The 121,896-nt window shown below is 39.0% G+C and overlaps 1 protein-coding gene and 1 pseudogene across 2 annotated transcripts; both read right to left on the reverse strand.

The window, feature by feature from the left end:
* Positions 1-12,840: 12,840 nt before the first annotated feature.
* Positions 12,841-108,447, reverse strand: CUL3 (cullin 3). Of its 2 annotated transcripts, XM_030328200.1 has the most exons (16): positions 108,274-108,447; positions 87,232-87,429; positions 67,231-67,344; positions 45,687-45,847; positions 44,557-44,671; positions 42,358-42,586; positions 37,600-37,745; positions 36,440-36,616; positions 35,075-35,245; positions 34,334-34,441; positions 30,647-30,771; positions 30,096-30,192; positions 28,487-28,621; positions 21,866-22,052; positions 17,036-17,181; positions 12,841-14,410 (listed from the first exon to the last, which is right to left on the reverse strand). In XM_030328200.1, exons 1-16 carry the CDS (start codon positions 108,337-108,339, stop codon positions 14,279-14,281), a joined length of 2,307 nt encoding a protein of 768 aa, XP_030184060.1. In that variant the 5' UTR covers positions 108,340-108,447; the 3' UTR covers positions 12,841-14,278. The 2 variants fall into 2 exon arrangements, with proteins under 2 accessions (XP_030184060.1, XP_030184061.1); XM_030328201.1 differs by lacking the exon at positions 87,232-87,429 and having other exon boundaries at positions 108,274-108,446.
* LOC115522388 lies at positions 46,657-48,140 on the reverse strand (annotated as a pseudogene).
* Positions 108,448-121,896: the final 13,449 nt, after the last annotated feature.

Genomic DNA, 121,896 nt, shown 5'->3' on the forward strand with positions numbered 1-121,896 from the left:
GCCAAAGTCGGATGTTTAACCCACTGAGCCACCCAGGCACACCCCGCCCCCCCATCCCCTGCTGATTACGTTTAAAATGCAAGCAAGCCAAACTCTTTATCAAAGGCTGAAAGACGTTGAACTAGCCCTTTACCTAATGTATTTGGAAAAATTAGCTTCATTGAAGCCCAATTTACATACAATAAAACTTACCAATTTTAACAGTACACTTCAATGAGCTTTGACAAATATACATAATTATGTAATGTCTACCACACTCATGATATAGAACAATACCATCAACCCAAAAAGTTCTCTCCTGGTCCTTTTACAGTTAATCTTCTCTTCCAATCCCCTGGCAATTTTTCTCTGGAAAGGGCTAGACAGTTAAAGAATTTAGGCTTTGCACCCCATATAGCTTCTATTACAACTACTCAAAAGCAACCATGATATGCAAATAGTGCATAAATGAGCATAGCTGTGTTCCAATAAAATTTTATTTATAAAAGTAGTCATCAGGACAGATTTGGCCCACAAGGTGATAGTTTTCCAACCACCGATTTATAGTCACGAGATTTTGAAAAATGTAGTTGATTATTTCTTCGGTATATTTTCAGTTCCTCTCCCTGGCTCTCCTACTGGGACGTCAATTACACATATTTTAGATCATTTAATATTGTGCTGAAAGTCATTGATGCTTTGTTCTTGTTTTGTTTTGTTTTGTTTTTAATGTCTCCATGCTTCCTGGATAGCTCCTACCCCTGTGTATTCAAAGTTGAGCTTTTCTGCTTTAATCTCACCCAATGTGTTTTTCATTTCAGATGCTGTATTTTTCATCTCTAAAAGTTCCATTAGGGTCTTTTTCACATCATCTGTTTCTCTCTCCTTTAGGATCTTCTTTTTCTCTCCTTTCTGAATACGTGGACTGGATTTATAAGAGCTGTTCAAAAGTACTTGCCTGCTACTTGCATCATCCCCACATTACGGGTCTGTTTCTTTTATTTTTCTACTGATTATGGGTCAATATTCTATTTCTTGGCCTGTCTGGTAATTTTTTTAAGATTTTATTTTTGAGGCAGCTGGGTGGCTCAATCAGTTAAGTGTCTGACTTCAGCTCAGGTCATGATCTCATGGTTTGGGAGTTCGAGCCCCGCGTCAGGCTCTCTGCTGACAGCTCGGAGCCTGGAACCTGCTTCGGATTCTGTGTCTCCCTCTCTCTCTCCCCCTCTCCTCCTCACACTCTATCTCTCTCAAAAATAAACATTGAAAAAAAATAGAAAAAGATTTTATTTTTAAGTGGGCACCTGGGTTAAATGTTCAACTTCTGGTTTAGGCTGAGGTCATGATCTCACAGTTCATGAGTTCAAGACTCGCATCAGGCTCTGTGCTGACAGTGTGGAGGCTGCTTAGAATTCTCTTTCTCTATCTCTCTGCCCTTCCCATTCTCTCTCTCTCTCTCTCTCTCTCTCTCTCAAAATAAATAAATAAACTTTAAAGATTTTATTTTTAAGTAATCTCTACACCCAATGTGGGGCTTGAATTTACAACTCTGAGATCAAGAGTTGCATGCTCTGCTGATTGAGCTAACCAGGCGCTGCTCTAGTTATGTTTTTTATTGGATGCCAGATATTGTGAATTCCATGTATTGATTGCAGAATTTTGTTGTATTCCTTTACACACTGGTTCATAGTTAAGGTACTTGGACTTAGTTGGTAAACTTTGAGGTTTACTTTTGATCCTTGTTGGTGTTGGTCCAGAGCTGTTAGTCTATAGCTAATTTTGCTTTTCTTCTAAGTTGACGTCCTTCTGAGGATTCTATCCAATGCCTTTGTTTTGTGAGACTCTTCCATTTGGCTGATAGGGGCACAGATGATTCCCAATCTGTATGGGCTCTGAGAATCTTCTACATTCTCCTTTCTGGTGGATCTTTCCTTGGCTTTGGGTAATCTCCTCTCATGAATGCTCAGGTAAATACTCAGCCAAAGACTTGAGAGGACACCTCTGCAGGTGTCCAGGGCTTTCTGCTCTGGACCAGGACCCACAAATTCCATCCAATCTTTGACCACCCTAAACTTTGATCTTGGACTCTTCAACTTAGCAAAACTCCCAGGGTCTGTTGGGGTTCCCCCGTCCCTGTACTTAAGCCTGGAAACTGCCACCCCATCGTGACCTAGCGCAATCGTAGGGATCACCTTCTTTTTCCCCTTTTCTCAAGGATCACAGTTATAAATACATGTTTTCCAAAATCTGAAAACCAATGTCTTACATATAATTTGCCTAGTTCTCTAATTGCTTAGGGCTGGAGTGTAAATCTCACCCCTGTTGCTCCATCGTGATGGAAACTAGAATTCCCCCTGCCTGTCTTTTGACCTTATCTTCTACTTATTTCCCAGATTCCACACTGCTTGAGGTCTTGCTCTCCTTTGGCCCCTTGAATCCACATCCTTCTCTCTTTCTATTTGTCACACACTCTATCCAGCATGCTCTTGGTGTAGATTTTTGTTCACCACTCTCTTCGTATTTAGATCTTAGCTCAAATGCTACTTCCTTGGAGAGGATTTGTCTAACCACTGATACAATTCCTACTCCTCTGGCACTCTGCTCTATTTCCTTCATTGCACGTATCGCTCTGAAAACACCCTAGTTTATGTACTTGTTCACTAGCTTACTACCCGTGTCGCCCATCAAAATGGAAACTTCATGATGGCAGGCTCTTTGCTGTGCTATTTCACTATCCTATCCCAGTTCCTAGACCAACACCTGAAATGCAGTAGACACTCAATAAATATTAGTTAAAATAATACACATAAGGAAGCATTGGAGTACATCTCAATATCCTACGCTTTCTACATAATAGCTGATGCCTCCGATTATTTGAAAACAACAGAAAGCCCTAAGGTTCACAAGTAGAATAATGTAAGTAAATAGTGATACTGTAAGCAAATTAGGATGTTTATCAGGTGGAAGATCTGTCAAGGGCACCTCAAAAGCAGTCTCGCCTTGGGTAGCAGGTTGATAGACTCTCTAGATTCTGTCCAATGTTTCCGCTTTTGCGAAGGCAGCTGGTGATGTTCATGTGGCTACATCCTGATTGTCACGCTCATTGCTCGTCATACGTGACTTACAGTTTTTTTACATAGTCAGTAATTTCCTTCTTTGTAAATACGTTCCTTGCGTGACTCCAGTGATAGAATGCCACATTCTTTTGATGGTCCTCCCTTGGAAGCAGGCCACTTGCTTACCCTGACTCATCTGAGTCCCTTTCTCAACCTCTGAATGGCGAGGTGCCCCCAGAGCTCAAACCTCTTGACCTTTTCTTCTCTCTCTTTACTATCAGCTCTTCTCTCTCAGTCTGGGTCCACTCAGGTGATGGATACCATACAGTAATATAAGTGAAAGAAGTTTAAAATAAGGAATGAGAAAGCCATCTTGGAAGACTATGGAGATTTCAAGGGAACTCTAATGGGCACCTTAGCCCAAGGGAGAGTGCTTGAAGAAGGACAGGCTTGGCAGGGGTTCGGCCCTCACCGAGGAAGGCGAGGCTGAGGCCCACTGGAAGGAGGAGAAATTTGCTGGCCCACTGTCACCGGACAAGCAGGAACAGCCCTCTGGGATGCAGGTGAGCTGAGGCTGACGGGTAGGTGTGCTTTGGGGGCTGGGTGTCTATGTTGGGAAGGTCAAGGGAAACAAGACCCCCAGGTGCAGGAGAGCTGTGGTTGATGATGGGATAACAGGGAATCAGTAGGACAAAGGGGGTGACAGGTGCAGAGAGGGTTGGGCCACCAGGCATTGCGGGGGCCGGGAGCTGGAGAGGCCTGGCTCTGCTGGGACCCGGTGCACTTCTGTGCCAGGCGCAACCCCGACGGCTGGACTATGGCACAGGAAGGCTGTCATGTCTCCCAGCACGTGTGCATGGGGCCGGGTAGGCTGAGGAGGGTGTGAGGTAGCAGTGATCCGTGCTGCAGTATCGGCCCAGTGTCTGGGGGTCTCAGCCAAGCTGCCACACCTAGGTCAAGGGCTTAAGAAAGCACTGGAGTGGGGGTGGGGCAAATGCTGGGGAGAAAGAAGTAGGCCCTGGGGCACCAAGCACCGGAAAAACCACGCAAGCAGCATGAAATGGTGGATGAAAAACACAAAAAGTGCCCTCCCCAAACCCGGTGGTGAACTCCAGACCCGGGACAGGAAACCACTCCGCCCGCGCTGTCTCATCAGTACCTCTAGGGACAAAGCTCCACACCGTGTCAGCCGGCAAAGGAAGACCATCCAAGGACCCAGATCCGATGGCAGAGATGGAACGGGGTGTTGGTAACTGGCCGCGACCTTGGTGAGTTCTTCCAGTCTCACCGCTAAAAATACCATCTACAGACTCACAACTCCGAAATTCAATTCGTCTTTCCAGCCACAACCCTGCCCTAAACCCCTGCCAGGCGGATCAAGGTCCTGCTTGATGTCCACACTTGCTTGTCTACTAGACACTGATACTTAAGTCTCTAAACAGAACTCAACTTACCCCTTCCTCAAGATGAAATGACCAATTCTGCTGTGAACCTAAACTTGCTCTAAAAATGACTATTAATAACTAATAAACTAAGTCAAAAACCTAAAAAAAAAAAAAAAAAAAAAGAAAGAAACAAAACCGCCTTACTCACCCCGACTAGGTAATGGTACATCTGTCTTGTCAGTTCCTCAGACTAAGAGCCTCGGTGACGTCTCTCTCTCAGATCCCATACACTATTCATCAGATGCTACGGGTGAAATACAGAAATACATGCAGAATCTGGTCACTCAACAGCCCGGCCACGTTCACCATCCTGGTCCACGCGCTCATCGTCCTCACCTTGGGACTGTTGCAATAGCCATAAAACACACTGGCTAGAGCAATCTTGGGAGGGAGGGAGGTCTGTGTCATTGCCATGCTGACGTCCCTGCGACGGTTCTCCAATCCCCTCAAGTAGAAGTCAAGCTGACAAGTCCTGCAGAGCCCTCCAGGTTCCCATCCCCTTGGGCTCCCACATCTCCTACTTCTCCCCCCTTCCTCCTCTCCCCGCCACCCCCCATACCAGTGATGTCAGCCTCCTCTCTGTTGAACATTCTGGGCAGGTCTTTGAACTGTCCTACTTCTTGGCCTGGAACTTCCTTTCCTGACCATGGCATGGCTTGCTTGTTCCTTTGCTTCCTTCAGGCCCTATCTAGCTCAGCTGTAACCTTTGGAAGAAGGCCTGGCTGATCATCCTAGTTAGGACTGCAACGTTACCTCTCCTCCACCATACCATTCCTCATGCCCTTGAGCTGCTTTATTTTTTCTCAAAGTACGCATAGTCTGCACATTATGTAATTTATCGTATTTGGCAATTCTCCCCAACGTATTCTTCTTTAGGGCAAATCTGTGTGTCTATTTTTGTTCACTGCTGAGTCTCCAGTGCCTAAAACTCTGTCTGGCATATAGAAGGTATATAGATAAATACATATGAAGATACATATTAAATATGGTTAAATATTTAAAGATATATAATAAATGGTTACCCAAACGAATTCCATGAAAAAATATTATTCAATATAGTTTAAACATTTCATTACCTTCACATTCTTTGAACATAGTAGGTTATACGTAATATACAGACTATGGAACAGATGGGGAATGTTCATTTAGCAACGACATTCCAACTCCACCTGCGGATGAACGGGAATTCCCACCACAAATATCATTCACTGCTGAAAAGATGTGTATCTTATAAATTGCACACACTGTGTCTTGAGTAAATCAAGGAATAAACTAGAATTCTTTGTGGGATTTAGTATTGTCACCCTATCCTCCATGGTCCCTTTTCAATGCCTTCACTTCTTTGTAAAGAAGTCTTTTGTTTGTTTTCTTAGTAAAGCTGGAATGACTGAAATTTGAGGATTCGGAGCGCAGGGTACAGAGGCAATTTCACACTACACGCTTACGCGTTGTTATTCTGGAGGTTAGATTTCCCCTACACTTCAGAACCCAAACCCACATTGCCTCCCAACATCTAGGCAAACTGTCACAAAGTCAGGTCCTTTACTCCTCCCCAACTTGTGTCTTAGCCTCATTCACTCCTCGACAGCAAATGGGCTCTGCAATTGTTTTGTTTCCTCTCCAGTACAGGGGAAGCAAGGGGGCTATTAGAGGTGGGCACCCTGAATAAGGAGGCAACTCACAGCCAGACCGGGAGAGAGGCCAGACGATCCAAAAGGCACAGAACTTGAACTACTGTAGTTGATGCCCATGGATCCAGTCATTAGATAGATCAGTTGGGCATGCACCCAACTCTTTTCAAAAAGTTGTAGACATGTGTAACACTTGCAGAAAGCTGACATCTGAAATTATAAAAAGCATATAAATCACGTATTTGGTTGCGCTAGATAAATACAGCATTTTTGTATATACTGTAGACATCTCTATACGTGTATCTGCTTCTAGTACATTTTTTACCAAAGAAGGAAGTTATTCACATCATTATATCTGACAATGACACACTTAACCATGGGGAATTAACTTATAAATACAACTTTATTTCTTAGTCAACAAACTTTCTAAAGAGTTCCATCTATGTAGGCTTGCATGTACGTGTACATTTTTTTTGGCCTAACATAGTTTTAGTGATATTTAATAATACACTGTTTCTCAGCAAAGGTAATGAAATAAAACAAGCTTAACTCATTTTATTACTATGTCGTTTCCCATTTGATAAACTATGTATCTAGTAATTTCTAACAGAAGTTATCAATCTACACATCCACCATCTCCTACTTCTAAGATCTAATGTCACTCACCATGCATACACAAATGTGCACACACACGTGCACATGTACACCCGTATCCATATGCACACATACATGTGCAGATCATTTGCACAAAACTGGATTTCGACAATGTGATCGGATTGTAACTGTTTTAGTAACTCGCTTTTTGGTCATATTGATTGCAAAAAATAAATAGGAAAAATGGGCCTTTTAAAGGGCTGCAGGAAGTTCATAATAAGTAAGCATTATATTTTTAGTTATACGGGATCAAAGGAGAGGGAGAATAGTATGAACTAATTTAGTTTATAAACGAAAGTTTCTAGGCAATAAACTCAGTTGATCAGAGTATGATGCATTTAATAAGGTTAATGTAACAGCTTGGGTTAATATGCAGGGCTATTAACTACAGAAGGGGGAATGCTGTTACTGCCGGGTTGGAATGAAGTTAGCATTTATTGAGAACGAAGTTAACAGGCATGCTACCAGCTGCTCCTTCGCTCGATTCAAGCTCCAAATCTTCCAAGAGACCCTACTGAGGCAAATCCCCCTCAGGAACAGCAATGCTGTTTGTCACCCAGATCTACCCCTGGATTCATAGTTGAGGCCTACGGAGAAGTAAGAGTAACAAAGACAAGTGAACACTGATAGAGTGCATCTGCACTCGGGTCGAAGCAGCAGTAATCGTGGCCAGGGTCGTGAGCACAACAGCGATAGTGAGTAATCTCCAGAGGGCACCTTCAGAGACCCAAGCACCGGCTGGAAGGGGGCCCTCCCTGTTTTACTAACCTTGAAAATTGGATTTGCCTGTGGAGGAGCTTGTGGGTTTCCTTACATACTTAAATCTTGCTGAGTCTACACACCAATCTGACGGAGCTATTTTTACGGGTCTTAATTTGGTTTTCAATAATGAGCAAAACAAGCAAACACACGTATCTTGCTTAATTACTAATACGGGAAGAAGAGAAGGCGGATGATTCTATGAAAGCTCATTACTGAGAAATAACCCCAAAGTCAGATTTGGGCAACAGGGAATCGGGAGCATTGTGTTTTTACGGGAGTCACCTCAGGTCAGATCGAGCGGATGATCATCAGACCAAAGACTGAACTTCGCCAGGAGCACCTCACACCGTCGGGATCACACCGATGACAACCAAGACTACGGCTTATACTTTGTGACCTCACGAAGTTGCCAGCACAGACACACCGATTTTTGTTACCCGGATCTCACTACCTGCTTCACAATCAACGGTTCTTAGGCTAGAGGCATAAAGGCCCCTGAACTTTGAATACTTGGTTTCTGGATTCAATTTCTCCCGGGGGGGGGGGCCTGATTATAAAACCTTTAAGACCGCAGGCTGCTCTTCAACTACGAGGACACTATTACTGACTCATCCTCCCCCCACCCCCAACCCCCACTCCTAGGAGGATCCACTGATGACCATTGGCAGGCTGTGATTAGTACTGTGATCTGTGACCATGACTGCCTTGAAATTAACCAGCTCGACTTTGTGATCAAACCTCTTGGCTCGACCAACATGTTACCTTAACCAGCTGAGGTGTTAATTACGTGTAAGACGTTAAAGAAAACCTCACGACTTGCGTATCAAGTGAACTCAAACTGGGAATTTATAAGCTTTAATACCTATCTATAATCAAAAGTAACGGTTCCCAAATTTAGCTGAAGAAATCACCTCGGACCTACGAAGTAAAAATCTACAAGAGGCATTAGTTTTGTTGTGAAGCTTCCCTAGAAAGTCCTGCTGTGCGATTAGGTTTTAAAACACCAGGGAACTGGCGGCTCCTCTTTTGGTGACAGTTTTTGAAATTCTGTGGCACTCTTGTGTAACCTTAATGATTACAACCCTTCATTTCTTTGAGAATGGACTGCATTATTTTTTAATTGGCTCAAGTCAGCTGTGGTGAATATGGATGCCTTATTACAAATTTGGGTAACACCAATTCTGGTTAAAAAAAATCATTAAGAATGCTTTTCTGAGGAGTATTGGAAAATGGGTTTGCAGGCAAACTTAAGAAAATTTTTATTATTTTTTTATTTTTTTTTTAATTTTTTTTTCAACGTTTATTTATTTTTGGGACAGAGAGAGACAGAGCATGAACGGGGGAGGGGCAGAGAGAGAGGGAGACACAGCATCGGAAACAGGCTCCAGGCTCCGAGCCATCAGCCCAAAGCCCGACGCGGGGCTCGAACTCACGGACCGCGAGATCGTGACCTGGCTGAAGTCGGACGCTTAACCGACTGCGCCACCCAGGCGCCCCTTAAGAAAATTTTTAAATGGGATGAAGACAGTGTGCCTAGATTTCTTACTTTGAAGGCCATTCATTCCCCTTCCTTCCACTTCTTGGCTTAGATGTTTAAGTTACAGGTTTTCAACAGACTTACTTGACAGTTACACACGCTACGCTGGGTGCCTATGGCGAGAGCTACACGGGAACAGGATGCAGATTCTGTCCTACTCCCCACTGGATCCCATGTCCTTCAGATGAACCTTCTGTCTCTTTTGGCCCACAATCCCGTCCCATTTAAAAATTAGTCCAGTGGCTATTTTTTTAATACAGAGGATAGCATCATCTAGGAAGTAAGATTAATTCTACAGATACTGGTATCTGACATCAGTCGTATCAACTTAGTATAAACGCAGTAATTTGCATATACCATATATACCAATACACACAGCTAGTAATACCGGTTTTTCTCTTACGCACAGTCTGTTTCACGAGATCAAATTCTCCAAGGAACACTTTCTAAGAAATCAACACAAACTTTCACCAAAATACACACACAAAAAATCTACTTTCAGATTCCAATTCAGTTTATAAAGTTCTGTCCATAGTTTACCAAATCAACCAGTTACTGGGAACACATGAACACTCATGAAAGCGTAGGTTTTGGAATCAGACAGATTTGGGGCCAAATCCCCACACCCTATTAACTATTAGTAGGATCTTAAATGGGTTTTTATATCACTAAGTGTGAGTTTTTTCATAGCGTGCTGTGGGAGTCGAGAGGGCTTTAAAATCAGTGTTAAATACCATCCGAACCAACAATTAGTCTACATTTTCCACTTTTTCCCTAGTTGAAAACCAAGGATGAAATCCTTTCCATTTATAGAAGTAAAAAATACAATGCTTATACCACGGATATTGTCATGCCTCCAATAATGCGGTACAAATTTCAATTTATTAAGTTCTTTTAAAACTTTCTTCTAAGACACTTAGTGATCATTAAGCACATTCATCTGCGACTCACCGAGTGCCTACACCCACCGAGTGCCTACACCGACCGCATGCCAGACGTGCTGAGGCGAAGAATTGTAACTGCAGGAAGTTTTGAGACTTAGATTTTTAATTTTCTCACACTGCAAGAATTCTTGGTTTCATGTGTTATTTGAACTATACTTTGTTACCCAACTATTCAAATTTGAGAATTTAAGTTACTAAAAAAGATACAAGCCTACCTGGAGCTCCTCAGATCATTACAAGGCCACTTTTGCATGGTTCACTGGAGGTTCAACGTAAGACCCTAATATTGGACGATCAAACATTTAAATGACACAATCACAAATTTGCTACTTGTCAACTTTTTCAATGACTTTCCAGGACTTTCTAGCTATTCAATGTTCTCCTGAGAGCTAGCTTCGTGATGGACCTCTGCACTCCCACTTGCTAAATTCACGGTCTCTCTTAGGTCTCGCCTTACTTCTGGCTGATTTGGTTCAGGGAAGGCACACAATAAAGAAAATGTTCTTTAGAACGCAGGATTTGATTTTGAGTTAAGCATCTATCGTCGACCACTGAAGTATGTAAAAGTTTCACTAAGATTCCAGAATAGGAGGCATTACCTCCTGTTTCCCTTCCTACCCAAACTGATTATCAGTAAAATATGAAGATGAACTACCTCAAGTTCCACTTTGAGGCGTTTCATGTATTATCTTTTAAGTTTAGTTTGTCACACAACATTCTCTAACCTTCCTTCATGTGAATAAGATACGAAGTAAAATAGTGAGTTTATAAACAGAAAGCCATGTCAATCTACAACACGGAATTCAGGCTCAGCAGTCAGAACACAGGATCAAACCCAGGTCCAACTTCATGGCTCTGCCATCTCCCGGCAGTAACCTTGGGCAATGCTGATACAACGAACAGTTCTCATCTCACAGAGCTGATGTGACAACGAAGTTAAATAATGCACAGAAAGCGCTCAGAACAGTGTCTGGCACATGGTAATAAGGACTTAAATGTTTTTAACTGTTTGCTTAACACTAACTATCCCTGCTTCAGAGAATGGAAATAATTCATAATAATTTTGCTAACCTGGCACGTTTTAACGTTCCTATCCATGGAGTACAAAATACCAGACTATATGCACCGTATAAATAAAGTGTGTGCTCTTCAATTTTGACACCTAACAGTTTTCTTCCCAGTAAGTACCAGACAGCTTATATAAAATTAGGCTCTAAAAATTCTTAAGTGACAGTAGACAGGCAAAAATAATACCCTGTATATTCGAAGTGAGTCTCTAAAACTGTGAACAAAAGTAGCATTATCTGGATCTAACTTATCAGAATTATTTTCCAGACTGAGGAACTAAGTAACATTTCGAAGGCTGACACGATGCCAACCCAACAGCTTCCTAGGGATGTAGGTGTAATCTTAAGATCACTGGTTGTCTCCTAAGCCTTTCCTGCTACTTACACACACACTGTGGGGAGTGGACCATCAACAGGGCTTTACTATGACAAGGATTCTTACCAAGAAGGTGTATCAGCATCTTGGGGGTTTGGGAGTGGTACATGTCTGTGTGTACAAGTCTACACAGGTGATTCTCATATCCTTTACAGACAGACATCTCTTCTGCCATCCCCTTTTAAAATTCACTGACATAAAAGAAATCCTTGCATTCACAACCACATTTTATTTTGTGAGGCTGTGTTCCCTAGTTGCAATGAATTTTCAATCTTATTAAATAATATAGCTATATAATAACAGTTCAAAAGAAACACCATCCTGGGTTTCAAAATGATAGCAGAGAATTACAACTCAGCAAGTGAACACAGATTACATCATTTTTGTAGTTAGAAAACTATGTATCCACCCTCAAAATTCTTCAAGTAAGTCATCAAAATTTATTCACATCAACAGGATTAAATGGTTAGGATGTATTCCTCTTTAAAATTAAGACATTAAAAACCAGAAATTAACAGCATGAATAACCTCTTGCTGAAAAGAAGGTAATGTCAGTATGTACCGTTATGAGCTAAAATAATACGAGTTAAAACATAAAACTGTTAGGGGACCCAATTTTGTTCTTCAATGCAGTACCATTCTGCAGCCATTCAATTCAACTGTAGCTCAGAAATGTGTTTCAATGTATTTGTAAGCATTTAGAGTATCAAGCCGGTGCTCCCAAACTGACAAGTGTCTCTAAGCTCTAGATTTGATCTGTACATCCATTCTTGAGAAAAAAACATAAATTTAACTCCACTGATTTTTAGTACTTTAAGATGGCACTTAAACTTTTGCTTACTGAGATTTCAAATGAAGTTTTTACCCTTTTCGTATTTATTAACTTGACCATCTGAGCTGTTCTATTTCCCGAGGTGTTATAATTATTTAATTAGGAATTGAGAGCAATAAGAAAAGCGGTGACATCTCAAGTACCAGTATCTTTCCGTAGACAAACACCTTCCCATTACAGAAATCCAGTTATGTAAACATCAGAAGGCTGAGCCCGCCAGCTTTCCATTTTACACCTGCCCTACTGTCACTCAAGTGTGGTAACAGTACCCTGAGAATAATGCTCATGGTAGTTTTCATCTGCATCTTAACTGCAACATGTAAAAGTGGAAAATGTAGAGATTAAGAGCATGAGGCTTGCGATTCTACAGTCCAAAAGGAGACAGAATTCAATGCATTGCCAACTCTAAAAGGAAAATTATAACCCAAGACGCATGGGGAAAAATATTTACGTGGAGTTTTTAATCCATATTAGAATTCAGTTGTTGTAACTTGACCATAAATTTAAACAGAAACCATCTTCCGAGACATACATTCTAATAAATGTATCAACAGTACTGATAGTCAACCAAGAGTCTGTTATTTGAACTCATTAGTAACATTTCGCTTTTCTATCAGACAGAAACCTATAGTGGTTTGCCCCGATTACACAGCTGAAACATTGTCTTATGAAAACAAAATGAGACAAAATTAAATAAAATTGAAGATAAAAATACTCTGAAGTTAAAGCAAACTATAATCCTTGGCGGATCAATCAGGTAAAAAACATTGGTGAAAGTTGGAAGCACAGGATAACTGACATGAATCTTCAGCACAAAGTACATCTTTGAGAACATGAAACGATGACTCTTTGGAGGACAATAGCTGAATACCCAAGAATCATCAGGTTTGAAAAATATTGCTTATCACTTCCCAAAACACAGCTGCAAGAACTGAAGATCTCATTAAAAAATATTAAGGTAATCATATTTATTGCATCTTGAGAATGCGTTTCAAAACAGAAAATTAACAGTGCACCCCAGCTTCACCAAAATATATATTTAAGAGAGGGGCAACCTAAGATATTTATAAACAAAGTATAGGCTGCATGTGCTTTTCAAAGGGTCTGAATTAAATACAACCAGCTGCCAACTTTGTGCTCTGACATACTTGAGTTAGTGGGTGTTGTGTATACGAAATCATTTATTTTTGTCTACAATAAATGAAATAAAAACACTGCCCTATACAATCCACTATTAGCAGTGAGTACAACAGCAAAAAATTATTGTACAATTTATACATACTAAAATATTTTCTCTCTCTAGAGATAACGCAGAACAAAACCTAATCATTATGACTTAATGTGGGAAATCTCAAATTACAATAGGGAAAAACGAAATCAGGGAGTGTATGGAGCCCAAAATAAAGGTTCCTGGTCATAAGGCTATAAGATTAGTAAGTGCAAGTGGTAGAATAAAGCATGCTCAAATGTATGCCTGGGTCTTTGTATATCTATCAAACCTTTAAATTAAACAAGACTAGCTGAAGAAATGTCTTAAGCAGAGCAAGATAACTGGGGACTGTGTCATTTCTTTTACCATTTTTGTTACCCAACTTATACAATGCGCAAAGTGCTAAGCAACACTACAAAACACATTTACGTCAACACTGAAGACCTGGGGAAATGAAATCCAACAATTTTATTTTAATGAGCTGTATTTTCTAAATTTTTGTTTTATTTTTTCCTGTTTTCATACAGTATTGAAAACAAAACGCAGCACATTCACATTTTCCCGAGGAACTGTAAAGATGATCTCTACAGGGATAAACGTAAAGCCTGAAGCTCAATCAATTGATGTTGAAAACTCTCAAAGGGAGTAAAGGCTTGATCTGAATGGTCTAGAACATGTACTGTAATTTAATAGCAGAGATGGCCGTCTTAATATTTAATGATTTAAAAGAACTTCTCAGTCCATGCGAAAAGTACAGTCCAATAAATCAAATTTCTGAACGCATTTTATGCTACATATGTGTATACTTTGCGATCCTCAGGTGTTCGTGCCAAATATTCTCTCTCAATAAGTCCTTCAATACGTTTCTTAATAACAACTGGACTTGGTAAGAATCGAGCCTTCAACTGCTGAGTTACCTAGAAGAGAAAGTAGAACAACGAATTCCTACCAGAAAATTTAAAAAATATTTAACATTTCCATGTAAACACACAAAAATTCTTACCTTTGAACAGAACTGATGTGTCATTTTAAGATTCAAATCAAACTCCAGTAATGTGATTACTAAAGTCAAAAACTGACTTTGAAAATCAAAATAGGTTTTATTTGAAAATGTGATGTATGGGTTAGAATATACCTCATCAGAACGTGAATGCTAAGGTGGGTCAGTAGTTGAATTAGGTGGAATATATTAGCATGAATGTATACCACACCGTGGCTTAACCATTTTGATGCTATCATCTAAACTTCTGGGTTATTCTCCCATTCACAGAATTTCGGAATCATAACGTCTTTAAGAGCACAGACTCTGAACCCAGAGTATCTAGATTCAAATCCCAGCTCTTCCATTTACTAGCACTGGGACCCTGGAAAAGTTAACTTAACCTCATGAAACTGATGGCAATGTCTGGTCCGTTGTAAGGGCTACTGCTGTTGTTCTTTTCTCCAACTGCTGTCAGGATTCTAGGTATTGTGTGTGACATCGCTAAAAATAAAACAGTAACGACAGCAGCAGCTGAGGTCTGACTGTGCACTATGTATCAGTCACTCTGTATATGTTAACTTATTTAATGCTCTTAACCCTGCAAAGTGAGGAAAATAGCCAGGCAGCAAGACTGACATAAACTGAAAGTAAACCGAACCAATAGTTAGAGATGAGAATCTAAACCTTTCCGACCCAAAGTTCATGCTTTCCCCACTGATCTACCCTGCCTCCCTGCCTCTCTTGCAGAACACCTATCCACCCACAAGCCAGTTTCCTTTTTTTACTCCTGTTGGGTCATGTCCTCAAGACCACAATGGATTGACAATTCTTTGAAATCTGAAACTTCAGTACTTTCCCCCTCCAACTAAAATCTATCTCCTTTCTAGTATGATCACTCCACTATCAACACACTTGTTCCCAACCCACCTGAGATCTCTCACCCTCTGACCCTTCCTTATGAGCTACTAGTAACTTCTTCTGACCTTACCTCCTTCTTGACAGGGTCTGGATCACTTCAGCTATACTGTCAACAGTACCCTCAATTCCCAGATTCCTTTGGTTCTCTTCCACAAACACCTGTTCCACGTTTACGACATCATTCAAAATCTACTACTCAGTTCCCTGCAGGGTAAAGTTGTTTTTACACCTTTTGGGCAGACCAGGAATCAACAAGATGTAGCCCACAGGCCAAATACAGCCCCACTGCCTGTTTTTCTAAATTCTTCCTGGAACACAGCCACACTTAACTGTTACTGGTGGCTGCTTTCGCACTACAACTGGCCATTGAAAAAAAAGTCTGCCAATCTCTGGTATAGACTGATAACACACATTTAATGTGTTCTAGTTCAGCAAGTTCCTGAGCACCATCCCCTCACATCCTGTTTCACGCAGGGAAGAGAGACCACTTCAGCATACAATTCCTTCGACTCCCACCTCCTTACACATACACATTTATTCACACTCGTATCCACCCTTGATTAGCACACACCTTGCATCCTGCCCTGGGTCCCAAGAGGGGCACATTCAGTAGCATCTTTGTTAACACATCTACCATCCACCTGTACTCTTTACACAGCTCGCTCTCCTTTCCTCTCCTAGACTCTGTACGTCAACTGTCCCTCAATCCCGTCTTCTTTCCCTTCCTTCCTTAACCTTAGCGTTTAGACACGGGGAGTATCTTCCCGCCAGAAAAACAAAATCCAGGACGCCTCCACTTAACACCCAGTCCTCCAGGTTTGCTCTGCGCCCTTTCCCATGAGCCAACATCTTGAAGGACAAGGCACTCTCCTGGTTTCCCCTTCACTTCCTTCCTCTGGCCCGGCCAGCAGATGTCCACTCTCCAGAGCAATGCAAATGCCAGGGAAAACCCATGAGTTACCTAATTGCCAACAGGTCTTAAGTGTTTGACTTTTTTCACTTTTTGAAAATTCCTGACCGATCACTCTTGTAATTTTCTTCCTTTGCCATGTGATATAAACTCAGCTTGTGCAAAATTCTGCTCACGGACATGAAGAACACAGCGGCACACGGTCCCTCCTCCTCCTTAGCCAGAAACCAACGTGTACTCGACTCCTCTCATTTCCCACGGACGGCCAGTCGGTAAATGGTGACTTCCCATTTGTCTTCACACAGCTCTCCCCCCTCTACCAATATTTATTCAGCCCTAATCATTTCAACGGCCTTTCAAGGAGGCTTCCCCTTCTTTGTTTCCAAATTTACAATATGTAAGCACTCAATAAATGGTAAGTTTATTTATTTTTGGAAATAAAAGTAGACTGTTTAACATCAAAGCATTAAGTAGCAGCAAAATTTTTTTATTCTTCAAGTGACAATATTCTATTACTTGTATTACAAGGACATTAGTTCTCAAAGTGCACACATATCTGGATACACCCCTGTGCTCAGTTATCAAGTAAGTGCCATACTTTGTGTTACCTGACTATGGTTTCCTTATTCTAAAATTAGATTTTAAATAACTTGAATATAGTTCTTCCCTAAATTTGAACCGTTAGTATTATTTTGCCTTTTCGACCCTGATCTGGCCCCACAGCGCCCTTACCTCTGCTACTAATACATTGTGCTGCATCTTCTTTCTGGACTTCATTATCCGCACTATAGCAGCTTCTATCTCATGTTTTCTGTCGTCGTCTACTTTCTGCCTCGTTTCTTTCCTTTCTGGGTCAGATTCACCTTGTTTGGCAGCAACTAAAAGACAAAGACATTTACCATGTAATTACCACGTAATGCAAAAAATGTAGTTTAGAGACAAAGATAATTTAGTATTATCCACATAGACCCATTTCAACCTGAGTATACACATACACTTATTAATTCTAGAGAACATTGAAGAGAACATTCAAGAAGAACATTCAAAGGGGCCTACTTCAACGTTTATTTTCACAAATATTTAAATAACGATCACTGATATAAAAATTCTGCTTATTCTTTTTAAGTATTAGGAATTTAATTTTACAGAGATAATAAAACCAATTTTGTTTTTATTAAATACAATGATTCCTCTCCTGGAAGAAAAATGGTAGCTGGATATATTTAATAGAAAAATTATCAGTAAATAATTTTCATTGCTGTGACTTCCAGAGGTCAACTCATACTTTACCAACATAATGCCAAGATATCTTAAGAGGAGGAAAGAGTTCTATATTGCCAAGATGTAGTTAGCTCAATTTAAATAATGAGAAAGCACCACTGGGATGTCAGCTGAAAGAACTCCAGAACAAGTACTTTATTTGTTCCTCTCACAGATTATCTAAACAATTTATCGTATGTCTTAATTTTTCTTTCTGTCACAATCTCGCTATCACTAATGCATAGTACATTCCAACCTTTCGGAGAAGAGAAGTCTTACCCTGTTATTGCCTACTGTCTTCAAGGCAACTACTCAGGAATAAATACAGAAGTCCCTTTCTCTTAAAACTTTGCTCTCACTGAAGTAGCAGAAAAAGAAAAGTAACAGATTTTTTGTTTATCTGGTCATCAATAAGAGATAGATAATGAAGTTTTGGGAGGCAGAAACTGGAAAATTACAAAGAACCGCCTAAGACACTGCTGGCTTAGGCACGGGCACATCCACAAGAGAGCGGACTGTACAGTTCAGAAGATCATTCTGGTGTGTATGTCCACTCAGCAGTTTCTAATTAGAATCCCTTGGTTAAGAATTCTTTCAGTACCTTTTTCCAAGTTAAAGATAATCAGTATCTTAAGAAGAGAAGAATTAGATTAAAATGACCTCCTAAGAAAGAATAATGCTTTTACTCAAAAAAAGCCAACGTCATTAAAAAAGAGAGAGAGGGGGAAGGAGAGAGGGAGGGGGAGAGGGAGAGGGGGAGGGGGGGGGAGAGAGAGAGAGAGAGAGAGAGAGAGAGAGACTGAGACTTAGAGTAAATAAAAATCAATGTAATGGGGAAACCTTAACTGAATCCTGGACCTAAAGAGTAAGATATGAAAGGCATTTTATTTTATTTTTTAATGTTTATTTTGGAGAGAAGAGAGTGTGAGCAGGGGAGGAGGAGGAGGTGGGGGGGGGAGAGAGAGAGAGAGAGAGAGAGAGAGAGAGAGATGGATGCAGAATCTGAAGCAGGCTGCAGGCTCTGAGCTGGCAGTACAGAGCTTGGCACAGGGCTCGAACTCATGGACATGAGCTGCAAGATCATGACATGAGCCGAAGTCAGACGCTTAACCGACGAAGCCACCCAGGTGCCCCTAGAAAGGCATTTTTGAGGCAACTGTGGAGGTGGTATAAAATATTTATTTATACAAATAAGTATTATGGAATTATTAATTTTCTTGGGTGTGATACAGTATTACAATTATTTTGGAAAATACCTTATTCTAAGGAGATAAAATGTATGCTTAAGTATTAGGGTGGGGGAGTGTAATGTTTGCTGATTAATTTAAAATGCTGTAGCATGGGGCGCCTGGGTGGCGCAGTCGGTTAAGCGTCCGACTTCAGCCAGGTCACGATCTCGCGGTCCGGGAGTTCGAGCCCCGCGTCAGGCTCTGGGCTGATGGCTCAGAGCCTGGAGCCTGTTTCCGATTCTGTGTCTCCCTCTCTCTCTGCCCCTCCCCCGTTCATGCTCTGTCTCTCTCTGTCCCAAAAATAAATAAACGTTGAAAAAAAAAATTTAAAAAAAAAAAAAAAAAAAAAAAAAAAAAAAAAAAAAAAATGCTGTAGCAAATATATACACATATGAAGGGGGAGGGTGGGGTCAAGGGCACCGGAGCAAATGGGACAAAAAATTTAATGACTCATAAATACAGGTGATGGCCATACATACCTTTGTCCATTATCGTGTTTCTCACTTTTTTTATGGATTTGAAAATATTTAAAATAAAAAGGTGGAGAAAAGAATTTTTTAATTTTTTTTTTTTTAACATTTATTTATTTTTGAGACAGAGAGAGATAAGAGCATGAACGGGGGAGGGTCAGAGAGACAGGGAGACACAGAATCTGAAACAGGCTCTAGGCTCTGAGCGGTCAGCACAGAGCCCGACACGGGGCTCGAACCCACAGACCGCGAGACCATGACCTGAGCTGAAGTCGGATGCTTAACCAAATGAGCCACCCAGGCGCCCCAAGAATTTTTTAAAAAACAATCTATTGTGTTCGGCTAGATGTGACCACCTAAATAGGTATATTCCAAGATAAATGGGAAGGCTGTGGTGATACACACTGGATTAGGAGGTTTTTTAAAACGTGAGGGCAGAAGCTCACTCTCAGTCTCACACAGTACCCTTCCCTTAAGAAGAACATAACAGAGGCACATGCTTGTGTAAGGGGGTACAGATGTATCTAGCTATATCTGGGAAAGGGTTGGGGAAAAGTGGGATGCAGTGGTGGGGAAAACTGTTAACTATGGAAATTGCTGTAGATTACAGTGAAATCTAATTTTTTTTTTTTTAACGGTTATTTATTTTTGAGAGAGAGACAGAACACCAGCGGGGGAGAGGCAGAGAGAGCAGGAGACACAGAATTCAAAGCACGTTCCAGGCCCTGAGCTGTCAGCACAGAGCCTGACATGGGGCTTGAACTCACAAACCATGAGATCACGACCTGAGCTGAAGTCGGACGCTTAACTGACTGAGCCAACCAGGGGCCCAGTGAAATCTAATTCTTCTCAAAGGTTGTGTTATTTGAGTAATATTTTTAACTTCTTTGTCTAAACTTCGATTCCTGACTATAGTAAGAGCAGAATAATTAGGTTAGGACAGAGTCTTTGCATCTTCGATTATGAGCCAAAAGGCAAGGATGTATTTTGACAACTTAGGAAAAACCCATGTGGTCACATACTTATCACCAGGAAGAAAATTTTAACTTCTACAAAATATATTTAAGAGCCATGATAATTTAAGTGCCATTCCTAAATGAAAACATTATTTCTTCCTAGAATTTTATAGCTGAAAAGAACTTTGAGAGATCTAGCTGAATTCCTTACCATACAGAACTGTATTCCTATTTTAATTAAAGTGTTATATACGCACATTTAACATCAAAAATAAAAAATTCTATTTTCATCAGATCTAAAATTCTACACACACACACACACACACACACACACACACACACACCACTGCCACCCCAAATTAAAAATCCAGAGAGAAGACTATTTTTTTTTTGAGAACAAAAATAGTATCTGGAATTATTATTGCTGGGCATAATGGAATCTAGGATTATAAAGAATTACTTATTTAGGGTAAAGCAGGGTGAGGTTTGGTAATTCACATTATGTATCACCATACATCTTCCTCTAAATCTAGAATACAAACAAGTCCTGAAATCCAAAACCTGTATCTACCTAAACCTGTAAAGTCTTATGCCCTGCACTGGGGAAAAAAAGATATTTTATTCCATGACTTTTTAAGCATAGTTCTGTTTTTATTTTCAATTTACATCTGTGTCCAAACATGAGGCTATTTTTGGTGATGAAGGTACAATGATACGGTCTGCAAATATGGGACAAATTAGGCAATGCTTTAAAAGAGACACCACCCTGCTTCAGAAGGCACACAAATCCAATCAGGGTCAAAAAGGTCAGTAGAAGTGTGTATACAATGTTTTTTTAATGTATTCTGGTAATCAGTTACAGATTTAACATTAAAATAATTTTTAAAAGACTCATAAACACAATTTTTTAAAGTTAAAGAAACTACAGTCATTTTAAACTTATTTTAAAATACTATTTTTCTACAAAGACTACAGAGCTGTAATGGATGAGTCAGTCCTGTGAAGCTTATCTAATAGTAATTTTGAAATCAGGGCACAAACTATGTTAGAGGTTTACACATGAGCAAAGGTAAAGTGCTTTTTTCCCCTTAAATACATAGAAAACACGTTGTACACTATGTTAAGTATATAATAAACAGGATGCTCATTATTAATTAAAAATAAACACATTAAAAATTGTTCACAATAGGGTCATTTCTAAGCTTTTAAATGAGAGATAATATGGGTTTTTAAGGTTTTGCAACTTAAAAAACACCCATCAAAACATAAATAGCTGCATCTAAAAATCAAACTTTAGATAAATAACCCCCAACTCTGACAAATCTGTAAATCAGTTTAAAAAAGATGTCCATCATTAGTTAACTCAACCAATTAAAAACAATTATTTTATAAATACTAATCTATAACAAAATTGTATTTACCTGTTGAAAACCAAATGGAAATAAATACCTTGTTCACACTACAAATTACTTTTTAAAACGCTCACCGTACTTGGATTCAACTGTATTTTGACAGGAACACATATGAATAGAGCTGCTTTAGTCCTTAACCTACGTGTCACACAGCATCAGAAACGCAATACTGCTTTTGGAGAAAGAAATCCAACAGATAATAATTTTTTCAGAGGAAAAATGTAATTCCAGATACCTGTTTGAATCTTGACTCTGTGTAGTTTGGATGTGAACTGATCATTAACTGTAAATATGTGACCATTTTCTATTTCCTTTGACTTGGGTTCTTTCGTGAGAACCCGCTGGGTTGGTTTACCACAGGCAAGGGACTGCAGGGCTCGAACAAGCTCTCTTTCAGGGATATCGGTCTCTTGTTGAATTTCCTGAAATTTCACCAGATTGACAGAATTAGACTTTGAAAGATTAAAGCAGATCAGTTAATTACTAAGTAAAATCAACCAAACAGGAGAGAGATAATTACATGAAAGAAATAATTTACAACAAAGAATTCCCTGATTATTAGGACACTTCACTAAAATCTCACTTATTTGAACAAACTAGAGGAAAAGGTGATTCAAATCACAAAATATTGAAAAGACATGTACTTTTTAATTTCAGGAGATATAAGGCCTAGTCTAAAAATGTCATCCAGCAGAGATTATTTGGGACCTGCTCTACTATTTAAGTAAAAAAAAAAAACGAAACAAAGTCTTAACAAACACGATTGCTTTTGGAAAAGCTCTACGATCCTACAAGTGGACCCACACTACTTCTGCTCAGCAACTTCTTTTATAGAAAGAAGCAAGGTCAGCCCAAAGCTAAGGCATTCTACCATACAATCAAAATTCACAATCTGTGCTGACCATTTACTGCCTGTATGACCAAATGAAAAAAACATAAATTCCTGGTAATTAACATTAAACATGAAAAAAAGTAAGAAATATTTTCAAGTCCAGGTGATAATTTTTGCTTCTTACCATGGTATGAATAAAATGCAATAGTAAAAACAAAAGCAGTTTAGAGAAGAATGAATGTGTAATGTCTTGATTCATCATGCTCCTCTTTGGTCCACGGGACAGTAAGGGAATTGCACATGTATACGATGTAGTTCCTACATGTCTACAGATGTATGATGCCACCCAGTCTTCACAGCAGGGCAGATCGCTTTGATTTGCTGTGTAAAAGCTATTCTTTCTCAAGAGCAGCTCAGGAAGAATAGGCATATTGATCGTGTAACTGATCTGGAGAGAGTCATTCTCTCTTTCACAGGAGTCTGAGCACCAGCGTGGGTTTCTCTAAAGGACTATCAGTGAGGAGTGAAAGAAATGCGAATTTTAGTGATGATGAAGCACATTCCTTTGTCTCAAATGATCTCTGTATGTCTCCATACTTTAGTCATTTCAAATACTATAAATGTTAAATCCTGGCAAATTAAATAGGTGCTATTACAATGTTGATTATGATTATTATTATGTGTGACAAGTGACTTAATCACATATTCTATTGTTTAGTCATACTGAGAGAAAACTAGAAACTCCTTCTTAGGTGATATTTTACAATTACAGATCATTCCCAGAGGTGACTATTGCAATTCAGTGTGCATCCTTTAGGACTCTTCCTATACATCTACATATCCACACAGGAATACAAATCCATACACACGTGAGTTATGTATGGGAACATGCCCATTAATACACCAGTATTAATGTTAAATATAAATGGGATACCTCCTCTGTAACATGTACTTTTCCCATTCCGGCACATGTACCCTTTCATTTTCTTTTGCTTTATTACCTTTTTGGTAGAAGTCTTCTACCTTTCTCGCTAGAATGAGTCCTAGGAAATGATTATGATTCTTATTAAAATATTGCTTTCCTCAAGTTATTTTCTGATTAACTGATTTTTATATAAAAGTTGATTTTTCATCTGAACTCTTCTATAAGAATGTTCTCAGGTGATTATCATAGTTGACAATCACCCTGCCTACAAATTTTGTCAACTCCTGATTTCACTTTTTCTTAGTGTTAGGACCTGCAGAACAATGCTGAATAATAGTAATAATTAGGCAGATATCCTAAAATCTGTTCCTACCTTTCATGGGCAGAGGTCTAATATTTTACTACCAACTACTGCTTGCTTATTAGGTCTCTCGTTAGATATAACCTTATGACATTAAGGAGATTTCATTCTATTCTTAGGTGGCTAAGAGTCCCCCATATCCTGGAAATATGAAATGGAGACTGACTACTACAAATGCTTTTTGTGTATCTATAGAAATCATTAATTGATTTTCTCCTTGAAAAGTCTGGCAATACAGCAAATGCTTAGTTAACTTGATGATGATGATGATGATGATGATGATGATGATGAAGGAGGAGAAGAAACCTTAATTATGTTAACAAATTCCTTCTTTGTATTCCAGGGATAAATCCTATTTGGACACACAGAATCATTCTTTCAATATGCTGCTGAGTATGACCTGCCAATATTTTATTTAAGATTTGTGCATTTCTTTTTTTTTTTTTAAGTTTACTTATTTATTTTCAGAGAGAGCACAAGTGAATTGGGGAGGGGCAGAGAGAGAGAATGCCAAGGAGGCTATTCGCACAGAGCCTGATGTGGGGCTTGATCCCACGAACCATGAGATCATGACCTGAGCCAAAATCAAGAGTCAGACACTTAACTGACTGAGCGTCCCAAGCGTCTACTTCAAGCATCCCAAGATTTGTGCATTTAAAGTTGAATAACCTATAGCTTTTTCTTTTTTGTATTCTCCTTGTTCACTTTTAGTAATAAGGTTATGTCAACCTCACATATTTCCAAGAGCAACAGGTGTATTTTGCTTTCTGAGTTGAAAGTTCTCTGTATAGCTTTCAATTTTAATTTGCTAATTATATTATTCATATCTTCTAGACGATCTTTTTTATTGTCTTGTCAGGACATTTGTGAAGGATTTCTGTGATTGCAAATTGTCTATTTCACCTTGTATTCCCAAACACTTTCCTTTATATGATGTGAAATTATGTTATTAATGATGTTAGCACTTCTTCATGAGATACCAATTATCACTGGTTTTTAACCGATTTCTATTTAAGTGCTACTGCCTAACATTAATTTTGCTATTATCCATAACTAGTTTTTATATTTCAGACTCACTCTCAAGAAAATTTAAGAAGTATAATATCAGAAAAATATGTATTAATTAATATCTACATGCCTTTCAAAAACCAAATGCTAGTTACTATAATCTAGGGTAGAAACTACCACCTTATGTATTTCCTGATTTTAGCTGTTTTAAACCGTAACAAACTTCTATTCATTAAAAAAATACATAAAAAGAGAAAAAGCTTCAGCAGCTTGACCACCATGGATGAAATGTGACACAACATATAAATGCCACCTTTTGCAGGCAGCTTCTGAGATGGCCCATAATGATCCTGGTATGTTTTAGCCTTGTGTGATCCTCTCACAGTATTGGGGCTAACTTGGGTGATCAAGAAAATAAGAAGTGACCGTATGCGACTTCAAAGGCTAGCGTCATAAAGGCATGCCAGGTTCTGCCCGGGGCTCTTGGATGGCTCGGGTTAGGGAGAGTTTCCCACTGGCATGCAAGGACAACTGAACAGCTATGTGGTAAGGGCCACGTGAAGAGACACGGAGACCTCTTTTATCAAGAGCTGAAATGAACTTGCCAGCTACGTGGAAGGAAGAATATTCCAACTGCTTAGAAGTGTATTTTCCAGGCACAAACATTAGGTGACTGAAGCCCCAGGTGACATCTTCACAACCTCATGAGAACCTGTGAGCCAAAACTCACCAAATGAGCCCCTCCTAAACCTCTAACCCACAGAAACCAGGAAAGATGATAAATTGTTAGAGGTTGTTTTAAACTTAAGTTTTGAGATGTGTTATGTAGCATTAAATAACACATACACCATTTTACTGAACGAATAAAGAGTACTCAGAGTTAAAAAATCAGCCTCCTTTTAAAGTATTACTTTCAACTATCCTCTCTAATTTGTGGAGGTGAGTTGTGTAAAAGAGCCGGCTAATAACGCTTACACAGCAGCCTAGAATGCAACATACGGTATGAGGACAAACTTCAAGTGCCTTCTCACAATGCCCCCTGTTCAAGTTGCAAGCAGCCAGAAGGCTTTGGAGCCACAGGAATGGCATTCTACATATGCCATTTATGCTCAGGCATCTGGTTTGTTACTTAGCTAACATTTGAAATATTAGAGGAATTTGCTGCCTAATTTTACCCTCTACTTAATGATGCTCATTAGTATCAGTGATCCCAAGTCGGTTGGGAAAGAGAAGAGTAAGCCTGAACCACTAAAATTACTAGCAATTCTAATAATGGCTTTAGAAAATGAGTTTATGGTTTTGTCTCATTATTTTCATCAGCTCTTTATAAAGTAGGACTGAAAACCAACATTAATTAGCATTTATCAGCAGTTTATTTTGCTTAAAATATATTACCCATGGTAGCTGCAGATTAAAACAGTCAAGCTGTTAGAGATCATTTAATTCCACCTCTGTTTGAAAAGGCTTACAACTTGAGCAAGGTACTCAATACTTGCTTAATTAATATCCTTGGGACTAAATCATATGTAACTTGCGCTGGACAGTTGAGGTTACTCCCCTAGGTAAGACACACCTGGAAATAGATAAGACCAAGACCTCTTGACTTAGCCACCAGACCTACAACACTTGGGTTTCAAAGCATTTCCTTTAGGTGTATCCCATAAAAACAATAATCTCTTAAATGCAAGCATGAAGGTAGGTATAAAATAGGCCTACAGGGGTGCTTGGGTGGCTCACCTGACTCTTGATTTTGGCTCGGGTCATGGTCCCACGCTCACGTGACTGACCCCTGTGTCAGGCACAGTGCTGGGACACTGGGCGTGGAGCCTTCTTAAGCTTTCTCTCTCTCAAAAATGTCTACAATTCAATTCTGCCCTAAATTTCAAGTGAACTTATTTCTATGTTCACAGTGTCTGAAAATTAGCTTTCAATTAAGAATAAATACGGCAATAATTTTACAGCTTTTATCTTAAATTTACACTTAAGAATCACATGATCTTGGGGCCCCTGGTTGGCTCAATCGGTTAAGTGTCCGACTTCAGCTCAGGTCATGATCTCACGGCTACTGAACTCAAGCCCCGCATCAGGCTCTGTGCTGACAGTTCAGAGCCTGGAGGCTGCTTCAGATTCTGTGTCTGCCTCTCACTGTCTACCCCGCCCCTCTCATACTCTGTCTCTCTCTCAAAAATAAACAAACATTTAAAAAAAAATTTAGGAAGAATCACATGATCTTTATTTCCACTCAACGTACCTATTAAAGGCATGGGAAAAGACTAATTGCATTTAATGTAATCAAAGGTCTTGGTGGAGGAAAGAAAAAAAAGATGGGTATAAAAAAGAAATTTGACACTACCAAGATAGTGTAAAACTAGCACTAGACATAGAAAGCGATCAGATTTGATTGCTCAGAGTGCAGAAACAGACCCACACATCAAAATCAATTGATTTTTTTCATAAAGGTGCCAGGTAATTCAAAGGGAAAAGAACAATGCTTTGGACAAAGAACAACGGAATGGACAACAGAGTATCTGTGTGTGGGGGGAAATAATTCTTAATTTTTACTTTATTTTTTGTAAGTAAATTCTAACATTTCTTAGACAGGATATCAAAAGCCATGAACTATAAAAGGAAAGTGGCAACTGGACTTTTTCAATATTAAAAGCTACTGCTCTTCAAAAAATATCATTTAAGGAAAATGAAAAGGCAAGTGACAGTGTGAGAAAATATTCATACCACGCAGATCTGACAAAGGATTTGTATCCAAAATTTGTAAAAAGCTTTCCAAACAACCCAATAAAGACAGGAAGAGGCGCTTCACCAAACAAGACATGTAAGTGGCCCAGGAACACACCCAGGATTCTCTGCGTCTTGATCGCCATCAAGGAAAGGCAAGTTAAATCCACAGTCACATACAATTACACGCCAAATAAAACAGCTACAATTTAAAAGTATTAAATTCTGTAGGCGATATGGAGCAACTGGAACTCTCCTACACTGCTGGCAGGAATGTGAAAGAGCACAACACTTTGGGACATTGCTTGGCCGTCTCTTAAAAAGTTCAACCCATCTTTCTCTTCCTAACAGCCTAAATCTGAGAATGACTCAAATGCCCATCGCTAGGTAAGTGGGTAAAGAAAACGTAGTAAATCCGTATAATAGAGTATCATTCAGCAATAAAAAGGAACGAACTACTGAAACCATACACACACCAACATGGATGACTCAAAAATACGTGATGGACAAGCACAACACATATTCTATGATCCCATTTACAGGAAATTTTAGCAAGGCGAAACTCATCTATAGTGATACAGAGCAGATCACTGGCAACGTTGGGACAGTGAGCTGGAACACACTGCAAAGGAGTATACACATTTAGGGGGTAATATTCTAGATCGTGATTGTGATGGCACTTATACAAGTTCACAGATCTGTTAAAACTCCTAAAATTATGCATTTAGATGGGGTATGTTTTATCATGTAACACTCATGCTACAATAAAGCTGGTTTTTAAAAAAACGAAATGAAATGTGAGCCAATAAGTATGTGATGGTCAGATAGTTCCATCGCCCAATTTTACGTTGTTTTCTCTAATGGTACTCAAAGGTTACTTAATAAAAATAATACTCAAATGATAATAACTTTAAAGGTTATTCAAATAAAGACCCCTGGTGACCGGGGAGAATCAGAAACAATACAATTGCTTAAAATTTACATAAGCAACACATACCTCAAACGTGTATTTTTCTCTATTGTTAAAGAGCATTAAAATGGTCATCTGGAAAGTGGAGACCTGCAGTATGTGCTTCCGTGTATTAGAGCCAGTTACTTGGGCCCCTCCAACACCAACTTCGGATCCATCTTCCTGTTTCATTTTTTAAAAAATACAAACAAGACAGAATTATCTCGTGGTAACTTTAACAGTATGTTTGAAAGATAAGCACTGTAATATCCAACTGTTCCCATAATAAAACTACCTAACTTATTCCTACATAAAAAGGAAACAGAACTTAAAAAAAAACAGGTACGTGTATATGTACGTATGCGCACACACGCACACACACACGCACACTCATTCATTATTTAGGACTGTCCTTTTTTTTTCCCCATTATGAACATTTTAATATATCTGAGCAAGTAATGAATCAACAATTCCTTATAGTGATAGCTAAAATTATTTTAACAGTTCAGGATGGAATAAAAGACTTAAAAGACAACACTGTCATCATACTCCTACCAAAAGTAATAGGGGTTTCTTTCTGTGTGGTCTAAGATCAAATAACAGCACAGGATGAGGGAAAAAAATCTCTGCCATCCTTAAGCCTGTTTCTGCTCTATGATTTAAGTACAAAGTAGAAAGTTAAGCCTTCAGCAATTAACATGCGAATTGTTTTTTAAAACCCACTATCTATTTAACCCAACTTCAAAAGAAAACATGATCATTTAGGAAAAAACCCTCTCCTTTAAAACAAAAGCAAGCAATAATTAAAAGCTGAGTTCGTTAGTATCCATAACCTTACTACTTACGCGCAAACATTTAATAGTGTCAAACATGAACTGTAAAGAATATTTTCCATTTCATTTAAGCATAAAAATTAGAACAGGTGTAGACATTAACAATATTTAAAAAAAGTGGGGGGGAGTTAGAGTAACTTATATAAAACCATTAGGACTATTCTTAAAATACGGAATAAAACTGTTATTTGCTGCCTAGATGACAGTTCAGGTGTTTTTCTTTTAATGTTTTTCTAAAAGATTTATTATTTATTACTTTCTTATTTGAAGGCAAATGACTTTGATTTGAATGATATCCAAGCAATGCAAGCAAGTTATTAGTCTAAACTTCACAACGTTGGATGTAAAAAAGCTATTACGTTTTTTAAACAAAAGCAATTCACTAGTGCCTTGCTAATTTTTAAAGTAAATACTTTGGTAGTATTTTGTACATCTCACAAATGCCATGTTAATTTTCCTGGTTTTGATTTACTGGAAACAAAGATTATAGGAGATGTGAGAATTCTGAAAAGGGACTAACAGCTTTGTATGCTCTTAAATAAGCTTTTATTAGCTTATGCGATACTGTCTCAAATCTAATCTTATACATAAAATGCATCATTATATTATTATACATTCCTGAAGGAAGGCTACTGAGTCTTCATAGTGTCCAATAAAGAACAGAAGGAAGGAAGTTAAAGCCAGTTTCCCCTTGTGAATATTTCAAACAGGTAGGAAAATAAGAGGAATACATAAATTACCCAGGTCAACAAAAATCAGAAATCAATTCCATAAACTAATTTCCAGTTACTTAATGTAAGTATGTTCCAACTGTCAATAGTTACCTTTTTAACTGGTCCGTAAAAGGTGGCATTGAGATCTGCAGAACCCATATGATGCTGGAGCGTGAGCTGTCGACCACTGTGTTTGGCTAAGTAAAACCTTTAGCAAATCAAACCAGGTTTTAGAGAGTCATGTAACTTACATATTTGAAATTATAAACTACAGGATAATAACCCTTAACAAGTGTCTATGTGTAAGGGCAGTATTAATTGGTATTAGTACACTTTGCCCCTGGCCTGCAGATCAGCTGTTACTGTCCCTAAGACCACTTTTCTCCACAGTAACCCAACAATCGTTTGTTCTAAGCCATGGGCAGACGTCCACAATACAAAATACACTAAGGATGAAGACATTAGTAAACTGGCCCTTTGAAAAGAGTTTACACAACTCATTCTCACACATTAAAAAGCATGAAGAATACATTCGCCTTTTGAACATTAGGTAAAACATGAAGTACAGTCATCCTCAGTCAGGAACACCACTAATGCTCAAGTTTATTTCAACTTTGGACAATTACGTGTACTTACAAATACAAAGTTTGACCTATGTTTACCTTCTGAATATCTCAAAAGCATGTCTTGGTGCTGGTGGGATGTTGCACTTTGGTGTGGCTGACTGAGTGGGCCAATATCCTGTTGTGAGCACCCGGACTGTGAGATCAACACCGCCTAAAGATACCTGTGTAAAAGATAAAAAGATGTCCCCCACAAATTAACTAGGATTTGTTTTCCGTTCCATGTAGACACTGTGTTAGAGTTATCCAAGTAGTTCGCTCCTTGTCCAATATCTAGCAAATAAAACTTAACTTCTTAAAGGCTAGATCCATCAGTGTTTTCCAAATTTTAATTATCCTGGCAAATATTTGCAATGAGTGCTTAAGATGTTGGCTTTAAAATAATGACCAAGAGAGAATTCTTACTATATAAACAAAAGTGTTAACGGTATCACTGAGAAGCATAAAGTTTTGGCCGTTATGTCTTTTCAGATACAACGTCAAGGTGTCACGAAGTATCATTTTAGAGAAAATTCTAAATCTTTCATCTTAAGGGTATCCACTTTTCATCTCAGCTTTTAAGTATTTTTACCATCTTAACACACAACCTAATATCTCACTCTAACATCTCATTCACATTTCCACTACATTAATCAAAACTTTCATGTTTTCGCACGTGTTCTTATTTTAACAGCCTCTGCAGAAGACGCTGCAGATCCAGTTCTACAAAGTGTGCTCCACAAATACTGCAAAACGGGTCACTGTCTCTACAAAATAGATGCTAGCATTACTGTCACAGTGAGGTATTTTCTTCTTTACCAACAAATTTCTAAGAAAACAAGAAAGCACATTAACAGTAACTTTTTCAAGTTTTTATTTTGAGAGAGAGAGAGAGCACGTGCGAGAGCGAGAGTGGGTATGGGGGAGGGGCAGAGACAGAGGGAGAGAGGGAATCCCCAGCAGGCTCTATACTGTCAACACAGAGCCTGATGCAGGGCCCGAACTCACAAACTGCGAGATCATGACCTGAGCAGAAACCAAGAGTCGGACGCTTGACTGACTGAGCCACTCAGGGGCCCCAACAGGAACTCTTAAGCGCAAATGAAATATTGTTATTGATATTCACAACTTGTTTTAAACCATTATTCCACATTTAACCTGGACGATTAGTGATTCAGATTTTTTTTTGGTCTTTATTTTTTTGAGAGAGAGACAGAGCGTGAGCAGGGGAGGGGCAGAGAGAGAGGGAGAAACAGAATCTGAAGGAGGCTCCAGGCTCTGAGCTGTCAGCACAGAGCCCGACGCGGGGCTCGAACCCACGGACTGTGAGATCGTGACCTGAGCAGAAGTCAGACGCCTAACCGACTGAGCCACCCAGGCGCCCCAATGATACAGATTTTTTTTTTTTAAGGAGATAAATTTCATAAATATCAAGAAGTATGCCCCACTCAGATCTCCTGCAGAACTACTCAAGCAGCTGAAGCTAATAATCTTAGACAAGGCACAGGAGAGATGACCACAGGAGACTCTTAGATGACGAACAGAGGTGGGCAGTGGCAGCGGTACATTTCCAAGTGGCAGTAATGGCACCACAACTTGGTTCAATCCCTTCTCCCACATACCCATACATCTTGCTAATTTTCAAATCTTTCCTCAGAATGTAATTTTTTAAAGGAGGCCTTCCCTGACCACTCTGCCACTACAGATTTCCTCTCTATTACCTGTCACCTGCTAAGGTGCTATGTGCTTGTTTATCTCGTTCTCATCTGTGACCCAGATTAGAATGTAAGTTCCATTGTGGGAGGGAATTTTGTCTGTTCATTCTCTGCTGTATACCCAGTGCCCAGAACAGTGCTTGGCATAGAAGGCACTTAATGAATTATTCATTAAGTGAGGGGAAAAAAAGGAAGAACCTCAAAGAAATATTCCTTTAGTGGTCTGCATGTCCTCTTCCTAGCTGTCTTAGTAAGTAATATTTTGAAGACATTCACCGTATATTCAAAGGCAGTACATGACAAGGGCAAGTGTACTGAGACTGAAGTAACAGAAACGGCTATCGAGTTAGGATACAACCTGCTGATACAAACAAATAGAAATATAATAGCAAGTCTGTTTTTCCTGCCCCTCTCTCAGTTTTTAAAATAAAAACACAAGAGAAGTGCCTGAGTGGCTCAGGCTGTTGAGCATCTGACTCCCGATTTTGGATCAGGTATTGATCCCAGAATTGTGGGATCGAGCCCTACGCTGGGCTCTGTGCTAGGCATGAAGCCTGCTTAAGATTCTCTCTCTTCCCCTCTGCCCGCCCCCTACTCAAAAATAAACAAACTCTCTCAAAAATAAGCAAACGTTTAAAAAAATATATGTGTAAGATTAGTGGAAGAAAAAAAATAAACAGGAAAAATAATTATATCTCATGAAAATATATTAGTGTATCAGAATTAAGTATAAATCTCTAAATAATCTAAAAAAGAAAAAACTACCTAGGATAATCATATTATTCAGTTCCTGCCCAACCAAATTTCTATTTGTCACAGACTTGTATCTTTCCTACTCTCAACCCTTCTCCACAATCAACTTTGAGGCAAATCATGCAACTATATATAATGGGGAGAGACCAGAAGTCCAAGTCAGAATGCCTTAATATATATAAATGTCCATTTCTATAGAATTAGGTATTTTCACATAATTTGGCTTGTGATGACCAACAAAAGTGAGAGTCTCATATCTAAATGTCAGAGGAAATGACCTCCAAATTTTTTAAATGGCTGTTATGTCTTTTTTTTTTTTTTTTTAATGTTTATTTAATTTTGAGAGAGTGAGACACAGAATCTGAAACGGGCTCCAGGCTCTGAGCTGTCAGCACAGAGCCCAATGCGGGGCTGGAACTCACGAACCATGAGAACATGACCTGATCTGAAGCCGGACAATTAACCTACTGAGCCACCCAGGTGCCCCGGCTGTCATAGGTCTGAATTACGAAGTTGTATAAGGTCACTCGAGAACAAAGGGAAAACCTGTGGAGTTCTCTAAACGGAAAGTTTAAGGTGAAGCTGAAAAACAGAGGGGAGGGGAGGGAATGGGAAGGGAGGGGAGGGGAGGGGAGGGGAGAGGAGAGGAGAGAATAAAAAGAAAATTCTGAACTTCATTAAACCCTCACAAAAACCCCATCAGACTCCAAAGCTGTTTAAAGCTGCAGCTTTACTGTCTTCCAGGAGGCACAATACAAAACCACATTTACAACACATTAATGTCAGCATTTTTATACTCTTGACCGTTCCCTAGGGGCTCTGAGAATGTCAGACTCCCTTTATGCTGATCTTATGGATGAGAATACTGAGGTATAGGAAGGTCAGGCAACGATTCTAAGATAGCACAATCCTGGGGGTAAGGTGAGAGGAAGAGTGTAAAACTCAGCAAGTGTGCCCAGGCCCCATATTCTTTCCACAATCTGTAATGGTTACGACAGTGAAATCATTCTATCAAAGTTTCAGAACACTCCTTCAAGGAGAGAGGACAAACTAAATTTTAGAAGAGAAAGAAAAACCTACTTTAAGAGTAATAGTTAAAAAAAAATGCCTATATGGCAGAAAATGATCTTTAAAGTATGCACAGACAATACAAATGTTGCCACTAACAACATTTGAAGAAATGACACCAGCAGTTATCTGATACATGGATGAAAATGCCCATTACAAAAGACTTCACACAGATACACACATACAAGTAGAAATTAATGGAGAATCTTACCCCAGTTGCCTGTAGATGCTGCCTGAATTCATCCATAGTTGTGTTTGAGATGCTCATATCCCGAAACATTCCTTCCAGTTTTGATGTGAACTGACATCCGCATTCAGTCTGTGGAAGAAAAACACAAATATGCACAAATAAACCATGGATTTTTCTATCAGCAAATGTGCAAAGAAATACATTAACCATGGAGTTTTCTATGAGCGAACGTACAAAAATTCTTCCATGTTACTGACATCCTTTCTAAACCTTTCCAATAGTTGCTCTATGCCTGTGGGCACCCAACTTTAGCGGATTTAAGAACAGTGTATTTAAGAATAACCCACGAATAAAATGCAGGTTCCCAGACTCTTTCGGAGATTCCAATGCACCTCATCAAAGGTAGGGACCAGTACTCTACATTTTAACAGGCACCCCAGGCGATATGAGTACAGGTGGTCTATGAACCGCACTTTGTGAAAATGAAACTACACAGTGATACTCTTTTTAGTATTTCCCTTGCACTAATCCTCCCCCAAATCTCCATGAATGTATCCTGCCACACCAAGAGAAATTTCAGCAAACTCTGAATGTCTCAGAACCTAAGCAAATCTAAGTGCAATCTGCTGTAAAACATCTAGCTTTATTAATTTATAGAAATATTTTACATCAACTAAACATTTTCTAACTGCATGTTGGCGTTCAATCACATAACAAACATTAGTTAGGTGCACATCATTCCAGTTTATATATACACCTTACCTTTAACTTAGATATCATATTTTTTTCAGAGTCATCAGAAACACTTTTATTTGTGAGAAGTCTCCTTGCCAAGTGTTGTTTATAATAACGTTCAAATACATCTTTTTCTTGCATAAACCTAAAAAGGACCATTGCCTTATCCAATATTGTTTCTACTTCCTGTTCTGTTAGCTGCAAAATCAATTAAAAGACAATTTAGTAATTATAAATTTTAGTTCTACAAAAATCACACCACAGTTCATCTGCAGTTATAAGACTGATAACAAATGTAGGCTGGTTGAGAGATGTCAGAAGGAGGGACCCAGCTGGAGAATGTGCCTCCTCCTTCAGAGCAGCCCCATTCTTAAGTCCTCATCTAGTGTAGCACAGTTCAGGGGCCAGGGCAGAGTTCTTTCCCCTCCCTAGAGGGCTACCACTGAATGCAGCAATGAGGTGATAATGGCTGCAGTAAAGGATGACTGAGAACAAATGAAATGAAATTCTAATCACAAAAAAGAATATTACAATGCTTTTCCATAGTATTTAGGCAGAGATTTATATGGGCAAAAGACAGGTATTTTGATGCAAGCTCATTCAAAATCTCAATTGTGCAAGCAGAAGGGTAATAATAATTGGCTGTAGCTCAAAAACTAAAACGGCCCCTGCCCTCATCTTTTAAGTGAGGGTAAGATGCTATTATAGCCAATTAAGCATATATTTAAAAAATATGGAAGACAAAATGCTCTTTCCTATGGTGATCTTCCTCTTGTCTGTTCTTCTGTTATAGCTGCTTGGAAAACCTGCATTTATTGCTTTTCCCTTTTGCTTCACAAATTCTAAGAAGAAGTTAAAAAGACCAATGTATGGGTGACAACAATATGCTTAATATAATAAGCATATATAATTATATATAATATAATAAGCCTGATATATAATAAAGGCTCTCAAACTACTTTCTGATAGCTATTCTAATCTACTCCTCAAATTCTAGGCATCCAAGAGTTGTTGGATACACAATACCCAGGACAAGGTGACAACAGCAACATCCCAAGCTGTGAATAGTGCAGTCTTCTAGTCGCCTCTCATCTCTACAGCATATCTAACCCTCATAGTCTATAAAGACTGTTTAACAACTGTGACTGTGTAGTTGCTTGGTTTTGGTATAAATTATACATTAAGTGAAATGCCAAAGGACTTTGGACCATTTCAAATACCTTAAGCAATCCTTTTCAAAGATCACAGCACACATTTAAGCACAGCAAAGGGCTAGGCTTAATTTTATGTCTACAGAATTCCCTAATTTTCTATTTTGTAGTTCCTAATTTTGTATACAATTTTAAATCTAGAAATAAAATTTCATGTGTTTTCAAATGCATTAATACTTACCCCTTTGACTCCCTTTTTCAGCTTATCATCAATAAATAATGAGAGGTATTCAGGGGACCTGGAGTTGAGGTTGAGAAAATACTCAAAGTCACCCGCAATAGTTTGTTTAAAGAGCCGGTCATTATTGAACGATTCCTGGAGGAAGCGATCAAACCTACTCTTCAGATCCAATAAGCCCTTCCAAATAAAAACAAAGAAATCAGGATACATCATAATAATTGTTTTCTATAAACAAGACACATACGATCAGGTATGTGTGCCTTAAGTTTGCGGGCTACAAATGTGTGCGCTCAGTGTTAAACTTACAGGTTCCATATTATTATTTTCAAGCCTAGATCTAAGCCTGTATTCAAAATGTCAGCCATGAGGGAGCAGCCTGTTTGCTATTCACGTGTCACTCTACCAAAGACGTCTAAGAGCTTCTGCACCGCTTCTCCTCATCCTTCCCTCTCCTGACTGAATGGATACAGCCCAAGAAAATCAGCTTTAAAAACGCACAAAAAAAAGCTGGTTACTTATACTGAAACATGAAAAACCTGAGGCATAATTTATTCACAGTATTGCTTAAAAGAAAACATTTTAGAACAAAAAGGATTTAATTGAGAAGTTATTTTTTCTAATACCCGGAGTGTGAACACTGAAGCATAGGAAAAAGTAGTAACTTTCATTCTTGAGACCATGTAAATAAGATCTTCAACAAGCAGGTTAATTAATAAATGAAAAGCAGCCGCTGAGTTCGGTTCCCAGATATAAATATACACACTTTGCAAAATTCTAAACTATTTAGGAGAAGCAGACATACTTTTCCACTGGGACAATGAAGGTAAAAAAACACGTAATACATACAGCTTAGTAAAAGTGACCTTTCTTTTTTAATTTTTTTTTTAATGTTTATTTATTTTTTTGACAGAAAGAGAGAGCATGAGCAGGGGATGGGCAGAGAGAGAGGGAGACACAGAATCCGAAGCAGGCTCCAGGCTCTGAGCTGTCAGCACAGAGCCCGACACGGGGCTTGAACTCCTGGATTGTGAGATCATGACCTGAGCCGAAGTCAGACACTCAACCGACTGAGCCACCCAGGCGCACCAGTAAAAGTGACCTTTCTATTAGCAGGTGTCAAGTTACTACAAACATACAGAGATTCTGCTGTATTCACTCACCTGGATATAGTCAACAGGATTCTTTCCTTCTCCTTCCTCAGAAACAAGGGCTTTACCCTGCTCCCTCAAATAGGAACTCATACACTCACACATTGTTTTCAAGCCATTTGGCACGCGACTAAATAACTTGTACATGCAAGCGAGGTCTGCAATCAGAAAGAACATAAAAATCGGCTACATTAAAGATTAAGGGAAAAAATGTGAATCTCTGTTCATTCTGATTTGTGAAACTTAAAGAAGCTTATCACTACTACTTGCTGACCATGCGAAAAATTACTAGAAAGCATCCAGCAAAATAGACAAAAGGAAAAAAAAATAGGCTGGCTAATGGTTATTATTGCAATTTATGAAATACAGCTTTCAGATAAGATGCTTTGAGAGCATTAATAAGATGTCTCAGCAAATTTCAGTTTACGTGGAATATGCCTATACAGTGTAATAAGAAAGCCACAAAAAAAAGAAAACTGTAATTTTGAGTTCCTATACAATTCTAATCTAGAACCCAATCATATACTATGAAATGTCTATTAAAAGGATAACTTTAGGGATAACTTTATGGATTAATTAGTAGTCAACATAATAAGAACCAATGAAAAGTCTTACAGATATTTTTAGGTATGTCTATCTCAAAGTTCAAACAGTAACATGATAAAATAAAACAAAATAAAATAAAATAAACTATACTAGGATTTATTTCATTACACACCATGGTGAAGTGTATATGATATTTATGATATTTATAGTTTTATACGTTCCTATTCCTTAGTATTTTCCTCAAAACAATCCCTAACATTTTCCAGGGGATGTCCTAGGCCAATACTTGTATTTTAAAACTTGGTATCCCACTATATTGTTTTTATTTAGAATGAAAGTTCTGGACTCTGTCCATTTTGTATATCATTTTTCACAAGATCAAAATGTGGAGGTAGGGGCGCCTGGGTGGCTCAGTCTTGGTTAAGTGCCCAACTTTGGCTCAGGTCACGATCTCACGGCTATTGAGTTCAAGCCCCACATCAGGCTCAGTGCTGACAGCTCAGAACCTGGAGCCTGCTTCGGATTCTGTGTCTCCCTCTCTCTCTGCCCCTCCCCTGCTCGTGCTCTCTCAAAAATAAATAAACATTAAAAAAATTTTTTTTTAATGTGGAGGTAAAAATGCTTTGTTTCCCGTATGTCTGGGGTTTCTCTGAAACTTACTGGGAGACTCTAAGTGTAAGGACTGTACAATAATATAAAAAAAGTTTTATCATCAAGAACTTTTGAAATGGAAGTTAGAATAGCAGCTTCTAGATCGGGGGCTGGGAAATTTTTTTCTGGAAAGTGCCAGACAGTAAATATTTTATAGACTTGTGGGCCATATGGTCTCTCTTGCAACTACTTCAGTTCTGCCACTGTAACAAGAAAGAAGCCACATAGAACACATAACTAAATGGGCATGACTGTGTTGCCATAAAACTTTATTTATGGACACTGATATCTAAAAAATTATGTAGTTTTCATAAGCAATAAAACGTTATTTTTCTTTTGATGGGGGGGGGCTCTAATCAAACTGCTGGTGGGCCAAGCTTGACAGACAGGCTATAATTCAGATCCTAATACTGAAGTTTTTCGTATTTGGGAAATACTTAGAAGCAAATGTTAGAAAAAAAGGGCTTCTAAAATTTGTTTCAGAGACTTTCAAAATCAAGTTTTATTAAACACTAAGTTTTCAGCAATAATACACGTCCAAAGTCATCTCCACACAGCAAATCTTACAGTTTCTCACATTTGGCATAAATTACATCCAAATTTCCCATGTTAAAAACAGGTATTAAAAATGCAACAGTTGGGGCGCCTGGGTGGCTCAGTCAGTTGAGCGTCTGACTTTGGCTCAGGTCATGATCTCACGGTTTGTGAGTTCAAGCCCCACGTTGGGCTCTGTGCTGACAACTCAGAGCCTGGAGCCTGCTTTGGATTCTGTCTCTCTCTCTCTCTCTCTCTGCCCCTCCCCCAACTAGTGCTCTGTCTCTCAAAAATAAATAAATGTAAAAAAAAATTTTTTTTAATTAAAAAATAAAAATGCACAGTAATTTATGGAGATTTACTATAGTAAATTTGGCATATCAAACCCATCTCTAACAAAATGGTTCCCAACTTGTCTATTTTGTTCCTCTGTTGTTACAGTTTTGCTCAATTATATGTTGCATATTTAACTATATGGAAATTAATACAATTTCATTGTACTGAATTCACCATATATAAATGTATGGTGTAGTGGGTAACGTGAAAGAGAAAATTAAAAATACTTGGGCATTCAAAAATCAAACGTTTTTGTACAAACTTAGTAAAATGAAGTGCTATTTGAATTTAAATTTCATAGAGCTATCTGCATCTAATAGCCAATCCAATTCAGCCTCCATTCATTGTCAGAAAGCTGTTTCACTTTCTGATTTATGAGACGCTTGGCTTCATAACGGTTAAGTTGTGCCTCTGACATATTCTTGACTTACTGCTCCAGAGCAGGGCCTAACACAATGAAGACATTTTGCGATTAGGTTCCTAGTGGGAAGCTGAAAAAATTGAAGCCAGCGTTTTAAAATTTAATTTACAATCACAGATAGCTGTTTACTTGCTAAAAACATTAAGTACTAGAGAACTATGGTTAGTATTCTGCTATTTCTTCATTTATGTACTTATTAAGCACTTGCCATGTTGTCAGGCATACTTAATGCCTTTAACGCAAGTCTCCATGCAGATTTCAGAGATACTGTAATTTAGGTATGCCCAACAACCTCTCCATCAAACACTTCCTAAGCTCTACTCTCCAGCCAATTTAATTCACCCTCTCCCACCTTCCCCCAGGGTAGACCAGAAAACACTAACTCTGGATGAGCATTTAGATCAGGGTTTGTCGAACTATAGCCCTGAACCAAATACAGCCCACTGTCCATTTTTGTGCATCTCATGAACTAAAAATGGTTTCTACATTTTTAAGTGGTTGGGAAAAAAAAAAAAAATCAGTGTTTCATAGGAACACAGTCAAGTTAATCCATTTGTGTTACTGTCTATGCCTACTTTCTCACTATTACAACAGAGAGGAGGAGTTTACTGTATGGGCCTTTTACAAAAAAGTTTGCCAGCCCTTGACTTAGACTTTAGACATCCAGGGATAGCTTAGTTTAGAAAACATGACAAACATAATTTAAAAATGATTTTTTTTTTTTTTGGCTTTTACAAAAGAAAAGGTTTACCAGAAGCATCTTTTCTCTGGTTTAATAAAAACAACAAATTTACATACAACTTTCAGAAAGAAATATATAGAAATATAAGCATCTCAAAACAGAAAGCAAGAATTACACTTGAGGGCAGCACAGAAAACAACTACCTTTCCTACCATCTTACTTTTCTCTCCTCTTATATCTACCTCTTTTTTAAGTGATTCACTTAAATATTGTTTTCATTCCCTGCAAGCTTACAACCTTGAGGCAGTATGTGTTTCTTTTGTAATAAGTAAGCTGGCTAAAATACTGCTAAGAGATCATCTAAGAAACAAGAAAATACCAAGAGTACCATGTTTATTTTTTTTAATGTTTATTTTTGAGAGAGAGGGCAAGTGAGTGCAAGTGGGGGAGGGGCAGAGAATTGGAGACACAGATTCTGAAGCAGGCTCCAGGCTCTGAGCTGTCAGTACAGTACAAAGCCCAACTCGGGGCTTGAACTCACGGACCACAAGATCAAGACCTGAGCTGAAGTCGGATGTTTAACCGACTGAGCCACCCAGGCACCCCTATTTTTTAACAGCATATTAGTGATTCCTAAAGTCATAGTTTTAAGTAAAATTTCAGAAATTAAGAATAAGGACAACATGACTGGTATTCTTTTATTTATGATTTCTCCTAAGGTACTTATCACAAAATATTGTTTTCAGGAAAAAAAGGGTAGAGGCACCTGGGTGGCTCAGTTGGTTGAACGTCTGACTTCAGCTCAGGTCATGATCTCGTGGTCCATGAGTTCGAGCCCCGCGATGGGCTCTGTGCTGACAGCTCAGAGCCTGCTTCAGAGTCTTTACTTCCGTCTCTCTCTGCCCGCCCCCCCCCCACTCCTGCTCTGTCTCTGTCTCTCAAAAATGAATAAACATTTAAAAAATTTGAAGAAAAAAAGGGGGTAAATAGCCAACAAGAATAAATGCTACAGTTATCTCAAAACTGTGCTTTCACTTCTTTGCAATTTCCCTTTCTCTGAAGTCTGTAACTCTGGAGTTCTCAAAACCGGTCTACTAATTTATCTAAAATGTCACATGAAAGACACATAATTTTTGCATTTTCAATACCCTTATCACAACTAACTCCCAAAGGAAAGCCTATACAAATTTTATGATTGGAATGTCAGATTTTAAAAGAATCACAAAAACGAGAGAGTACATGGCAATGAAGACAGTCCAACTCCCTTGTATATAAAAAGGACAGTAACAGAGGACCTCATTGGTCTCACCAATAACACAGACTTCTGGGTTAAGAAAAACACAAAAAATGAGGGAGACTAAGATGAAAGAGAGGGAAAAAAAGCCATTTAATTAAAAGAGACACCGAAAATCCACATTAGTAAGTGTGGAGCTTTCCTGTTAAATCCTATCAAAGTAACAGCAGTTGATACATTAATGACACACACAACTTGAAAACTGACATTCATAATCTATTTTCATTACAGTAAAATAAAAAAAAAATTACTAAGATCCTGGTAGAACTATAAACATTTAATTATTTTTCAATTGCTGATACTTACCTTCTGTCTTTCCATTTTTCAGCATATGTACTAGCCCAGAATTCTCCATTTCTACTATAGTTTTCATGTGCTTGGAAATGAGTTCCCTCTCAACCACCTTTACTATTGGCTCTTCGGTTGATTTGTCAAGGCAGTGCATCACCCGTTCTATTTCTTCATTAATTCTAGCTTCTACTTTCTTTATATATACTGAAGCACTGTTTTCTGCTAAAAATTTCTGGCTTTCCATCTGCAAATAAGAAATATGACTTTTTTGTTTTTAAATGTAGAAGCAAAATGCGTTTCTGCTTTTAAGTGGGTTTCTACAATCTAAATATCATTAGCACTATTAACATTTTATGTAGTTTCTTATCACACATACCCACATGGCTGAATTACATCCTTTAAAGCACTGATTACAGAAGAAAAATCAATACATTATCCTTAATCAGTGTTTTCAAACTTCGCCAATATACCTCCAATAACAGAAAAAGTGAGCAAATGCTAGTAAGGGTCAAAAGTACAGAACGGAGCATCTGACCCCAAGTCAGAGTAGGAAATTCTTCTTTGATTTGTTTTAATGTGTATAAATTATGCCTATAAGGATTTTTCATGTTTATCATACAGTTTTGCTCACACACTGCTAGTTACTAAAGTCCAACTGCCACCCACTCCCAGTCTCAAAGGAGTGTGTGCGTTATGTACGTGTGTGTGCGCGCGCGTCTATAAACTTATGATTGAGAAACAGAGCTTTTATGTAACTCTTAATCTTGTCTGCTAACACCAGCCTTACCGAAGTTCCACTAAATTATAAATGTTAACCCAGGTGATTTTAACCTACTTGATAGGAGGATTAACAAACACATCTAAGAATCACAAATCAGAAGACATGCTGATATAAACCATGTATAAAATTCAGTAACACGTTCCACTTTTTGACAACAAGTAGTTTTAATCCTTGAAAACAATCAAGTTTCTAAGAATAGACATTAACACACCAAATGAAACTCCAGGTAAGACCATCTTTCCACTCACTGTTAACAACAGTATGTACTATGTATATACATACATGCATACACATTACTGCAGCACATCTGGGAATCTTGATGACTAATCTTCTCTTGGTATGTCGACAACGTAACGAAGGGAATTAAAACGAATGCACAGGTCAAAAATACCTAGAATGAGTTGCTGCATTCTTAGAAAATAGAAACTGTTTCCTACATTATGAAATTAATAGTTCATAAAGCACGGTCCAGGCTCACCACTGCAGGCCACAAAGGTCTTCTTGATGGGCTACACACTAACTTAAACAAACAAACAAAAAAGGCAGCAAGTCTATTCTTTATGTGTAAAGGACGCCAAAATTCACCATGTTCCATCTTTGTATACATCTCATGGTTCTTATGAATGACCTACTGAACTATTTAAGAATCATTGTAACTTTGTATTCATTTATTTTTTAAAAAGCCTCCTACTGAAGTAAAAACTTTTAGTTAGTATTCAGCTAAGTCTGTTTTAACAACAGACTTAAAGCTCCTACTAGCAATGAGGTTTTCAGGAGGATGCATGGTTATCACGATCTTATAAATACGCCTTCCATTTTGTAACTTCATTACAAATTAGTACTAGTTTAACTTCACTTTTAGCAATTCAGTTGGTTTTGGGTGGTATATACTGCTGCAAGTTTCTATCAATTATACTTATGACCTCTAATTTCCTCATCAATAGTTTTTAAGATATATACACAGATATATATATGTGTGTGTGTGTGTGTGTGTGTGTGTGTGTGTGTGTGTGCGCGCGTGCCATGAGATCATGCGTATTTCTATACTTATTTTACCAGTAACTTATATTCACAAAAGACTGAATAATGGGACTTCATTAGTGATGCACTGCCTGTGAATTTATGGTAAATAATTTGTAATATATAAACATAATAAAATATTAAGGTTATGTCTAAGTTTGTATGTTTCATTACACATAATTTAAAAATCATGTGTCTGAGTCCATACTCTTCAATTTTTCTTTAATAGGTTCCTTCCCTGGAACGTGAGAATGGGGAGTAGGTGGGGAGTTAAGTGCGCTAAAGGGTATTTTTTGTACCCTCTTTCCCAAAAGGGCCTCAGTAGAAAAAGGTCAAATATTCAAATCAGTAACTGTACTCAGTAACTTTGAGAACATCTTCAAAGAGCATTTATTTAGATCTTCACTGATTACCTGAAAAAATTCTGCAGACATTTCCAAAAAAGGAGCTTCAAAATCTTCTTCATAGACGGATCGTCCTTCGAGACCTAAAATCATTAACATCTGGCAAGCATTTCTTATTGCGCCCCTGTCAAAAGAAGTTAAACCACTTGATCACCAAATTCCATTAAATATTCATGTAAAAAAACTTAACAGAACTTGTTAGAAAGACTTTGAGAACATGTTTTAAATCAAAGTGACCCGTCTCCCATAAGCAACTTATTATACGTAAGGATATGGAGTCATTTTAATTGGAAAGCATATCTTGACTGTACAGCTACTGATCTCAGGTTGTTCTCACATTGTTATAACCTTAAAATCTGCAAGAAAACATGTCTAAAATGTCTAAATATTCCTGTTTATGTAAAAATACAGAATATAAAAGGACTATGAGAAAGCAGGCAGGAGAAGTTACTTGACTCGGGCACAACACACAGCTACTCACAGGCATTGTAATTTTTTTGTACCAAATGGCTTCCAGGCAATTCTGATCAAGCACCCGAGCCGAAATAAAAAAGAACTTTACAAGTCTTCCTCTAATAGCTTCTCTGAATACAGAGAAATAGAGAACGCAATCTTGTATGTTTCAAGCCACTCTTAACTGCAGTGTCACAAAAACTGGGCTGCAATCATGTAAGAAAGGGGGAGGGAATGTGACTTAACAGAAGGAGTACAGTATTTCTTAGTCATTGTAGACTATGTTCAACATTTTTCTTCAAATATGTTAAGAATGAAAGCTAGAGAGCCTTTTAAAGATAAAGACAAAGAGAAGAAACAAAAAAGTTATCACACAGCAAAAAAGAACCAAATGCCAGCATGAAAAAAAATAAATGAAAAATAAAAAGAGAAGACTAATGGCTGATTTGCTTTTTTAAAAGTAAATTAAATAGAAGCTTAGGGTGGACTCTTCTAAAAATAGATATGTGCTTTAAGTTAAAATCTAGGTAACTTCGTTAATTGTGAAAAGGTTTTTGAGGATTTTCACAATGTGCTGGACAATAAAACTTTTATTTCAATAGGATTACGAGAGCACATTGGTTCCCAAGACACAACCACTAAAAAACTAAACACTGAAGTACTGAAGTAGAAAGAGATGATTATACCGATCTACAACTTCTCCTTTCCGCTCTCTTGCGATCATGTCCAATAGTGTTTGTCGTAGATGATCCCTAATACACCCATAACGTACAACTTGATCTCGAAAAATAATTAATCCCAAATTGTAGACATTCTCCACATTATTTTGTTGTACATATACACGGTCCTGCAGTTGAAACAAAATAACAGAAACACTGAGCACAACTCTTGCAAACATAAAAATAATCACCGTGAGCTACAATAATACAGGACCTAAAATTATAAATGAGGTCCATTTTTTAGGTGAGAAACATTTCACACTATCTTAAGCAACACAGAATTTTCTAGCACCTCCCAACTTACATAAAAGTTGGTCTTTACAATTTACAAACAATTGGTTATATATAGTTGGTCACCCATTTCACCTTAAGCAAAAAGGGGGTGGGGGAAGAAGGCACCAGCCGCAGGGAGAATCAGGTAAGCAGAAAGCAGGGGAGAAAGGGAGGCAGCAAGGTAGGCACATGCACATCTCCCTTTCTCTCCAAAGCCATACCATGCCCAAACATGGTTCTTGCTTTCTTAAATACCATACTTGAAGATCATATTCTCTGAAGAGCCAAAAGAAATACCGATCCATGTAACTGAAGTTGACTGCTTACTGGTAAATATTAAAAGGCTCTAATGCTTATAATACAGCAGCATTAAGTATTACATAATTAAAAAGCTTCTAGTTACCGTCCTTTCAAACAGATTACTTGCAGTCCTCTTATTTTCAAGTTCTTGCCAACTTGATTACAGGTGTCTCACTCTATAGAGCACATACAATCCAGAATTATTGGCTATAGAAGTCCTATTTTGTGCATTATTTGAAAATCCACATTTACACCAAAACACACCGGAATACTGTTTTAATTCACAAAGGATTAACAAGAGAATTCCTTTCTGTTCTTAACCAGGATCTCTCTGGGCTTTGGTGAGTCTCTGAAGAACTAAAAATTGTAAAATTACTGTGTGTTTGCTGGTACATAAGTATTTTAGAAACGGAGCCCATAGCTTTCACCAGGTTCTCAAAGGCATTTGCAATCCAAAACCAGTTAAGAACCACTGCAAACTGTGATCCTGGAACTTTTAAAAGGCACACTATCATTGCAAGCAACTCCAAACAAAGCTATCAGGTGAACATTAACAGAAGCTGGACCACTATCAGCGATGCAACTAAAATGGCACTGACCACATCCTATCCTCCCGACAATTTTAACTCAATTCTCCAGGAGTAGCACTCTCTTCATGTGACCGCACTCCTCCGACCTTATTTCATTCAGCTCCCCCAAGGGTACACACCTAATGGCTACAAGGAAAGCCACTCTTTGATTAGTATCTTCGCCGCTCACATTTCTACATTCCATACCATCTCGGCACAAGCTCACGTTTTCAAAACTGTGCATCCAAGTTAGTACGTCCAAAATTTTCACTGATGACTCTCCAGTAAATTCTTTCTTTCCTTTTTTTTTTTTTTTAACAGGCTTGGACCTTTTTTCCCTTGTATAAAACTATGTGGTGCCCACAGCTGGAGCCTGGGTCCTCTGCATGGAGACTCTGGTGTGAGTCTTTCCAAGATGTCAGTGAATTCCTGACAGGGAATTGGTGAATACAGTCTTTCCAGACATCAGGGGTGAGGCAGCTGTAGGTCTTGGAAATGGATCAAATGTGGCCTTGGCAAAGCTGCCCAGGGTGGCAGTGCAGCCCCTAGCTGAGGGGCAGCAGTCGTCAATACGAGCCACCATCAGTAGCTTCTTGGGCACAGGGGCTGAGACAATGGCAGCGCCTCTGGAGGCAGGGATGAAGAGCCACGGTGGCCGGTCATCTTGCACGCAACAGTGTGGGGCTTGTTGATCGTGTTCCCCCCAGGAACCCTGCCACACAGGGACACTAGAAAAGCTTGGCCAGGATGGTGACCCCAAGGATGGCAGTGGCTACCTCCCTGGAGGACTTAACACCCGGACCAACATGTCCAATGATAATCTCGGATGGCAACGAACGCCTTGAACCTGGCCTGCGGGCCAGCGCAGGTCTGCTGCTGTACAGGTATTATCTTCAAAACCTTTCTTAAGGGATGCTCCCAGGAAAAAGTCAATGGCCTCGGATTCTTTGATGGGCAGGGAAGAGCGCGAGATCTCCTCCAGGGACTTCACCTTCACGTCCTTGATCAGGTGGCTCAGCTTGGTGATGGGGATCCGTTCCCTGTTTTCCGCCTTGCCTCTGCAAGCTCCGTGGCCCCGGCCTCACCCCAACCACCAACCACCGTCGTGACCCCAAGCCCCGATGGCACTGCCAAAGCCAACGAGGGAGACTCTGTGGCCTCCTAATCCAGGGCCATGGGCCCTCTGGCAGCACCAGTGTCTTCTCTCATTTGGTGTTTTCTTTCTCTGGTAGATACTTTTTAATGTTACTTAAAAACATCTTTTTAACGTTTTATTCTGGGAGAGAGAGAGAGAGAGAGAGCGCACACACACACTCGTTGAGCGGGGGAGGGGAAGAGAGGGAGGGAGACATAGAATCCGAATCAGACTCCAGGCTCTGAGATGTCAGCACAGAGCCTGACGCGGGGCCTGAACCCGGGAACCTTGAAATCAATGTCCTGAGCCGAAGTCGGACTCTCAACTGACTGAGCCCTGCAGGTGTCCCATCTCTCTGGGAGATTCTTAAACTTCACACTTCCATCTCAAGATCTTAAATTCTGAGTGTCTCCTGACTGCACCCTTCCTCCTTTCTGACGGCCTTGTTTTGTAGGTACTGAAGCCACTCTCTACTCCCCTGCAGGCTTAGTCCTCTCCTACTATCATCCTGACTTTGGCTTACTTTTCTGCATAAAATGAGACACATTCGGGGTGCCTGGTGGCTCAGTTGGCTGAGCATCCGAACGTGGCTCAGGTCATGATCCCACAATTCATGAGTTCGAGTCCCTGTGTCGTGCTCTCTGCTGTCAGCACGACTGCTGCTTCGGATCCTCTGTCCCCTTCCCTTGCCTCCCCCCACTCTCTCTCTCAAAAATAAACATTAATAAAATAAAACAAGATATATTCAATAAAAAGTCATAAATCTAAAAATTTTTAAAACAAGAATCCTTTTTATTATCAAAATATTCTATCACATAAGTTATTTATAAATTTGATGTTTATATAGTTTTGAATAATACCATATACAGAATCACTCTCACCCTATGGGATCAAAACCAATAACTGGCTGCTTAATTGCAGACAGGTGGTAAAAGAAAAACAAGCGTACACACACGTCTGCATCTTAAAATTTTTAATTTAAAACATAATACATGTTCATAGAGATATCAAGACTTTTGTCTTTGAACATGAATCCTGTGATTAGAGTTCAGTGTTACCTTTCTTACACACACCCTCACCTAATAAACTTTTCTACTTTGTTTCATTAAGACGGAGCATGAACTAGAGACATTTGTGAAGCAATATGAATGTAAAAACAGTTCTTCTAGATTTTTACAATCCCCACTCCAGTCTTTTAAATTACCCACACTTAATTCGAACCAATATTTAGTGATTAGCCTTTGTCAAGTCTTTCTAAAACATCCAATCTGTTTACCAAGAAATTCTACTGCTTCTGACACCATTTTATTGGTTTATACCATATTAAATTATGTAATAACAGGTACAAGTGGCATAAACAGGTTTGAAAATGAATGCAAAAAACTCTCAGTGAACACAAAGCTCGACTGGTGAGAGCAAAATAGAGAAGATATACTAAAAGTAGTGAAATAGCAGTGAGAGAGTTTTTACTCAGGCTGTTTTACAGTGAGAATAGAAAACACTGGTAATTGTGGCAAGCACAGGAAGTTCCAACTCTACTTCAAGCCCAAGGGACTTGCAGGGTGTGTGGGGGTCATATATGTATATACCATATATGATGTATATATGACATTAACAAGTTTAACCTCTTTTAAGAAATCAAATGTTCTTAATTAAGAGAAATGTCTAGAGAATCAGGTCAGATTTTATCGTTTTTGGCAAAAGGCGCAATACCAGTAAGAATTATAAAACAAAAGGCACATACAGCATAATCTTCAGAATAAATTATGAGTTTTAGAGTGGAGTTTTTTCAGAGTGAAATTTTTTAATGTTCCCCTTTTTTGGCTTTACTGCAGTATAATTTGCATGCCATAAAATTTACCTATTTTAAGAGTACCCTTCAATAATTTACAGTAAATTTCTATAGTTGTCTAACCATTGCCACAATCTAGTTCTAGACTATTTCCATCACCCAAAAAAGTCCCTTAAGCCCGTTTGTAGTCAATCCCACTTTCAGCACACCTGCTTTCTCTTTCTACAGATTTCCTTTTCAGGTCATTTAAATGTAACTGAATTATATATAATCTTTCGTATCTGATTTTTCACTAAGCATAAAGTTGCTAAGGTTCATTAATGATATAACATTTATCAGTATTTCATTCCTTTGTAGTGCTGAATAGTACTTCATTGTATGGATATGCCACATTTAGTTTATTTTACCAGCTGATGGATATTTTGGGCTCTTTCCAGTTTTTGTCTACTATGAGTAATGTTGCTAGGCACGTTTGGGTACAATCCTTTGGTGGATACATGCTTTCATTCTGCTTGGACCAGATTTCTAGAAGTGGAAGTGTTGGATCATATGGAAATTGCTAAACTGTTGTCTAAAGTGGACTATCAGTTACAGCAGATTTTTATTTTTTTTTTAATTTTTTTTCAACGTTTTTATTTTTTATTTTTGGGACAGAGAGAGACAGAGCATGAACGGGGGAGGGGCAGAGAGAGAGGGAGACACAGAATCAGAAACAGGCTCCAGGCTCCGAGCCATCAGCCCAGAGCCTGACGCGGGGCTCGAACTCACGGACCACGAGATCGTGACCTGGCTGAAGTCGGACGCTTAACCGACTGCGCCACCCAGGTGCCCCTACAGCAGATTTTTAAATGGAAAAATACTAGATGTGGAGTTAGGAATTTTTCATATGAGCTCTGGCTGTATCACTATTAACCGGCTGGGTGACCCTGAGTAAGTCATTTATCCACTCTGGTTCTGGGTAACACAAAAGGTTGGTAAAGATAATCTCAAACTCTAATATGATTTCTTATGAAGCTTTACTCTCTGATCAAAAGTTAACATATATGAAGGACCAAAACAGACTTCAATATTACTTATTCCCTTTCTATTTGTTACCAGTATCCCTGGCCTGGGTTTCCTTCTTCTCATTCCCACGCACAGTGATGTGGGTGAATCAATAACCTTATGGCCTATAATGCCATCTAGCTCAAGTCCTCTGAGAAAAGCCAAAAGCCAAAAAAAAAAAAAAAAAAAAAAAAAAAAAAAAAAGTCAGGTGCAGCTGATGGAATTCTCCACGTATACTCTGTATGGGGAGAAACAATGCTTCGGTAAAGGAAGCCAGGTATGATGGGAACACATGGTTAGAGTGTTTGAGGGTACGCAACATTTAAGTCCATGGAAGGTAACTGGAGACAAAAGAAATACAGATGTTAGTGTTAAGACCTCAAAGTTTGTCTTTTAATGTGAGACTGTCAAGGTGTATATGATGATTATAATTAAATGACATATAATATTAAAACCTGTCAACCCCAAAATTTGATTATCGATAACTGAGCTAATAAATGGAGAAGAGAAAACCCACAAAATTGAGTGTGGCTGTTTAAATCAGTAATACTAAAGAGTCATTTATATTAAATGTTTGGTATGTATGATTAATTACCATCAATCAAAATTAAGAGTGATGCATACATACACTCAAGTGTTTATAGTAAGTGTACATGTTAAATGGAAACGCATGCACACGTTCACAAACTTATGATCTGTGCATAATATATATTAAAGTACTTGCTAAATAAACATGCTGAATCTTGTTTACTGCTTACTAGTACTATCTGAAGGAATTCAGGCTGTGGGTACACAATAGCATTTTCCTAACAGATTCTAACAGGAATGTCTCTGTTAAAAAAATTAGTGCCTGGGGGGGCCCCTGGCAGGATCAGTTAATGGAACATGCAACTCTTGACCTCAGGGCCGTATACATTGGGTATACAGATTACTTTAAAAAAAAAAAAAAAAAAGTTTTTTTTATTAATTAAGTGGCTAGATTTATGCAATATAATATTAATGCAGCTCTAATTGTTTAAATCACTGTAGGACTTTCATTTTGTATATGTTTCTATGTGAATATTTAATTTAAAAGATCTATTTAAAAAATCCCACCACTAGTTAACCTCTAACTAAGAGAATACAACCTCAAAGTAAGGACAGATATAAACTCATACCAAAAATGAAAAAAAAATGTTTAAAAAACCTTAAACTATTATTTTCATAATCTCAGGCTTTTTGACCAAAATATAGTTTGTATGAGTTCACAATTAGGCATTGATCTATTGAGGAAAGCTAAGTAGAGATAGAAAGTTGGTGGCTGCTTCCATTCGCCTTTTTAAGCCAAAACAGTGTTTTAAATATAAAATGTTCTAAAAAACATGTTTGAAAGCTTAATGTCTGAGTCAAACATTACATTTACTAAAGGGATATGAGCTTCAACACCACAGAGATAAATTACATTTTAAATCTTTATTTATGGTTCTGTCTCAGAGGTTGCTATTTTTGGCCAAGCAAATCTACAACCAGCAAGACTCTTCACAAGCTAGATGAACCCAAGGGTGAGGAGGAGGAAATAATGATGGGACCATCTCTTTGTCTTTCGTTTTATAGACCTGGGAAAAAGCCAGACTGCTTTGCCATCTGACTTCAACTGCAACACAACACCTACCTCACAATGCTATCGCACTTATTTCCATGTCTAGTCTTGAAAGAATAGCTTTTGGAAGGCCAAGTTCCCTGCCAAGAACAACTATAAAACCTAGATCAGAAATTAAAAAGTACTGGGGCACCCGGGTGGCTCTGTCGGTTAAGCATCGGACTCTTGAATTCAGCTCAGGTCATGATTTCGTGGTCTGTGAGATCGAGCCCCATGTGGGGCTCTTCACTGACAGTGCAGAGCCTGCTTGCGAGGCTCTCTGCCCCTCCCCCACTCGCGCGTGCTCTCTCAAAATAAATAAACTTAAAAAAACAAACAACTGATAATGAAGTTCAAAAAATAACATTAACTCTTACTAGTTAATTTACTTGCAAGAAGTAGTTCAAGTATCTTTAACCAGCTGAACATTTTTTGTTTATTTTTTAAAAACAGGAGGATGAGGAATATAAACAGGTTTAAAAATCTTTACAAATAGTAAATATTTGTCCTGCTCATAAACTAGAGATAAACCCTAAAAAGTTTAACTTATTAAAAAAAAAAAAAAAAGTAAATGCCTCTGTAACAAGTAGCTATTGTCTGTTAGAACATGCTTGAACCTGCTTTCCCAAGCTTAATCATAGGCAATCTTCTATCAACAAGCAATAAATATAAGTGTTTTCAAATAGGGTTCACTTTCAAGCCATGAAATAAATACAAGAAGACTTAACACTATGAAAACAGAAACAGAAAATTAAAAAGCAAAACAAAACCCAGAAAAATAACAAAAAGTTTCTAGTGCATAGTAAAAAAAAAAAAAAAAAAAAAAAAAGTCTAATTACAGCAAATTTTACAGAACTGTCCCAATATTTTCCGCAATGCTGGTGTCTGACTATACTGCTGAAAGGGCACTAGTAAGAGATGATATAGTAAATTGCAGACAAATTAACATTTCTGGACTTAACAATGTTACTGGGTAAAGTACATGGAAAAAAGCACAGAATACGGTTGGCTTGAAAATTTAGCTCCATGACTAAATCAAAGTCATAGTTTCCACCACTGTAAAATTAGTTCAAAATCTCTCATGGCTGTCACAGTTTTAAAAAATATATATAGTTTTAAGGAATTTTATTTAAAAATAACATTTGGGGCTCAGTTAAGTGTCCTCAGTCTTGACTTCGACTCAGACCATGATCTTGCAGTTCATGGGATCAAGCCCCACATCAGGCTCTGTGCTGGGCATGAAGCCTGCCTGAGATTCTCAATCTCTCTCTCTCTCTCTCTCTCTCTCTCTCTCTGCCCCTCCTCCACTTGTGTACACACTTGCTCTCCCTCTCTCAAAAAAATAATACATATGATATATATATTATATATGTAACTTCCATTTATTTTAAGAATTGTATCCTAGTCAATCCAACAAATCAAAACCCTAGTCATGTTTCTCTAAAGCTGTGTTAATTGTACCAAATCATAAAATAAACACAATGTTCCCGATTCTAAATTTTGACAATCTTAACAGTGTGGGAGAAAAAAGCGTCAACACTAGAAAACAGTCCCTATTAGAACCATACGAGTAATCACCCTCAAGATCTTGGAACAATGAGATTATAAGACTTTAGGAAAGAAGACCTGTATCAGAGTAGCAACATAATACAGTGGTTAAGAACTCAGATTTAAGGGGTGCCTGGGGCTCAGTCAGTTAAGTGGCCGACTCTTGATTTCAGCTCAGGTCAGGATCTTGCGGTTCGTGGGACCAAGCCCTGCAATGGGCTGTCAGCAAAAAGCCTGCTTGGGATTCGTGCTCTCCCTCTCTCTCTCTCTCTGCCCCTCCCTCAACACATTCTCTCTCCCTCTCTCTCTCAAGATAAATAAATAAACTTAAGAAAAAAAGAGCTCAGATTTAAGAACCAGATGGGTTATTTCATTCCTATCACAGCCATTTACTAGGTGTGACTTTAACATCTTCGTAATAACATCTACCTTAAAATGCTATTTCACTTCCACTTCTAATATTGAAAGAAAGGCTTTTACAAGACCAATTCCTCTGGCAAGAACAACTATAAAAACTGTATGAAAATAAAAAGCTACACCCCCTCACACCCATCAAAACAGCTACTATTAGAACACAAAACAAAAAACAGAAAATAACAAGTGCTGACAAATATGTGAAGAAATTGGAACACTTGAGCATTGCTGGTGGGAATGTAAAATGGTGCCATCGCTATGGTAAACAATATGGAGGTTACTCAAAAATTAAAAATGGACGCCACATGATCTAGCAATTCCACCATCCAGGTATATTCTTAAAATAACTGAGAATAGGGTCTTAGTGAAATATTTGTATACCCGTGTTCATAGAAGCAGTATTCAAAATAGCCAAAAGATGAAAACAACCCAAGAGTTCACTGACAAATGAATGGATAAGCAAAATGGGGTACACACATGCAACAGAATATTATTCAGCCTTAAGAAGGAAGGGAATTTGCGGGGAGCCTGGCTGGCTCACTCGGTTGGGCATCCGACTTCTCAGGTCATGATCTCACCATTCGTGGGTTCTAGCCCCGCATCGGGCTCTGTGCTGACAGTTCAGAGCCTGGAGCCTACTTCGGATTCTGTGTCTCCCTCTCTCTCTGCCCCTCCCCCGCTCACACTCTGTCTCTCAAAAATGAGTATGTGTAAACAAAAAAAAGTTAAAAAAAAAAAAAAAGGGAAGGGAATTCTGAGACACGCTACAACCGAGATGAACCCTGAGTCACAAAAAGACAGACACTCTGATTCCATTTATATGAGGTACCTAGAGTGGTCAAGTTCATATAAACAGAAAGTACAATGATGGTGCAAAGGTTCAAAGGAGAGTGGAAAGGAGAGTTACTGTTTAACAGGTACAGAATTTTAGTTTTGCAAGATGAAAAGTTCTGGGGGTGATGGAGGTGATGGAGGTGACGGGTGCACAGCAGTATGAACATACTTAGTATCACCCAACTGTACACTTAAAGTTGATGAAGATAATAAATTGTACGTTATGTGCATTTTATAACAATTTAAACAAAGAAACACCAACTGTTTAAAAGCATCAAAGAACAAAGGCAACCTGGATTTGTGGGGCCAAGATTCGGGACAAAAGGCAAGTACACTGACAGGAGGCCGACATTCGCCTTCAATCATTTGTTTTATTTGGAGGACTGGAAATGGGAGGCTAAGAAGAATGTCACAGGTAGGCTGGCTATCAAGCAGCTAGGACTTACGAAGCCAAAGTCTGCAAAGGAAAGAAATGCAAAGAAGAACCAGAAATTCCGCAAGTAATTTTCATCAAGACGTTTCCTGACCTACCACCTAAGCGCAGGCAAGACACCAATACGCTAGAGACAAAGCAGCCCTGGGAGGCTACAGAGTGCAACAGACACCACGGGTAGACCTGCAGGGGTGAGGAGACAGAAGATGGAATTGAAGGCACAGTAACATGAAGAGCAAACTGGTAAACACCTCAGGCTTCTAGACCCCAGCCAGCTATTCCCTACGAGCAAGAGATGCCCTGGAATAAAGACAAACTCAAACAGAGGAACCTTAACAAAGCCTAAAGTCAGCTCCAACTAGACCATGGTAATCTGCCCAAGCTGTACCTGCCTGCCAGAACTACATGTCCTTCGAAGAAAGGTACTACCATCCAGGGCCTCCCCAATTTTTTATATACAACGTTAGAAAAATTACCAGGCCTGTCCCACACACCAAAACAAACACCCCAGGATTAAATATCTAAAAGCCAAGGGGGAAAAAAACTCCAGGAAGTCAAAGTATTCTGAAATTCTTATCCAGGAAGTGGTTTAAAATATACACATACGTAAGGTAACTGTAAGTCGGGAATCTATGTTATAATCTCTAAAGCAGCCACTACAATAATAATAAAGGAATAAATAAATAACAGCTAATGGGGAAGGGGTATGGATAATAAAACATACTTGATTCACACAAAAAAGGCAAGCAAGCTGGGAAAATCAATAAAGAACAGGTGAGACAAATAGAAAAAAACCCAACATAATGGCAAATTTAACCCCAAATATATTAATAATTATATAAACATAAATAAACCATATGCTTGCATGTAAAAACAAAGATGGGGTTAAAAAGCGTGTTACTGTATGGTGTTCACAAGTGACACACCTTAAATACAAGGACACAAAAGCGTGAGAAGGAAAGAAAGCTGCCATACAAACATAAACTGAAAGAAAGCTCATAGAACAATACTAGACAAAGTAGACTTTAAGGCAAGAAGTATTACAGGGAATAAAGAAGGATATTTCATAAAAAGAGTCTTTTCAACAGGAAGATAAAATAGCCCTAAATTTTTATTTTATAGCAAAACCTCAAAATACATAAACTAAAAGAAGAAAAAGACAAATCCATAATCAAATCTAAAATTTTAACATTTCTCAGGAGCTAATAGGACAGACAACAATATTTAGTAAAGATGTGGAAAATCTGAATATGGTTAATAAATTTGACCAAACAGATATTTATGCACTTTACTGAACAACTACAGTTTAAAAACTGTAATTAATGTAAATTTAAAACTTCTCTTCGGGGAGCACCTGAGTGGCTCAGTCAGCTGAGCGTCTGACTTCGGCCCAGGTGATGATGTCGGGCTCTGTGCTGACAGCTCAGAGCCTGGAGCCTGCTTTAGATTCTGTGTCTCCCTCTTTCTCTCTGCCCCTCTCCAAAATAAAAAAAAATAAATAATAATTAAAAAAAAAAAAAACACACACACATTTTAAAACTTCTCTTCAGGGTGCCTGGGTGGCTGAGTTGGTTGAACATCTGAATTCCGCTCAGGTCATGATCTCACAGTTTGTGGGTTCAAGCCCCGCGTCGGGCTCTGTGCTGACAGCTCAGAGCCTGGAACCTGCTTTGGATTCTGTGTCTCCCTCTCTCTCTCTGTCCCTCTTCCACTCACACACACTCTCTCTCTCTCTCTCAAAAATAAACATTAAAAAACAAAACTTTAAAAACTTCTCTTCAAAGACATCATAAAGAGAGAAAAGGCAAGCCCAGAGTGGAAGACAATATCTTATAAAACATATATCTACAAAGAACTTTTATCCAGGATCCATAAAAGGCTCCTACAAGTGACTAAAAAGCAAACAAAAATCCTAGAAAACTCACATTAAAGAAAAATGGATAAAAAAAGGCTTGTGCACTTTTATTTACATTATATATCAACAAAAATGTCAAAAAAAATTAGAAGAGAAAAATCAGATAGTACACTGTAGGGCTAGTGTACTACCAAGTGGATGAAATAACCACTAGGGTATCTAATATTTTGGGTGAGTTTCTAAGTATTCCAGTACTTCTGGTTTTAAGTAACTTCTGATGACAATTAGGAATCTTAAGATCATACACCAAGTTACTTCTTCAAGGAGAATTTTAGTATCAGGTGCAAACAAAAAAATGAGAAAAGAAACACAGAATACTATTCTAATATGCTTCAATAGCTTACACTGGGGGAGCCTGGGTGGCTCAGTCAGTTAAGCATCCGACTTCAGCTCAGGTCATGATCTCAGGGTTCCTGAGTTTGAGCCCCGTGTCAGGCTCTGTGCTGACAGCTCAAAGCCTGGAGCCTGCTTCAGATTCCGTGTCTCCCTCTCTCTCTGCCCCTCTCCCACTCACATTCTCTCTCTCTCTCTCCCCAAAATAAACAAACTTTAAGACAAAAAATTAAAAAAAAAAAAAAAAAGCTTACGCTTAGATCATGGAAAAAGTCACTATTCTTCGATTAGGTTTAGGGAACCAGGATTATCTGCCCAAATGGAGGTCCACAGCCTACAACTGCCCAATGACAGAACTTGGAAAAAGGAACCACAATTGTTTAGAGCAATGCTTAATACATAATACACACTTGCTGCATACTTGGTGAACGAATGAATTTATCCTCATAAGCACAAAGGTGAATGAATGTTAGCTCAACCCTGGATAAATAATCATAAATTCTGTTAAGCAGAGTTAATATACATAATTTTGCACTGAGGTAGTACACACAAGTGGTAAAGACCATGGGCTTTTGACTCAAAAAAAGACCTGGATTCACAATTCCAGTAACATAGTTAACTGTGTGATCTTGGCAGGTTAGTTCATCTCTCTAACTTTGGTTTATTCATTCGTGAATTGGATAGTATAATAACACCTGGAAGGTCAGGTATTTAAAACATTTAGCACAGGGAGACAGCCATGTAGTAAATAGTATGTGTTACATATTCAGAAAAATATTTTTACTTTTTTATAATTTTTTTAAATCTTTATTTATTTTTGAGAGAGAGAGAGAGAGACAGAGTGCGAGCGGTGAGGGGCAGAGAGACAGGGAGACACAGAATCTGAAGCAGGATCCAGGCTCCGAGCTGTCAGCACAGAGCCCGATGCGGGGCTGGCACTCATGAACTGTGAGATCATAACCTGAGCTGAAGTTGGATGCTTAACCAACTGAGCCAGCCAGGTGCCCCAAAACATTTTTACTTTTTAAAAGAAATTAAAAATGCAAATTTTCTTAATAAAAAAATAAAAATTTTATTGCTTTCCCAAACTACTGCTTAAAAACAACAATCAAAAGGTATTTTAAGGATTAAATGAAATATATTTAAATATGCTTAAAACAGTGCCTGGCAAACGCTAAGGGCTTTGAAAGTGCAATGTGCTAGTATAAGGAATAGTACTGGGGAGACTCCTAGCCAACCAAGGCTTCATGAACCCACTTTAAGAGTTCCTAAAGAAACTGTCATCAACTTAATACTTCTCTACTCATACCTCCTGTTTTTTCCTTCATTACAGACAACACAGGTAGCTGTTCACTTTCGGTTTTAAAATAGTATAGGGGCACCTGGGTGGCTCTGTTGGTTCAGCGTCTGATTGTGGCTCCGGTCATGATCTCACAGTTAGTGGGTTTGAGCCCCGCAATGGACTCTGTGCTGACAGCTCAGAGCCTGGAGCCTGCTTCAGATTATGTCTCCCTCCCTCTCCCTGTCCCTCCCCTACTTACGTGCTCTCTTTCTCTCTCTCTCTCTCTCTCTCTCAGAAAGTGAATAAACATCAGTAAAAATTTTAATGGTATTAAAAACACCTTCAGAGTCCAAAGAACTTGAAAACTTAAAAATGATCTAACCAACACATCCTCCACCCATAGACAGGCCCATAGACAGACAGGCCACAAGGAACCCATAAACCACTTGAAACTGTATATAAAAGTGTATGTTGTGTGGTGTGCAGATGCACAGATGTCTACTTTTAGTAGACGGTCCATGACTCTTGACCATTCTTCCAAGGGGTCTAAAATCCCAAAAAGATAAAAACCAGAGTTCTTATGCAACAAATCTATTTTACTTACAAATAAGGAAACAAGAGTTTTACCCAGAGAAGTTAAATAACTTAGGCAAACAATGACAACACAGGAACTGACAACATAGGAACAACATAGGAAGTGGAGGACCTCTTAATTCATCATTAAATATTTTTTCTCCAGTTCTCCAAATTTCCTGGACCCACACACACAAAATATGGAAGCAGTCCCCTTTATGAACAAAAGTTTCATTTCCAGGGAGCCTCGGTGGCTCAGTTAAGCATCCAACTCTTGATATCAGCTCAGGTCATGATCGCGTGGTCGTGTGGTGTGATCAAGCCCTGCGTTGGGCTCATGCTGAGCATGGAGCCTACTTAGGATTCTCCCTCAGTCTCAGTCTCTCTTCCCACGCCTAGCCCTCTCCCGGCTCACGCTCTCCCTCTCTCTTAAAAAAAAAAAAAAAAAGGTTTAATTTCCTTTACTACCTCAAGAAATATGTGCTGTATTTCTGACTGCACCACTTTATGCTGAATAAATACTCGCCTCCCTAAAGTCAACGTCGTGCACTGCTACATCACCACTGCATAAACACAGAAAACAGTTCACAGGGCATGGTAATCAAGGTGTTTATGAGTCTATTAATTTGTTAGAAACAGGAACTGAGATGGAAGGCAAGGAAGAAATCCTAATTACCAAGCACAACACTCTTGACCTTTACAGTATTTATGATGATGCCCTGGTTTTTTTGTTGTTGTTGTTTTTTTTTATAACACAAAGGCCTGGTACTTGGATTGTAATCTAACCAGAAAGGGATGCCTCAGTATTTATATTGTCAGTCGCAAATGTGAAAACTACAGTACATATGGGTAAGATGTGTCTTTCCCGGGTCAGAAAAAATACTGAACAGGTGTGAAGCTCAATAATGTCAAAGCCACTGGATCCTATTTTCTATTATTTTGAACTTAAGATGTCATTTTAAAGGTAGAGAAGGTGCCAAAAGACTCCTAAGCAACCTGCGCTCTTCCAGAAATAGCTATTTTCAAACTTCTCTAAATGTGCAATCTAGAATATCATAAAGAAGAAATGTTTTTTGGACCTAAAGCATTAGAACCTAGCAGAAAATACATGAACACAAATTCCATCATCTCCATATTCTCATTCTATCATCTGACCTCCCAAAACACATAAATCCTTGGTAGCTTCAGCAAACAGCTTACTTATTTCTCTCAAGTCGGTTCCCTGCCACCTATTGTCATTGGTAACTCCAACACTGACAATAATGACCAATCTGACACACTCTACGGGTGCCTAAATTTTCACCCCCCACCTTACTTTATTCCCTTCACCCATATGTTGATATGGGTAAACCCTGAGCCTCATCATTAACAAGACACCAAATACCTCTGGTGCTAAAGATCTTCTTTTTCCTCCTACCTTTCCTACTCTGTTACACTGAAAGGAACCTGCTCCTCACTCTCACTAGGTCTCCAGGTTTACTGATCCCTAATAGCTAATACTTCTATTTTCTAGGATCTTATGATTCAGTTGTCTACTTATTAAACACCACAGACCCACAATCAACCATTTCAATAATGCTACTACCCTTAGAATTCTCCCCCATACCCAATAAGGCTAATTCCATCAGTAGGTATTCCTGATTTTGAACATTCTTGTCTGAAACTGCCAAGTATACCTGGAAAAAGTACAAACTCTGCTGACCGCCTCCACTATGCAAACGTTGTGCCAACTCAACTAAATTATCCCCTCACAACTACAGATGACCCATTTATTTACAGATGGCAGACCCCAGCACAGGGGATATTCCAAACTTTGTCCTCGTGTGAGATTCCTATTACTGCTGAATAAATGACCATAAATTTAGTAGCTTGCTTACTTTCTCATGGTTCCAGAGTTCAGAAGACTAAAATTAGTTTCCCTGGACTAAAGTCAAGATGTCAGCAGGGCTGGTTCCTTTGAGAGGATCTGAGGGGGAGCCCAGTTCCTTGCCTTTTTCAGCTTCTAGTGGTTACCTGTATTCCTTAGCTGTAGCCCCTCCTCCATCTTCAGAGCACATCGCTCTAATCCCTGCCTCAGTCATCACATCACCTCTGTCACCTACTGACCCTCCTTTTGTAATGACCCTGTGATTCCACTGGGCCCACTGGGGTAACTTAGGACAATCTCCTCACCTCAAGATCCTTAATCTAGTCACATTTACAAAGTTCCTTCTGCCCTATAACGTAACAATCCCTAAGTTCCAGATACCAGTCATGGGCATATCGGGGCAGGGGGCGGGGGGGGGGGGAGGGCAGGTTACTCGGCCTACCACTTGACCTTTAACACCTCACATACTTCAGTTACCCTAAGCCAATGGTCCCACCTTCTACTTTACTAAGGAGACTAAGAGCATCAGAAGTTCCTCAGCTTCTCTCTTCACAAACTTGCGGCTACATTTTGCTTGATCTCTTTACTCATCCTTAGCGACTTTCCAAATAAACAGCTTAAAGAAGCAGTGAGACCCTCCTTTCCAGGGTGAACTCTCTCCCTATGCCTATGAATTTACAGCCTCGATCTAACCTTTCAGGAAAACCTGCACGACTACCATAGCTCTATTTGTGAAAATGACTGGAAATAGGGACAAATTCAAGTAAAAATATGCAAATAATTTCACCATAGAGTTTTATGCAGAAAATTTCTCTATTAACCTTCCAGTAACCCTATGTATCACAATAGGAAATGCTTTTCTATTTCCTTTGGCATTAACTCTAACTGCTCAAAAGTAGCCTACAGAATACCATCCATGTATTTACTTTCCCTTCTTATGACATTCATTTTTATAGTTTAAAAAGAAAAATCAACTGAGTAGTAATATATACTTACGGTTTATATTCACAAAGTGATTACAGAACTAGGACAGATTTTCTCCATAACATGCTCAATTCTTTCCCCCATCACTAATCTTTTAAACAATGAAAACTGACAATGAAACTTTTACTAAGCAGCCTCAAACCAATCTTACAAGTTCAACATGTCAAGTTTCAGACACTAGGAAGGGGTGGAGTGGCAGAAACCAGAAGTCATGTACATTTAGAGACATGTACATTTTTCTTTTTGAAACACTGCACCTGCCAAACAGCAAAGTTACGTGAAACAAACTGTGACCAGTGGCTGCCTCCATGTAACCAGTGATTCCATTTTCCAGAGTCAGTGTGTCCCATAGTATCTACACATCCAGTCTGCAGCATGACATTTGATATCCAGACACCTCCTTGTTAAGAGTAAAAGTCAGCCAGCTGTAAGTAGGTGGTAGGGTGGGTAGACAGTGAAGCATCTTCTCTCCTCCCTCTCTGAGCCTGAGATCTCAAATTCCACCAGTTAGAGCCAGTATTCATAGGAAGAAAATATGTGTCTAAGATCCATGACGGTACAGTCAGTATACTTCAGGTATATGCACTATCTAGCAGGTAGTCGCCCGAGAAGTCTGGAATGAGGGTAAAAATCTTCAAAGAAAATAATGTAAACATCAACAGAAAAAAAAAAAATCTTTGTATTTTTGGAAAATTAAAAGCATTTCTACTTCTTAACCAAAGTATTGGGTTACATAAATGCACGTTTGTCAAAAATAATTTATACACGCCAGTTCTGCACATTTCAATGTATAAACATTACCTTAATCTTAAAAATCACTTATTTAATAAGCTCAGACACTAAACATAAAAAGACAAAACAAAGAAAATGAAGTCTATGAAAAGGAAAGAATTCTATTTTGTAGGATGTGGAGATATCTTATCAATACTTTACTTTCTTTCCAAATCGACAGCAGCATATTTTTAAAAAGCATTTTGCAAAAGTGTATCTATAATCTGTTAAAAACCAATCTGTGTGAATTTATTTAAACTACATGTGAATGCCTGGTTTGTTCCAAGAGATGTGCTGCGTATCGGGGACACTGGCCCCTCCTCCTAAAATTCAGTCTGGCATGGGCACCTGGATGGCTCAGTCGGCTGAGCATCCGACTCTTGATTTGGGCTCAGGTTATGATCTCACGGTTCATGGGATCAAGCCCCAAGTCGGGCTCCGAGCTGACAGCATGGGATTCTCTCTCCCCACTATGTTCTGCCCCTCCCCCTGCTTGCCCGTGCTCTCTCTCAAAAGTAAATAAACATTAAAAAAAAAAAAAAAAAAAAGTTTGGTCTGGCAGAGAAATGAGGCCCTAAACAGTTAATGATGATTATGGCAAATGCCGCAAAGGAACAGCACCGGGTACGGTGAGACAACTGCAGTCGGTGGGCAGTACACAGCACAGCTCAGGGAAAGCTGCCCAGAAATTGAAGCTAAGACTTAAAAGGATAAGTAGGAGCAAATCACGTAAAGAGAGGAAACATTCTGGAAACATTTCCAGACAGAAGACATATGTGAAAATTTCAAGATGAGCCACACAAATTTCAGCAGGGCAGTAACTTGATCATGTGGCTTTCAGATAATAACTCCAAGAGCAATACGGAAAAGAAAATAGCAAAGGACACAGTGAATGTTCTAAGACTAGTTACTGAATACTCCGAGAGAGAAACGAAGGTGCTTTCATCCTGGGTAGTGAGGAAAGTGGAAAAATGCAGATTGTAGACATCCGTGAAGTAGAGAGAACGGGGAAGATACTGACAAGAATAATTCCCAGGTTTCTGGCATAGAAAATGGAATGATCAACAGGTTCATTTGAAAATGGCTATTTTGAAGTAGCTCTCAGACAACAAATACAAAGGTAGCCATCAACTTGACAAACGAATGTACCAAATCTCAATCTCACAGAACGAGGCTAGAGATAAAATGTGGGAATCATCTGCACAGAGGCACTAACTGAAGCTATGGTAGCAAACGAGGCATGCCAGGAGGAGGAAAAGTCTGGGTTACTACGCCCCAAGAAGGCCTCCATTTAAAGGGCTGAGGAGAAAGAAGAGTAAGTGCTTGAAAAGAAACAGAAAGGTAGGAGGCACACCAAAGGAGTGCTAGGTCACCGGAATTAAGGACCCAGCACACGAGAGGAAGAAAAGAGGAGCCATCTGTGCCAAAGGCCGCTGCAAACAGTCAAAGAGCAAGAGTAGTATTCACAGTGATCTCTGCCTTCAGAGATGTGCAGACCTGGTGATTCTAGTAAGAGCAAGACGGAACAGCACAGTTGAGGAAGCAGGTGGAACTGGAACATACCCAAAGTGATGAAAGATGAGAGAAGGGAGACAGCAAGTGGCGACATTTCTTACGAGACACTTGGCTGTGGATGGCAATGGAGACCCTGAGAGGCAGTGCAGGAGTCCAACAGAAAATTTAGTAGAATTTTATTTTGAGGATGTGAGTGGCCTGAACATGTCTCATGCTGATGAGTAAGACTCAGTAAAAAGGCAGAGCCCTGAAAATGCTTTAGGTTTTTGACAAGGTAGAAAGGAATGTGATCCTTAGCACAGGAGGAACACTGGCCTTTAACAGGAGAGGAGACACTGCCCTCCATTAAAATGGGAGGGAAAGAAAAAAACACAAAAGGGGAGAAAATACAGACAAAATTGTAAGTAGAACGGTAAGAACCGAACACGGGTTCTACCCGATGCTTCTTGCTCTTTCCCCTGGGAAGTGGAAGGCAAGATTATTTATTTATCAAGAGTGAGGAGGCCAGCAGGAGAGCTGAACGTCTGAGGAGAAGTGGAAGGAAAAGACGACCGCTGGACAGTGTGAAGGGTCAACTGGAGGTCCGTGACAAAGGACAGACAGTGGCACTGATCCACCCCGTGTGGGGTTTCCTCCAGCAGAGGCCCAGGAAAGGGAGCTTGCTGGGTTTAACCAGGGTTGAGGCACTATCAGACGGGTCTGATGAAAGAAGAAGGGACAAGATATACTAATCCTAGTAAGTTGTGACGGAGCGCATGACGCTACGGTCCAGGTGCTGTAAGTGCTATGCATGAATGGCACCTTCTAGCCTCGTGGCTACCCTACCCGGTGAGTACAACAGTATGCTCGTTTCATAAATGAGGAAGCTGAGGAATAAACTAATTAGTTTCTGGACTATGGTCACATAACAGGATTCAGGCTTGAGATTTCACTTGGGAACCCTCTCCCCGCTCCCCCCTACCCCAAAAGGGAACTGAAAGAAAACAGAAGTTTTCAAAATAATATTATGTCAGAGTGGAAGGTGTGTATAATATTAAAATATTCTTCTATCAATAGAGTAATGGACCATGAAATTACAAGTGGTTTTCTAGCTTAGTGTTTGTGTTAAAATTTAAAGACTCCTCAAATCCAGAACTTAATGAGACTGTGCAGTACAAGCTAACTTGTTTCACATTTATATCCCAGGCAGTAGGATGGATGTTTTCACAGGTGATGTCATTTACCTCAAACTGTCAGCACAAGATGAATCTATATCCTGAAGAGGAAAATGAGGCTCAGAAAGGCTAAACGATACGTTATACCTTTTAGCAAAGCCCTGAAAAGTGAAGTGGCCTTTCCCTGCCCGTCTTGCCACTGAGCCCCAGGAAACCAGGGCTCACAGGCCTGACTGGACTCTGCGCAGAACGAAACACTTCACGGCTGTTTGCTCTCGTGGGAACTTCTTTCCAACCATCGCTTTACTCTATCAAGTGAAAGAAACTAGGCCATGCTCTCACCACTATAGCTAAAATCAAACTAAAGAAGCTGAAAATAAAAATGTGAAAAGCAGAGTAAAACCTGAGAAGAAAATCTTATGTCCAATTCCCAAATATAAACACTAAAGCAACAAGAAAAGTCATCAGACTTGATCATTCTGCGGTGACAATAATTAAGCTTGATGAATGCAGCTCCCTACCATGAACACACCAAGGTAAGAAAAAAACTTGGTTGTTTAATCTCTTTGAAAGTTATTAAACAGCTCAAGTCGATGTTTTCCAAATTGTCTTGCTGAACAAGATATTTTTCTTGACTCATAAAAACATAAAACAGTCGCAACAGATAAAAAATGGAATATATATCTGAATAACATATATACAGCAAAGATTTACTATGAAGTCAGCAGCTATTAGAGTGCACTTATTACAAAAATATTTGTATAAAACGACATCCTCATCACTGAAGATGTAAGGACATTAAGTTTTAAAAACTTGTAAGAGAATACTCAGCTTTCATCTGTCTGCTCGCATTCAACCAGTTACTCAAAAAGAGATGTCAGTAAGGTTTTCAGTATTTTCCATTTTGAAACACAAAGTGCTAGATACTGAGAAAACAAAATTAAATCTTTCTCTTTCAGTTTTCCATTCTAATCATTAAATACAAACAAGTAAGATTTTAGTTCACACAAGCTAAGGTAGGTCCTTGCAAAGGAAATATGGTTTATTTAAAACAACAACACATTCCACACTGACCTGTAGCATCCAACTAAATGTGAAAGACACCGTGTTTTGAAATGGCTAACTTCTAAAGGAAAAACAAAAAAGCTCTACTTACCATATACATTAGTATGTCTCTAATCATCACCATAGCTGTTTGATGATCATTCCAAGCTTGATTTAGCGTTTGAAGAAAGTTGTTATTCAATGAATTTAGTACATCTTCTCGCACCTATTGACAGAAGAGTTCATTACAGTTTGTTGACACGCCTACACGCTCTTGTACGTATACATGTACATATCTGTTCAATAAAACAAAGTGGAAATCTCCAATTTTCAATCAAAGAAACACATATTAGACCAGCGGAATTATTTTAAGCTCTAATATTACCTCTATACAGACAATTAACAAATGTGTCGTGTAGTCCAGACCCATCTCCTGACCTCCAGAATCAGAAAGCCACCTCCTGGGCATTTCTCAACCCTCCAACAACTTAACATCACAGTAAGAATAAAATGCTAAATACTGGTAAGGAACTACAGGGCCCCACATAACTGTCCCCAGGCTACTGCTCCAACTAAATTTCCTACGACGCCTCCCTTTCCCCATCTTTATAGAATGGTTGAGAATGCTGACTTTGGAGTCAAACTACCCGGGCTCAAATCCCAGCTCCCTGACTAGCTGTGTCACCTTGTGTTAAGTTATTTCAACTCTGTGCTTCAGTTTCCTTATATGTGAAATAGTAGCAACACACTTAGAACAGTGCTTGGCACTCTGAACACTGAATGAGCATCAACTGTTAACGCGGTGTGCTCCAGCTACAACGGAGCCGCACACAGCAACCGTGCTCTGCCCTTTCTTCTGCAGGCTTCACAGAGCTCACGCCCTCACTTCTTTCTGCTCAAGTTTAACCTCCACACAGAGGTCTTCCCCGACCGCCCTATTTCAAACAACAGCCTCTATCTCCACTCTTAACCCTAAATTTTTCCTCACAGTACTTGTCACTACCTACTCTGTCACATATTTATCCGTTTACCGTCGCTCTCGCTAAAACGTAAGAACGACGGCAGCACGGATTCTGACTTCTCTGTGTGCCTCCCACACCTCACGGTGCCTGGCATCTGTAAGACCCTTTACTTCATTCACCCTGCCCTTGAACACCATGATCCACCTCCAACACCGTAAGCTTTTTCAGGATATCAGCCTTTGCACATCAAGTTGCCCGGAGTCTGAAATGCCGTCCTAATGCAATCCTGCTAAGACAACTCAGCCGTCAAGAATTCCTTCCCACCGTCTACAAGCATACTGCCACCTTCTCTAGTAAGAGGTTCCGGACCACTATTTCCTGCCGTGTGATCAGTCCAATGGGAAGACTGCGGACTAGAAAACGGAATGCAGACTCTGGTTCTAGCTTTATCACGAAGAACCAGTGTGCCTGTTCTCTAAGTTCCTACAACACTTTGGGACCACACTGCCAACCTCTCAATCATTCACACCCAACCAGTCCTCTGTGGTCTAGCTCAACTCCCAACTCCAGTGTCAGCAGACATGTTCTGTCCCCAAACATCTGCAGTAGTGGTTAAACATTTTTAGGTTGGGGAGAATCTGAAGTCATGGTGGTCTGTGAGAAATGATTTCATATGTGTGTTGACATATACAGAGATCTATCAACTTGAATTATAAACAGTAAATAAAATGCCATTGTGTGTTAGCACTAGTATAAACAAGTATAAGCAAGTGGTTGGAAGTACCAAAGACTGAAAAAAAATACACGAAACACACTATTCCCAACAGACGAGAAAATAAGTTCAAACTGAGAAAAATGCATCTATCTTTTCTTCTATGTTAGAGGAAAAATGGTCATTAAGAGGTTTTAGTGAGGAGACAGTATGTCTGTTCTACTCTACGTGTCTTATGAAAACCACTAGCCTATACGACGTTAATTTAGAATTTTATTTTATATATAATCTTTTCTTCATAAGACTAAGTTCCTTGACTTCAACACGTATCACCCATCAATATTTGGACTATACCAAAAGTGATAAACACTCATGTAGGTTCGTAGACAGTACTGTGTTAAATAAATACATTTTTGTAAAGTGGGTAATGTATAATTTATTTCAACTCATTAAGCCTACCACTTGTCAGATGCAAATTCCCAAGGTAGCTAACGGTAGAAAAACTACAAAATGAAAATACACCTATTTATAAAATTTTTCACCAAGCTTCATATTCGTTCACTGAAACACTAAATTTTGAGTAGCAATTAAATTAAAATCATGACAATGCCAGAGAAATCGTACTATATGACAAAAATAAAATGTCTGTATTCCAAACATCAGAATATCTAGCAATTAATTATTCTTAAGGACTTAAATGAACTTTGGTATGACCCTTTGTTATAAAATCAAGTTACACTTAAACTGTATTAACGTCACCCTAGTTTTGGAATGCAAAAATGTGCTTGGTATATCTGTTAGATGAAAGAAAAACTTGCCAATTAAAAATTTTAAGGTTATTTAAAAAAAGATGTTTCCTAAAATCACTAACTTATATACACTTTAAAATAAAACATACCAAGTACTTAAGTAATATTCGTATTTCTTGCTGCCTTTCAACAAAATGAAAAATGTGATCAATGAGCACAATGTGTCATAAATTATAAAACTGCTTTATTTGCATACTTCAAAAACTTATCCTGACATATCAGTAACAATGAATTTTACTTAGCAGAAAATATCTGCTATTAAGTTAATTTTGCTGTATTTCATTTGTCTGTCTACTGTTGAAGTGAGATGTGGCCATGGATCTGCTTTGGCCAATGACATAAGCAGAAATGATCCATCACTTCCACATGATGTAAACTTTACCAGCTTAATTTTTAAGTGTAAAGTTCGGCGGTATTAAATACATTCACAATTAGCTTTTATAACAGGACATGGGAGTTCTAAGAGGTGTCCCAGAAGATCTGTTTTTCAGACATACTCTTACATTTATTTTTGAATGACTATGCACACACAAATACAGATATGTGACTGGAAGACATAAAATAAATGCCTTAGATGCGCTTGCTGCATTCTCCTCTTATTCAGATCACTCTGTGAGCAAAAAAATTCTTCTTCTAATGCTGCCTCAGAAAAATGTTTTTCTACTCTGAGACATGAAGAGTGAGCAAGTATTTGTTCAAATACGTACCATAAAAAGGAGGAAGGAGATGAAAATTCAACCTTTATGAAGATTAAAATGGGGTTCTTAAAAGAAGGTATGTTTGTACATAAGTCAAAAAACACATTAAGTGGGGAAAAAAAAGACTTAACCCTTATTTACAAATCATTAACAGAATACAGAAAATTTGAAATAAAAAGTGGGGTCAGTTTGTGTGTGAATTAACACTGTTCGTCTCGCTCCCTAACACACCCCTGCACTGGTTTTTGCACCAGCGAAGGCAAGCAGGAAGGAAGCCTGCGGTCGAGATGGTCCAGTCAAAGTGGACCTGCAGCTCAGGTATGTGCAACATTGTTACGTAAGAAAAGCTACATGAAGGTTGTCCAGATGAAGACCTGGAATTTGAAGTGTGAGACGAGGAAAAACAAGTAACAAAGTCATGAAAACAGAGAGTAGGATGGGACCAGCTGACAAGGCTAAAATGAGCAGTTGAAACCTGATGGCTATTCATGGCCCTTGGCCTTGCAAAAAAGCAAGATACAGACAGCAGTCGAGAGCAGCAGATCACAAACCTGACAGAGAATTAGAATCACTTGAAGAGCAACAGATTTTGCGGAAGAGAACGAGATGACAAGACACATACTGGCAGAAAATATCTGCAAAAGGCCTATCTGGCAAAGGACTATTATACAAAATATACAAAGAATTCATAAGACTCAACAAGAGAACCCAATCTAAAATACTGGCAAAAGACCTGGCCACCTCACCAAAAAGATAACCAGATGGCATACTGAGAGATACTCAATCTCTGATTAAGAAATTGCAAGTTGAGGGGCCATCTGGCTGGCTCAGTTGGTGGACAGTGAGACTCTTGATCTTGGGGTTGTGTGTTCAAGCCCCAGAGATTACTTAAAAATAAAATCTTAAAAAAAAAAAGAAAGAAATTGCAAATTAAAACAACAATGGGACATCCTTTACGCATCTATTAGAATGGCCAAAATCCAAAACACTGACTACACTAAATGCTGAGGTGGATGTAGTGAACAAGCTCTTCTACTCATTACTGGTGGGAATGCAAAATGATACACAGTCTGGCAATTTCTTACAAAATTACATGTACTCCAACCATACGATCCAGCCATGATGCTCCTTGGTAGAAGTACCAAAGGAGTTAACAATTTATGTCCACACAAAATCCCACGTTCAGATGTTTACAGTAGCTTTATTCATAAAGTCCAAAACTTGGAAGCCATCAAAATGCCCTTCAGTAGGTGAAACAATAAACTGTGGTGCATCCAAACAATAGAATATTCTTCAGTACTAAAAAGAAATGAGGTGTTAAAGCCATGAAAAGAGATGGAGGCACCTTAAATGCGTATTATCAAGTGCAAGGACACAATCTGAAAAGGCTATCTAACGATATCATTCCAACTACATGACATTCTGGAAAAGGCAAAACTAAGGAGACAATAGAAAGATCAGTGGGCATTAGGGTGGAGGGAGAGATGAACAGGCAGAGCACAGAGGATTTTTAGGAGAGTGAAACTATTCCGTATGGCACTACAATAGTGGATACATTTCATTATACATTCACTAAAATCCACAGAATGTACAACACCAAGAGTGACCTCTAATATAAAATATGGAACCTGGGTGATAATGGTAAGTCACTGTGGGTTAATCATTATAACAAATGTACCACTCTGGTATGGGATGCTGATAGTGGGGGAGACAGTGGGAAATATACAAAATGTCTGCACCTTCTCCTTAATTCTGCTATGAACCTAAAACTGATTTAAAAAAATAATAATAAACTGAACTTCATCAAAATTAAAAACTTCTGTTCTGAAGACTGTTTAAACAGTAAACAAGCTACAGAATGGGAGAAAATACCAAATAATTTGTATCCAGAATAAATCTCTCACATCTCTCTCTATATAGAGATACACAGGGAGAGAAGAACTCTTACAACTCTGTAAAGAAGGCAAACAATTAAGAAATGGGCAAAAGACCTGAATAGACACTTCACCAAAGACGTTATATAAAGCAATTTTGCACGTGAAAAGAGATGTCCGACAACACTGGCCGTTAAGGAAATGAAACTTTTAAACATGAGACACCACTACACACCCATTACGATAATGGCTAAAGCAAAATATATTAACAATACCAAGTATTTGCAAAGATGCCAAGCAACTAGAACTCTTCTTATATACATTGCTAGCGGGAATACAAAATGGTACAGCCTGACAGGAAAACAGTTTGGCAGTATCTTATGAAGTTAAATATTCACTTGCCATATGACTCAGCAATCCCACTCCTAGATATTTATTCTTGAGAAATGAAAACTTCTCTTCACACAAAATCTGTATGTGCATGTTTACAACAGCTCTCTTCGTAATCATAAAACACTACATACAACACGTAAATGGATATGTAAACTGTGGTACATTCATACAATAGGATATACCATTCAGCAATGAAAAGGAACAAACTACTGATACATACAACACCTTGGTTCAATCTCAAAATAATTATGTTGAATGAAAGACATTGGTCTCAAAAGGTTATAGACTGTGTTGTTCCATTTACGTGATATTCTTGAGAAAACAAAACTATAGTGACGAAACAGATCAGTGGTTGCCAGGTACTGGGGTGGGAGGACGATGTGATTATAAATGAATAGGAGTGTTTGGGGTGAAGAAATGTTCTGTACTGATCATGACAGCATTTACATGAATCTATACATGGGCTAAAATTCATAAAACTGTACATAAAAATAAAAGGCTACTTTTACTGATATTGGCTTTTTAAGAACTTGCAACAATTATGATTCTCAAGTTAGACCATTTTATTATTATATATCATAAACATAAGCTATGATGCCACAATGCTTATTTTTCAAACTAACTTGAGAGATGCCTGGGTGGCTCAGTCAGTTGAGTATCCGACTCTTGATTTCAGCCCAGGGTCATGGTATCGAGCCCAATGTTGGGCTCTGTGCTGAGCATGGGGCCTGCTTAGGATTCTCTCTCTCCCTCTGCCCCTCTCCCCCACTAGCATGCTCTCTCTAAAATAAAAATAAAAAATCATCTCTTAAAAAAAACAAAAAAAAACAACCAACTTGAATGCCAAACAATGAAAGAATTATTATTTTGAGAGTGTAAACCTATGAATGACTCTGGAATAATTCATGTTGGCATACTACATTCTTCATTTCTGTGAACATAGCTTTTCCTGTCCTTTTAATTATATCCTTAGCAAAGATTAAAGTGGAATTACTAAGTCAAAAGAAAATGTTTATTTTTCAACATTGTGATAAAATCTGTTCACTGATAAATTAATGTCCAAGTTGCAGGAAACACATTCTCAAATCAATCAAATTACTGGCAAAAGGAAGAGAAGGATGGAAAGGAGGATGACAGGAGAGGCCAGCAGGCATGAGCAAGACCTCTAAACTCCCAGTCTTTGCCTTGAGTCTTCTTAACCAAATACCTTCATGGATTGACAAGGAGGCCAACCCTGGGCCAGCAACTCTTGGCTAGTTGGAGAATCAAAGGACATTAATGATCTCACAGTTCCCCCCACCCTCTAACAGCACTAGTACCCGGCCGGGGGGGGGGGGGGGGGGGGGGGGGGGGCGCACACACGCGCGCACACACACACAAATTAAATCATTAATTAAGATTTTTTCGCCCTCTGTAAGTTTCAATGTCTGGGCAAAATCCAAGCCAGCCAATCCTAATTAAATATTTAGGTGACACAAAGAAATTCATCAGCTAACACTAATTATAAAGATTTTGGCTGTGAAGTCCGCTGAAACTAGAACTGAGCCATATCATTAACGATGATATGAACTACTGAAAATGAATGACTTCCTTCTTAAAAGTCTCAAAATGCAGGACAATTTCAAATACAGACAAATCTCTGAAGTACGGAAAATTGTATTTAGCACTATCTTGCATTGAAATACACATTGTGTATTAGAAACACAAAATGGGTCATGGAGCACATGCTAATTACACAAAGAACATTCTAAAAATATCACAGAGAAACTCTAACTTTAAAAGCTGTAACCTCCTAGAAATCTGTCAGATTTTAACAGTCACCCAAGAGTTAAAACAATCAAATTAGTATTTGAAAACAACTTTCCAGGGAAGTTAGTAACTAGGACTTTGAAAAAGTTACTTAACCTATCTGGTCTAGAGCTCCTCTCACCTGTTATACCACTGGGGTTGACAAGAACAATGGCATTCACATCCTGCTCCACTAAGATGTCTTAGTACCACTGCAGGGCAGGCTCCATTTCACTGAGCAAATAGGATTTATATTGGTTTTGTATGATTTTAAAAGTGGGGCTTCCCACTGTTTGGAAAAGAAAAAAAAACCTGAGAGCCACAGGACCTGCTAAAAAGTACCTCTCTGGCTCTAAATTCTAAAACAAATATTGCTTATCTCATCTGACCGAACTATTTACATAAGTGTGCAACATTTACACGATCACAAAATAGCGTTTAAGTTCCCACTTAACAACATTTGAACTTTTTCAGAGTCCCGCACACATGATTTGAGGGCTTGTCACTTTACAAATTTTACCAGTTAGGGAAACCCTATTTTTCCAAGGAATGTCATTAAAGAGTTATTCTTGAAGATCTCAAAAACCTTTCAACCACACCAGAGTGATGTGATATAAACCTGCAATAAAAGTGGCTACCTACAGGAGTGATCTCCAGAGAAGCCAAACCATGGAGTATAGAAGACATGTCTCTTAATCGGACAGTTTTTAAAAAGCTCCACAGCTCTTCCCTTTCTCCTGAGAATTCCTGAATTAAAAGATTAAAGATAGTGTTATGTTTTGCTATTTTTATGCAACAGTTCCACAGAGCGAATAGTGGCAACACCAGAGTGCAGAGGCTGGAAAGTATGCCTGCCTGATGCAAATCACAGATCCAACACTTAATAGATACGTGACCGTGAGTAACTTAATTTCTTTGTGCATCAAGTTTTTACAAAAGAGGAACAGTAACAGCACCTGCTGCAAGGAGCTGTTGTGTGGATAAAATCAGTTAATATACAAATAATGCTTATAACAAGGCCCAGCCCACAGTAAATGCCATATAAGCATTTGCGAATATCAAAATGTTACTTGTATTACATATTCATATTATTAGCACAGATATTTGATCTTGCTACTCTATAAATGTCCACAGAGCACTGTCATCGTCAAGATTCATCATCATCATCACCTGGGCACTTATTAGAAATGCACAATCTCAGGGGTGCCTGGGCGGCTCAGTCGGTTAAGTATCCGACTCTTGGTTTCGGCTCAGGTCATGATCTCACGGTTCGTGAGTTCAAGCCCCGCATCAGGCTCCGCACTGACAGCACAGAGCCTGCCTGGGATTCTCTCTCTCCCCCTCTCTCTGCCCCTCCTCTGCTCTGTCTCTCAAAATAAATAAACATTAAAAAAGAGAGAGAAATGCACAATCTCAGATCCTATGTTAGCCCTATTGAATCAGAATCTGCATTTTCAAGTGCTTGAGATTTTGAAAGCATGGAACATAAAACATACATACATACATATGTGTAAATACTTTATACAATTATTTCCTAAGCCTCAATTCCCACTTGATTCTTGCTTTCCTTTCTTCTAAAACAGTTATTTCTCCCTGTAACTGGAAGGTTTCCTTTTATTTTACAGGTTGAGGAACTTGTAATGCAGCTAATATCCTATTATTTGTGTATTCAATATATGGCTGGTGAACAGATGTTGCTCTCTCTCATAATACATATAACCACCTCAGAATTTTGTATTTCAAAGCAAACTTCTACCAAGGTTGGGAGAATTCATCTTAACTTTTGTAGAGATCTTAAACTTTCCAAGCATTGACTAATGACAAGAGATTCCTGAATGATCTAAAGATCACTGACCTTTCAATATTTCCTAGACAGTGTTGTTTCTCATTTTTTCCACTAACTTTTAGAATAAAGGTGGCCGTCTTGATCAGAGGAATCATACCAGTATCACTGACCAAACAGTAAGATAGTGACTACAGGGAAAACTTGTTTCTTGACTGCTATCAGAAGACTTTTCTATAAGTAATTTTACTAATGTATAAGTAGTTAGTAATAAAAGTTTAACCATTTTACAAAGAGCACATTACTTGTAATTTTAACATAAAACTCATTCCTAGTGGCAATATTCCCTCACTTGCTCTTTAAGTGTCAAAACGAAGCTCTTAACTCAAAAGGGTAACATAAAAATCTTTCTTCGAACTATCAGTTCAAGTATTTAATGATTACTTCCGACAAACAAACCAGGGTGCTAGCCACTATGGGGGATACAAAATGCATTCAGCCACTTTACAGTCTCTGTCGGGGAAGGGAGAAAAGAGGAGCCTAACATTAGCATTCATATGACCTTAATACAAAGTACAGTATGATGGGACGCACTAGAGAATCACGAGAGGCTCAAAGTAGGGGCACAGAGTGGGAATTAGGACAACATACTTTTTAATTTCATGCATGAAGAATATCTGCTACATATTTAAGTAACAAACTGTCTAAATTTGGCTTTATTTTTAAAAAGTAAATTCACATTATTAACTTAAAAAAATAATACACCTTAGAAAAAGCCTGATTTCTCTTTGAGTACAAAGTAGTACCATGAAAACTGGTACCTTTTTACTTAATGGAGCCTAAGTGTACCACAGAAGGACATGAATTATCTAACATTTGTAGAGTATTCCATTCACAATGGTTAAAACAAAAGATATGCATAAAAAACCATTATAGCACTATCACAAACTTTGAACAACAGGGCCACTCACAGAATAAGTAGTAAGACATATACAAAGCATGGCAATATGGCAATCAGTCTTTTCGTTTCTTGAGTTAACGTGGAGGAAAAAAGTCCACGGTTCCACAGGATCACACGATCTGGCTGCCAGCAGAATCATCTCAAAAAATGAGAGATATACAACCCAGAAATTACACTGTGCTTTTAAATGGTGAAATACACTCTGCTTAAACAGGGTTTGGATTCAGCAATTAACTTGGGTAGGTGTAAGTATCACTGCACATGTGGAAGACAAAACAGAATTTGGCAGTTCGTGGATATAAAGCATGGTTTCCATTTGACTGCTAGTATTCTCAGGGATTCATTTCAATCGACAATTACTGAGTGCCAACTATATGAAGAAGAAGGAGACACGAAGATGAATAAAACGGGTCTTACCCTTGGCTCATCTGCTTATTTTATAATTAAAAAAAAACATCACTAGACATTACAACAAGACAAGAAAGCAGAAAAGGTAGGTACCTGCCCTCACAGTGCTTACAGGCTACTTAACAGTTTAAGCGGGAATAGCTGATATGTAACACATGGGTGAATTTACCAACTAACTTAGGCCAAGCTTTAAGCCTGGTGCTCCCCCAACATCATTTCTCTGCCAGTCCTTTCAAAGCAGTAGCTACTCAAGTTCCTATTCCCCTCATATCCCATGGTTGCTATCTTCCTGACTCTCTAATGGTCTCTGTTCCCTACCTATCCCCAGTAATCTCTTCCTCTTTGGGGATTACTCTATTCCTATTCAAGCCACCCTTCCAAAACATATTCATTAAGGGTTTGTACCTCTAGCTCAGAGCCTTCTTCCTCATCATCACCCCAAGCAATATTCAATGAAATGGATTGTTTCTTTCAACAACTTTTCAGTTAGAAAAAAAGGACAAGACAAGATGGCAGGTGAATGAAAGATGCCCAGCAATGAAGCACTGAAGAAGGAATGCCTACTAAATCTTTCACTCCATCTCCACTCTGGTCAGTCTTTTTTAGAAGGTTAAAACCAATGGTTCCCACCACCCACAGGATAAAACCCAAGTCCCCTACCATGTTTTTCAAAAACGAGTCCAACTAACTTTAACACTCTCATTCCCAAAAAATGCCATCAGACACCTTTTATATTCCATCTACACTGACCATACCTGACTGTGCTCATCGTACCTACCTGCCTTTTTTAACTCACACCATTTTCTGGACTATCGCCTTTGCTCACACGATGAATCTTTAATAATTATTTAAGGCTTGTCGAAAATGACCTCCTCTTTCTACTCTGCCCTGAATTCTTCAGGCAAAATAATTCTCCTTCAAATCTGATTACCTCCACTAAAATTGGGAGAGTCTTGCTGACAGGCCTAGTGTCTTAATTATTTTTTTGGCAGATGAAACACAAGAGACTCAGTATCTGTGGGCCTCTGAAATGAAATGTCTTTGCTAAGGAAAATCTTATTCCCGAGTGTTTCTATCAATGTCCTCTTGTAATTCACTGCAATCACTGTATTTATATTTTGAACATAAACGCCATTTAAAAAAAAAAAACCTACATTCATCCACATTTGCCTAGAAAGAAAAGCACTAAAAAGCTTTCTTATAAAAAGTCAAGTCTGTTTAAATAACTGACTTATAAAATAGTCCAGAGCTTACCGGGAAATACCAACTTCATTTTCACATGCAATTAGTACCCTCACAGAAACAATTTAATTTACTGGTGAATACACAGTATTTAAAATTCTGGCTCTTCTCATTCTCTCTTTAAAAATGGGAAGGCAAATCAATATATTGAAAGAATAGTTTACCCAGAGATACCATTTTCAGCAAAGGAAACCCTACATACAAAAAATAAACAGTACTGTGTTACTTTACAGAAAGACTTTTCAATTTACCAAACATACAAACAAAACAAAAAAACCTCAAACAAGAAAGCCATTTAAAAATTCAAACTATTCTTCAAAGCTTCAGTTTTTCAAGTGCTTAAGTCCAAAACTTAAGTTCCCCAAAGGCAAGGGCAAGGACCTTTGATATAACGTAAATGCTTATTAGAGGAGTGCCTGGCACATGATAGGTCCTTAGTAGTTTTCTAAATGAATGAAAAGTGAGCAGGAGGAACCTCTAATCTGACTAATCTGCCTTCCTTCCAAAGTAAGATATTATTTGAAAAACACAGGTTATATGGATGGATTTTTTTTTCATTGTGTGGATATAATTCCATTTATTGAACAGTCTATTAGTTAACATTTAGAGAGTTTTCAGCCTTTCTGGCATTTAAATACAATACTACAATAAACAGTAGCATACTCTTTACATACATATTTAAATATATCTACAGGATGAATTCTTTTTTCTTTTTTTTCTTTTTCTTTTCTTTTTTAAATTTAAATTCCAGTTAGTTAACATAGAGTGTAATATTCGTTTCAGGAGTATTTAGTGACTCCTCACTTACATATAACACCCAGTGCTCACAGAAAGACTTTAAATAAATGTTCTTTTTAGCAGTAAGAAGTTGTTTCTAGTAGAGCTAAAAAGTCAATATCTTTTTTGTTCAAACTTTCAAAGCACAAGAATTAGCTCATTTATGAGGCTCCCACATTACTCAATTCTTACTACAGAGTTAATAATTTGAGAGAAAGAGGGGAAATTAAGCATAAGGCTAAATTAAGAAACTATTAAGCATCACGAAATTAGAATAAAATTTTTGCCACATTAAAATAAGAGTTTCTCCCCTGATTTTAAGAAACAATTAAAAATGTTTTTCTCTCTCAAAAATAAATAAACATTTTAAAAAGGAGGGAGGGGCACCCGGGTGGCTCAGCTGGTTAAGTGTCCAACTCTTGATTTTGGCTCAGGTCACGATCTCACGGTTTATGAGTTTGAGCCCCATGTTGGGCTCTGCGCTGACAGTGAGGATCCTGCTTGGGACTTTTCTCTCTCCTTCCCAAATATAAATAAATATTTTTGAAAAAGAAAATGTTTTTATTCTAAATACTTATTATGGCACAGGAAAGAACAATGGTAAACTTTAAAACTATAATCTTCCTAAGTCTTAATAAACCAAAATTATCAAGACACACAAGCCATTATACAATTTTAAAGCTCATGGAGATTAACAAAAACAATCCCAATCTCATTTTATAAATTAATAATCTGAAATCCAGGAGAACGTCTAGTAATTTGTTCAAGACTGTTAGTGGTAGAATTAGGCCTAAAGCCCAGTTCTCCCTTCTTTCTACCCAGTACTTTTTCCACTGCAGCTACTTCTAGGTTATCTATTATTAAATATGGAGTGTTCAGTAGTGGATAAAGAAGAAAAAGAAGTCCTCAGTTACTTTACTATGAGCTTAAATTAAAGGCTTTCTGTCAAGTTTAAATCCCAAACAGCAATCTTCTAAAAGATGACTCCAAAAAAACCCAAACACATTAATATCTTAACAATTTTGTCAACTACACCGCAATAAAGTTGAAGGAGGGGAAAAAAAATTAAAAACAGGATGGTTCTAACCTTACCTAACCCTGCCCACAAGTAACAGAACTGACTGGCACTACACTGAAATTTAAAGTAGTCTTTAGGGGCTCCTGGGTGGCTCAGTCAGTTGGGCATCTGACTTCAGCTCAGGTCATGATCTCACGGTTTGTGAGTTCGAGCCCCGCATCGGGCTCTGTGCTGATGGCTCAGAGCCTGGAGCCTGCTTCGGATTCTGTGTCTCCCCCTCTCTCTGCCCCTCCCCTGCTCATGCTCAGTTTCTATCTCTCAATAATGAATAAATGTTAAAAAAAAGTAAATTAATTAAAAAAAATAGTCTTTAGCCATTACACACACACACACATGCACACATATATACACACAGACAAAATGATTATGAAAACCAAAACTGCTAAATAAATGTTGACATTAAATGATTTTATAACTTAAGGTGAGAGCTGAGTCTTAAAGTACCTGGCTATTTTTCAGTTTCCATTGCAATCCTTAAATCTACATGAAACATTTAAATTCCTCAGGGTTAAATCTGAAGTCCCCATTCGTTTTCTTCTGTGTGAATTTATCTACTTCCAAAGCTTTATGTAGCATCTACATGCTCACAATTCCCAAATTTACATTTCCAGTCAAAATTTCTCAGAGAACTAGACTTGCGTATCCAATTTCACTGGCATCTTAAGATTAATATATTCAAGTGGAAACTCCTTTTTCTACCCCAAACCTATGTTGAAAAAATAGAAACACCTTGCTGTTCAAGAACCAAAAACCTAGAAGTCATCTTGGATTCCTCCTCCTCATTCCCTACACAATCTATTCGGAGGTAACAATCTTTCTATATTCAAAGTATCCTGAATCTGAAATGTCTCTATCCCCAATGTCACTACACTCGTGTAAATCACCACTATCGCTCACCTGAATTACTAGATTACTCCTCCCTGCTCTGCTCACTTCAACTCTTGGGCCCTCTGATTTAGTCACCACATAGCAACCAGAGTAGTATTTTAAAAATCTGCATCAGATCACGTCTCTGTCTTGCTTAAAATTCTTGAAGGACTTCCTAATGCACATATAATTAAGTATGAAACCTTTACACCATGGTTTCAATGCCTCTCTCCAAACCTCATCTTGTCCCATTCTTCCCCACTGCCAACACTTAATTCCCCATTCACAACAGGCTTTGTTTTCAATTTCTCTATTCCAGGGATTGGCAAAGGATGGCCTGCTGTCTTTCTAAAATAAAGTTGTACTGGAAAACTGCCACATCCATTCATTACATATGGTCTACTGCTCCTCCGGTGTTACAACAGGAGAGGGCTGAGGGACTGCCGACAGAGAACATACGGCTCAGGAAGTTGAAAATATTGACTATCTGGTCCTATAAAGAAAAAATATTCTACAGCCATCCCCTTTGCCTGGAATGCTCTCCAACCCACTTTTGTCATGAGCACCTTCTCACTCTTCAAGTCCCAGTCTAAACATCGTTACAAGTATTACTTACTCAGAGACCCCCTTCTTGGCCTACATAGTTTACCCTCTTCTTTATCGCCACAGCCCATTTTCTTCACTATGTTTTATAACTAAACATTTGTTTACTTGTTAATCTGTTCCATGTGTGCAGGGATCAAATGCATCCCAACTAATTTTTTACACCTAAGTCAGAGGTAGCAAATAACATACAGTTTTGAATGCTGAATTCTGTACTGATAAACCTTATGTGGATATTTTTGAGGCTTTAACAAAATGATCTACAATTTAAAAATCCTTAAAATTAGAAAGTAGCAGAACTTTTTTTCTCTAGTATAACCATGAATTTAAAGTTATTTTATTTAGAAATAAATGTTAAAGAAAAGCCAATCCCTGTGAATTCTGAAATGTTTTCATATTTTCTAAAATAAGACCAGAGTTTTTTCTTATGGCAAGGCACAAGAGCCATATCACACCCTAAGTTTTGCTTTGTGGTCTAGAGAAATCTACTGAATTCCTTTGGATCTCAGTTTCCTCAAAGGGACCATTCTTCTAGACCTAGGAAGAATATACTAACCAAGTAAGAGAAAAGCATTTAGCTTTTCTATGTCGGCTTCAATTTTGAGAAATTACTTCTAAAGCCAATAATCAGTTACTTTCATCTCAAAGAAGTTCCTCCATTCATGTGCTCTGATAGTTTACTTATGCCACTCTGCTTTACCAAAGATATTGCCCAGATGTTTACTATTCTCATCTTAACTCCAGGGTACTAGCAACTATGATAAACCAGCCCCAATTCTCCATAAAAATGTATTTCATCTGAAACCTTCAACATTAAAAAAAAAATAGGTTCTGGCTGCCTATACCATAGCACTGAAATGTTCACTTGAGTAGGAAATAACTTTGCTTTAAAAAAAAAAAATGTTACTGCTTACGCAGTTCGGCAAACTGCTAAAAGCACAGTGAACAAAAAAACCCCTGATGACTAGACCACACAGTAAGGCTTTCAGAACCACAAAAAGGAACACATTCTGTGAGACTGAAGATGGTTACTTTGATCCCACAGAACCCTAAACCATTCTCTCACCTTCCTGTCAGAGAATTCAACGTACAAACAGGTAATAGCAATTTTCGTGCAAACTACACTTTTGCACATGATGTTAGTAACATTCCTAAGTCCCATTTGGTAGAAAAAACTGAGATTTCGGGCACCAGGGCACATTAAGACTACTGTATAATGGCCCTGTTCGTGTCCCCTTCATATAGTAGTACTATATTTGTGTGGTTAAGAGTAAAAATGAAGTTAAGTAGAAAACCCAAAAATGAGCACAGATACTAGCAGAGGTTAAAAGACTTAATTCAGCTGAAATAAATGAATTCTGAGATAAACTAATATTGGTACATCTCCTAGTCAGAAATTGCCTAGTTTAAGCTTGTCAAATGAGTGTTTGTCAAAGAAAAAAAAAAAAAAAATCGACGAACATGTTGAGATGCTGGTGATGTATCATTAATGCCTATGTAAGAGAAATAAAAAGAACGTGGCATATATAATTTCTTCAGCACAATTAACTTGACTACATGTTCTCTGAAACATATTATAGGGAACTAACTGCCTATATTTCGAAGTAACAATTAACCTTAGGTATGGGACCACCTTAAGCAACTCACAAATATGCTGAAACTCTTACAGTTAGCACAGAGTAATGTTCACATGACTTCAATTTCTACCTAACCATGTTTCAGAGTTGAAAAATCACTTAAACACGGATTTTCCACTCCGGTCTCCCCTCCTCTCCTTGCTTTTTGGAGGAGCCAATTCTCAACACAGCACATGACTACAGATGTTTTTTCCGCATCTGTGCCCAAGATGCAAAGCAGCACTTCAAGACAAACAAAAACGGCAAATCGCACATTCAGGCCAACTCCTACTGAGCTATCTTTTTCCTCACTTGCCAATTTCTTAGTATATACCCAAAAAGGGCTACTCCGAGTCTCTTCTTCACGTTTCCAGAAGATGCCCAGTTTAATTATTAGATTTGTAATAGTTTTGGAACTAAAGAATCTCAGGAGATATTACTGCCAGCTCCTTCATTTTAATTATAAATAAAGCAAGAGCTAGAATTTAAAGGACTATGGCTTTACAAACACTGAGGCAATTTACTTGAATCCCCTCATTTTCAGTGTGTTTACTGCCTCTTGATCCATTCATTATGCCTCAGGAGCAGATCTACAGAGAAGTCAAGGGCTCAGCCTGAAGCCACACTGCCTGACTACTGTTCCAGCTAGGCCACTTACTAGCTATGTTCATCTGGACAAATCACTAAGTCTCTGTGCCTTGGTTTCCCCACTTGTAAAACAGAGGAGAATCGTAGTATCTGGCTCATTAGTTTGTGACCAAGAACTAAAACATGTAAATGCACTAGAACTGAACCAAGCACACAGTCACTACCATCATTCACCATGGAATCTCCGGCAAATGAGAACGTGCCTCTGTTCTACCGTTAATTCTCAGTCGTTCTCAATTCCGCACTCTCTCCATATCCAAGAACTCCGATGCTCCAGTCTTCTCCCCTTCAACAGCTTGAAGCAAAATTCTCCCACTCCACATTTCTTCTTTCTTTTGATGCCAAGTTTCTTAAATTAGACTTCTTCATTTCCCACACCTACGTACCAGTTTGTTTTTGAAGACTTGTCCTTTGGCTCTGGGATTTTTGTTCTCTGGACTCCAACACTTAATCCTCAGTACGTGCTACCACACGTCCAATCTCGATCTCCAGTTCGGAGTTCCTGCTCAAGCTCTAAACCTGTATATCTCTAAACACAATTCTGTGATGATCTCACACTCAATTTCCCTCACATGTGAAATGATCTCTAAGGCTGCTTCCAACTATAAAAATCTCTAATATTACCGAAAACAAAATTTGTCACCTCCTAAATCTATTCATTTCTAGCCTATTGCTTTACTCAAAAATTTCCAGGTTCTCCCCTGCTTCTAGCAAACAACCTCGCAATTCTACATTTATATATCATTTTCATCCTAATCTTCTTAAAATATTCTGTCACATTATCATCCACTTAAAAATTTCCAAAAAAACTCCACTGTTAAGTCCAAATTCCTTAGCTTGACATGCAAGTCTTTCTCCAATCTGTTCCCAAACCACCTTTGCAACATTACAATCTATTAATCCCCACAAATTATTATATACCTCAAATTCTTATTTACCACCTTTAGTACACATTAGGTATACCAAATTTATTATTTCTGTATAATCACATGACATCTGCCATCCTGGAATGCCTTCCACATTGTTCACTTATATCCCAAATTTTTCACGGCTCAGTTCAATTTGATATCTTCCCATGAAATCTTACAGCGCAGGATAATCTCTCCCTCATATGAATTCCTAAGCCATTTACTGCTCATTCAATTCATTTGCCACTTAATTATATAACGCCTCACACTGGTATCCAAATGTCTGCATCATCTCTTACATCACAGTAAAGACAAGGGTATCATAACCCTTCGCACCCACTGCATTTTCCTAGAAAGCTGTGGAGAGCAGGCACTAAAAAAACCTGTTGATTGCATGAACACCACAATCACTTTGCTTCTTGAAACACTAGCTACCTGCTTACATAATCCCATTTAAGAGAAAGAAATTATGGAAGGAATAGTAGAAACAGAAAGTGACTATTTTGTAACCACCATAGTTATAATGATTCATGCAAGAATCATCAATGGATGCTAAAACCATCACATGAAAGTTTCTTGGGGAACAGGATATTTATACAGTCTCAAAATATATCTGAACAAATTACTTATGAATTACAAAGGGAAAAAAGGTACCTTCACAGTGGAGAAATCTGGCGGACACCAAGTGATCAAAGTTAACATCACCAATAATGGGATAAACTGACATCATGTGCCTCCTGATGTGATGCACTGAGGACACAACATCACTTATGTATTATTCCTGCCAAAAATGCATAACCTGAAACTAGTCATGAGGAAACAATCAGACAAACCAAAAACCGAGGGACAATCTACAAAACAACTGGCCTATACTCGTCAAAAATGTCAATGTGCTGAAAAACAAAACGCTGAGGAACGGAGTGTATGATCCTGGATTGGATCCTGGATCAGAAAATGAACTGCTCTAAGGACATCACTGCTACAGAGGACAACTGATGAATATGAATGTGGACTGTATTTGGTAACAGTATTATAGTAATGTTAAACTGCCTAATTTTGAACATTGTTCTTTGGTTAAGTGAGAGAATTTCCTTGTTCTCAGGACAAACATCCCAGAGTATTTGAGGATAAATGATTTTAAAACTTACTCACTAATTGTTCAGTAATAGTAATATCAATAATAGTAATAATAACAAGTATCAACAGCAAGATTGGCAAAATGTTAGCAACTGTTGAATCTACAAGAGATCACTGTACTATTTGGTGCAACTTTTCCATTTCTTTTCAAAATAAAATTTAAAAAACGAACACCCTACTACCACACAAAAACTTTGAGAAGTTTTTATTTATCTGTGGTATTTTACATTTCATCAATCTTAAAAGCAAGACATACTTGCAATAGAAAAGTTTGCTTTATATAAAGATTTATTCTAAAAAAACAAAAATATCATTTTAGAACCAAAGAAACATTTTCTAATTTTAATAGCCCAACACTAATTTATATTTTTTTTAAAAAAAATTCATGTTCACTATGGAACTTGGTTAAAACAGAGTCAATTTCAACTGGTGAAAAGTCTTAGACGATATTTTTTAAACATTGTAGCTTTATTCCTTTCAAGTATACAGAGGAAGTAGAGAAAGCTAAAATGGGCTGACTGATTAAGCATTTCAAGGAAAAAATAATGATCTGTAAATCACACATTAATAAACAAGCATTTATAAGTTAATCAAAGTCTGTTTCCTTAATAATGATTACAAAGAATGTATTTATCATAAATCACAAATTTCATCTTCCCTCAATTATCAAAAATTGTGACTTAGCTGGTTAGAAATTCTGAGTGAGGTTTTAGAATACAGCCACTAATTATTATTTCGCTAGGCTTCCTACAGCCTTTAAAGCTAACACTGCTAGTCACAGTACTATATAGTATATAAAGGATTTTCTATATTCCATAGAATTAGCAATAGTCCTTTAAGGTTGGATACCTTATTTATGAGATGTTCGGTAACAACTTCTCTTAGTCCAGTGTAGAGCTTTTCTCCGTGTTTATGCAAAACCATTGTATAAGCATTTCTATAGAGCTCCTCAAAACTAAGACCACTGTTATTCTTACGCTGGATTTCTTGAATTGCATTTTTCAGAAGGTCCCAAATGCTGTTTACATATTTTTCATCCATGGTCATCTGTAATATCCAAGAGAGACAAAAAGACAAAAAAAAAACACCAATGGTTGAAAATCTTTCTGTATTTGTCCACAGAGTAATTATTTTATTATATGGCTATGACTATAAATCTGCATTACTTAATAAGGATGTTAACAGTCTGTTCTAACAAAAATTAAAAAATACACATAAGAATAGTTTTTAGAGCTGACAAAAGCCAATTTTTTAAAAAATCCTTAAGACTTTCCTTTCTTACATGCATCAAAACCCTCCAATTTAAATGAAATCATAATCCCCGATGTTAATACCTGGCTTTAGCCAAAAGTGTTAAGACATCCTTCCCTTAGTTTATTTAGTGGAATACAAGCTCAGAGAGATGCTGAGACAGAAAGAGTTCCCTAATTAAAAACAAAAAAAAACGAAACTGAGGACATGAACACTATTTTCCTCTCCTGAAGATTTACAGAGCTCCTTAGCAAATTAAAGACTGGAAGAAGACGTGCAATTAAAAACAAAACAAAAACCCCACATTTTCTGTTTAACCTAGGATTCTCTTATTTTCTTCCTTTCCCAGTTCAGATTCCACAGTCCCATCATTTGTAGCTACCTTGTATACACCCATGAATCACTTGCCCCTCTCCCCTCCAAAATACTTACCATTCTAAACCACATCTACCCAACTCCTCACACTCACCCATGTGTGTAGCTGAAAGTAAATGAGTAACACACACACACCCATATTCAATAGGTCTTGGTTTAAATTCATAACCACTAACCACAAGTGGGCCCAGAGTACAACCCCACCATCCTACATTCTAGACTGTTAACTCTACCAAACAGCTGATTTTACACCATCTCCTTCATCCTCACTCTAGGATAATGACTTGCTTCCTGTTCTGAGAAAACAGAAACAATCTGAAGACACAATGCACAAACCCCAACCATATCCACCAATCTATAGGATTATGAATCAATATACCCTGCTAGTCCTGGTTCTCAAAGTACCAAGTTCTTCTGCTCAAATTATAGCACAGGGACTAGAAACATAGACATCATCAAGGACTTACTACAGAAATGCAGAATTTCAGGCTCCACCCCAGACCTACAGAACCCTAGTCAGCATTTTGAACCCAGGTGATACCTATACAGAACGAAGTTTAGTTCCATGCCAACTCACCTATAAAGAACCTCCCTTTATCAATCTCCCTTCTCCTCATCATCACCACATTCTTTCCTCTCTGCTAGATAATTTCCACCCACATTCAAAATCATCAGTTTCCCATGTTAAAAAGAAATCCTCACAAACCCTCATACTTCTCCAGTACCATCAAATTTCTTTTCCATTTACAGAGAAATCACAAGACTTAAGAGATTTCTACATTCACTGACTCCAAGCCCCACTTCCCCCACTGTATCTTGACTCTACTCCAATAAGGCTTTCATTTCTACTGTTTCACTGAAACTACTTGAGAAAGTCATCAGCGACTTCCATCCTGCTAAATGTAAACGGTCAGAGTTTCAGTTCTCATCATACCTGACCCATCTGGCAGTTAATGAAAAAGCTGATCATGCCTACTCCTTGAAACAGATTCCTTGCTTTGCCTTCCAAGCATTACAATCTCTTGTTTTTCTTCCTATTTCTCTAGCTTCTATTTGTCAGTCTGCTTACTGGTTCCTTCTCACAGCAACCTCCCACCCTAAACCCCTCTGGCCACAACTCAGTTTTCAGGTGAAGCTGGTCTCATCTATGTTCACGGCTTTAAGTTAACCTCAAATTTATAGACCTCGTTTGGCCTTCTGCCCTTGATGCCAGAGTCCTACATTCAGCACCTTTTCAATGTTTCCACTTGAGTACCTACGAAGCATCTCAAATTTACCGTGTCCAAAACAGAAATCCTAATCTTTGCCCCCAAAGTCTGCTTCCCCTGCAGCCTTCTCCAAATGAGCAAATGTCCACACCATCCTTTCGGTTGCTATGGCCAAAAGCTTGTAATCCCTTGTATTCCCTCATCTTGATTCTAATCCAACAGGAAAATCTGTTGTTTCTACCTCCAAAATGTACCCAGAATCTAACTCCTGCTCACCTCTTCCACTACTACTAGCCTTATCCAAACCACCATCAACTCTCAGACCATCCCAACAGCCCCCTAACTGGTCTGTTTCTGCCCTTGCCCCACTATCATGCCACTCTTCTGCTCACAACCCTCCAGTGACTTTTCATTGCTCTTGGAGTTATAAGTCAAAGTCCTTATACAAACTACAAAATGTGACTCAATCTGATCATCTGACTTCATCTATTCCTCCTTGCTCACTCTGCTCCAGCACACCAGCCTCTTTGCTATTCTTCGGAAGGTGTCAAACAAGTTCACTTTGAGGTGTTTGTATTTGCCACTCTCTATTGTCTCTCAACTGTTCTTCCCTAAGGCATCTCCATAGCTCAATCACTTTATCAACCTCACAAACACTGCTCATCACCATAAAATAAAGCTTTAACTGCTCACTCCCTTTAAAATAGCAATCTACTCTTACTAGTGATCCCCAAATTCCAATACTACATTCCATACTTCTTTTCCTGGCCTCCCTCTTCCAGCCAAATGTCCACTCCATGAAGGCAGGGATTTTTTTCACTGTGGAATCCCTCACCAACTAAAGTAATACATGGCATATAACAGACATTCATACTTGTTGACAGAATGATTTCCTACTAATCTCTAAGGAGCTGTTATTATGCCACATATAACCCACATGTTCTGCATTCACAACCTGGGAAACATGGCAACAATTACTCATCAGCTCCGCAAATATTTCTGACCTGAACTGAATAGAAATTACTGAGCTAATGGAATCCTCTCCAAAGAGGGTAGGAAGAAACTTTTGGAGGTGATGATGAGTGTTTATTGCATAGGTTATGTTGAAGGCTTCACAGGTGAATACTTACCTACAAATCCATCAAGTTGCACACCTCAATGAAGTGGTTTATGGAAAAAAAAAAAAAAAAAACACAATCCTTTCCAAGCTATGTCCAATGGGTATGAATGTGGAAGAGTAAGGAACATAGGCAAAATAGTTCTTTCCGTCACCCTAGCAATAAAATATCAGTTCAACCCTCAATCATAGAGGATTCTTAAGCAGAGGACTCAAACTGAGTCTTATTATTCTAATCTTTTCTGGGGTGCTTAAAAAGGAACTCTTTAACAGAACAACTTTTTTATTACTCAAATCTTATTCAAATCCCAGGTCCACCAGAAACTTTTCCAAAATGGCCTTTAAAGAATTTACCCCAACATCAAAACTACTATCTATTTTTATCACATATCCTGACACATAGGATGCCATCCATATAATATATTTTAAGATGTAGCTGGTCATAAGTTCCCATAAATAAAATATACAAGTCCATGTGATAATGACGGCCTCAAGTACTCCATGTATGTGTGCAATGTGGTTTTAGTTTGCTGGCAGCATATACAGAGATTATTAAAAAGCACACTAAAAACATCTCTTGACATTAAATAACTAATGAATAAAGCAAAACAATTCCAGAGAAAAACCAAGTTAATGTGGACTATAAACTCCAGTGATAACTATATTGCTAATAGTTGAGCAAAACTGCAAATGATCTTTCCAGGCTCTAAATAAGTTCCCATGAAAGCTAGAAAATGTACAAAAATATCTCTACCCATCATGAATTACTAAATTTGCTATTAGAAACTAAAGAATTTTAAAAAACATAAATCAGAGACTTTGACTATTGTAGGAATTTCCTTTACATTATAATAAATCATTTCTTACATATATAAACCAAGAGTCATTTTATAATCCAAGACTGTATGTAGTATTTTCTTCAGTATTCATGTTTTATGGACAGAGTAGAGATGGAGCGAAAGGATAACAATGTTTAGGTGCAGAAATTTTCAAGTAAATAAAAAGAAAATAGACCCAGAGAGACTGAATGACTTACACCAAATCACAGAAATTAGGATTTATATATCCCCAAATCTAGTCCAAACTACTGGAATCACATTACATTCCACTGTGCTAATATGGTATAGTAATATCACAGTGTCAGTCACTGATTTTCCTGGGAAACATAGTGTGGAATATTAGTAGAGTATCTAACTTTTGCTGTCCAAAAGGCTTGGATTTGTGTCATGGTTTTGCTAAATTAACAACCCAAGTGACCTTGGAAAAATTACTTAAATCTTCATTTCCTCACTTGTTAAGGAGGTTTAGTGACAGTATCCAGATCAAAGGACTAACATGAAGATTAAAGAAGGTCAGAAGAATTTAGCCCAGTCCAGGACACAGCACAATCCCTCACATGTCGACTAACAAAAGTTTCCAGTGATAGAATCTCTTGAACTCTCTCTCATCAATGGGAATAACCGTCACAAAGAAAAAACAAAACAAAACAAAACAAAACAAAACAAAACCTTTTCAAGCTTAATAAAAAAAAAAAAAAAAAAAAAAAAACATGAGCCAAAACAACAATACTTAAGGGTACAACTATGCTAAATGCAAGTCAATATAATGAAGCCTTCTTTCAGAAACAGTATTCCCTACTTCATATCTCCTATTCTTCCAGAGCCATTTTAAGTGGCATTTTAATCCCCAGGGCTCTGTCTTTGGCTGTTTTCATTCTCTACTGGGTCACTATGCATTTCCATCCATTATCATGATTACAATTATTACCCACACATCTAAAGTTCAAAAAATTGTAAGACACCAGATTAGCAAGGGATTCTGAAGCTTCCTAAAACTGCACACATAATTTTGCCAAATAATGTTGTGTGCATTTTCTTTTTCTGGATGATGAGTCTTGAGCTCTTTCAGATTTCCCACGAAGTTTGGCCCACATCTCAAAGAATAAGTTACTGGCTTGTGTGTTAATTGCTCCCAAATCTGTACTGCCAGCCCAGATGTTCCTCCAAAACATGAAACTACCGTATTCAATTGCCTGCTGGACATCTCAAACTAAATGCTCCAGAAACAGATCAAACTTACCAAGTCCAAAAGCCCTGTTAAACTAACCCTCCTCCTATATTCTTTAATTCACAAACCAGCTAGTTTAGAAGCATGTATAACTAGCTGGTTTGTGAATTATTTATGTATAACTTTTCTTCTTCCTCTCTCATCCCCATCTCATCCAATCATCAGGTGCTGCTAACAGTAGGACCAAAATATTTCTCAAATATGCTCCCATTCTTTCATCCTGCATACTACTGTCCTAAAACTTTCCTCTAGATCACTATGACAGCATTCCAACTATCATGAACTCGAATACCTCTCAGAATCTATCTTCCTCAGAATCACCATTTAAAAAATAAATATGAGCATCATGCCCCTGTTCAAAACCTAGTTCTCATTAATAACAGGGTGGAAGGATGTACTTTAAAAGCGTACTTTAATCCTATTCAAAATCTAGTCTATTCCTACTTCTCTAACTTCATCTTTCACTCACTACTACATTTATTCCTAACAACATTAAATCAGTGGTTATTCCCATCCAGTGAGACACCTCCCCCTCATTCACCACCCTCCCATGTCGCCTTTTTTTTATTAAATTTTTTTTTTTTTTTTTTTTACTTTTTCTTATTTTGAGAGAGACAGAGACAGCTTGAGCGGGGGAGGGAGAGAGAAAGAGAGAAAGAATGAATCCCAAGCAGGCTCCACGCTACCAGCTGCAGAGCCCAATGTGGGGCTTGAACCCACAAACTGTGAGATCATGACCTGAGCCGAAACCAAGGGTCAGGCGCTCAACCGACTGAGCCACCCAGGCGCCCCATCTTCCCATGTTTTCTTAAAATCCTCTCCTCTGCCTCTTCTATATCTGATTCTTTACAAAGATTCTGAACACAGCTCTGATGTCCTCCATCCCCCAGGAATCCTTCCCTGACCTTCTATCGCAGAGTGGACTCCTTCTCAGCTCTTTCATAATACTCAGGTCATATCTATCACTACACTCCATACTGCTTCATAATTATCTGTGCATCTTTTTCCTCCAGTAGACTACAAGATACTTAAGGAGTTATATATTTTTCTTCAATGTCACTTAGAAGGCCATAAACAAATGCCTGGTGAAAGTTATCTTGATTTATCTGTATTACACTAATGCAATTTTGAAAACACGAACATCTGAATTAGTAAGCATAAAGATATGGAAATATATTTTAAGGTGCTAATCTACTGCAATTAACGTAATTTTAAAATAATCAAATGTCCTTTTCAAATAAAGTATAATCATGTGCAAGCAAAAAATAAACCCTTAAATTTCATTTATCAAGTAGTATTTTCAGATTTTCCTATTCACTTAACTACTTAATCATTAATTTTATTAATAAATATTAACTAGGAAGAAAATCACAGGCAGAAAAGCCCCTTCAGGAGAGGATCCATAAGCTACAATCTTTCCCCTAAATCAAAAAACTGAAAACAAAGGAAATGGGCTTCAAAAGCAGATTCTTCTATATGCATGCTTTTGGTCTTAGAATCTACTGAACATGTCAGTAACAGTGCTAAAATAATTATGTTATTGATGAACTTCAATTTCTCACCCATCCTTGGTACAGAATACAACATTAAATGCCAACGAAAGTTAAAAGAACTAAATGTTAACCTCTAATCTCATCAATATTTTTTTAATTTTTTTTAACGTTTACTTATTTTTGAGAGCCAGAGTGTGAGCAGGGAAGAGGTAGAGAGAGTGGGAGACAAAGAATCCAAAACAAGCTCCAAGCTCCGAGTTGTCAGCACAGAGCCCCACATGGAGTTCAAACTTGCAAACTACGAGATCATGACCTGAGGTGAAGTCTGATGCTTAACCCACTGAGCCACCCAGGCGCCCCAAATTTCATCAATATGTTAACCATAAAAACATCAGTCTATATACTTCACTCAGAGTCATAAAACTTAAAGGCCTTAACATTGTGTACTTTTTTAAAAAGAGTAGTAACATTTTTTTTAAAGTGATATTCTAAATTATTTGAGCAGGATTTTGATCTCATTGATGAAATTGCTTTACTTAGGATCCATTAATTGCAAATACACTCAGGAAGGAATGTAATGCCTCAAAAAAACAATAAAATAATGGAATGCATACACACACGTAATGTTTGCTCATTATTAGGCATATACAGTATTCTGCTCAAACAAGTTCAAGTTATAAAGTGATCAGCAAGGAAGGTAAATTCATTTAGCAAGAAAACAAAAGTTCTTTTTAAAAGGAAAGCTATAATTAAGTATTCTTAAATGCTTATGGTTTAATGAGACTTTTAAAAAACAAATCAAGAGTTTAATTTTTAAAAATGACCTCCACCCTCTTGCATCTTCCTAATCCAGGATTACAATTCCCTCATTAGTAAGTATCAATAGCAAAAATAACCTTAAGTGTTTATTTTCTTTCACAAATATCTTTGGTTATTCATCTACACTATTTCAAATGATGTAAAAACATAACCTTTAAAATGTCTGAATTTGAAAGGATGTCGGTCTGTTATATACTTACACATCTTGAAGGTTCTGTAATTACCAAGAGTTGGAGAGAACTACAGCATGAGCCAATTAAACTAAAATGAAGAGAACTGTATTCTTCACATCCACTGTATACAAAGCACAAGAAGTCTTTAGTCCCCTGTGAATAATTTTCAACAAGAAATTTAGAACAGGGTGGGTGGGGGAAAAGGGTGAGAATTTGAAATTCCAAGCAATTCAGAATGACACAGCTAGAAAAAAATAAACAAGGAAAAATGCTTAATCTTAATTTTGAGCTTCAGCCTCAAAAAAAAAAATTGCTCTGGTACAAATATCTGAGGAATGACAGTATTCTAGTGAGACACAACTAAGCCATAAATTATGTAAGGAAGCTGCCTTCCAGATTATAAGCAACTTAGAGTAATATAAAGTCTCTCTCCCTTTATTTTATTGTATCCTTTATAATACATGGGACAATGCCTAGGTGACTCTCAAAAACTATGATTTGAATGTAGTCCAGTTACAGTTAATGATGATGATGAGTCTTATCTGATGACCAATGACTATACAATGGCTTATGACATCTGCAATAATTCCATTTATCCATCAGTTAATCTTTAACCAACCTCAACCATCAAAAATACAACCAAAGACTCAAGTATTAAGGAAAACAGTACAATGCTATCCATTCATATTTTGGACAAGTTATTTAACTTTCCAGAGTTTACTTTCCTCACACACTTGTGGCAGGAGAAATGGGAGATGATGTACTGTGTGGCAATTAAGAAAGTTTGTGAAAGCATCTGGCACACAGCACTTACTCAATACATTCGCTTTACTACACAAAACTGACGTACAGCCTCACTTAATGACTTAAACCTGCATGTAAAGTTGAGACTGATGTTTCTTAACCAGTTTCTCTGTGGTTACAGTGGAGATCAGATGAGTGCAGAACCATGCTGCCGAAAGTAGGAACTGATGTCAAGGGAGCAGAGAAAAAGACGATCAATTAGAAAGGCACAGGATCCTGGGACAACTCTGTGAAATCACAACCTAAACCCGATCCACATTCAGCTGGCCTCTAATACCATTATAGAACAGTATGTTTATAATGAGAAAGCTAAATCATCAATAGAAGGTTCAATTATAATCTGCATTTCAGCACTCAGCAGTAGGAGGCTGTTCAAAAAATCAATATGGAAATTTGGAACAATTTTTTTTCTTTCAAATACCAAAGGTCAAACTTCCAGATTAGCCTATTAAAGTCCATGTAAGTCACAAATGACTTGACTACGACTAATATATTTCAAATATATCTCTCCATGAATGACTTTTGCATATATGAGAAAGGATATGTGTGACATTTCATGGTCTGATAATAATCACAGTAAGATGCAATTTTAAGTATTCTCACTGAGCCAAGAAGTTTGTCACTGTCCTACTGTGCTGTCCTCACTGAAAAAAAAGAAAAAAAGGGGGGGGAGGGGAAGGGGGAGGCAGGCTACATGCCTGGTACACTGAAACACATTTTATCCAAAGAATACAGCATTCATTGTAACTGGAACTCCTCAAACATCATAATTAGAGACCTTCCCCCATTAAGAAAATTACTTATACTTTTTTTTTAATGTTTATTCATTTTTGAGAGAAAGAGAGAGAGAGACAGACAGACAGACAGGGCGTGAGCAGGTGAGAGGCAGAGCAAGAGAGGGAGACACACAATCTGAAGCAGGCTCCAGGCTCCAAGCTGTCAGCATAGAGTCCAACGCAAGACTCGAACTAGGAGCCATGAGATCATGACCTGAGGCAAAGTCCGACACTTACCTGACAAAGCCACCCAAGGGCCCCAAGAAAATTACTTATACTTTATATCTGAGCATATGTTTGAGTTCCATATTTCCATCCTAACAATCTAAAAGTATTCATTTTAATCAAAAGTGACAATATTTTCTTCTCTTTAGCCTAGGTCACTAAGTGGTTCTGAAACGGGTAAACCTTGTTTTTTAAAACTATGGTAATGTGTCAAAAGCCCTATAAATTGTAAGTTAGTTTACCCTGAAATCAGTGATACACAGTCCAACGGATGAGGAAAAAAAATGTGAAAAAGTATAAATTACCTGTTAGCTTTGTCTTTGAATGAATCTAAACTGTAATCAAATGAGACAGGATACCAAAAGTCCATCAAAAAAATTACTACAAAAACCTGGTATCAAATCTGCTCAAAAATTCCTTGAAGCTACCAATTCACACAAAGTATGCCAAAAAAAAGCAAAAAAACAGAGCTAATTTCCCACTGCTTCGTATTACTATTTAAGCATCATCACTGAAATAATACCGTTTTTTTTTTAATTTTTTTTAATGTTTATTTATTTTTGAGAGAGCAAGAGACAGAGTGAGAGCCAGGGAGGGCAGAGAGGGAGGGAGATACAGAATCCGAAGCAAGCTCCAGGCTCTGAGCTATCACACACAGCCTGACCCAGGCTCAAACTCATGAACCACGAGATCATGACCTGAGCCAAAGTCAGAAGCTTAACCGACAGAGCCACCCAGGCGCCCCTTAACACCACTCTGATTTTAAAGAACATTCTAAATCCAAAAGATAGGTAGGTGACTACTGCACCAACACAGAAAATGTTTTAAACCATGGGAGAACACATCAGCATTCAGCAACTAGACTGGTGTATAAATGCACCGCCTTTTACTGAAAGTTTTAGAGCTAGAATGAGCATAAGATAACCACAAATTAAAATCTCACTTTACAAATAAGGAAACTGAGGCCATGTGGCTTATTCAAGATCACACAGCTAATTAGAGCAATGAAGAAATCCCAGGGTCCTAAACTTCCTTCTGTTGTTACCTCCAGGTCAACTCAAATCACCTGTGTGCACAATTTTAAGACAACATTTAGTAACCGAATAGGCTAATGTTAACACTGAATTATTATGGCTATATGATTGTTTCAATCTGGTCTAGAGAAAAGACCTTTAACTGGAAATCAGGCTTCTAGTCATGGTTCTTCCATAAATTCAAGTCATGAGAGTATCCCCTTGGGTAAATCATCCTCTCTAGTCCTCCCTTTCCCCATCTATTAAGGAAGACTGGCACAGATTCTCTCTAAAATCCCTTTTAGCTTTTAAAAATTAAAATATGAATATAAACAAGAGCAAATAAATGACTTGTTTAGTTGGCTAGGGATAGCTTCATCAAAAAAAAAAAAAAAACAACACTTTTTTCATGTCCCATTTGCATGTACCATGAGGAAAAGTGAATTATTTTAAAGTATCTGCTCTTTGTGCTTCAAAATTGATTTTACTGTTTAACCTACTTCTTAGTATATTCTCAAAGACAAAAATTAAGGATTATATTAAAATATCATAACATGTTAATTTCAAAGAATCACTTTTTTCTAAACCTATACTTAAGATGAATGTCTGCTACGCGTCAGGCTCTGGGCTGATGGCTCAGAGCCTGGAGCCTGTTTCCGATTCTGTGTCTCCTTCTCTCTCTGCCCCTCCCCCGTTCATGCTCTGTCTCTCTCTGTCCCAAAAATAAATAAACGTTGGAAAAAAAAAAAAAAAAAGATGAATGTCTGCTAATTGGAAAAAGTTTATAAAAAATTGGGCTATCAGTCTTCTAGTTTAAAAAGGAAAGTGTTAACCTCACAAATGTATCAACTAATGTCTTTCTTCTAAGTTATGACTTGCTTAATTCAAGTCAGTACATATAAGGATACCCTTAATTTATCAACACAAATTTTACTGAATATACACTTCCATTGATTTCAAGTTTTTAGTAACTTTTATTCTCCTATGAGAGATGCATTTTATCTTCAATCTAGCAAGGTTTATACTTTCAAAGGCTCCTTCCAATGACCAAAAACTAATTTCGATTTCTTTTCATCAGGAGTACTGCACTGTATAAATTTTAGGGCCCCTGGACCTGCCCCTGGTTAATAATTTGAACAGCAATCTTAGAATTAATTTTCCAATATTCCTATTGAGAAAGTAAATATTTCAGAACCTAGCAAATGCTTAAAAGAATACACCCAAGCAGTGTGGTACAGCGGGAAGAACATGAATTTTTGAATCAGATCTGGGATCTAAATCCCGGCTCTGCCCTTTCTTAGATGTACATGTGATATTACGCATACCTTACCAGGTATCTCTCAGACCTAAACAGATTTAAAACAGTAACATCTAAAGGATTTGAGATAATTATAGTTCCAAGTACCTAAAACACAGCCTAACATAAAATAGACATTCAACAAGTTGTAGTAATAATCTTATAAAGCAATTTCTCATACTATCTATAAATTGAAAATAAAAAAAGAAAAAGAATTTATCATGATTACTGTCAAGAGGATAGAGCAAATAGGAGAGGTTAAGGGTTGCTCAGTTCAGAGTTGCTTCAGAAAAGAATGACGTGCAATCATTATGTTAAAGAATTGCTCTTACGATTGAGGGGTTGCTTTTATAGAAAAATATCTCCAAAAAAGCTTGTATTTTCTTAAGTAGTTAAAAACATTCCTTGAAGTCTTCTTAGTTTGCTTAGCAGTAACCTTTGTCACTTAAAGAGTAAATCTGGGTCCATTCCTTTCTCGATTGCAAGTACTAAACGAATGAAAATCAAATTTAAGAAGTTTTACTTAACTACATTTTCAACTTGAAACTGACTTAAAAAAATAAAGGAATGCTTTCTAGTAGCAAAACCTCCAGATAAGGGGTTAAGGCCAACGAAAGGAATCCGTTCTCAATTTGTTAGTAATTGTCCCAACTTGGGCAAGTAGGGCTGTCCTTGACTTTAAAAAGGCTGGATTAACAACTAGTGATTTAAAGCAGTGGTTAATAGAACTTTTAAAATGAAATCTTTGTACAAATGACAACTACAGATGGCTTTAAATAACAAGAGAAGGAGATTTTGAAGATACATCTACTCCACTCCTCCTATGCCTCCTAGGTCTTGGAGACCCTGTAAGTATTTGAAAATGACTGTCCTCCATCAAATGTATTACTTTTGTTTGGAAACTCTGCCTATGATTAAAAATTCTTTATATGTCTCATTGATGCCACTGTTTCTCAGAAAGCACTTTCTCACAACTAACCTGTGAGAAAGACTGCTGTAGTTTCCCATCTTAAAGACAATAAAACAAGAGTGTATTTATTCACTGATTCATGCAACATTGCTGGATACTATGGTGCTACACTGACAAAGATCAATACAAAAAGACTTAACGCCTCCTCTAAAGAAAATCATGTTCTAATAAGGAGATACAGGACTATATACTTTGAAGACTTTTGAAAATAAAGAATAATAGTATGATGGCCAGTTACCATGATAAAACAAGAAAAGAACATCTTCCTTCTCTGAGCCCTGAGGAAAGGGGCAAAGAATGAGTAAAGACAGAGGTTAAAGGCTATAACTGAAAGGAAGAAAGCTGAAGGAACTTACAAGATACATTATTTTTCACAGTGAAGCAGTGGTTAAATTTCTGGAAGACAGATAAAAGAATTCTCAATAAAGAGCTTAAAGACAGTGATTAAGTTCGGAATAGCTTGCACAGGAAAAGGAAGCAGGAGCTTACCAGGGACACACAAAAAAAACCCTGCCCAGAGGCCCTGGGAGTCCGGCTTAGATATCACCATCGTCCAATTTTCCCCAGGAGTGCACAACAGCCTAAAAAATACAAGCAGTGAAGGCAGATGGGTGGAATGATCCAAGACACTTTGTGCTATTCTGGCCTTGCTCTGGGGAGGTAGTATGAAAGAAGAGGCAACTAGTACTAGCAACTAGTTAACTAATAAGGAGGCACCACGGCTTAAAAGAATGAAAGGGATCTTCTTGAGATCCAAGAGCACATTAATGTCAGAAGGAAACAAGCAACAAGTACAATAGAATAATGAAATAATAACAACCTGCATTTATTTAGAATGCTTACGTTGTGCCACACACTATCCTAAGAGCTTTACATGTATTAACTATTCTGAAGAAGTAGGTACTGTTTTCTCTTCTTACAAAAGAGGAAACAAGTGATTTGCTCACTACATCTAACAAATGGAGAAGCTAAGATAGAACGTAATTATCAAAGTTTAAGATTTCTAAGCAACAAAATGACAAGCTCTAAGACAGAGTGAAGACCACTGTAATAAGAGGAGGCCAGGTCTGTCTGATCATCTTGTTTGATCCTGACCCCCAGGAGGAACAATAATAACGGATTTTAAATTGAATAAATGAATGACTGTGCCACATGTATTGGATGAAATTAAGATCTGAACTGGAAAGAATGTGAGGAAGGTATGAAAGTCTTCAGTGACTAAAGGAACACGTTTAAGAAGTTAGGACACAGTCACAGGGAGTGCAAAAAAGAACAGTTCACAATGGCCCAGGCCACAAAAGGTGACAGATGTGGTTAATAAATGGTTTCTGGGCCTAATGATTTAAGAATTACAAGGAAAACAGACACACCAACTTAAGAAGATAAGCCTGAATTCCCAGGGTAAAGCCAGGATTCAGATGCAAAGAAGGCAAAGAACTCTGAGAACAGGCTGAGGATACAGAAGAGTCAAGCTGCAATGAAAATGGGGGATCACAGTGGACAGCTCAACAGGCTGAGAAGAAAAAATCACGGAGAAAGGAGTCAATTGCAGAGTACAGCTAGTGAACAAAAAAGACCGGACTACAGGTTTGGTCTTCAAAAGCTCAAGCCAAGGCTACTACCAATGCATCATACTAGCTCTACTTTCAAATCATTATTGTTTCAGGAGACTAGGCTGACTACCCTTCAAAGGAAGTGCCACAACATCATTAATGACCTACTACATCTTAAGACTTCACTTATAGTCGCAAAGAGAGTTCAAACATTTCAGAGCGGTACTTGCATCAACGTATCCAATTAATCAATTACTATGGTATAGCTTAAAGGCCTAGTTTCTCATTTAATCAATCATTCACTAACCATCCACACACTGTGTCTAACACTAAGCTAAGTGCTTCGTGTTCAAAAAGGGTGTCTGGTATAAGCTTTGGGCAGGGTCCACAACCTAGTTCATGAGAGAAACAAAAAAAGAAGGGAACGGAAAAGAAAGGGAAGAAATGAGAGAAGCAAAACGTATTTTTAGATAAATATTTGGGCGTGTACTTTCTATTACGTACATCACACTCCCTCAACAAGTTATCTAAGATGTGACATACTTATTCCAATGATTATGCAAGAATCATTATCACAACTTTTCTGAATCTACCCCCAAGAGCCAGTAGCATTCTTTGCAAGTTTCCCAACGGTACCAAACCTATATCCTTGGGGACTGATTTTTAGTGTGGTTCAAACTGGCCATGCAGGCTTTTCAAAATGTAAGCTCTAAAAATTGTACCAAAAAAAATGGCAGCATCACTAAAATGAGCATTTAGTATTACAATATAACAACCTGTAAAAATAACATTCAATCTTAACATTTAACTTGTGGCATAACCATGACTAAATAGTGGTACAAACCGCACCTTTGAGCTAGGTAGTGTTCTAATGCTTTATTCTATTTCACAACAACCCTGTAAGGTAGGTCCTATTAGTATTTTCATTTCAGAGGGGGAAACTGAAGCTAGAAGAAGTAACTTGTTAAAGATGATGCCGCTAGAATAAGGTAGAAATGACACTCAAAACGTGGCAGTCCAAAGCCTACACTCTATTATATTCTCAGTCTATTTTTTAGTCAGACTCCCAACACACATGTTGAATAAAGTAAAACTAAAGGAAATTCCCTACAGACTATCCATAGTTTATTCTTAGGAGTCGTCAAAGACATGCAAATTAAAGTATTAAAGTACTATTTTTTCACCTATGAAATTAAAGATATAAATGCTGGCTAAGGCACTGCTACACAATAGAAACACACTAATATAACCTTGACTTGTATAATTAATTCTGAAGAGCATTCCCTTTAGAGCCAGAGGGTCTGCATTAGGATCCTAGTTCTGCCACTTACGGGCACAGTGACCTTAAGAAAATTTCTTAAGTTTTCAAGGCTTCTTTTGTAAAACAAATGATGATAGTACTCCATACAGTTGTGCAAATGAAATGAAGTTTACACAGCAAAGCACAGTAAAAGACAAAGACAGTGTGTGTGGCACGTGATAGCATTCATTAGTGTTAGCTATTATTATTCCTACCTTTCTGGAGGTCAATTGGCAACATATACCAATTCTGTCTGGCTCAGTAATTCCATAATCATGGATAGGTTCAGTATTTATGTGCCTAAATAATCACAGTTGCATTATCTTGTAGCAGAGGAAATATGAACTAACTGGAATTAATCAAAATACCTGGCAGGAGGGAAATGGTTAAGCAAACTGAGGTACCGTAGAGTGTTACTCTGTACAAGTCATATTGATATATTTAAACATGAAAATACTGTATTTTAAAACAAGTTTATAACATGACATAGTACCTCAATTTTACTAAGGGTTCAGAAGTATATGAAAAATTAAAAGAAAACACATCAAAATGTAAATATTGCTTATGTCCAAGCAGAACTAGAGGTGATTTTTAAAATTTTTTTAACATTTATTTTTGAAAGATAGAGACAGCACAAGCGGGGGAGGGGCAGAGAGAGGGAGACAGAATTGGAAGCAGGCTCCAGGCTCAGGGCTGTCAGCACAGAGCCCGATGTGGGGCTCGAACTCACGACTGTGAGATCATGACCTGGACGCTTAACCAACTGAGCCACCCAGGTGCCCCTAGAGGTGATTTTTATTTCCTTATTTATAAATTTAGATACTTAACGTTTTCTATCATGAATATGCATCACTTTTATAATTAGAAAATCTACTAAAATGAATTCACTGCTTTGACAGATTATGACTGATTTTCACAATACACTGACAGACACTAATTGCAATTCCTATTATAGCTCAAGGATTTGTGCTTACTAGTAACACCTTTTTTTTTGTTGCATTACAATGAACAAACGAGAACTACTTTCAAAATTGGATTATTCAAAACTACAAATTGTCGAGTAACTTTTACAAAAATTTAACAAAACTGCTAACGAACATCAGATGATCTTGAAAGTAACAGCAAAAAGTTATCTCAAAGGGACAGCTGGGAGCAACTTAGAATACAAAGGGAAGGCATACTACTTTCTCTAGTCTTAAACATATAATCTTCATAAACTGGAAAAGTGCTGTATTACTTAGCTACATTTAATGAATGAATAACGTACAAACAAATGAAGCTTTCTCTATTTTGTCTCAATGAACTGACCTTGTGACTGAAGTATTATTTAGAAGGTCAATTTCTACAGTATTTTCTACACTCTAAAATACTTGCAAATTTAATATTGATACTAATAATTTTCCAGGCTCCTGTGAAGAGTTATCTAGGAAGATAATGCAAATATACACATCTTATAGATACCTACTTTATGCTTTTGTTTTTTAACTTCTAAAGCCAGAGAGGTACTAACAGCTACAACACAACTGGCTGTCCTGGAACTATTAGAAAGAATCAGTCTAAGTTTAAGTGACACTTCAGTGAATCTGTTACACCTTACTCCTTAATTTCTCTACACTAGAGAACAAAAAATAGTTAATTCCCCACCCTGTGTGATTTGTCAGACTGTCATTCAGCTTTCCCGTCTATACACTCCAGTAGTCCTAGACAACAACTATGTTCTCTAAAGAAGGGAAATCTATTATGAACATCAAGCTATTCCCCAAATTTAGCAAATTTTACTATAGCCAAAAAACAAAAACCTTAACTGTCTCCATTTGTTATTAAACTCTTGTGCTTGCAGGTATATCACAGATGATCTTAAAACTCATCTCTCTCTAATGTTACTCTGTGCTTTCCACCTAACAATAACCTCCACGTCACTTACTGCTCATGCCACACAGACAGGAGCTCTGTGAAGCTCATCTGGAATTATGGTGTGGACATCACAACCTGAGACTCTTCATCACGATTTAGCATGCGTCTATAAACTAACAATTGAAACCATTTCCAGACCACACTCTAAAGACCATCACTTTCATAACATGGTTCCTACTCTGACGGCTAAGCCAAAAAAGACATACCAGAAGAGAGGCCAGTATTTTCATTCAAACGTATCTCCTCCAATCCAATCCAATCCAATCCAATCTTTCAAGCCCATGTGGACAGAACCCATGTGGAAAGTACAGATGGTGAGGAATGGCTTTTCAAACGTAAGAACAAAAGGTTCACCTGACAGCAACTAATCCTACATAGCGGAACAAAAGCTCAGGGGGGAGACAGACGGCAACAGCAAGGAAAGAAGTGCAGAACTTCTTGGGGCAGCACTCTGATCCAAATCCATAGAGCTTCCAGGAGTTACACAACTCCAGGCTCCTTTCTTAAAAATGTTTTGTGGCCCTTGCTGTTATTTAGGGTACCAAAAAAAAAGAAAAAAAAAAGAATGTGAAATGCCATTTTAGTGCACTGCAGGAAAGCTAACAAACTGGGATAAACTTTAACTCCATCAACAATTTATAAATCCAAAAAGTCCTTTATTGTTTCCATCTTAAAAAAACTCATTTCTCTTAAAATCTTATGAAAAGCTGTACTTAAAATGCAAATTGTGTATAAAACTGTGGTATGGCATAACTTTTACTCTTGTGAACAATGATGAAGGCACACTTACAGTATGCCCTCAAAACGCTAAAAGGAACTTGACTTTACTGATGGGACTGTATCTGCAGTAGGCTTAGACATCTATCAAATACCTGGAAGTCCACCTACCACTCTATTCTGCAACGAAAACAAAACAATCTCAATACATATTTTACACTTTCTGCATCAATTTATAAAACAGAATCTGAAATGAGCACTTGAGACCTCTGGTAAACTACAATTTCCTTAGACTACAGTACCTACAGTATATATCCAAACAGTAATGCAAAATACAATACCTGTAAGTACTATACATATGTATACACATAAATACTATTTTTTCTTTATGGAATACTATGTATTTGCTACTAGAAGATTGCTAACCTGAAAGAAAAAATTTGAAGGTCTAGGAAGTACTCAAACATTTACCAAAGGATAAGTCAGTGAAATACCATACCACCAACGCATGTATCGTGGTGAAGGCTCAAAGAACTATGACTTAAAAATGTATGTATTAAAAAACAGGATTCTTTTCAGTGCAAACTACTTAGGAGTATGAAGACTTATAAAATAATGAAAAATTATGTTTTTAAAAATTAGCAGATATTAAACCACTGAATATCAAACACCTGTCATTTACAAACTTCAATAAAGGATTTTAGAAAATCTTAGATGGCAACAAGTTATGGACAGAAAAGGTCCAAATGAGATCACAACCATAACACCACGTTAAAAAAAAAAAAAAAAAAAATCGGTTTCAGTACTCAGCGCTAACGTATCATATATTATAGTCCTCTGCTAAAGGAATAATGAAATTCTCTCCTGCCTCTTCCAATAACACAACATCCAGAAAGAAGGGGTCTTGATTCTTCAAGCTATACTGACATATTCCAAGCCCCTAGAACAGTGTCTGGCACACAGTAGTATTTATTGAATGAATGAGGGAATGAAGACCAGGTAGGAACGGGTAAACCTAAAGAGACGAAAAAACTGATCACACTTAAAATAAAAGTACAAGTGGTTACTCACAGTATTAACAAAACGAGTTAACGTCAAACATGAGCTATTACAGATTTTACTAACAAATCTGATTTAGAAGAACTCAAGACTTCAAGAATAGCAAATTTTCCTAGAAAACTTACTGTATAAAACTATTTAAGATTCTTTTAATTCTAAGTTCTGCTAAAAATGTTCACAACTGATTTAGTAGCAAAACACTACCTAACCCATTACAAACCCAGCTCACTTCATTATAAGGGAAAACATGCTGATCGACTTCATGAGTTCTCTTCTGTCAACATTTCTCACTTTCTTTTTCTTTCTCGTATTTACTGGGGGGAAAAAAACTTCAAAAACTCAAAATCCCTTTAATTGGTGTATCAAAACACTCAATTTTCCTGAGCATATCCTATCTTTACATAAAGCCTGGAGTCTCTATGCAGTGACATCACCACTCAGGTTAGTACAATTTCAGAACTCTGTATCAGGTCCATTTTTTTTTCTTAAACGTTTTAAGAATTGAGAGCAGTCCTCAAGTTCTCTGGGTGGGCTTCTTACTCAATTGGGACAACTGTATTAGTAAGTCTCCCCTCACTGCAAATTGCCCTTGTGCAAAAGCATGCTCTAAGAAGCACATGCAAACCACACCTTTCCCCCTTCGCAAGTTACGGGTCTATGATGCTAAGACACTGGAGATCTTTCTCCAGTTTTGGTGCTTTACAATCTTCCGGCCAATTGCTAGTTTGTCTATCTTGACGTAGACCTGTTACTGTAGCGACATGAGCAAGTATGTCCAGTTTCTCTGTTACAACAGTACATTTTAATTGCTTGCCATTGGCTACCTGGATCAGATCTGACATCCAAAGTTATACCCCGTATACTGGAACGCTGCAAGCGCCTGTAACGCAACGTAAGGCTCAGAAAGAAAAGTTTCTAGGCAGAACCCGTTGGCGGTCACTAAAACCTACAGAGACGAGCAACTCGGGGCGGTGACTACTCGTTCTTTTGGGCTTCCAAGGCTAAAGAAGGGGCGAAACAACTGTCCAGTGCGTTTTCTCTGGCTTCCCCTTGACCCTCCTACGAGTGGCGAGGCAATTCCTGCGAGAGAAGAGAGTTTGTAAAGTGCTTCGGCAGCCTGTGGACGAAAGACGCTATCAATACACCTGATGTTGTTAGTCCACAACTAGCGAGCGTTACGTGGAACCACTGTCACTGCGTCGGGGGGCAGGTCGGTGGCAAAAGCCTCCCCGAGGAGAGGAAGGGAGGAGAGGACAGTCCCCTTCATCATCCGACAGGTCTTGGTTGGCCATCTTTGAGGCCAGGGGATTTGTGAAACGGCAGCGAGCCCACACGTGAAAAGTTACACGCACGCCCCACACACAGGAGGACTTCCACGGTCCCCGTCCCTGCGGGTCCGGTGGTCCCGGGAAGCGGGCCGGAAGGGGAGCGCCAGGGGCCGGGCCTACACCCCCAGGGACGTGGGAAGGTGCCAAGGGGCCCCGGCCAAGGGGCCCCGGCCGCGGCCGCCGCCCGCGGCTCGGCTGGAGGAGCAGCCCCCGGCTGGGTGCGCGGCGCCGGCGCGGGGAACGGCCCGGGAGGGCGGCCGCGCAGGGGCCCCGCGCCGCCCCGTTGCCGGGAAGGCTCGCGCCCCGCGGCCGGCGGCGTGGGGGAGGGGAGGCCGGCCTGCGGCCTGTTGGGGGGAGTTCAGCCCGGGCCTCGCGTGCGGCTCTCCGCCGGGCCCCCGGCCCCGGGGTCCCAGGCGCCGACGAGAGACTCACCGGAAAGGCCCGGATCCGCATCTTGGTGTCCTTCCGGCTGCCCGTGCCTTTGCTCAGATTCGACATGGTGCTCGTCCCCTCCCCGGCGGCGGCTTCGGGTCGCACTCCGAGGCGCCGGTGTCACATTTAAGGCGGGCGGGCAGGCGAGGGGCTACGCTGGGGGCGGCGGCGCGGCCCCCGGGCTGGGCTGAGGAGCTGGCCGGCCCCTGGGCGGCCGCGGAGGGGGCGGCGGCGGCTCGGGCTCCGGCGGCTCGGGCTCGGCTGAGGGGGGGCTGCGCTGGCGCGGCGGCTCCGCGGGGTCCCCCTCACGCCCGGCTCGGCTCCCTTTATCGCGCTCCTCCGCGATGGCGGCGGCGGCGGCGACGGACAAACATCTCACTGCGCAGGCCGAACGTCCTCCTCCTCTCTCCTCCTCCGCCTCAGCGAGACGAGATCCGGCCCAGAGGGTGGAGGGGGGAGGAGGGAGGGAGGAGAGCCGGAGAGTGGAGAGATTGGGGGGAGGGGGGTGGGAGGACGGGAGGGGGAGGCGGGCGGCCGCGGCGGGGACGCTCAGATCTCGCGAGAAGAGGGCGAGCGCGCGGCCCCGAGTGGGGCGGGGCGAAGCTTGGGAGCGGGAGGGGTCAACGGGGGGGAGGAAGGGCCGGGGACTTAGAGAAGTGGGAGGGACCAGCGGGACGGGGAGGTGGGGAAAGGGGCGGGGCTGAAGGCGGGAGGAGAAAGCTGCCTTTTTGAAAGGGGAACGTCGCGGACTGGGCTATGGACAGGGGTGGTTGATAATTGGTGGAGCGCGGAGCGGGGGGGTAGGGGGGTCGTGGTCACGTGAACGAAGTGGGCGGGGGAGGTTCAGAGAGCCGGAGCGGGACTGTAGTGGGCTGGGTCTTACTGGGCTGGGCAGGGCTGCGACGGGCCGGGCCGGGGCCGGACCTGGGTTGGGCGGGGCCGGGGCCGCCGGACGGTAGTCTCGGGGAGGAGCGTAGGGGTGCCAGGTGGATAACCAAGTCCTGGAACTGGTTCCTGTGCTTTTCTAGGGCATGTGGACTAGGGAGGTGTACTTGAGCAGAAGCCAGAAAGTTGAAAGAAGAGTTTGTGCAGGAGTCACTTGTAGTGTTAGAAATTAGAGGCCTGTATGCCTTAGGAGGTATTGTGTTTGGATGCGCCGACCCCACTTCTCAGCCCTGAGGGATGCGAGATGGTTAATCCATAAAATTTCCCTGAACTCCAAAAGTTCCAGGGCCTCTTGATTCATTGATACTTCCTAGGGGAACCCAGGACTTAATAGCGTTAAAACCTCTTTTTTCATTATCATTGAAATAAAGTGACAACTCCCTTGATGTAGTGCAATATTTTGGTAAGTGGTGAAAAATAGGCGATAGGATGATAGAAACCGGCTTTAACCTGCCAAATCATTTTTACCATTACCAAAGAGGATTGTCGGCTTTGAAAGACAAAATTATTGTCCTTTATTCCAGTTTTCTGTAATTTGGGGAGTTATTGTAGTCAAAAGGTCTAGTTGGATTCATCAGTTTTGCTTTTTATCGTTTATTTATTATGAATTTTACTTCCTAACTTCTGTCTTTACCCAAATTAATATTATATTTAGACTTCTGACAGCAGAGTAATGTATGAGTTTTCACTAAACTTTGCAATCTCCTTTTAAATAAGAACCTATTATTGGGATGGGTGTCTACATTTGGAGGCTGAGGGTTTAATACTTCATTCACTTAATACTTTTTGATACCTTTTATAAGTTAGGCTTTTAATACTTTTTATAGCATTTGGAAACTGGTTTTTATGCTCTTTTAAGATAAGGAAACAGAAATATACTTTTTAATTTGTGTGCTATAAGGTTGAATTTGCCCTAAGTTAACTTAATTGTGATGACTAAATCTAGGAATGTTGTGCTTTCATCCACTGTTCAGATGAAGGCCCCTTTGAAATTATATTTTCTTGCTTTGTTTTCTGGTATTTACTAATTAAAACTTGAGTTCAAAAATTAAGGATATTGCTTGATGCAACACCTCTGTAAATACTGAAGCTAAAAATAGGTCATCAAGAACTGGGTTGATAAGGTAAGATTGGGAAGGGCTCTGATTTAAATATAAGATAATAGGAGTCTTGGATAGGAGTTTATAATCTGTATGTTGATTGGACCTCTATTTCCATAGTCATTAGAATATAATAACAACTGATGTTTTCTCTTGGTTGCACTGTCATTTGGCCCAGTTTCTTTGTAATTTAAGACTGTAAGTTCTAGAGCCAGCACTACCACTTTACTAGCTATATTTTGTGTCTTTTGGGGAAAGAGTCCTCATCTGTAAATCGGGATAAAAATAATACTTCCTTCTTGGGCTACTGTGAAATTTAGATGATTAACACATTTTTAAAAGCCCTGAGAGCAGTGCTCAGCACAGAGTAGCCACTCAACACCTGTTGGCTATTATTATCATGGGTAATTAAGGCCAAGGGTGTGCTATCTTCCCTTATTCAATATGTAGGTTTCAAAAAAAAAAAAATACTTGCATGCTTTTTAAATGAGTCTTGTTTTATTTAATTTTTTTTAAGTTTATTTATTTCCGAGAAAGAGAGCATGTAGGGTAGAGGCAGAGAGAGGGAGAAAGAATCCCCAGCAGGCTCTGTGCTGACACAACCCAACACGGGTCTCAAACTCACGAACTGTGAGATCATGACCTGGGCCGAAATCCAGAGTTGGTCGCTCAACTGACTGAGCCACCCAGGCGCCTCTGGATGAGCCAGTCTTCAACACTTGGATTTCACAAACCAATAAGATATTTTTCAAAAAGCTGAGGAGCTAATATAGGATTTGGCAACTTTATTTTGGCAAGTAGGGCATTAGAAAGGAGTAACTAGCATAGACTAGCCCCGTTATCTAATTTTTAAAAGTATTTTTTAAAGTATTTTAACCACAGAAACAGGAGAAGGTAATTTTTGAATGAAGGACAGTTCTTTGAATTGATTAACTTAGCCTAATGAAGAATGATACATTGACCCGGTTTTTCTCATTTCATCATGAGCCTGAGAAAATATCATGGGCCAGCATTTAGGAACCTTCTGAATTAAGGCATGTTTCCATGTAATTGTGAAGCATATCATCACCCTTTAATTTACAGTATTTATTTTGTGAACCCACATTTTCATATGTTGGTTTTGCTTAAGCAAAATTTGGCTGCATTTTATTTATTTTTTTTAATTTTTTTTTCAACGTTTATTTATTTTTGGGACAGAGAGAGACAGAGCATGAACGGGGGAGGGGCAGAGAGAGAGGGAGACACAGAATCGGAAACAGGCTCCAGGCTCTGAGCCATCAGCCCAGAGCCCGACGCGGGGCTCGAACTCACGGACCGCGAGATCATGACCTGGCTGAAGTCGGACGCTTAACCGACTGCGCCACCCAGGCGCCCCTTGGCTGCATTTTAAAAGAACCACTATCAACGGCATCTTTTTGTTAGGCCACGAAAAACCCTTCAAAATGAATATGCCACTGACATTACTGCTAACTTATTTGTTCATTTATTCATTCACTCATTCAAGAAATATTTATTTAAGGCTGCTATATGTCAGGCACTAAAGGTGAATAAGACAGACGAGACCTGCCATCACAGAACGTACACTCTTTTCCACATCTCAAAATTTGGAAACCACAGACCCAAGTAGGATTTGGCATAACTTCCTATACACTGCAGTCCAGAAATCAGAGATTTTCTTTGTTAGAAAACCAGCAATCTCTCCTGTCAGGGTACCTGGAATCTCACCTTCTTGCTTACGGACAAATGTCCCAAATTACTTGGAAGACTTGTATGGGAACATAGGAAATAGGTGCTTTATGATCGAAATAGTGACGGACAGAAAACAGGATGCATCTAGAAGTTTCCTCAGAAGCAACCCGTTGAAGATACAGAGGAAAAGACTGGAGAAAAATGCATCAGATTAAGCAAAAGCACTTTATTATCATAAAGCCTTTTCCATAGGTCTTGGAATCTGTGAATCAAGCCAAGCCCTCTGAAAATGGGATTTAGCACATCCTTAGAGGGAAGATATGAGGCTAGACTCCAACGTTCCAAATATCAATTTCCATCACACATCCCATCATGACTCATTCAGGACAAAAGTTTGGTTCAAACTTACAAACTGCCTATCTATAAAACACGGTTTAGAATCCTTGAAAGAAAAAAAAACCCAGCAATCTCAAAATGAGTATGAAATATTCTCTAAAGCAGGTATTCTTCTGTACCCAGTGGTATTCCCTGATTTGCAAATAGCAAATGAACTTACAAAATATTAGTTTTTCTGCCAACTGCCACCTGATCTAGCAGAGAAAGCAGTCCTGGGATAGGAACTCACTAGATGCTGCGTGCCTGCCGTTTGGTATTCTTACTTATGCTGACCATGTCCTGACACAGGAGAATAGTGGCCCCATTTCCATTTGTTCGTATGGACCACGTGCAGTCAGAGAACCCAGGAGGCTGAGTGGGCCAGCCCCTTTTTGACATCCCTGTCTAAAACAATGGCACAGACTGTGAGAAACCGGTGACAGGGAATGGCCCCCTTCTTGACCATGAGTTTCTAGGTAGCCAGGATACCAACCCACTTTAATCACTGTATCAGACCTGATTTGACTGTGGAGATACTCGTTATTAAAACAGCTGACAGCCTACCAATTCAATTAGAAAGACCAGTTCTAGGGTTTTGAATAGACCAGGGAAAGATGTATTTTCAAATGGGAAGGGGAAGATTTATAGATGTTATCACTTCTTTGGAGATAAGGGCTAGCTCTGCTTTCTTCCTTGTCTCCTTGTAGTCCATTAGGTTTGTACGTATTTAGAGTAGTAGCATTCATATGTGCCTTATAAGAGGATGTGTTAGAGGAGTATCCCATTGAGAACATAGACACAGACACTAACATATATGAAAGCTGCAGTTTCATTCTGTGTACCTTTCCCACTATGTCCTTTCTATTTTCCAAATAAGAATCACATAAGATGTGAGAGCATATGAACAAGTTACACCATGAATTTAAAAAAAGTCTTAAATATCTGTTATATCATAAAAACCCATCTCCATTTTTCATCATGTCATGCTAAATAAAATCCTCTCACTGGAAGCTCTGGAAACTTTCCACTTAGCCTGGACAGTGTTGTGTCTATTCCACATTTATCAAGTAAGTTATATTTTGGAATGAAAATATCCATACAACCGAATTTAACGGATTATGAATCTCGATTGAAATTACAGGTGTGGGCAGTGCATGTAATTTGTGATTTTATTTCGAAGAAAAAGATTTATTTTGAGGAAAAGGAATTTGCTCTCACTGATAGCAGTAACTGTGTCAAGAAACCTCCAGGGGACAATTATGAATATGTATTTCTTCATGATGAGGAAAGTATATGTTGAATTTTATAACTCATCAGTTCTTTGTGAAGTAGGTTAGTTTTGGAGTTGAGATCATAAAGCATGGTTCCAAGAGCTATAAAAATAAATAGTTTAAATTTTGCTAGATGTAGTAATCGTGTGAATTATAAATACAATAGTCAACAGTCAACAAATGTAATAGATGGCACTTTCAGACTTCTTCAAAAAGTTTCTTTAGTTCATCGTTACACTGTATTCTTTACTATATCTTGAACTAGTAAAAATCAAAATATGGATAAAGCAAAAGAGTGCTCGTAGAGGTGAAGAATAAACTAAAGACTAAGAAAAAATGGTGGGGCCAATTTCTAGCTGCAAATTGATATCATGAATTAATTCCTAGAGACACGTTGATTTGAAATTACTGGTTTCTGAATCTTCTGCTTGTTGAGTGGCTGGGGATTGGGCAGAAGACCCAATCAATGGGCAATTTTTAAAGAATTTTATTTTAATGTTTATTTACTTTTGAGAGAGAGAGAATGCAAGCAGGGGAGGGGCAGAGAGAGAGGGAGACACAGAATCCGAAGCAGGCTCCAGGCTCTGAGCTGTCAGCACAGAGCCCGACGCAGGGCTCGAACCCACGAACCCGTGAGTTCATGACCTGAGATGAAGTCGGACGCTTAACCGACTGAGCCACCCAGCGCCCCATCAATGGGCAATTTTGAGAAAGGGGACATGGACATCTTGTTAAGATGAAACCAGCAACTAACTTACTTTCTTTCTTTCTTTCTCTTTCTTTCTTTCTTTCTTTCTTTTCTTTCTTTCTTTCTTTCTTTCTTTCTTCTTCTCCTTCCTTCCTTCCTTCCTCCTTCCTTCCTTCCTTCCTTCCTTCCTCCTTTGAGAGATTGAGAGCATGAGCAGGGGAGGGGCAGAAGGAGAGAGAGAGAAAGAGAGAGAAAGAATTCCAAGCAGGCTCCATGCTCAGCACGGGGCCTAACTTGGGGCTTGATCCCACAATCCTGAGATCGTGACCTGAGCCGAAATCAAGATTCGGACCCTCAACAGACTGAGCCACCCAGGCACCTCAGTAGCAACCGTATTTCTAATCCAGCTGAAAGTCTTTTAAAGAATTTGCTTTCATGAGACCTTTATAAATAGTATTTCTCTACTCCTGAAATCCTTGTTGAGGGTGGCCTATCTCCACATGAACCTTTATCCTTTGGGAAAAGTTGCTTTAGATGCTTGGATTGTCAAGCCACTGCCACATGTTTTAAATTAATTTTTGTAATGTGTGTCCTTTTGGGGGAGGGCGGTTGCTTTCTATTACCTTCCTGATTTCTTGTTTCCAAGGATTCGCCCATCAGGCGGGGTCTTAGTCGGTGGTACTGTTCACTTCCTGCCACAACGCCTAAAGGCCCGAGCACACTTCTCCGCTTCCCAGCTCGGCCTGGGGATGTATAATGTACACCCAGCAGTCAGACCGTCTCTCCCAGAAACTCTTGAGTAGGTGACTGAAGAACACAGGGACAGTTGGTGAACATGCGGGCAGTGGCAGGTGGCCTGGCTCTTCCTGCTGCATGACTCATTGTCTTTCCTGCTCTTCGGCTTTCCAACAGTCCCCTGGTTCCTGCTCGTTTTCCAGCCCTGGTCCTCCCACCTTCCCTCATGTCTTTATTCTCATTATTATACATTTTTAAGTTTAAGTATAACGCACAATGTCACACGAGCTTCCAGTGCACCACATAGTGATTTAACAAGTCTCTAGGTTACACCGTACTCACCACAAGTGTGCTACCGTCCGTCACCATAAAACGCTATTATTACAGTATCATTGACTCTACTCTACGTGTGGCACCTTTTATCCCCACGACTTACTCACTTTAGCTGGAGGCCCGTGTCTCCTACTCCCCTTCACCCATTTGCCCAGCCCTCACCCTCCCCCGCGCTCTGGCAACCACGGGTTCGTCCTCGGTATTTATGGCTCTGTTGCTGCCTTTTGTGTGTTTATTCATTTGTTTTTTTTACCGCCTCCCTTCATTTCTGTGACTCCAAACACGCCTCCCCCAAATTCCATATTTGCTTAAAATAGTCAAAATTTGTTTCCGCTGCGTATCAGTCAGGGTCCTGACAGGAAACAGATGGCTCAGTCGAACAGGGAAATTGAGGCGAGTTTAATTCAGGGACTATTTACAGAAGTGTGGGCCGAGACAGCCAGTGATCGAGGGCTGATGAAGCATCTCGGGATTAGCAGCAGTCGGGAACCCTGCAGCCCTTCTGGGTTAGAAGGGCTAAGGGAAGAAGTGGCCACCGGACTGGAGAGAGGATTCTCTCTGTAGCTATGGGAGGGAACTGCCTAGCAAGCTGAGGCCCCGGGAGAGGACCCAAGGTACGGACTCGGTAGGGAGACAGCCATGGGAAAAACCACCGCAGACTCAGTCTCCTCTTTCCCCTGGACTTCTGGCCGGTGGCTTCCATTCGATGAACTCACCTGGAAGCCAGAAGGCAAAGCAGCCCATTGGTGGAGCCCATAAAGGCCAGCCGTCCAAGGCACAGAGCAGAGTGAAGAAGGGTGGAGAATAGATCTGGAGAGGCCAACAAGATCCGTGTAGATTGCTTGCAAACAAAAACTCTTGCTTGACGAAGTCAAATAGACCTATACACTATTTTTCTTTTTTTAAAGCCCCCTCATGTAGTTGTGGAATCTGTGCACCGAACGAAGGTGCTTTGCTGAGGATGCAAATGGAAGCTGATATCCAAGGCACGTGTCCCGGCAAGTGCGGTCATTACCCGAAGGAAGGAGCTCCTGTTTCCTTATCAAAGATGCCACTGCCCTCTAAGCTGTGAAGCTACGGGGCTGGGTTTCTCTGGGTGGCGGCCGGGGTTCTTTGGCCTTGTCTAACTCTCATGAAAACCGTCATATACACTCGCAGAGCCTGCATATTGCCAGTGTTTGAAACCGTGAGATAATACAGCACCGTGGGTCAGAGTGCCAGCTCTGAAGTAGAACCACCTGGATTCTAATCTGAGCTCTGCCGCCTATCAAATGAGTCCCATGGATTCTCAGCGGTAAGATGAGGTCGTTAGTAGTGCCAACCTCACGAGGCTAATGTGAAGATCAAATGAAGTACTGTAGATAAAGTATGTTATACAACAGCGGCCACGTAGTTTGAACCCAGGGAGTATTAGCAATTCTTTTATGGTTCATCGCTAATCCCAGTTTTGACTCTTTGGTCTAGGTTTGGTGAATGACGGGGTTTACAGGTACACCTGCATTCGTGTGGCCACCACCATACCCAGTTGGCTCCATCTCTTCTCCAGGGCCCAGCCCCATCACCCCCTACACGATGGCCTCCCCGTTATCCGTATCTGGTGCCGGTATCTCCCCCCCTGTCAGTCATACCGTTTCCCAATCCGCACTCATCTTCCCCGAAGCTTTCCCTTCTTTTGGCCAACTCGCCAGCTTTCTCTTGTCCAGGGAGGAGGTTCCCAAATTACCCATCCTTCTGGACAAACTCAGGAGCAGCAAGGCCCCGGAAAACAAACAGAAAGAAAAAGCAATGATGGTTTGACCTTCAAACCAGGTCAACGTCTTCAACGAGCTTTAAATCGTTAAGACGCCCTCTCTGTACTTGACTGAGATGCGGTTTGACCTCAATTCTAGGATTAAAACTTTAAAGCTGCTATGCTTATTTTAAGGTTAGATAAGGGACTTTTAATAATAAGCACACAAAGCGATGTATCCCAACTATCACTTCTTCTGATCTTTCTTATGCCGTGTTCTTTCTCACTAAAGGATACAAATTATGAAATTTGGGTATGTAAATCATATATGGTCCAATTTGTCATTTGTGCTTCTGTATTCCCTTCCTCACTGCCACGTCACGTGTCTCATACATACACACCTGTCTCGTACACAAAATGATGAGTCTCAAGTCAATGTTAAGTACGTGACAAATTAAATTTATCCTTAAGACTTTGATCATAGTATGATGTTATATTATCTGCAATATTTTTATGTCTACTGATAAGAAGACTCTTCTTTCCATAATTGTGTCCAGACTTTTAGAAGCCAAAGAAATCGTCCATGTGGCTCTTATTGGATCAACTCATTCACCATCAGCTTTTAGTGAATTCACAAAGCTATCACCTAACGTTACACCAACCAGTGAGATATGGTAGTAAATGACTACGGGTAGGAAGAGGGAAGGATTACAAACTAACGGAATGTGAGCAACATCACTTTTAAAGCAAGCCAGCGGACTCTCTTTTATATCAATACCTGGCATGTAGTTTGAACTCAATATTCGCAATTATCATATGGTTACATCAGCGCAATCGAGTGGATGAGCATCTGAGGAAATACATGAAATTAGATGACTGTTAACAACTAAAATTGTTCACAAACATAGTGCGTCTGAATTAGCTAAATGGCTTTCTGCTTCAAGTAACAGAAACCCTAACTCGACTTGGCATAAGCAATGATCGAATCTATTATTGCACATAAAAGAAGTTCAGAGTTAGTATGGGTTCCAGGGATGGCCCATCAGGGCTCTGTCCCAGCTTTGTGGCAATTTTCATGACGCTGATGTTGGGCAGGGGGAGACGACTGTAGTCGTTATGAGTATTACTTCACCAGACACAAAGTCCGGACTAGAAGAAGAAGAGAGACTGGCTCTTTTTTAGGGCTGAATGTTACCAGCTATGAAACTATTCCCAGAAGCAGCCCAGGAGACTCTTCTATAGCTCACTGGCCAGAACTAAGTTACAGGTTTATTTTAACCCACACAGTGGCGGGGGTGGGGTGGAATTTATACTAATCACTGGGGTAGAATAGATATTGGGAGTCGACTACTACCACCCATTGGTACAGAGTACATTTATTGATCTCTGAGGAGATTTTACATGGAAATTAATGAATTTGAGGAACTATAGTGAGAAGTGGTGTGTGTGTGTGTGTGTGTGTGTGTGTGTGTGAATAATAGAGTGTTTGGCTAATGAAGGGGCTCAGGCTCCGAAATACACTGAAAGAATAGCTCTCAAACACAGATAAGGATATCAAAGAGAAGCATGTCACAGCAAGGGACCCGCGGAAAGGCGCAGCTTGTTTCAAGAAGATACCACGGGGGGCGCCTGGGTGGCGCAGTCGGTTAAGCGTCCGACTTCAGCCAGGTCACGATCTCGCGGTCCGTGAGTTCGAGCCCCGCGTCGGGCTCTGGGCTGATGGCTCAGAGCCTGGAGCCTGTTTCCGATTCTGTGTCTCCCTCTCTGCCCCTCCCCCGTTCATGCTCTGTCTCTCTCTGTCCCCAAAATAAATAAAACGTTGAAAAAAAAAAAAAAAGAAGATACCACGGGCGTGCACATTTACACGGACACCTGCACACTCCTTTCAGGGACTGTAAGCTTCACTTTCAGAGATGCTGGAGACACCTTATTCTTTGCCCCCTGCTTTCATGCGATCTATAGACAAGGATACCCACAGGCAAATGAGGACGAGGTGATTGCCCACATACGGCAATCTGATAGGCGATAAAGAGGCCCCTTTACCCTCCAAACTCTCCCCTCTAAAAATAAAATGAAGCCAGCCAAATGCACAACAACACAGAGGGATTAAACTGGCCATCTGCTTAGGTGGGCAAGATAGTTAGATATGGGATATGGTGTGAGAGGCACCGTGTTTTCTCTCCGGACCCCATAACACTCTGAGCCCCAAAGCCAACATTCCACTACTGGATAAAGCATTAGGCTCTGAGGTCTTTTCAAAAGTAAATGCTGTGGGAAGAAGACCACATCAAGCGTCCAACACCCTAGCATTAATTATTAATTATTATTTAATTGTTTATTATTGTTACTAATCATAGAAATGAGGTGTACCTGGAAACAAGCAGATTTCCTACACAGGCAGGATCTTTAAAAAGGGAAAACCAACTGCTTTACCATTTTGCCTGTATTCCCAACGGGACAAGCATCTCTATGTAAAGCACATGGAAAGACAATGTGACCAATAGATTCAAATTCGTGCCCTAGATGAGTCAATAGATGGGACAGAAAGCATCAAATTAAAACTCTAAGGAGAGGAGCCTGTGTGAACTTCTGGGAGCTCCTCCTCTCTTGAGGGGGGTCCTGGGAACCTTCTCTCCACTTCCTGCTTGTGACCAAAAGGTTGGCTCCTCTCCGTGTTCCAATGGAAATAATAATGACATCTCCCAAGAATGAAATCTGACCTTAGGCTCATTTTAGACCTTCCTCAAGGGAATGAGTAGGTATGTGAGGTTTTGTATTGGGATTTTTAGCTCAGAAATGTTTGTACTTGATGCAGAAGTGTTTGTTGATCATTCTGGAAGCTTTCAAGCTCTTGATCCCATCTTCACTGTTTGATAGTAAAGATGCATCTGTCTCCCAAAGATGCAAAGAGATGGTGTAACAAGGAAACTTCTCTTCGGGAATAGAAGTTAGTATTTTAGGTCAGATCTATTTACTGCCTTTCTTTTTACATTCACTAAGTTCCTAAAAGTAAAAAAAAGAAATATCTAAAGTACAGTTTCTGGGTGTTCTTATTTGGATACACTTTTGCAGAGGAAAGGAGGGCTACCATTGAGCATCTATTACATGCCTGTTTCGTTCCTCAGTTTTGCTCGGTTTGTCTTTCTAGAAATTCTGTCCCATGCCAGGGATGAGGACCTCTGGATTGGACCCAGGCTCCGTACTAATTAGCTGAATGACCTGGGTGGTCCTGTCGTTTCCTACCTCATGAGATCGTGTGAGAATTCAATGAATTAAGAAATATTAAGTGCCCTTAGCACCTTGTAAATAACAAGCACTTAGTAAATGTCTGCTCTCATTTTATTGTTTTCCTCACTTTATAGATCAGAAAGTCCTATCTGACTGAGACAAAGTAACTTGTCATATCTGAGAGAGATTAAGTAATTTGTCTAAGGTGGCCACATACGTAAATTGTGAGAGAGGGATCCAAGCTCTTATATCTAATTTCAGCTTTGCTAATTCTAGCGTCTGCACATTTCACAACTACATTATTTTTCTGCTGAATCATCTATTTCAAACACTCTGTTCCACACAGGAGAGTAGGATAAAGATTCTAAAAGTTGAGGAACTAAAAAATAGTAATTTTCGGTATCACCCTGAGAGCTCTACACCTGAAGGGCACTAAGTGGGTATTGTTGAATGACACCAAATGGCCAGTCTATGCCTAAGGCTCTGACAAACTACCTTTTGCAGTTTTAAGTGATGACCCCAAACCGTAATACTACTCATAGCTTGGGAGAGGTGATGTGGTTTGCCCGGGATCACGTAACTAGCAGGTGACAGAACCCTGATGGGAAGTGTGTGTGGCTGCAATGCCCATGTTCCTGACCACCTGCTGGATCACCCCCTGCTTTGAAAAAACTCTCAATGTGTGGTACAATGTACAGCAAAACATTGAATGACAAGAACCTGAGAATCAGGTGATATTAATCAGGGTTTGCCAGAGAAACAGAACCAATAGAAACTGGGAAGATAGAGGTAGGTAGATAGATAGATAGATAGATAATAAACAATTGATTCATCATATATGGAGGCCAAGAAGTCTCACAATCTGCTATCTGTAGGTTGGAGAACAGAAAAACCGGTGATATAATTCATTTTGAGTCTAAAGACCCAATAACCAGGAGGGCAATACACAAGGGCAGTAGAAAATGAATAGCCCACCCACAGGAGAGAGTAAATTCCTTCTTCCTCTACCTTTTTGTTCTATTCTGGCCCTCAACGGATTGGGTGATGCCCACCCACATCAAAGAGAAACTTGATATAGTTCAGCTGACCTTTATAAGATACGATTGCCCTTTGACACACCAGGATTTTATTTTATTTTATTTTATTATTTTTTTATTTTTATTTTTTTCAATATATGAAATTTATTGTCAAATTGGTTTCCATACAACACCCAGTGCTCATCCCAACAGGTGTCCTCCTCAATACCCATCACCCACCCTCCCCTCCCTCCCACCCCCCATCAACCCTCAGTTTGTTCTCAGTTTTTAAGAGTCTCTTATGCTTTGGCTCTCTCCCACTCTAACCTCTTTTTTTTTTTCCTTCCCCTCCCCCATGGGTTTCTGTTAAGTTTCTCAGGATCCACATAAGAGTGAAACCATATGGTATCTGTCTTTCTCTGTATGGCTTATTTCACTTAGCATAACACTCTCCAGTTCCATCCACGTTGCTGCAAAGGGCCATATTTCATTCTTTCTCATTGCCACGTAGTAC

Source organism: Lynx canadensis, chromosome C1 (genome assembly GCF_007474595.2).
Source record: "Lynx canadensis isolate LIC74 chromosome C1, mLynCan4.pri.v2, whole genome shotgun sequence".
Classification (NCBI taxonomy): domain Eukaryota; kingdom Metazoa; phylum Chordata; class Mammalia; order Carnivora; family Felidae; genus Lynx; species Lynx canadensis.

Bases quoted from the DNA above. Each gene is read 5' to 3' on its own strand.
- CUL3 (XM_030328200.1), bottom strand. From the start codon at position 108,339: ATGTCGAATCTGAGCAAAGGCACGGGCAGCCGGAAGGACACCAAGATG. The intron at 67,345-87,231 runs GTATCCAACCTT...TTCTGTCAATAG, and splicing joins CCGAACATCTCATAAATAAG to GTGCGAGAAGATGTACTAAA. The intron at 45,848-67,230 runs GTAAGTAGAGCT...TTTCAACTGCAG, and splicing joins GAGACATACTAATGTATATG to GACCGTGTATATGTACAACA.